Genomic DNA, 132232 nt, shown 5'->3' on the forward strand with positions numbered 1-132232 from the left:
TAAACAATTTCGTCAAGTCTTTGAATACAGCACATCTGGGTCCCTAAGATTTGAAGTTGAATGAATGGTTTCAAATAACAATGGGAGCATTTTAATACTTGGTGTGCTAAAAAAAAACGATTAGCACACCAAAAACAAAAAGTCACTTATACTTCGTTACCAAAAAAAAAAAAAAAAAAAAAAAGTTACTAATGCTATTTTTTTCACATCATTCAACAACATATCATACATCCCACCATAGAAGAAAAAAAAAAAAAAAAACCCACAATAACCATGATTAATCCAAACCAAACTCAACCATTACTCTGATCAACCAAATCAACTCATACCAAAAAGGAAAGATCCCAGACCATTCGTGATCGACCAAATCAACCCGAACCAATAACAACCATGATCGAACATATCAACACCAGAACCCACGAACCCAAAGGCAAATCAACCATGACCCACGGATCCTTTGACACCATCATGAGAGTTGTCATTGTCGTGAAAGAGATGAGAGAGTTCCAAGGGGAAAGTCAGAGGGCCAAGAGAGAGATGAGAGAGAAATTAATAATAAAAAAATAGTAGCAGGGTGCTAGAGTAATTGCCACTAGTAATAGTTTACTGCGGTTATGAATAATCTAACAAAAGTAATAGGAATTAGACCTAACACTATTCAAAATAGAAAAACTTCGATCATTTTGATTTGTTTGAGAGGGGGAAAAGAGAGGGTTCCAAACCTAAATAAACATCTGATATCGTCAATCTAGGAATCAACTCGTACATTATAGATTGCATGGCAATAATTAAGTACTACTTTATCTTGTGGATGTTTCATTTTGACCGTTACGAACCAAAGAACTTTTGATTTATGCGTAGAAACTCCAAACATGGCATGAACGGGTAGTTAAGGCTCTTTTTTACTTGTGTTAGCAGTATATTGGTAATAATATTGTAGAACTATTGCATTTCTTTTTTACATTTAGCACATTGGATGGGGTTTGTTTTTTGTCGTTTAGTTTGCTAAAGTAGCATTTTGGGTGTTTTAACACAGTCAGTACTAACATACCCTCTCATTTCAATTCTTAATTTTTATAACTTTTAAACTAAATATGAGAGAAATGATATTTGATTTTGTTTAGTTTATATAAATATTAAAAGTCATTCGATTTTTAAATGTCTCAAGTGTCTCACAATGTAAAAGACCTTAATGACCACAGTACATTCAGGCTATACTTGCCAATGTGGCAATAGTTTGCGCTGCTCCTTGTTTACCAAAAAATTATAGAAAGATAATGAACTTTAAACTTTGAAAAGAAGAGATAATGAACTTGGTTTCAAATTTCATTGCGGAATTTTCCATTTTAGTCAGCTACTTACACAAAATTATAGTATAAATCAAGATAACTTTGGGATGCTAGGTTACTGCCAAAAATAAATGGTCCACCTCCGGTCTGGTACTCGTACAGCGTGGGTCACTGGGACCAAACACGGTCAGAGATTTCCTACTACAAACTGATTTGGACCTGGTCACATAAAGAAGATGCAAGGTGGAGATTGTTTTCAAAATTGAAATCTTAAATATCATGGCCTAATGGGACGCAAACCTTTAAGATCGGATCTTAACGTGAATCAAGAATTCCAAACCTTTTTATGAAAAGAAAAAAAAAATGATAATCTTGAAAGATAACCCCAAAAATAGTATCTTCCTCAAGTTATTGTGTATTCATTTTCAGGTTCAAAAGGAACGACCGAGGCTGTTGGAATGGATTTTTCTACTTAGGGCCTAATCGTCTTCATAGGCCCGGTGCTGTATGAGGTTGTCAATTGTGATAAACAACCAAGAGGTTGAAGGGGACACATACCAGACCTCACAAAGGTGTATGGGACCCTCCTTTCAAATAAAATTTCAAAGTACTCAAGTATGTATTTTACAATGACCACGAGAAGTCACAATCACTCGGACCATAAACAGCAAATATCATGCAGTCCACTGCTTTCTTTGTCATGCACTGGCCCATATAGACTCCTATGGGTCAGAGATGAGGCTTGGTTCATCTTTCCCTAATAATGTGTTACACCAAAAGACGGTAAGCAGAGAGAGTGTGAGAGAGATTGATTGCAGAATGAAAGGTACAGGCATTAAAGCTATTCAAGAGCAGAATCGTCTGGTCGTCCCCTAGACTCATAAAGAAATATAATTGGCAGGCAAGGCCAAAGGGCCCTCAGCAAGGGTTTTAAGGAAAATGATGGCAGGGTCGGTGCAAATCTTAGACGAAGCCAAAGAAGACTAACACGGAGTGGAAAGATAGTTTGGCCATCAGCAAAATTCATATTATTGGAGGCCTCTTTCACATAAGAGAACCGATTATATATACGCAAAAAATCTCTACAAGCAATCATTTCCATGTACAAATTAAGCAAACTAACTGCCTTCTGCAGCTTATAAAATCAAACAATCTATGCAGAATATGAGGGAAAATGACTTATGCCTTCAGTTCAGGTTTATGAACAGTGAGATTCAACTAAAATCATATCTAGGATTCAAACTTTACATATAGAAATACTGACACCAAGGGAAAGATGCAATTTTCATTTCCCCCCTTGATTTTCCAATTCCCCCCCTTTTTTACAATTTCCATACTCAAAAGTACCAAACAAGTTACAAAACCCCCCCAAAAAAAAAAAAAAAAAAAAATACAGAAACCACATTAATAACGTTGATAAGTCAAAAAAACTAAGCACAAACTGCAAAAGCAACAAACAATTTTCAACAGGGTTTAGAATGCAGTATTTAATGCTAGATTGCAATGAACACTAACTGTAACTTTCAACTAAAAACCATGAGTAAGTTCCATAGTCCGGTCGTCAAACGTAGAGGCGTGTATAGATACTAAAATTTTGTTCCACAACAGAGAAAAAAGAACTGGTGGAAACCAATTACCAAGTTGAGGCCAAAAAGCCAAATCCATCAGCTCCACGAAGAAACATTCAGAAGTGGGACATCATTCCATGCTAGAGATAGAAACCCAGGTGGCGATTCAATTAGAGAATACGCGGAACTGTAATTGTAATTCCACAAAAGTATCTTAGCTTGACTCACTGCGTAATTGCTGAGGGCCACCGGTTCAAAACCGGAACTTTCCATCAAAACCTTCCACTGCTCCTTGTCCTCCATACGCTCTCTCTTGGTTTCCGGTTCCTCTGGTCCAATCACACCAGCTATTCGACGACCAAGCAATAGTCTCTCCACCTCGATCCTGTCGGGCGAGTCTCGGGTCAAGTTGGGCTCCAGTGATTCGAACACGGCCGAGTAGTATCTCAACGCGTTCTTGCACCGGTTGAAAAACCCGACCCGGTTTAAACTCACTTCGTACTCCCCTAAAGTAACGATTTTTGGATTCAACGACTTGGCCAAACGGAGAGCCGTTTCGACGGCCACTGGGGTTTCGTCTAATAGGTTATACAGTTGAAGCATGAAATTCACGGCCAATACCTCGTCCGGTTCGACTCGGAAGCTCGACTCGTTGAGTTCTTCAATCGGTGTCAAGACCGGTTCGAACTCAAAGTTCAGTTTGAGAATATTCGCGAACTCGCGGAGACGATTTCCGGTTGCGAAAAGCGAAGCAGCTGGAGAAGTCCCTAAAGCTGGAGCGGGTATACCCGAGATCCGAATCATGTTGGGCTTTCCGTTGGACCGGGTCGCCAGAGCTTGTAGAAGTGCCGCCCATTGAACTCCTTGAACGATTCCGAAATCCACTATGTGAATCTTCGTTGCCGTGGCTGTGGCTTCGAGAATCGCTTGGTTCGCAGTTAAGTGTGCAAACTTTGAGTAGGGGCAAGCATCGTTTAGAGCCTTGTAAGAGAGCGTGAAGTCTTCGGAAGTGGTTTGAACCATGGTCAAGCTTTTCTCTGCTTGTACTGACAGTCTGCTATATAGGGCTTCAGAGAAGTAGTAGCCCACTCGTTCAGTTGGATCTCCGTGTTCTGAAACAGATTTCCTGAGTCCAATCAGGGTTTTCACGGCTCGATCGGGTTCGGATTCTGCTAAACGAGCACAATCGAGAAGCTTTCTAAGGAGCGGTGGTGCGGACTCGATTTCAGGTGAGCTAGATGAGACTCCAGCGACTTCGTTTTTGGGTAGGCTTGGTTGTGCTAGGTTAGCTGGCTTGGCGTCTTTAGGTACTGCCGGCGGAGACGGAGGTTGTTGTGGTTGTGGTGGTGGTGGGGTCCACGATGGGACTTGAGGAAGGCCGGGACTCTTCTGAGAATCGGAGAAGATGACTCGGTTAAGATCAGACGGGGGAGAGCAACGGACACTGAGTCGACTAGGGCAAGGGGTGAACGGATCAGCACCGTAGATTCCAAAATCAGCATTGTTCTGCCACGCGTCACATCCTGATGGGAGATTAGAACTATCCGTTGAATCCCCACCACCCATTAAGCTATCCATCCACTCGTCCGAGTCGAACTCGCCACCCGCACCACCACCAAAATCAGGGAACCTGAACCCAGTCTGGTCCTGGTCCAGATTCGGAAACGGAAACCCGGGTTCTCCCGTGTCTGGACCTCCGGTAACTTGAAACGGGTCAGAGAAAGCGGGTCCTGAAAGCCCAAAACCCAAATTTGGAGAACCAGACAGAGTGTGGTGAGTAGTAGTACTAGTAGAAGTGGTCCATGGATTTAGAGAGAGTGGATTGAGGCCCACAAGTTGCTGTTGATGTTGCTGGTGATGATGGTGGTGGTGGTGTTGTTGCTCTTCCTGTTGTTGTTTTTGCTTGATGACTTGCTGAGCAATCGCCATGAGATTGCCACTGTCCGCACACATATATGCCATTCTCCGGCCAAATCTCGCCGGTAAAAACTGCAACTCACATTACCCCAAAAAAACGATCAGTAAGAGAGCGAGTGTTTTGTGAGCATTCACAGTGATTTATACTAGACAAGCAAGCAAGAGAGAGATAGAGAGAGGGAAAGAGTACATACACGAACTAGAGGCCCAGAAACAAGTGGATCTCAAATTTTGGTTTGCTTAAGCTAGTTAGAGAGAGAGAGAGAGAGAGAGAGAGAGAGAAAGGGAGTAAGAGTGAGATTTGGGAAGCGCAGCTTTAAAGAACGAAGCTCAACCCCAGAATGAGGACAGGCCCTGATTAAAGTCCCTCCAAAAGAACAGAGGGTCCCACTTTCCCTATTCTAGAACGGAAAAATATTGAAAATGAATATTGTATTTTATGATTTTATCATGACTTCCCTAGCTTGATCGTTTTTTTTTTCTTTTTTATTTTTTTGAGAAGCTAACTTGGTCGTTTTTGCAAACTAAAAAAAAAAAAACATTTAGAACTTAACTTTTGGGAATTTTTAAAAATTAAAATTTTATTTTAGTAAAAATTTATTGTTAATTTTAAATTTTGGATATCGTATTTTATCACTATTATTTTGTTTTTATATTGTTTGAAAAAAAAAACTGTTTTTTAAAGAGTCATACTAACGAGTGTCCTAAGGAAACTCGTTAACAATGGTCCGGTTAATGTGTGTCCTAAGAGTATACATTAAGTTTTCTATATTTGAAAATATTTTCTCGGGATTTGAAAAAGCTGTCATTATTTTTTCAATCCTGGAAAATTTTTTTACCAAAAATGAAAATTAATGTATACTCTTAAGACACACATTAATAAAATCATTTAAAAAAAAATTTTGATACCACTTTTATAAAAAATAAAAAAATTATTAAAATATTAATTTTTTTTATAAAAATTTTCTTTAATTAATTTCATAACCAGTGCCCTGAGAACGTTTCCTATTTTTGAAATACAGAAACAAAGAGGCCTACGACCCCACTAGGCCTTTAGCCCCTACTAACTCTTTTTCACAATTTTCTCTCTTTCTGAAATCCGAGGAGAGAGTGCCTTTGCTCTTTGTGCGACATCCATGACGTGGCACCCATACGAAAGTGGGACCTGATAGATTGAAATGACAACACCAGGTCATAAACGTCCACGTGTACCACTTTTTCCCTCCCGCTCTGTTCGGGGACCTTCACATAAGTAGGTGGACCCCACTCCCCAAAACCTTAGTCCATGACACGTCGATATACGGCGCGTCGATATCGCCGTCTCAGTGACGTCATCACCTTTTGATCTTTTCGGGACTCGTGATCTCATCCTCACCGTCCATTTAGCTTTTACTGCCTAACATGATTATTTTATACAACGGTAATGTATGACTTCCAGTCCTTCCACAAAATCTATGCTAAAATTCTCTTAAGCTCAATAGTGATTATATTTCTTGTAAACTACCTGTAACAGAGAAAATATTACCAAAAAAACAATAGTGCTAGCATGTTACATTTTGCAGATACACAGTGTTTCTGTACTAGACTGTCTATTTCAAAGAGTCTCCATAGTAGGTTAAATGATCAATTATTATCAAAATGATAATCTGGCCTTCCGATTGAGTGCGTTGCGTGTGTATTACTTCTGATATAGACTTTGTAGGTAAAGTAATTGACTAATTGGTAGTAAATAGTCAGAAGCATGGTTGTCAAAATCGCGATCCGGATCGTAAAATCGCACGATTTTACGATCCCACCTCACCAAAAAGTTTAAAATCGTAGCAGGATCGCAAAAATGGTAGGATCGTATGTAAGATCGTGTAGGATCGCATAGGATCGTAGAATCGTATGGGATCCTACCGATCTTAACGATCCTACCATTTGGATTGAATTTTTTTTTTTTTTTTTTTTTTTTTTTTTTTTTTAAGTGGGATTCATTTGGGTAAGATAATCCACCTAAACCCACAAGCCCAACGGGTTATCAAAAGCCCAATAATGAATTGAAGTTCCAAATTTACCATTATGTCAACATAAAATCTCAAAAAAACCTATAGTACTTAAATTTAACATTTTCAAAAACAAAACCTAAAATATTTAGATGATGAAATGAGATATGATAATGACAGTGATTAGATTAGAAGAACCTTAGAATGAGAATTCTCTTTTGGATTTCATATTTGTAATTAGCTAGTTTACTTTAGATTGAGAATTCTCTTTTGGATTACATATTGTAAATTTGTAGTTAGCTAGTTTTTAAATGCTAACTAGCCTAACTTATTTTGGATTTGGAACTTAGAGTTTGGAAAACATTTTCCATATGTGTAGATAATATTTTGGTACTTAGTTTCTACTTAAACATGTACTGAATTTTTTAGATACAGTATGTCAAAAGTTAAATATATTTTGTTTTGTTAGAATGACATAAGAATGATGTAGTGCGTGCAAATTGGATTTTATGATGCAATTTTTTTTTTAATTGATGGATTCATATGTTAAGTGATTATATAACATACAAAGTCACTATCAATAGATTTTTTGCTTAAAATCTGAAAATAGGTAGGATCTTACGATTCACGATCCGATCCTACGATCCACGATCTTATCTACCTCCCACGATCCTACGTAGGATCCCGATTTTGACAACCTTGGTCAGAAGTATTCGGGCAAAATTTAAGTACACTGCTTAAATATTGTTCTTAAATTTTATTTTTTAAAATTTAAGTATTTAGTTATTTAACTAAACAAATACACTTGCATTTCATAAGGAAAAAAAAAAATTATATGACTAAATTTTAAAAGGAAAACTTAAAAAATAGCAACTAAGGTACTAAACATAAGTTTTTTTCTTCCTATTAAATTTAAAGGAATAAATTTTTATTTTCCTTTTTTATCCCAAAAAGAAAGAAAGAAAGAAAAGTACAAGTATTCGTACTTCGCATTTGATCTTACATTGCCAGACTACGACATCAATAATCGCAAGTTTGAAGCCCTCTAAACAAATTATCGTAAAAACTAACCTTGATTTTGACTTAGGTGAACAAACTAGGTCTAGGTTAAAGTGATGGATTTTATGCAGTAGGTCAATTTTAGGGTGGTTGTCTAAGCAATGGTAGAGACTAAGGGATATCTTGTTTTCGGTGTGGGACTAATGCTCAAACATGTTTGTGTTCTGGTGTTGTGTCACTAGGTTTGTATTGGTGTTGGCTCTTGTTAGAAGCAGGTGATTTGGGAGAGAATGAGATGAATTAGGAAAAAAAGATGGATAAAGAATTAATATATTAATGAAATAAAGTATAGACTAGACAATTGCATGTAAGTGTTTTGGAAAGTGATTAGTTAAAATACAAAAAATAAATTCTTATTCAATAATAGATAATAAAAAATTGTATTAGCAAGGGTGAATGTTCTAACTGCTTCACAATAAGTGGTTAACTAAATTTTTTTAGATATACGGAGTATATAATATGATATTATATATCTTTCTATAATGAATTAAATTTCAGTATTATATTTAAAAAGCATGAATATTTCAAGTTTAGAAGATAGTTGACGTTAGAATAAAGTTAATTTTAAAACTTTTCAGAAAATTGTTGATTACATTTGAATAAAATTTTTGATTAATTCAATCATGAATTGTAGTGATGTAGTCGAAACAATTGAAAAGTTAATGAAAAAAGACGAAAGGAATCCTTCTACCAATTGGTAAGTCACCTTTTTCCCTTTTCTTAATCATTTTTTTACTAATTCAGATTTTCATTAACAGTTCTAAAGCGGTCATTTGGATTACACTTTCCAGCATGTAATTTAGCGTTTGCGTTTTTGATTGGGTTTCACAGCACTGTTCACGACTTTAGCCAAAAATGCAAAAACGCGCATACCAATGAATTTTTGGGTCCCACGGCACTATTCACACCTTTAAAAATTATTTTGCTATAGTATTTTCAGTAATAAGTTTTCAATTTTTAACAAATAAACAGTATCCAGACACACCCAAAATTTGAGAGAGAGAGAGATATGTACTTCATGTTAGCAAAAAAATAAATATAAAAATACAAAGAGAAAACATAAAAATTGACTCACGGCACCTATGGTATTTTTCAATAATTTAAATTCAAATTATCCCATATTACAACATTTTTAAAGTTCAAATAAAATTCATCCTTCCTATTACACTTCAACTAAAAATCTTGGTATGAAAAAATAAACTATAGTTTAAATCTATATTATTATATATTTTGTATGACAATTACACAATTGCTTATTTATATTTGTTAATGTCTATTAAAATTTTTTGTTTCAATTTTGACTTTTAATCTTGTCCATTTCAATTAAAATTCTAACTACGCCATTATCTATAGATGTTCTAAGTTCTTACACTAACAAAAATATAAGCATTTAATATTTTTTAGGGTAACATTTTTTTTTTGGTAAAAGTGACTTATATTGACCAAAAGATTATAATTTTAATAATTTATTAAATGAATAATTTTATGTATGCTGTCATGAAAAACTTAGATAGATTCTACAATGAATATTTTTTTAAAAGAATAACTGAATAACTATATGATAAAGTTTAAATAACTTATTTAACATCAAATCATTAATACTTAGATAAATCTACACTCTATATAGCAGAATTGTCTCAAATATATGAATTTCTCTTCTAAGAGTGTATGGACCACTACACACTCGTATGGATCCACATGTTGTAAAAGGGACAATGCATGTATTCAATCCATGAGACACCTTCCCTAAATCTTAATTCCATTTTCTTTGTTACAATGTATGTACATTAATTTAACAACTCCCACATATTGTTGTACTTTTATGTGGAAATGAAAGAAGGAGTTGGTTCCTCTGTTGTTTCTTTTGTGTTTTGAATTCCTTGTCTGTATTTGATTGGAGGTAAAAACTAAGATGATGGAAAGAAGGGGGAAGGAAAATAAAGGGAAGGTATAAATTTACCTTGTTTGGTTGAAAATACAATGGTGAGATGGAGGAGAAATTATAGACTCCTCTGGTAGACCACGTCACTTGTCCACCATTCCACTAAAAAACTTCCACTTGTTTAAAATTGTTGAATTAGTAATTAATTTCTGTTTAAATTTTTTTTCTAACTAACAATTTTAAACAGGTGGAAGTTTTTTAGTGGAATGGTGGGCCACATTACTTGTCCATCATGTGGACCTTATAATTTCTCGAGATGAAGGGAAACAATTGACAATGATATAAAATTAAAAATTTACCATTACACACCTTTCTCGAGTAGTCTTCGAGCTAGTCAGGTTGCATTGTCCTCAACTTCGGTCAATGGCTTCTTCAAACCATTGTTTTTTGGATTTATGGTTGTTGCCTCCACTCAAACTACTTGACATATGCCATCGATCCTCCACTCGCATTGCTTGACTTCGTCTTGCCATTGAGTTCAGCCTTTTTACCTCAACCATTAGAATCCCGCCCCCCCCTAAAGGTGCATTAGTTTTTTTTTACTTATTTATTTATTTTTTATGGTTGTATCCATTTTTTTTCCTCCCAACAAGTAAGAGATTAGATTGACATGCTTATCCCTAATGAATTATGTGTGCCTGTCTTAATAAAATATTTAATGCATACCATACAAATAATAAAATAACATTTTTTTACCTAATAAAGGCATATTAGTACTGTGGGGCCCGACAACAGATGGACCAAATCCACCTGTTCACAGGAAGGCTTAAGGCCCAAGCCGAAGAAGATAGTAGTCCAAGCCCAATAACGCAAAGCATCATTATGCCAGAGAAGCCGCCGAGGAGGGTATAGCCCTCGGCTGGCCCAGAACTACACTAAGGAAAGGGGCGAGAGTGGCATAGGGATAATCTTATAAGAAATATAAAATATCTAAGAAAGGCTGCCCATATTACCTGCCCTAGACAGAGCTTTGCCTCTCACAGAGTCGTGTTTCTTTAGCCTACTCAACCACTCCCCAACAATTCAGGTCTAAGACTGATGGGACAAGTATCGGTCTTGAAATGGTCGACCCTACACGTGGACGAAGGAAATTGAACACATGCGAGTATAAAAGAAAAAATATGTAACCTAAAGGGGGGGGGGGGCTTCTCGAGTCCCACTGAAAGGAGAAAAGGCTTCAGAGGCAAAGATATTAGAGCCATGCATAAATATCTAAACAAAACCTCAGCCGGGAAAACACGACTTAGCCTTTCGATCCCACTCTCTACAAATGATATTGTATGGGCCCATTTACGTGCGAACCCAACTCAACGGCGGTTTAACGCAAATCGTGTGCTTACAAGTACTTTATGCAAATTATAATTTCTCCCATTCTATTTTTCTTTACAACCAAAAAAAAAAAAAAAAAAAAAAATCATCCTTGTAGGTTTCTATATTGCTAACCAAACAAACACACATAAGAAAAGTAGCAATTTTTTCTTTCTTCTATGTTCCATATTTCCTATATTTTGTTAAAATATTAATTAAATGACTAAAGTCATAAATTATTTGAAGTTTAATTTTTTGTGAGACAATTAGTAATTTATTTTGGTAAGAGAGCAATTAGTTTTAGGCTTGAATTTTAGCTTTACCTTATAGTCCATCAATTAAAAAAAAAAAAAAAAAAAAAAAAACCTAAGAGAAAATGGTAAAAAAAAATGATTGAATTTATAATTTCTTCGTATGATAAAATTTGAAGACAATTGATCATTTTATAGATCTTTTAGCCAACACTTTTCAATGATACCGACAAAATATGGTCAAAAAATATTTTAACTTGAGAGGGAGAAAAATCAATGTGCCACCCACTACAAGTCTACAATACAAGGTGGCTGCGAGTAAATTTCTAGTCCTAAATAAACATTTCTTTCACGATTATTATATTTTTGCAAATTTGACCTTTTTAGTCATGAGAGTGAAGGGAGTGATAAAGATTAAAGTTTGAGATTAAAAAAAAAAGAGAGAGAGAGAAGTGGGGGAAAGGTGAAAAACGCATAGCTTGTCGTCTCTCTTCTGTATTGGTAAGCTAAAGTGGAGGCCTTTGCCACTTTGGTTTCACTTCTTTTTGGGCGGCTAGGTGGCCCAATTGGACCACATGGGCCCCTCATTGCCTAGGACGAAAGAGGAAAAATACAAAAAAGTGAAACGGTAGGGCCTAGACGAGTAACGTTTGGGCCAATCAGAACGCAACAAATTGAGAAAAAGCAACGGTGGAGAGTGTTTTGACGGAGAAGTCAGAGAAGACATAACAACCCGGCGAAAGTAACTTCGCAGCACCACACCACGGCTCGGTGGTGTCTTAGACTCTTGTTAGACTCTAAGACCTAGTCCTATTGTCTACTGTCTACCACATCAAAGAGGCCCCACTCAACTCAGCTAAGTCTAGTCCTTGAAGTCCAACGGATGGAAATTATTTATATTTTGTTTTTTTATTTATTTATTTTTTATAAATTCATTTGTTTATTCAATTATTCTTGCTCGTATTCATTATGTTCTTTAATTTCGAAAATTCACTAGAAAAAGATGGTTCCAAAAAATAAAAAATAAAAAATTCAATAATGAATAAACTGTTCTTTTTTAAAATTTTAAAAAAATTTAATTAAATAAAGTAATTACTGAATTTTAAAAGTACTTCTTCTCGTATAATAATGGATCTTATTAATTAAGTAAATTAAAATATTATTTTTATTCATAAATTTTTGTTAAAAGTTTAATTATTTATTTTTAATTTAAAAAGTTATTTTTATCCTTAAACTATTGAAAATATTTCACTTTAAAATTTTGAAAAAAAATTTATTTTTCATTTCTATTTTTATTTCTAAACTATTGGATTTTTTTTTTTTTACACAATTTAAGGATGAAAAAAAATTATTATAAAGTTTAAAGATGAAAAACAAAATTTTCATAAAATTTAGAGACGAAAATTAATGTTTTAGACTTAAATTTATAATAAGATATATCATTGATGTGAGAGGAGATCCTGAACTACTTACTTAATAATTTTTCAATGAGACAAGGGAACATAGAACAAGGCAAACACTCTCCTTCTTCTCCGGGATTGGAAAACAACTCAGGAAACAAATGAGGAGATAGGAAGTGTTCCAACAAAAAATTACACCCGGTAGCTCAACTAGCAATACCATAGTCAATAACAATTGTTTATATAGGAATAAATTATAAATATACTGTCCTTCTGGCGGCGAGAAAGAGCAATGGTGTGTATTTCATCATTATGTCTCTAGTGAAATGTAAGTGTAAGAAACACTATTGGGTAAAATATTATTTTGGTCCTTAAACTTTGTCAAAAGTTTGTTTTTTCGTTCCTAAACTTTAAGAAGATCATTTTTTGTCCTTAAACTATTGAAAATGTTTTATTTCTATTCTTAAACTTTACCAAAATTTGTTTTTTAATCTCGAAACTATTGAAAAAAATTATTTTTCCATCTCTATTTTTGTCTCTTAACTATTGAAAAAATTATTTATAAAATTTAGGGGTGGAAAAAGAACTTTTTAAAATTTCGAGATGAAAAACAAACTTTTAGCAAAATTTAGAAACCAAAATAATATTTTACCCAATGCTATTTGTACTAAACTCATTTGACCATTTTCATCTTCTTTATGATATAGGCACATATGATTTTTAGGATATCTTTGTTACTGTAGGGACACGACTCTCAAACGGCCCAACAACGACGTTGAGCTCGCGCGTGATGGATCCCTCACAATAAAATTTGTAGAGAGTGGGCTTGAAAGGCTAGCGTTGGGTCACGGGGCGTTAGTACAGGTCGGACCTTAGATAAACCTAGACTAGAAAAGGCTTTAGTCCGGGTATCCAAGCCCAATAGCTTTATAAATTGAGGGATTGGACTCCTCGGATCAAGTCCGAGGAGCACTAGTGTTTTTCTCCGGTTATCCGTCGATGGGTTTTCCATGGTGGAGCGCATATCTTATCCGGGCATTTTCATTCCTAGAGTTTTTCCCAGGAAGTGAGATGGGAGCCTCTTCCTAATTAGTTTACCTTTCCTTTTATACTAGCCTACGTTTGTTGTCCCTCGTTCACGTGTAGGGTCAGTTTTTCCAGGACTGATACTTGTCCCGTCAATCCCATCCCAGCATTGTTGGGCATGGTTAATAAAGCCTAAGAATCCGATTCTGTTAGGTGCAATGTCATATCAATGAGGGGTATTAAGGACAATTTCCCCGAGATATTTTCTGATCTTTTAAGTATGCTTGTATGCCACTTTCATCTAGTGAGACTTTGGGTCTGCCGAGGACTAAGCTGTCCTCGGCCGTATCTTCGGGCCACTTCGGGCTTGCTATTTTTGGGTTTGGGCCCTGGCCTCCTTCAGTTTGGGGTCTGTGGACTCCCCATAAGCGAGCGGGCCGAACCCACAAACTATTGGGCCCCACAGTTACCATTGTCATGAGTTCACTGCTTTGAGTGACTTTATTTGAACTTATTTTTATTGATTTATTTATTTTTCAATGATATAAAATTAAATAATTAACTTCTTTCCCCCCCCCCCCCCCCCAAAAAAAAAAAAAAACTAATTTCTTTCCAAAGTTGACAATTAAAAAGACCTTTCAAATTAATATTATTGTTTACACCATAGTTAGTGACCATACGTAGCTAAATAGACAAAAATAGATGTCTTAATCCATCGTGACTGGATGTATGACTAGAAAATGAAAAAAAAAATAATAATATCAAAGCTATCCATTCGTAGCTTATCTTCTAATTCCAAAAGGCCCACTGATGCACCCTATCTTAACTTTATCTCAGATTTCTTTTCACACTTCTTTGCTAAGGTTTCAAATTATCAACATCCAATCACCTCTCCATCTCAGTTGCCAACGCGCTATCTAATCCCTTTTCTAAATGATTCTTTCTTCTTCTTTTCTTTTCTTTTCTTTTTCTTTTTTTTTTTTTTTTTTTGGGCTGAAATAGTTCAATCTTAGTAACATGCTAAGGCTACTTAGAGCATTCTCATCAAAACTTCTAAAAATTTAGCATTTACCATCTCAAAAACTTACTTTATCAATTTTAATACCTCATTTTATAATACATCTAATATTAAAAATTTTATATTTTTTACCACTTCATTAAAATATTAATTGTTTATATGTCTCTCTCCTCCTGAAGCAATCCACTCACATCTCATCTTTCTTTCTCATCCCTCAACCCAGTAAACCCACTGCCACACCCACCACTTGCCACCACCACTAAAAAAAAAAAAAAAACCCACCATCCACCACAACCCACTAGATACATAACTCACTCAACCACCACTACATTATTGCCATAACTCTGATCAGAACCCACATCTATTGCCACTAACCCCTGCAACCAGCCACCACCACTGGAGGAAAAAAATTACAAACTGGACCACCAAAAACCCATAAACTAGAACCATCACTAGCACCACTGTGGCAGCCACAACCCACCGCAAAAAACCCAAAACAACCACCATCAGCCGCCACCACCACCACCACCATTGTGACAGCCACAATCCACGGGAAAAAAAAACCCAAAACAAAACCACCACCACAACAACCACCGTCATCAACAACCCACCACAAAATCCCTTAAAATAAACCAACACCACTAGCCAAAACAACCACCATCAAAATCACAAGCTACCTCCAAACAAAAAAAAAAAAAAAAAAAAAAAAAAAAAAAAAAAAAAAACCGAAACAATCCACCAAGACCACCACCATCGAAAAAAAGAAAAAAGAAAAAAAGAAACTTCAACACCACCACTACCACCGTGGTTTTCAGTTGTGGATGTTGGTGAATGAAGAAAAGAGAAAGAAAGAAGAAAAGAGAAAAGAAGTGAGGCCAGTGAGAGAAAAGGAAAGAAGAAATGAGAGAACACCGAAGAGAGAAAAAGAAAGAAGAGTACAGTCAGAGAGATGAGAGAAGTAATAAAAAATTACTTTTTTTTATAAGATTTGAGCTATAGTGCACTCTCATTCTTGAGAGCGCACTGTAGCAAGATTGCAAATTTTTTAGGATATAGCATGTTTGATAGAACAACATTTTGTGGTTTTAGATGCTAAAAATAACATTTTAGCACTTATAGAAGGTATGATGTAGGGGTGTGCTCAGTTCGATTTCGGTCGGTTTGTATGGGTATGGCCAACCGAAACCAAATATTTCGGTTTGTGAAATTCTTAGACCGAAATGGATGGAAATCAATCGGTTTTGGTGTATTTCGGTTTCAGTCGGTTTCGGTTAGTTTTCAGTTTTCCAAAGAGAGGGTTATTGAGATTTCCAAAACCACACTTTTTCAAACAATAAAGCAAAAACCAAAGCATATAAAATCACACTCAGAATCGATAAAAACCACAAGCTCAAAACTTTTCACACAGATCACTCTAAAGCAAATCACCGTTCACTTGAAAAAAAAAAAATTCACAGTATAAACGAAACAAAACAAACACAGCCTAAAGTGTAAAAAGAACTCACCGATTATATGAGAATCTGAGATATACGAAAGATTAGGGAAGTAGAGATCTGTTACAGTTGGTCTTCATCGATCTGAAGCGAAGAGAAGAAACTCGGAGAGAGAGAGAGAGAGAGAGAGAGAGAGAGAGAGAGAGAGAGAGAGAGAGAGAGAGACTAAAGAATTTGAGTGAAGAAAGCTTGAGAAAGCTTCTTCTTCCATGTTGAACTAAAGCGAGAAGGGTAGAAAGAGATAGAGAAAAAATTGAGAGAAAAAGTTGGGGAAGGGGGTGGCTGAAGAAAAGAAAAGGGAAGAATAAAATAGAGGTATTTTCGTATTTATATCATGCTCTAGGGTTTTAAAAAATTAAATAGCAAAAAACCCACGTCCCATGTGAAGGCTTGAACCAGGAATCAGCTAGCCAAACCACAAGGAGCGTACCACTAAGCCACTGATTAGTAATGTATTAAAGTTACATAAATATATATATATATGTGTGTGTGTGTGTGTGTGTGTGTGTGTGTGTGTGTGTGTGTGTGTGTGTGTGTGTGTGTGTGTGTGTGTATTTTGGTCGGTTCGGTTGATTTCGGGGTGAAAAAATCCAACATTGAAATGGAAACTAAAAATTTCGGTTTTTAAAAAATGAAACCGAACCGCACCGAAACCGAACTGAAATTTTGGCAACGGTTTAGTCGGTTTCAAGCGGTTTTTTTAGTTCCTCGATTTTTTGCACACCCCTAGTTTGATGAGAATGCTCTTAGGGACTGGGCCATTACGAACCTGCTTGGTTTAGTTCTGAAGGAAATCTGGAGCCATCTGTATTCAATAGTAATAGAATTATAGGCTAGTAAGCACAGACTCTTTATTTAGAGTGTCGTACCCGTATCATACCGATATTGTATCAACCATTTTATATTACAATTTTTTAGAATTTGCTTGTGCTACTGTGTCATACAATCACCTCTCCATCTCAGTTGCCAAAGCGCTATCTAATCCCTTTTCTAAAAGATTCTTCCTTCCTTTTTTTTTTTTTTTTTTTTTCTTTTTTTTTTGACTGAAATAGTTCAATCTTAGTAATATGCTAAGGCCACTTAGTGACTGGGCCATTATGAACCTGCTTGGTTTAGTTCTAAAGGAAATCTGGAGCCATCTGTATTCAATAGTAACAGAATTATAGGCTAGTAAGCACAGACTCTTTATATAGAGTGTCGTACCCGTGTCGTAACGGTATTGTATCAGCCATTTTATATTATAATTTTTCAGAATTTGCTTGTGCTACTGTATCGTATTTGTGTCCATACCTGTACTTGTGTTCGTGTCTGTGTTTTCTAGAGTGTGGAGTGTAAAGTCTAAACCTAAAAAATGCTATATTTGGGAAAAGGTTTGGTGAAATTAAATGTGTGTGATTGGGTAGAATCTCATGAACCATAACACTATTCGAGCGCCCAACATTATACAAGCACTAATTAATGGTTTCTTTATGTAGGATTGTCCAGCTCGATCAACTTGTTGAAAACTGTGAACATTTCACATGTGATCTATGTGTTTTAGACTTTTAGGGCCAACACTAGTACTGAAACACAACTTGGAGTGAAAATATGCATATAACAATAGTTACGGTATTGTTACTGATGAAAGACTTGGCTACCAGGCTACCAGCTACCTGAGGACGTGAAAACGATATGCAGTAGTTGAAGATGAAATTAAGCAACGACAGTGACTATTAATAATTAATGTAGCGTTTAAATACTTATCCCTTGAAAGAGATGCATATATAGTTTTCAAGAATTTTCTAATTTACCTAAATGAGAAAACTTTGTTGACACATTTCTTGTTGGCCTTCTCAAAATTTTCCCCCTTTGGCCTTTCTCATCCTATATCGGTAAGTCTTTATTGATGAAATGTGGAACCTTAAGAAATTATGAAGAGAAAGAAGTAATTTTCAGCTCTTTACTCATTTATTTATTTTGATTCCAACTAGAAAGATATATATATATATATATATATATATATGTTAACGACAACCTAGCAAATATTTGGAACCCCTAATAATCAAATTTATGGCTTAATCACTTTTAAACCAAATTAACAATTAGTATCTGTTTGGATTCACGTCAGCGTTTTGTTTCTGCACGTTTTCTTTTTCTTTTTCTTTTTTTTTCAAGCCGCAGTTGTTGACTATTCTCCCATGAACAGTGCACAAGTGCACTATTGTGCACTTTTCACGAACCCACAAACTTCATTTTTCAGCAACTTTTGCATTAAAAATGAGTTCCATAGTACTATTCATATTTTTAAAAATTATTTTGTTACAGTGTTTTCAGTTTTCAGCAAAAATAAGTTGTATCCAAACGGACCCTTAATATCTAATGTAAGTGATTAACCAATTTATATTGCATGCATATTCAACTATTCAAGTAATTAAAACTGAAGGTAAAGTGCAGAAAAATAAATAGCTAAACCATACAAAAACATTAAGACGTGTTTTTGAAGAGGAAACCAGAACTCTTGATGGAAAACCTTTTTCGTTGACTCCATTGGTCGAAACTCCACTATAGAATAGATGCAATACAAGATTGAAGTAGACCAATCTCCCTTAATACTTGAGCCCTCCAAGCTCATGTTATATAGCATCCGACTTTGCCAAGTCTTTTATTCTATGGAGCAATCCTGGTTGAGCGACCAATCACTAGTCACCAATTGAAACTTGGATTTTTGGCTTGAACCTCCAAAGATTCCCAGCAATCGACAGTTCTCTAACACTCAAAAATTGTATAGGTAGTGAAGGTAAATTTTTTTTTCTCTAAGATGTAAACATGGTGAGAGTGATAGAGAAGAGAAAAGCTACAGGTTCTCTTGATGAACAATTGGTTTTCTCTCTCTAAAATGTGAGCACAATCTACTCTCACCAGTTCACCCTCAATCCTCTCTCCTAGGGTATTTCTCTGGCTTCTAAAGATGATCATGGAATAGAGTGGATGAATTAGCAATGTTACCAAATGATTTGGTTGCAGGTAAGAATGAGGAGCCAGAATTTTGTCATCAAGTAAGTCGTGACCTAGTCATGACACTCATTAACAAAACTCCTATCTTGAGACGTGTGGCATTTTCACGTGCAAGTTTGGTCTCAGACAAGTCATGATCCCATTCTGAAGAGCTTTGATCAACTTAGACCAGACTCAAGTATCTTAACTAAAACTTCATATAATCCCCCAAGAAAAATACATCAAAATATGAAAATTACAAATAAATTTGACAGTGAATAAAGCCAATACAAATACATACAAAAATAACAACTTAACACAACCCTATAATTATTCCAACTTTGCTATCTTAATGTTGTCATCTTTCATTTGTCTCAAAAGAGAAGGGGAAAAAAATAAAATAAAAACACCGACGTGATCTTTTTTGGTTGAGAGGAACCCTACGTGAAGTTGGAGTCTTGGAGAGTTGGACACGTTAACTTAGTCCATGTTTTAATTGTTGTCATAGTCTTGATTTGCCATGATGAGCCGCACCGAATCCATTGAAAACACACACACACACACGTACGCACACTACATTATATAAAACCAGAACGTATCCTTTTCCTGGTTTGTAATCACGATGTATCAAAAACAGTCTTTTAAGTCATTATAATTTTTGAATTTCCGTCTGTGAAGATGATTCCTGTCTTTGTTGTAAAAGGGTATCCCTCTCTTCCAATTCCATTAGTAAAAAAAAGCGTATTTCAATTGTTGTCAAATACTCAAATCCCCTTTGAACAATGACAGATCTCTCAATTTTCATAGCCATATATATATATATATATATATATACTCAGAGACAGAGTCAATACATATCTTATAATAAAACAAATCGTATGCATTAATTATGCTATTATTCAAATGTTCTTTTGTAAATCATGACGCTAAGGTGGTTTTTTCAGTCAAACTTGCAATGAAGTAGTGCATTGATACAATGACTGCTTTTTCTTTTCTTCTTCTTCTTCTTCTTTTTTTTTTTTTTTTTTTTTTTTTTTTGGGCAAGGCAAAGACTGCTTTGTTGGAAATTGGCAGCGTAAAATTAATGCCGAAATATGTAGTACTATAGTAGTTGGTAGAAACAAGTAGGCGACAGTTGTGGCTTTTTTGAATGGGGTTGGAGAAAGACGTTGGTACATGATAATGGGGGACACTGTACCTTTGACAATTTAAATAAGCTACTCATGAGTTTCTTTCTATATTCTACCAATTCATATATTTTACACCGAAAAGATATTGCTCATTAGTCATCACGACTATAATCAGCATTTTAAAATTGCATTACATAATGCTTTCAAAATTATATATAGGTCCACTTGGCATGGATGATTGGTCTTTTGTCTGTCCCGTGATTGTGATGTTAGTGATTTTGTTAATATAATGAAGTTAGGAACTGATATTCTTGATTAAACTCGGTTTTTTTTTTTTTGAGAAAAATTTTATTTATTAAACTAATACTTCTAACTTATTCAATTCGGTTTGTTCTCTTTCTTTTTTGATCCTTGATTGGGGTTGATGACTGAACTTCCATCTGTTCCTTATTTTTAAAATTTATTTTACATGGTTTTTTTTTTTATGAGAGGCCCATGTGTCTGCCACAAAACATGAATCTACAAATCCACCACAAAGCAGCCCATTTCTAAAAACGATCAATACTTCTTCCTATATTCTAATCCTTATGACGTGCAGATAGGGTTGAGTTTGAGATATTTTTCAATCCAACCAACCTCTTTAGGTTGAGAAAACTAAAACCCAACCTATGATAATTCTAAAAATTAACCCAACCCATTGTGTAGTCGGATTGAGATCATTTTGTCATGCTTAATAAGAAAGTTGAATTTGTTAGATTTTTAGTATTGGTTCATTACATGACATTCTCTCAGAGTATTTTCACCATTTAGTTTTCACTCCGTAAACAAATATTGTCTCTACATGGTGTCTTTGTGATTGATGTTTTGAATTGTTTATGGGTGGTGTAGTTGGGTATAATGATTTGAATCTCGTGTTATTTATCCATTTGGGTTAATAATTAAATCCATCGATTAAAATTGGTAGTTAAGTAGTATAAGGTCTAAACAGCGTAGCAGATTTTATCAAATTTAAGTATCAAAATAAATTAAACTAAAAAATTTAAACAAAGTTTCAAAATCCAAATAACAAACTTTTTTTTTTTTATACATATTTTTAATTAAACTATTAATAACATGGATTAGGTTGGGTTCAATGAATTGAAATTTTAGCAATCCAAACCAAAACCAACCCAAATTTTAAATTTTTGAAAAATATATTAAAAAAATCAGCCCAATTTATTAACTCACGAAAACCACATGGATTACGTATCCACCACAAAGCAGCTCATTTCAAAATGATAACGGTAGGATACTTCTTGACATGTTTTGATCTTATGGGAGACTCAAAAAAAAAAAAAAAAAAAAAAAAAAAAATCTCGCAAAAACTCTAATTGAATAAGAAAAAACTTTAAGTTCACTGACTTGATGTTATTTTATTGAGAGAGTTCCAGTTTCAAATGATTGAAATGAATAATGTAGGGTCACAATTTGAGACCCAAGTCCAAAATGTATGGAGTCTTGATCCAAGGAGCCCAATACAATGAATTTGTAGAGAATGGGTCAAAGAACTAGGTTCTAATAAGTTAGACAACGGCTAGTATTAAATTGTATGGCGGTCAAACACAAACCAAGGATGCTAATATCAATAAACTTTTAGTCCGAGGAGGTTAAACCTGTATATGATGATCACTCTAGAATATCATAATAGTTTAGATTGTTATATTGTTTTTTCTCCCCCTCTCTATGAAAAAGTCCTTCACCTTATATATCATCCTTTGAATAATCTTTACCCTCCACTTGTTGATCATCCGAAACTCTACTTGATTACTTGTCCCATCAGACACCCTCTCTAGCTTTCTGTGAGTTGCGGTAGTCAAAGTAACACTGTTCGGAGATCTTCTCCATATAAATGCAGTCAGAAAAGTAGCTACAGTGCATTTAATGTGGTGGTGATAGCCTTCTCTTAGATATTTTTAGGTTTTCTTTCTTCTCATGTGTCCGCGAAGTACATCTATGTCATTGAAGTTTCCTGGAAGATCACTTTAGTTGCTGGATTATATATTTTGAACTCTATTCATTAAGTCCGAGGAGGATGTACTCCTCGGACGACCCTTCATTTGCTCTGTGCTAATGGGACCTGGTCTGGGAATATCTTATAATTATTTGCTCTGCTCGGACCCATTTGTATCCTTGGATAAAGCCCAAGGCCCAATATACGATCTTGGGCCCTTACCTCTACAAATAACTTGTTACAATTATTTTTAATCAGTTTTTATATTTTATGTGGAGTCTCTTAATTTTTTCATCCAACAAAATGGTACTACCATACAATAAAATGAACACCCAAAAGAAGATATGGAGCCAAATATATTATTTTTATCAAGGTAGATGGGGAGGATCAACATTCTATTATATGTTCCTCAACTGTATTAAAGGCCAGCTTGATAAATAAATCATGAACACTCAAAGCAACAGCGCTTCAAACCATTATAGGAGAATTTTAGGATACACTTGGCTGATTCCGCTTGTCGTCGGATAATATCTTGTGTGAACTATGGTAATCATAAAGATTTTGGGATAACACTCGGTTTATATATATATGATAACTCATAAAACATTTTCTATTATTTTACTTATACAAAAATCCTTAATTTTTTTTACTATTCAAAATAACTATGTAAAAATAAATATTGAGGAACATATAATAGTATGGGTCATTTTATTAATTTTTCGTTCATTTAAAGTTTCAAATAGCGATTTAATAAAAAAATAAAAAAAAGAGTTTATGAAAAACAAACCAAAAGTCCAAAATCTACGCCAAAAAAAAAAAAAGGGAAGAAGGAAAGCAAATGGTTAAAGCACAAAAGGTGATTCAAAAAAGTCAACAATTGTTCAACAATAGGCATCGGAGAGAAAGGAGGTTAACAGTACGCATTCCATAGAGAGAGGGGCGAAGAGACTAATACCATTGGAAAAGATTTTATGTTGTGTGGAGTTTTGTGTAATTATCTGTTAAATATGTGATATTCTGAAAAATATTTTTCGTTTGTAACTAACAGAAAACATTTTCCACTCTATTGCTGTTTGTTTTCCGTTAACCACAAAAACCATTCTACATTTACTTGTATTTTCCACTGCATCAAATACCAAAAAAATGCAAAAAACATTTTCCAAAATATCCTTTTTTACTAAAACATACAGAGCCTAACTGTAGCTCATATGCTTCTGTTGAATTCCTGCCACTTCCCTTAAAGCATTTAGCCTGAAATTCTTTTTTGGTAAAGAAAGGAATTTAAAAGAACAACTAAACCGAAAACAAAAACTTAGGACACTCCCTGGAAAAAACCACACCAAGCCTATCAGCTCTAAACACACTTTCAACGTCCACAGGCGGACTTAAGAAAATAGAGGAAGGCCTATCCTGAGATGCACCCAACCTGGCAAGCTTATCAGCACTCCTATTCCCTTCACAGTAACAATGATTAAATCTGATTCGGTTAATACGGCCAGCCAACTGCTTACAATCATCCACCAAAGATGTGATTAAGCTGTTAGAGCAAACAGAGGAGGTAATGACATCTAAAACAGCTCTAGCATCCAGCTCTACTTGGACAGCGCTAAAATTACGCTCTACACATAAGGTTAAGCAATCACGCAGCCCCCATAGCTCAACTTGAAAACCGGTTGTAATGCCAATATTTCTTGCAAAACCCACAATCCAATTCCCTTCCTCATCCCGAATAACTCCCCCACCTCCTGCCAATCCGAGGTTACCTAAAGACGAGCCATCGGTGTTGAGCTTCACCCAACCACGAGTTGGCCTTTCCCACCTGATCTGTTTCACAATCCGAGTTGTTGCCACCTTTGGAAAATAAGCACAAAAGAAAAATTCCCTAGCCCTTTGGATTATATCCTTAGCCAGATTCGGATTAGCATTCTTCCTACTAAAAACCACCTGATTTCTATTATACCATATCAACCAGACTGCAAAAGGAAACGACACCTTCCAAGGAACCAAACACCTCGCATTCCCTCTCTCAATAGTACAATTTTCTGCCAGCCATGTATGTAAGCTCTAAGAAAAGAAAGTATTAATACAATAAGGAACTCCAATTTCATTCCAGGTTTGCATACTAATTGGATAGTCTCTTAACACATGGGAAATAGTTTCGACATCATTGTGGCACAAAGGGCAAACTAAATCCATATCCATCCCCCTAGCCACCAGGCGGTCTTTTACACCAATGCTATCATGGCAGCACTTCCAAAGGAAAGCATGAATTCTTGGCAATGTGTTAATAGTCTAGACCCACTTACCGTGAAATTGGCACGGCGGACCTAACTCAGCAGCATGTCTATAAGCACTCTTCATATCAAACTCCCCATCTCGAGAACCCATCCATATCAATCTATATTGACTCAGACTAGTCTGTGCAAAAGGGGTCACCTGAATTTCCTTCTTGCAGCATAGAGGAAGCTCAAAAGGAATTCTTTCCCAATTCCAGCCCACTGAAGTGACAAAATCTTTAACTTTATCTTCTTTGCTAGCTAGGGGCAGGGGTCCTTGAATTAAATGCCTCACTGGACCCTGGTTCAGCCATTTATCATTCCAAAAACTAAGATCGCTATTCCTCCCAGGCAGCCACCTAACACCTTTAAGGAAAACATTCTTCCCCTTCTTCATACCAGACCAGATTTTGGAGCATGGCAACTTATCACAACTTCTTGAGCGGACTCGTTGCTGGGTACAATACTTATTCTTTAATACTCTAGCCCAAAGCGACTCGCTCTTCGTATGGAACCTCCAGTTCAACTTAGATAATAAAGCAATGTTCCTGCCCTTAGCCGATTGCAGACCCAACCCTCCTTTCGCTTTAGGTCTCGTTATCTTATCCCAACCAACCTAATGAACTTTTTTGGCCTGTTCAGAAGTTCCCCAAAGGAAGTTTCTATTGATTCGATCAATGCCATCTAGGATTTTACTTGGTAAAGGAGCACATTGCATCACATAATTTGGTATGGTAGACGAAGAAACTTGAACCAAAACTGATCTTCCAGCAAGAGAGAGCATGTTTGCCTTCCAACCCAACAATTTCTGTTTAACCCTCTTAAGAACAAAGTTAAAATCCTGACTGGACAATCCTTGACTTTTGATAGGAAATCCAAGGTATTGCCCCAAATTGGGAGTAACCTGCATACCAAGAATGTCACTAAAAGATTCCCTTGTATCCCTATCAACATTGGGCGAAAAGAAAACTCTCGATTTTGCTTCACTCACCAGTTGCCCTGAGATTTCACAAAACTGATCTAGCACATCCCGAATAGTGGAGCAATTAATCAGGTCTGCTTTAGCAAACAGCACAATATCATCAGCAAAGAACAAGTGTGAAAAGGCCGGACCTCCTCTTGATGCCTTTACTGGTGTCCAACACTTAGCTTCACATTTTTCAGCAATAAGATGCCCAAGATAGTCCATGCAGAGGATAAAAAGGTAAGGAGAGAGGGGGTCTCCTTGCCTAATACCCCTTGATGGTCTAAACTCCTCAAGGCAACCCCCATTAAAAAGGATTGAAGTACTAACTGAAGTGACGCAGCTCATAATGATGTCGATAAGTCTACCCGGAATGTTAGCTCGATGCAGCGTATCTCTGATAAAACTCCACTCCAATTTATCGTAGGCTTTCTCGAGATCTATTTTGATTGCCATGTTCCCTACACTCCCCCTTTTCCTACTAATAGTGTGAATCAACTCCTGCATAATTATAACATTATCAGTCCTTTTTCTTCCTGGCACAAAAGCTGATTGAAATGGGGAAACAATCCCACTCAGGAAATGTCTTAATCTGGCCACAATTATCTTAGTAATCATTTTGTAGGCCGTGTTACAAAGGCTGATAGGCCTATAATTTCCAATAGTTTTAGGCCCTTGAATCTTTGGAATGAGGGCTATATTGGTCTTATTTAAATAGCCAGGCACTTTCCTATCCTCAAACACCTTTTTAATTTCTGCCTTCACTGAGTCTCCCACCACTAACCAATACTTCTGGAAGAAACCTGCATGTAACCCATCTGGCCCCGGAGCTTTGTAAGCTTTCAACGACCAAAGAGCGGCTTTAATCCCCTCATTCGTCACTTCACCATCCAAACTTCTTTTCTCCTCCTCAGACAGCCTGAGTTGCCACCTAGTTTGACTCGAGACATCCCAAGAGACCTGGCTTTGTGATGTGGTGTAGAGCTCCATAAAGCTTTTCCTAATGTGTTTCGTAACCTCTCTTTCATCTAACAACCAATCACCGACACTATTCTTAATCTCTTGAATCTTGTTTCTTTTCCTTCTCACTATGGCTGACATGTGGTAAAACGAAGTATTACGATCACCAAATACCATCCAATTTAATCTAGACTTTAAAGCCCATAGCTCTTCTTCTTGAGCAAGCACTAACTCCAGCTTCGAATGAAGCTTCTTTTCCAACTCAATGAGAGAAGGCGAGGGACGCGTAGCAATGGAACGCTAAATCCCATTCAACCTAGCCATCAGCTTCTTCATTTTACCAAAAATATTCCCGAAATGAGTCTTGTTCCAATGGTCCGCATTTATTGTAAACCTCTTAATAGCCTCTGGAAGAAGGGTTAAGTTACTCCAGGCATTTGAAACCACTGAAGGGAAAGAGGGGTCAGATGTCCAGAAGCTCTGAAACTTAAATGGCCTCTCCAAAACCAGCAAAGGCCTAGGCGTAGACTCCATCAAAATCGGACAATGATCAGAAAAACAGCGGGTAAGGTGCATGACCCTAGTTTCAGGGAACAAATTGTACCACCTCGGGTTAACAAAGAAACGATCAATCCTCTCCTATATCAGATCACTCACACCTCTGCGATTCGACCAAGTAAATCTTGGCCCCGAAAATCCCAGATCAATCATATTGCACCTGTCTGAGCACTCCTTAAATAGCAAAGACCTGTTAACACTGATACTCCTCCCACCAAACTTATCATTATCACAAAGAGGTTCGTTAAAATCCCCAGCAATAACCTAAGGAAGATTATGAGAATCCACTACACTACAAAGATTATTCCATAAGATAGCCCTTTTAGCCAGCCTAGGACTAGCATAAACAGCAGAAAAAATCCAAGAAAATTCAGAATTACGGACCTTGATAGAAACATGAATCTCCCGCTCTGTGCTAGCAAGCTGAAACACCTCCACCTTCTCCGAATTCCACAACACCCACAAACCTTCGGCACGCCCAATGATGTTTGTGTGAATTGCACCATCATACGGAAGTCTATCCGTAATTTCTTTGGCCCTTTCACCCCCTAGACGAGTCTCCATTATTACCAATAAAGCTGGATCATGCACTCGTGTCAGTTCCCGGACATGATTTTGAAAGTTGGGCTTCAGAACGCCCCTATTGTTCCACACAATAATATTCATGATGGGTGGCTGGATAAGGGACAAACACACATCAATCTGAGGTTGGATGCTCACATCCTTCCTCAAACTCCATCCCGTCTGCCTGAGCAACACATTTAGCCACCCCTTCCCGACCAAAAAACTTCGAAACACGCCCAACATTCCCACGATAAGATTGAGGGATCTGAAGCTCGGCTCGACCTCCAGCATAACTGCGAACCCCCTGTTGCTCCACCGGGTGCTCGAAGTCGGCGTTATCTCCGCATATTGCCTCTCTGATAACCTGCCCATCAGACCCACTCATGGCTCGGCGATCTCTACTAACAAGCTCACCACCACAATTTCTACTCAATTGCTCACCCATCTTGTTCTCTAGTGAAGTTGAGAATTGGAAATTTGGGTCAATGTTTGGCTTAGCAATATTTGTTAAAGAGAAAATAGGGTATAAAGAACCTCTGGCAGAGAAGACCTTTAGTCATGCGATACCCTTTTTGCCCCTTATAGACCCGTTGGCCTTAGTCTTCAGCATTTCTCCCTTACTAACATTATCACCAGCTTGGCCCACCCCTTCTGGCCCATTAGTCCTTTTCCCAATCACCACTAGGTCTGCCTTACGTTTCCCCTCTCTCTTTAGGCCCAGCCCATCCTCCATAGCCTTATTGTTAGGCCTGGAAAAGTCATTTGCCCGATTCGGAGAATTCACCCATTCTTGCTTAAGAGTCTTGCTGGCAGAAGTACTTCCAATATTTGGACCTTTTCTCCCACTCTTTTTCCTAGTGACCATTACCCATGGTCCGTAACTGTCTTCATCCATCGTACCAACACTACCAACCTGTACCGTGTCACCTTCTCCTTGTGCATGCGTGGGGACCACTCCTTCATGCGCCATGCATGTTGTCCTTTCTGCGTTACCCTGCGCACCCGTATCGGCCCTATCCATGTTACTTTGCACATCCGTATCGGCCTTCTCCTTAGGCGAGGTGGCTCTGAGTAAATACACACAGTCGTCTTTCCGGTGCCCAATCCGGCCACACGAGAAGCACAACTTATGAATGCCTTCATAACTGATTGGCTGATCCAGATCGCCAATGTTCACTGACGTGACTAACGGTTTCTCAACATCCACCTGAATACATAGCCTTGCATATCTTCCCCTTGCTTCTGTTGCTGTATGAGTATTGATCCTCAAAACATTTCCCACAGCTTTACCGATCTACTTAAGCACATCCATCTCATAATATTCGATAGGTAACTCTGTTAATCTAATCTAGACTACAACCGATGAGATATTGGCTGTTGATAGTTTAAAGTTAGGCTCCCATGGTCTAATGGAGAGAAAATGTTCTCCAATAAACCATGGACCCTTCTCCAACACCTCTGAGAAATCTTCCTTCAGCCCAAACCGGACAAGATAGAACTCCTTCCCCAAATCAATAATATCCATCCTCCCCGACGGTCTCCACATAGAAATAAGCCTAGCTTGCAAGAAATGAAACCCCACTAACCTGCCATAAACTTTCACAATCAAAGAGTTCACCCAAGGAGCTCTAATCCATTGTTTCACCTCTTTGGATAGCGTCACTGCTGCAACACCATTTCGCAGTTCAGCCACCTCTTCGTCTGAGTCCTCATTAGATTCCATATTCCCATTCAACTCAAAAGCCTGATTATAGGCTCCTGGAATTTCACCCATAAGTTTATCCTTGAAAGACAAACTATTCCTTCCGTATCTGTCTTGTCTAATAGCTTCCGCTTCCCTGCTAAAATTATAATCTGCGTGGTTCACGTCCTTGACCTTCTTATTACTCCGGGCTAGCTCAACTTCTTCTTCACTAGAGAGGAAACGGTCCTTAGGAACGCTCATGCTTGCTTTTATGAATTTTTAAATTTAAACTTCCACCTTCAAAGGCCTTTTAGCCTGAAATTCTAAACGTTGGTATAAATTTCCAAGCCATTCACCATTTTTCCAAGTATGTACTACTATTGTGCTAGTGACATTATTTTAGGGAGTACTGCTATATATATATATATTTTTTGAGGGGGGGGGGGGGGGGGCAGGGGGTTGGGTTTTACACCATTCAATATTTTTTTTTAATTGAATACAAATTTTAACAAATTCATCATTAGACTACATTATCTTCGCATATTCTTCATATTTGCAAGATTTCAAAGTAATTAAAGGTCAATAGCAATGTCATCAATAAATTATTTTAAATCAAGTTTTTGTAATTTAAAATAATGCATAAAAAATGAGTTTATAGATCGGATGGTAAATAAAATTAAATTGACATAAAAATTGGCATGAATATTAAGAACATATAGAACATGTAATTCAATGGTGATATTTTCAAATATAAATTGGCATAAATGCACTTTTAGTCCCTATATTTTGACTTTTTTTCATTTTGGTCCCTACATTTTTATTTTACCACTTTTAGTCCCTAAACCAATTAACGCGTGACATTTAAGTCCTTACCGTCATCCAACTAACAGAAAATACTGACGTGGCTGACGGCACAGTAAAATAATAATTAAAAAAAAAATCTATTTTGGCATTAAAAAATTGCCACGTTAGTGTCTAAATTTAAAAAAATTAATTTATTAATTTTAACTAAATGAAAAATTTTAAAAAAAAACTCGGGAAGAACATGATGAAAACAAGAACTCCAACCCAGATCAAAGAACTCAAGAACATAAACCTAAACACATAATTTTCTTTCCTGACCCGTGACTGCCCTTAAATCACAACCACAAATTCACTGGAATCTACCACAAACCATCAACTATCCACCACAAATCCAAAACAATAAACCCATCCACTACCCACACAAACCCATTGGAGCAAACTACCCCACCCAAATTTGATTAAAAAAAAAAAAAAAAAAAAAACTCAGCTAGTTCAGGCGCCATTCCTCTTCGATTTGAGAACGAAACCCATCACCAAACTCTAATCTGTAAACAAATCCCACCACCAAACTCCAATCTCAGCCACTGAAACCCACCACCAAACTTCAATCCAGCCACCAAAATTTTCCGATCTAGCCACCGAACAATCATGCAACCCATCACTGACCGACCCAAACTTTGATCTGTGCCATCACCAAAACTCCACCACAGACGCCGATCACCACAAACCCACACCCTCCACCACGCTGATCCACAAACTCAAACCTCCACCACGCCGATCCCCACAAACCCACGCCCTCCACCTCACCACGGCAAGTCGGCAACACCATATGTACAGAAACCCACAAAAAAAAAAAAAAAAATGCAAAAGAGAGAGACCCATTGATTTGAGAGAGAAGCTTGAGGCATATGGGTTTGGGTTTTGGGTTTAAGCAAAATCAAGAGATAAAGAGAGTTCAAGAAGGCTAAGCACCAAGATAGAGGGAGAAAGAAGAAAAAGAAGAAGAAAGAAAGAAGAAAAGGAAAGAATGGAGACGGAGAAACTAAGAGACTGACATGGGGAAGAAAGAAGAAAACCAAAAAGAAAAAGAAATCCCCAAGCACTATTGAGACGGGAGAGTTTCAAAGAGTTGAGATATGAGATTGTGGTGTTTTGATCTGTATTGGGCTTGATTTTTTGTTTTTAATTTTTTTCATTTAGTTAAAATTAATAAATTAATTTTTTTTAATTTAAATTCTGACGTGATAATTTTTTAATGCTAAAATAGATTTTTTTAATTATTATTTTATTGTACTGTCAGCCATGTCAGCATTTTCTGTTAGTTGGATGACGGTAAGGACTTAAATGTCATATGTTAATTGGTTTAGGGACTAAAAGTAATAAAAATAAAATAGAAGGACTAAAATAGAAATCGGGTCAAAATATAAGGATTAAAAGTGCATTTACACCACATAAATTTTATAACAAGTAATTAAGTGGTGTAATATTGCTTACAGTTACACCATATGTAACTTGACCTAACTCATATATATATATATATATATTTTTTTTTTTTTTTGAGAAAATGGAAGAAATGCTACATATACAACAATTTCACAGCTATTGAATTGGCAACTTATTATTAATTCTTATAGATCCACCACTCTACCATTAACAATTTGAGCCCTGTAAGATATTTAGAGCATACGATTGATTATCAACTTACAAGCAATAAATACCAAATTTTCATGGCATAAAATTCAAACCAGACTCCAAATGAATGGCTGGTATCACTCCAAGGCTAATAATGCAACAATTATCGTCAAAATGCTGTAACTACAACAATTTATTGTTCATCGCATCCATTTTATCTTGGGGGAATTATTGCATACTTGTAGAGAAACCATTAGCATAAAACCACCTTGCAGGTTTTTAGAGCAACTGTCTCAAATTAATATACACGAGCTTTAGGTGGGAATGTCTCAATCTCATCATCTAGCGTGTTCATGTGAACTGGCCTATAATCTAGCCGGACCTTTTCATTCTCCCAATACCTGCAAACCAAAAATGAAAACAACTCATAAAATAAAATAATTTCAAGCGGAGCGGAATATATAATTACAAATTATTGCTATCAAAATTAGAATGATAATAGCAATTCTTCAACACTTGACACAATTTTGATTGTTGTGGATGTAGCAGACAGTGGCAAGACTACAAGAATTGGTTGCAAACAGTAAACAGGAGATAATGTAGATTCATGGCCAATAAGTATATTGAATTGGAATGATTGATGAATCTAGATGTCGATGAACAAGGAATTTTTTCTACCAAACCTAATTTGCTGGGTTGAGAAAATCTAGAAATGCCTCCCCAAAGAATTGACAAGGTGGGGGGTGTTCTGGCTCAGCAGTTTTTGCGGGTCGATTGTATGTATTAGAAAAATAATTCATCAAGAGAAATCATCAAAGGAATAGTCAGTTACATATTATCATCAACTAACAGAAAATCCATTTTTTATGTTTTTTTTTGGGGGGCCGGGGGGAGAGGGGGGGGGGGGGGGTGTGGGTTGGGAAAATAATAAGTAAAATATAAGTGCATATATGTAGAGTTTTTCCATTAATTTGCTATGAAGGAATAAACAATAAAGAACCAAAAAAGAATAGGATAAAAACCTTTCACATGATATTGTCATGATTCTCTAAGTGAATTCTTTGAAAAGAAAAATTGCATGTTGTAAAAACAATCTTGATTTATGCCATAATTATTTAGACATAAAATATAATGAAAAAAATGTGTATTTTTTTAATTCCCAAAAAAAAAAAAAAAAAAAAAAGCATAAAAAGTCCAGAGACTAGTATAGGTCTCTACTACTCCATGCAAATCCCAACTCGGTAGACTCTGACCACTTCCAGTGGGGAAGATTAATTGGCTACTAGTAACAACAATCCCACCCTTGATTCCTACTGACAACAAGGGAGAGAGATATATGCACCACTTTGAGAAGAAGAGAGGGTGATTTTTGGGAGAAGGGGAAGCAGCAATGTGATCTCACAGTGAAAGAAAATGAAATGTGAAAGCGAAAGAACAGGGGGTTGGGTTAAGTAGGGGTTGATTGGGCATGGGCAACCTCACCATATAAAAACATCCATTTCTATATAAGTAGGCAGGTTACGTTGGGTTAGAGCAGGCTAATTCAACTTGCACGCTGAACTGACCAGCACATTTAGGGTTTAAATATGACCAACCCGCACCAAATATTGTTGTAAACTCACACAGGTTGGCACGGTGCAGAGCAGGTTGTTGCACAACCATAATATTGTTTGGCTTGCCATGGTTTTATCCCCCTATTGAGCATTCATTCAGAAGCTGTAATGTTTTCACTTTTCAGGTCATTTTTCTAGCAGTTGTATAGCTAGTGTTTGATATTTCAAGTAATTATAAGTAAAGAACTCTAAAAGATGAGGATGCACATAATAATATAAAGGAAAAATTACATTTTAAACCGTATAATTTAGGGTGTAACAAATTAAACCTTGAAGTTTCAAAAAGTAACAACTTAAACCTTATAATTTCAAAAGTAAAACATTAAACCTCAGTCCGTTCTTTTTTTGATAAGTAAGGAATTTTATTGAAAAGAACTAGCGCCACCCAGTACACTAAGATGTGTACTTAGATGGCAGACCAAGAGAAGTTACAACTTACAACAACCAATAAGTTCAAACAAAGTAGTACGCAAATGGCATGTTATACCTTATAGCTTTTGTGTTTAAGGTTTAATATAGGTTGAGGTTTTAGTTTGTTACTTTTTTTCAAACTTTAGGATTTCATTTGTTACTTTATTAAACTTCAAGGTTTAATTTGTTTCATTCTCTATACTATTGGGTTTAAAATGAATTTTCCTCTAATATAAAAAAGCATTTATAATTTCAGCCAAAATAAATAAATTGCTTGCACCTTCATTACTTATCAACCTCAAATGAGAAAAGCCGGGACTTTTAAAGCCATGAACAAATGATCAGGACTAGAAATAAGTTGACATGGTCTGGATTATTTCCAACACCACAAAATACGAAACTTTTTTTTTTCTTTTCTGTTTTTATGATAATTTTTATTGATATGGAGAAGAGAACAAATAATTTAAACATATAAGGCTATAGCTCACAACACCTGCCACTTCTTTATATAATCTAGAGTAGCTGCCTTCCCCTAGGTTCAAATGCAATTTTGATTGACTCAAAGCTAAGCTTGCTCATAAGCACATTCTTCCAAACAAACCAATACTACAACTGCTATATGGCAATGGAGCATCCCTCATTATAATTAATTAAACCTCAATTACCATTCTTCCCTTTCTCTTTATCGACCATTTTACCCCTATGTTGAGGGCCCTTTGGGTACTGAAAGATTCTCCTTTCGTTCCTGTCAAATCATCCCACTTTTGAGAAAATAAAAAATGGGCCCAAAGGTGGGATTTTATCCCACCAAATCTGCTCTTTTCCCTCTTCAGACTCCCACACAAGAGACAGACATTATTCCATCCTACTTTCTCCTTTCCCTCTGATCTTTTCCCAATCAGTGTGAGACATAATAGCCCAGCTAGTTCAGGTATAAATACACAACCATCATTATGCAGGTTACTATGGATATATACTCAAAACTAAAATGCTAAACTTGCAGTAGGCTACCATGACACCACGCACCAACCAAAACAAACCACCCAACCCACATTTATGGTTCAGGATATGTGTTAGTAATCCAACAGAAGTCTGCCACTATCATAAGGGACTTAATTGTGACATTACACACCACAGAAAAAGCTTGATTTCTAGGTCAACCCCAATGACAATGGCAACCTATAATTTCAAATCAATGCTACTCTTTCAGAAGTGCTGAGAAGATAACTTACCCCAATGTGTGTTTCATCCAGTTCTCATCATCTCTTTTCTGCAAAACCAGAGAAACTTATCTCATTACACAGAAAAGTACTATGAAAGGGAAAACATTAACTTCAAAAGAAACAAGACTAACCGTAAAATCTTCACGTGCATGTGCCCCTCTACTCTCTTTCCTGGCTTCAGCAGAATGCATTGTGATACAAGCATTTATCAAAAGATTTTCTAACTCTATAGTCTCTATCAAATCAGAGTTCCTGTAAAAAATTTATAATTTAAGCTCATTAAAAAAAAATGTGAATTCACATGAAACATTTTATCATTAAGTTCATTGTCCCCAAAATTTACCATATCAAACTCCGGTCCTTCAATTTAACATCATGAAAGCTCTCCGATGCCTTGTCAATCAACTGACAACCTGCAGAAACAACAAAGAGAGGAGAAGATGGTCAAGATGCTCTTTATTTGGGCTGATTAAAAGGTGTAACAGTAGTATCAGTTTCCAACCCTGTAAAGATTCCTACAAGGAAAACTCGGTTTATGTCATGGATGATGTCAAGTCTTGACTTCAAGCTACCGAATTCAGGTTAAACTATGTACTAGAAACAGAAAAACAAAGAGAAAACTACAACTTGCAAAAAAGTACCTTCTTCTAATGTTTCCTGTGTACGGAACACAGCAGCATTATTTTGCATTATTCGTTGCATATTCAACCGAATATTTGAAGTTGGTATTGAGCCATTTGAATTCCTTATTTTGTCCAGCCATGCAATAGTCTTCTCACCAGCATCCTTCTCCAAAGGTTTTTGTTTCCCCCCTACTCAATTTCAAGTGGAGGTATCTTTAGTTTCTCATACAGATTTCATAATCAAGTCTCCAAAGTAATTGTAAAATAAACTTGCCTGGTCTCTGAACTTCTGCAACTCTATTTGCACATGCTCGTCCAAAAACAACAATGTCAAGGAGGGAATTTGCACCAAGTCGATTGGCACCATGAACTGATGCACATGCTGCCTCACCAGCAGCCATTAATCCAGGAACTACAGCATCCGGATCATCACCTTTAATTGTAACTACCTGAGGAACAAAGGCATGCCAGTAAGAAACAAGCAGATTTGCACAAAAGAACTACAAAGTAGGCTATATGATGATTTCTAATTAAGGTGTCAAAAAAAAAATATCAATGAATACTAGACAATATTGTTTATTAGTGGCTGATTTTAAGAATCAAAATTAACATTTAAACCACTATACTTACACATTATATGTTCCAACTTTGTTTATCATTTTTTAGCAAAGAAATGTCAACTGAAAGTGAAAAAGAATGGAGCCTCACAATTTCTCACTATACCAGAATTTATTTTGTTTGTTATGCCTTGGGTCAGCTCTAGCTAAATTGGCACCACTGCCTTCTCCTATAAGAATGCGTGGAGGTTGAGCTTATGAGTTCAAACCCCATTGGTGCATGCACAAGTGTTAGGAACCCCCACCATATCCAAGTAGAATAGAAAGGATTGAGTTAGTTAAAGTTTAGCACATTTTAATTAGAGTTTAACACACGTGACACATTAATCACATGGGCTAATTAATTAGAGCACATGTTGAATAAGTAGGCCTTGAATTGTATAAACAGTTGCATGTAATCTCCTATGGGGATATCTTGAATTATAACCAATTTGTTGCTTATTGCATTTCTCTTTCTCTATTCTGTGTCTTTCTCTCTTAACAATTCTTTGGAGGGTGACAACCTCGAATTTAGTCAAAACTTATGCAATTCCCATTGGGAACCATTGGGTTCTTGACAATAAGGTGTTTTTTTTTTTTTTTTTTTTAATACGTAATAAGTATTCCATTAAAACAAAATGAATAAGCAAAGGGTTTTACCCTAGTGCTCACAATGTGCAAACTTGCCTTTCTAAAATAAATAAATAATTAAAAAAAAGTGATTAGTTATTGGAGGAATCTGAGAGGGATTGTAGGGAAAGGTATGATACGGTGTCTATGGGATAAAGGCAATAGCACAGCTTTTCCTTTTTTGGTGGTTTTGGGGGGGGATTGGGTGGGGAAGTTCCTATGTTGTTGGGTTTCAAGAAAGCGGTATTGCATAAGTGATCACAGATCACAGAAACTTCTGACAAGCTAGTGCTAGGCTTGATTAAATCATCTAAGGTGTTTGTTTTTCTTCAGTTGGAAAACACATTGCTATATCCACAATGGAATGCATATTGCTACATCCTAGGGTGAGACCACTCTATAAATATCTCAAATCATGTACTTGGGTTCATCAATATATTTTGGGTCAAATGCACTAAGACCCCCTAAACTTTGGAGTTGTTACACTTACCCACCCCCCCAAATTTAGTACATGGACTTCAGCATTGTGCCAAATAGCCCAATCTGTTAGTGTGCCATCTAAAACCTAATGTTGCTTTCAATTTTAGAAAGGCAAAGTAAAGGTTTTGGATATGCATGACACCTTCAACCAAAAAAAAAAAAAACCACTGCCGAGGTTTCAAAATCAACCATCCAACCGCTTATGTCAGCTTCAGCCACCAGAAAAAGACCCAGCCTCTAACCCACCGCTAGCCCAAATTGTGATCTCTATTATCCAAATCCTATGGCCATGACAGTCTTGAAGCAAGAAAGAGAAAAGAACTTAAGGAGTCAAGAAGTGGGAGGCCACCACCAATGATGGTGATGGAGACGACTGTCAATGTCAAAGTTGGGAAAGGAAGGAATGCTTAAGGAGATTTGGTCAGGGGTTTCCTATATAGAGATGGAGAAGAACTGGGTGTACTTTATTTGCTTGTTTGGTTGGAAAGAAGGTGAAGTATTATAAGTGTAAACAGCTTTCTGGGTTTTGTCATTTTAATTGCTAAATTATGGAATAATTTCACCTTAACCATGGCAAATAATTGTTTAAGGTTTGATAAGTGTTTTTTTTTATTTAATATTCTTTAAACCCAAAATAAAAAACTTAATAAGAGAAATTTAGTTTATTTTATTTTCCTGTAATTTCTTAGAAATTAACAGGTGGATCATTAGTGAAATGCACCCTTTCTTGAATATGTCCTGCAATTTCTTAGAAATTTCAATTTACCTTTTTGTAACTGATTGGATATTACTGATTGGAATTGAAATGCACCCTTTCTTGAATATGACCTTGTGCACTTACTGTTTGAAAAAGTTATTACGTGAAAAAATGAGTTATTGATCGGATAGATTATGCCTGACTCAAAGAAAAAGAAAAAGAAAGGAGAGCCACCATCAGCAGTGGCTCTGATGATGGATTGTGGCAGTGGCGGGTTGGTCATGGCGGCCAAGTGAGCAAAGCATTCAGCCATGGCTAAAGACTTAGGTGAGTGAAGAAGAAGAAAGTCAAACAAAAGAGAGAGATCTGAGTGTGGGATGTTAGATTTTGAATGGCACACTAACAGAAGGAGCTATGCTGAATTACATGTACTAAATTGGTGCAAATAAAAGATGAGGGGGTGTAAGTGCAACAATCTCAAATTTCAGGGGGTCTTACTGCACTTTATCTGTATAATTGTTTGTGTGTGTGTGAGAGAGAGAATCACCTGAACAGAGTTCATTTATATGTAATATTGAGTACCAATAAATCAGCAAATAATATTAGTTACATTTGGACCATACAGATTATAAGCCATAGAGCTAAGTTAGTTTCAAAAGGAATACATCAAATATGAAAATCAATTTTTAGAGTATGATGATTAATTTAAGAGGGCCTACTTTACATGAATTGCTCTAAATCATACCTCGCCATGGTAATTGGTGGGAATTCCGCCCATGTTATAGTGCACAGTAGGTAAAACAGGGATGGGCTCCTTTGTAACATCAACACCAGCAAAAATGGCAGCAGTTTCAGAGATACCAGGAAGTCTCTCCTTCAGTACTTCTGGAGGTAAATGATTCAAGTGGAGATAGATATGGTCCTTCAAAGGTCCTGTAGAAGATTAAATTATAGTTATAAGGAAACATAAAACAAAACAGAAAATTTTTAAATTGCAGATATGTGGATTTTACAATATATGACTTATGACTGCACACAAACAGTATGTATACATCCTACATGGATGTTAATTGTGAATAGTTATTAATCATTAATTTCATTGGGCAATGGCCATAATAAATACTTTGCACAAATTGTAGCATAGATCTACCATTTAACAACATTAAGACCTAAGTCTTCCATTACTGGACAACAAGGCCACCAGGATGAAAAATATTTTTCTAGGAGCATGTCATACCTACACCACGACCCTCCCGAATTTCCATAGTCATAGATCTCGAAACAACATCTCGTGATGCAAGATCTTTTGCTGTAGGGGCATATCGTTCCATGAAACGCTCACCTTCACTGTTCCTAAGAATACCACCTTCACCACGGGATCCTACAAGTTGCAAATGAAAGTGCCAAAACATTATTAAAAAATGATTAATTTTAAATTAAATAAGATTAACACAGTTAAAATCATAAAGGGTCAGAAAACTAAACTGAGTATTCAACCAAAAGCAATAATAGATCACCAAAATAACCCAAAAAGTACCAACCTTCAGTGATGAGGCAACCAGCACCATATATACCTGTTGGGTGAAACTGCACAAATTCTAAATCCTGCAGGAGGAATATATCATCAGAAAACATAGATACATATAACGATATATAGTATAAAAGGCAAGTTAATATATAAAGCCAATATTGGAGAAGCAACAAAATAAACCTCAAGTGGGAGCCCAGCACGTGCAACCATGGCATTGCCATCTCCCGTACATGTATGAGCCGAGGTTGCAGAAAAGTATGCTCTACCGTAACCCTGGGAGAAACATGACATATATCAATATTTTTGCTTAAAACAAATTAAGATGATCTTAATTGAAAAATCCCCAGCCAGGAAATAAAAAATTTACAACATTTATAGTACCCCTGTAGCCAGAATTGTGGAAGCAGCACGGAACCGATGTAATGTCCCATCCTCCATATTTAATGCGATTACCCCCTGGCAGCTACCTACAACATCAAGAATCAAATAACCTTCCCATACAATCAACAAACCTTCTCTACCACCTGGGATCCAATGGAGCCAACTCCCCCCCCCCCCCCCCCCCCAACAAAAAAAAGAAAGAAAAGAAAAGTAACTCTTGAATGTTAGGTGGCTGAACATATTGCCACGGGAAAACACATGCAAAATTCAAAGAGCCATTGAGATGCATAGATTAAACAAAGTACAGATACAAAGTTATCCTCAGGTAATACCAAACAACCCCATGAAGAATATTCACCAACTAGGATGTATTGACTTGGGAAACCTAGTGTGGCGAGCATGAGTGTGTTACAAATAAATATATGTATGTTGTGATTGTAGGAATGAGAAAAGCTTATAACACCAGCAACATTTATGAAACCAACAAGATATGATGATATTGCAAGGAATAATATAAACTTAGTTAGATGATTGTATTGGCATTTTCAACCAGCTCCAGGACAGTGTAAAGCAAGAGTTATCATGCAATAACTTACCGTCACTGTTCATTATTAGATCCAAAGCAAAATACTCCACAAAAAATTGGGTATTATGTTTCATAGCCTGGCCATAGAGAGTATGCAATAAAGCATGTCCAGTTCGGTCAGCAGCACATGCACAACGATATGCCTGTCCACCTATAACAATAGAAAACAAGAGAAGCCAAAATCAGACAACTTTAAACACAATCCACAAGAAAGACTCAAATTCCAAACATGGATGGCAGCAGCATCTTACCTTTTCCAAAATTAAGGCTTTGACCACCAAATGCACGCTGATATATTCTTCCATCTTCAGTTCGAGAAAATGGTAACCCATAATTCTCAAGCTCAATCACAGCTTTTGGTGCCTCCCTACACATATATTGAATGGCATCCTGATCACCTGCATAAAATGCAATACCATTGCATGTTAAAAATATAACTAGAACAGACCTATAATAAATAGTTATAAATTTTGCAATGGGTGTGTCAGTGCATGACACTGTATGTCGATATTTCCAATAAGAGCATGTGACCTCAACCATTCAGAACCCACATAGCCTCCTTGCATAAAAAACTTCAATTTTGGCTCTCTTTGAGGTAAACACACCATTAAATAGAGCAAGCAGTACATGCATAACAGGAAAACACAAGGCGTGGCTCTGGGAAGACACATTACTGTAAAAGGTGCCTAGATATGTAAAAACACACTAAACCAAATGTGGATGAAGCTAATACAAGCAATACAGGATCTCCATGCTCCTTGGAATTCATATAAGAAAGTAATTTGCAACAAACATCCAATCTGGATATTAAATAAGAGCACTGCAAATAAAATGAAAGATATGTCTAGTTTAACAACATACCAAGCCAATCACTTCCCTTTACTGTGTCATACATGTGCCATCTCCAGTCATCTTCAGACATGTTGCCTAATGCAGCATTTATACCACCCTATGCAGAATTCAAATATCACAGTTAAGCAAAGGATCCAAGCCATTGACAGAAATTTAACATTGAGTCAATGAAGAGAGACGCATTAGTACGCAGTTGATGAAAAAAGCAGGAAAACCAGACTTGGATCATTGATGCGGACACGAGATGAAGTTATGAACAGTGAAAATGACAGAAATAAATAATAGTCACCATTCAACTAGGTAAAGTGAAGAATTCATAATCGTCAGCTTCAAATGCCCCAGATATAATGAAAGGAAACCAAATAATGGAATCATAATGGCCCAGGTCAATGTGGATAAAAGCAACTTTTTTTATCTTTTGGAAAGCAATTATATGGACAAAATTTATCAATTAGTTTATCACAATAAACACATAAGACCAGCCAAACACTAAATACTACATGCTTCCTATAATGCAATGAATATAAAAATCAAACATAATGTGAAATCATTAAAATGGCATTTGGTAGACCAAATACAGGCTACATACAGGCTTATATTATAAGTAACTTGAAGTAATCCTTTATAATCATCAATGGGTCATTCAAAAATAAGAGTCATGATTGTATGACTGAGAACATGCCAGTTACCAAATATGGTAGAACATGCAAACAACCTCCCAAATCATACATGTCAATGACCATCTTATCCTACAATTATTACTCATAATGAAATTTAAAATGAAGCAAAGACAGAAAATGTCCGATGCCATGAACAGGTTTAAAACCACACAACTGAACCAAAATACCAGTGTAATAATACAAAGACATACTATTTACAATCTACACGAACCATAGTTGGTAAAACATTTACAAAAAAATATAACATCTCATACCTGAGCGGCAACAGTGTGTGAACGAGTAGGGAAGAGCTTTGTAATGCAGGCTGTATTGAATCCATGCTCCGAAAGCCCTATGGCTGCTCTTAGCCCAGCACCACCAGCTCCTACAACTACCGCATCATATGTATGATCAACTACTGTGTACGAGGAGCGTCCCCCAGTCTGCCACAAACAAAATCCATGCCTTATAACTACTTGCAATCAAATCAATGCTAAAAATACAGCAGTGAACCCAAAAATAAAATTATATATATATATATAATACAGAACCTATGAAGATGAAGCTACAGTAATTAGACTAAAGGACAGCGTTTTTATCCCCGTGATGTTATTTTCCACAACGTGCATCATTTAATCTCATCACTGTAGCTCCATCTTCATAGGCTGTGTGTATGTGTGTGTGTGTGTATATATATTGGTAAGGCACATAGAGCGTGCTATTAAAGACATAGAATTGAAATATATATATATATATATATTTGATTGATTGGTAAGGCACGCATGAAGCGAACTATTGATGACATATAATTGAAATGAAAGGAATAAAAGCAAAAAAGCATAGACATTGAATAACGCAAAACAAAATAAGCTAATATAATTTGGCCACAACAAAAAATCAGAGTTTGTAGGTAGTAGCGTTTGCTTCACGCAGTTGAGAGGAATTAAATAACGATAATTCGGAAAATAAAAAATTGAACTAATCCAGCTAGCTGTATTGAGCTCGGTTCGGTGGATATTAATAGTGTGTGTTTGGAGTTTCAAACAGTGGAAAAATCAAAGATAAAAATAAGCATAGATTCTCTCATTTTCCTACAAGTTCTCAGCAACCGATCAGGGAGAAATTATTTTTAAAATCAAACAATTCAAAAACACTATCGATCACGGAAAGAAGCACAAAAATCTATCGGAATCCAAAAAATTCAAAAAATGAAAAACTAATCGGATAAAGAACTTAGCTCAATCATCCAAAAGGTTACGATACAGAATCAGAGAGATCGTGAAGAGCATAAAACCTAAAACTAAGTGCGAGAGAGATAGAGAGAAAGAGATCGCACCGAGTCAGTGGAGAAAAAGCGTGAAATGTGAGATCTGAGAGAGTCATTGAGGGGCGATCTTCTGGAAGAAGAGACGCGAAGTCCTCGGGAAACGCACCGCCACATCTCGGGTCTATAATATATAGCTAGCTAGCTAGCTTGAGGCTATATCCGGCTGTGTTTGGTTACTTTTTTTTCTTTATCTCCCTCTGCTCTAGGGGTTTTATCCGAGGGGGTTTTTGCTGAATTGGCTTGGCGGAGTAGCTGTGGAGGCGAAATGTGAGGGAGTTCAAGTTGATAGTCGGAGGTAGCTAACGGGATGATTAATTAAAAGATGATGCATGTGATGGGAATAACTGTTATGACTGCCCCTAATCTTGGATTCTATCTACGGAAATTGCCACTATTTATGTTTTTTTTTTTTTTTTTAATAGCAAATAACAGTAGGTGTCGTTGGACTAAACTTAGTTACATACTTTAAGCAATATTCCTTAAATAGTCTTTTTAAAATTTAGCTATGCTATTTAATTAAAATATATATTTCTATTTTATAAGAAAAAATCCACATAACATAATTTTTTAAAAAAAAATTTTAAGAAATAGGACCTTAGTATTATATCTAAGTTTTGTCCGATTTCGTTAAGGAGTATTATAGGGCATTTGTTAATAAATTATTTCATGAGCACTTTTATAAGAAATATAAAAAATTATAAAAATAAATAAATAATTTTTTTCTTTTTTATAAAACAATTTTAAAAATTTTCTTTAAACCAACAACTTTAAGGTATTTATTAACTTTTTTTAAATAAGAATTTATGACCTGAGTTTTCTTTTTCTTTTTTGGGTGAAATTTGAGGCCGTTGACCATCGCCTTTTTCTTTTCTTTTTTCTTTTGTGAGTAAAAGTCTATAGTAATTTCATTAATCCATAATTAGCTTATACAACGAGGAAGTTAAAAGATAGACATTTTTTAAGTCACCTCTATCAACTTTACTTTCTCACCTGATGTTTGTTGTGGCTTGAGTTGATTTTGCACAAGAGATTCATCCTCACACTAAAAAATACTCAACCTCAATATCGAACATCACATCGTCAAAAAATGATAATGATTCAGTGAATGCATATTTACATAAACTCAAAGAAAGCATGAATAAATTAAAGGTTGTGGGAGTTATTATTGACAATGAAGAAATGCCTTCTGTCCAACAATATAGTACTCAAGGGATTACAAAGAGTACAATGTTTTTTGTCCAACAATATGCACAATGTGTGATAGACCGACTTTTGATGAGTTACATGTCCTACTTTAGGCAAAGAAGAAACATATTAGAATTTAGAAATGCCAATGAGTATCCCAAGTAATGTCATAGCAATTTTTGTTGCAACAAATAGCAAAAGCCCTTACTCAACCCTTTGCACAATTCTACCTAAACCAAAGAGGTGAAAAAGGACGTGGTAGAAACCAAGCAAAGAGATCATGGAGGTAGACTCAACAACTCATATCAGTCATCTTAGACTACTCATCAAACAAATAAATGTCACTCTCAATCTTGGTTTAATAATTCTAACAAGAGAACATGTCAAATTTGTGACAAATTTGGGCACTTAGCTTTGGATATCTTCCACCATATTGTAATAGGGTCTAGTTAGTTCAATTTGAACAAATATACATAAAATAAGAGACAGAGTTTGAATCATATTCAATGTTAGCTTAAGCCGCTTAACAATATAGGCAACCGCCTAAGCCTCCCCATATCCCAAAAATAAGGGCCCCTCTTTTCATCAATAAAATATATTATATTTATATACCTTACAAAATGCACATTTTAATGAAAATTCTCCCACATAGAAACAAATTTAGAGCTTTTCTATTAACCAATAAAATACATTGTCTATAAAAACCAGTAGGTGAAAAGACAAAAATTAAGGCCTATTTCTCAAAACAAATAATGTGAATAGACATTTTCTACTTTATCTTTTTTCTTTTTCTTTTTTATAATCTTTTTTCCTTGAGTACTTTTACCTCTTTTCTAGTTAGTATGAGTTATCAGTTATCACTTATTACATCAATTATTCACATCATATTAACAAAGCATCACTTATTACATCAATTATTCACATCATATTAGCAAAGCCCCCCACGTGACACTTAGTTGTTTACTTTAAATTTAAATTTTTTGTATTTCAACTTAATACACCTAATATGGTATGCCTAATTAGTTTTTTTGCTAAAAGAGTGCTAAAGTATACTTGTACTTTAAAAAAGCCCCCTACGTGACACTTAGTTGTTTACTTTAAATTTAAATTTTTTGTATTTCAACTTAATACACCTAATATGGTATGCCTAATTAGTTTTTTTGCTGAAAGAGTGCTAAAGTATACTTGTACTTTAAAAAAGTGAGAAAAAAGTAAAAAAAAACGTGAGTAGACTAGCCGTGTTATAAATAAAAAATAAAATGTTAACAGATTTGAATACAAAAAAATTAATTATTTTGCATTTCAAAACACAATAAAAATATTTTTTAAATGAAGAAAAAATTGACACCAAAAGTTAAATAATCTAATTTAATTAATATTTATATATAAAAGACCCTATTAAAGTTGTCGCCTTAGACCCTAAATACATTGAGCCCGCCTTGGTTTTATCTATATCCAAAGGAAACCAATTGTTGCATTAGCCTAATGGTAAAGAGTAATATTGCCATAAATTTCAAATTCTATCTAGTGTAGAGTATTAAAAAAAAAGAAAAGATTAATCAATATACTCATTGAAAGTCTCACCAAACATGATAGTTGGACGATATATGCTTTACCTTTGAAAGTAAACTAGATAGGGGAAATTATCATTTACTCCCAGAGTACCATAAATGCGTACTCCCTCATCTCACATGAATGGTGGGTCTCACTAATTAAATTCATGGTGAGACTCACCATTCATGTGAGAGGAGGGAATACGTATTTATGGTATTCCGAGAGTACCTAATAATTTTCCACTAGATAGATACTACTTTGACTTGGATATGATTATATGAAAAATCAAGTATATACTTTGTTCAGGTTTAAAAATATACTTTATTCCATTTTGTTAGTCATCTATTCTATTTTTTATTGTCCTAAAATATAATCATATTAAAGCTGTTGATGAACACAGTATTGTTAAATTCCCAACTTACCATTTTATGCTTTATTTGACAATCAATACACACCTTTTGCTAAAATTTATATTAATGATTATTGGTATTTTAAAAAATTATTATTGTAAAAAATAAATAAATGATAATTTTGAAAACTTGTATATTTTTATTTAAAAGATAACAAATTTATGGTGATTCTTAAAAAGATGGAGGTTGTAAATAAGACTAACAAACATATGAAGAATATTTGCTTGATTAACAAACAAATTACTAATTGATTAACTTTTATGTCGGTAAGATTGGAGTTCAAGCCCATTGATTAAAAAAAAATGTCATAGTTACAAACTATTTTACAATCATTAATAATTAGCTACAAATAAGTGAAAAAATGATGCTAGTGATAGACTAAAATAAAAATTAGTATTAATTGGTCACAACAACAAATTGTAAAAATATTGCAAAATAATTTGTAACTATAATATTATTCTAGAAAAATAATGCTACAGTTACAAATCGCTTGAGTGTAACTTTTTCCATTGTTTAAAGTCTCACTTAACTACTACAAGAGTTAGGCCTTTTTGTAGTAGTACTTTAGGTTAAGTAATTTGTTTGACCTTGATGAAAGTGTAATTAAGTGTGTATTTAACGTTAGTTTGTTTCTTAAAAAAAAAAAAATAGCATATTTCTATAAAAAAAAAAACATCATGATTGACTTATTGATGACATAATTAGGTTTTGATTCTAGAACCCCGGGGGATGGATGCATTTCAAATCTCTCAAAAATTAGACAATAGTCAACGTCTGAACAGTTCTATTAATACCCATGAAAGTTAGGTTGGCGTTTTAGAGCCCAAGTGAAGCCACGCATAACTCATGAGCTAGAATGGTGGTCACGAAGAATAAGGAAACCAACAGCGCTACGTCAACTTACGACTGGTGCGAAGAGGAAACACGCTGGCTTTCTTTTTAGCCTCTACGGATATGATGGAGACGCTAGCCAAGTGGCCACTAATCCCACCACTAATGGCCCAGTCCCATAAAGGGTTAGGCCCAAAAGTCACTTTGGGTGCAAGAAAAAGTGCGGAGTTTTCGTGGAGAATTTAATGTTAAGAAAAAATAAATTATTTTTGGAAAAAAAAAATCGTTTCAAATTCATGAAATAAAAAATGAGAGAATGTTATTTCAACTATAATAGAAATAGAGGAAAAAGAATAGTGTACATTATAATTTTCAAATAATATGGAAATATTATTCATATTCCATTATATATATATATATATATACATACATATATGAGTTGGGTTCAAGTTACACATGGTGTAACTCTAAGTAATGTTATACCACTCATTAACTTGTTATAAAATTCATATTTTGAAAATGTCACTGTTGAATTATATATTCTATATGTTCTTTGCATTCATGCTAATTTTCATGCCAATTGCATGTTATTTACCATTCGATTCATAAACTCATCTTTTATGTATTATTTTAAACTATAAATACTTGGATTTAAACAATTAATTGATGACATGGTTATTAATCTTTGATCACCTTAAAATATTGCAACTATTTAGAATATACAAAGATATTATAATCTAATGGTGGATTTGTCAAAATTCACATCAAATTAAAAAAATATTAAATGGTGTAACATTACTTAGAGTTATACCAAGTGTAACTTGAATCTAACCCATATATATATATATATATATATATATAGAAGAAAGTTGCAAACTTTATTAAGAAACATAAGCCAAATTTGCTTGAAATATAGATGCGTGATGGGATATTTTTCATAAACCTGTGACATGAATAATATGCATAGCAATATTATGAGTAATAGAATTTCCTTCATATCGAACATGAGAAAAGTTATTAAGAAACATAAGCCAAATTTGCTTGAAATATAGATGCGTGATGGGTTATTTTTCATAAACCTGTGACATGAATAACATGCATAGCAATATTGTGAGTAATAGAATTTCCTTCATATCAAACATGAGAAAAGTTAAAACTACATAAAGACTTTGTTAATATTTTTGCATCTCATATCATAAGACCAAAGGAGGCAAATGAAGGGGATTAATCACTAACTAATAATCACCTTCAATTATTGCAGAAGAAATCTCAATTTCTAAAGCAAATTTTAGTACTCTCATTGCTGTCCTCGCTTCAACTTCAAAAATTGAGAGGGTCTATTTTGGGACATTGAGGCTATAACATACTCGATTATCTCTAACAACCACACCAATACCATCTATTTTCATTTGTGAGCACAACTCCATCAAAGTGGATTTTACCGTTGTTGGTAGAAGGCAAAGTCTCAGTAAATTGGGGTTTGTTTGAGGGAGGTGTAGGCCGTGGCTAAGTTTGCAAAAATCAGAACGTGAGTCTTGAGCTTGCTGGTAGACCGAGTTAATGGGGAAAACTTGAGATGAATTCCGAAGCTTGTTCCTTCTAAACCAAATTGTCCATCAAATCATAGTAAAAAGCTCCAAATCTTTCCAGATTCTATCCCATGTTGGACTAACTTTGAAAAGTTATAAAAAAATAACACTCAAACGAATGTCCCATTGGGAATATCTTCTCCAAACCTTTGAAGTATGATTATCATTTTTTGAGATAAGATTTAAATTATACTTTATGATAAACTGATGACAACTATTTTTTCTTTATTGCTAAGTGAAGAAGAATTACCAACTTGTATTTTGGAATTTGGTGATGGACTGATGGTTTCACACTCAAGAGTCAGGACACTCGCTGTAAAGCCCATATCATTACGCGGAAAGCTTTATGGGTTTTAGTCCACAAAAGGGGTTCACTGGAGTGTTTTACACAAATGCTGATTGGATTGGGCTAGCCCTCAACCCCTTACATAAAACAAAGAAATGGCTTGCACTCAGTTGGACTTGGTAATGTTACCACCTAGTAACGCACAAGCCTAGGTGATCACTTTATGGTGATGCGATCAATAGGATGCCTTCTGAAATTTGAATTGAGCTGTTAAACGAAGAGTTCTCTTTATTAAATAGGAAATCGGAAAGGAAGAATATTTAGGCATGTTTGTTACTCCCATCTCAAACTCATATTTTTACATTTTAAACAATATTACATATATTTTTACACACTTTTTCACTTATATGTATTTCAAAAAACTACAAACAATCTTTCTCAAACTACTCTACCAAATACCCCCTTAGTTTTTTTCTTCTTCCAAGTTCCAACTTGTTATCTGATAATTGAAAAGATTATTTATGTGTAATTTTAATTATATGACATTTTTTTAAATAGCATGAATTTTTAAATGGAGGAAAATATTAGAGTTACAAATTATTTTACAACTTTTTTTTTACAAACACCGATGTGGTAAGTAGTTATTTGTAAATAAAAAAGTGATATTAATAATATGTTTATATAAGAACTGTAGGTACTCAAGAATTTTTTTGGCTTTGGCTTTTTTAGCTTGATTGCCTTGCCTTGGCTTGAATTCTTTTGTCCCACATTGGAAAGATAGCTTTCCTCCTTCTATCTTATAAGGGATGAACCAATGAGAAAGAGTACCTACAACTACAAGAACCAATAAAAATTGAGTTAAAAATTAATGTTGTAAAATAGTTTGTAGTTGTAGCATTACTTTTTCAATTTATTATGTAGTGGATTAAAGGAGAAATCTTCAAATTGATTTGGAGCTATACTTTGTCCAAATGGAATTCAAGTTTTTTTTTTTTTTTTTTTTTTTGAGGGTTAAGGCTGACAATATTTGACACCCCACATATAAGATGCAATTTTTTTTTTTGGGTGAGCTAGAGCTAGTGTTTAGTACAATTAATAAATGAGTCATTTTTGTGTTGACATGCTTAATTAGCACACAATCAACTTGAGATTACCTAATTCATTATTTGTGGCTAAACGAGTTGATCGGCTAAACGAGTTGATCAACTCATTTTAAACAGGTTAAAATGAGTTGTATTTATGTCAACCCAACACGATATATTTTGTTAAATAGGTTAAAATAGCACATTGAATACAACTCAATGAATTATACATCAAGAATGCTTTTTCCTTTCCTTGTCGTCGACGAGACGAGGACAATGTGCTATTTATAATTCATATGGATCGGTACTGCGCCAAACTTTTCCATACCTGGGTTACTCATTATTAAGCTAATTATTTTGTGCAATATGCAAAGGGGACACATTACACAGTTCTACTTGCTCCACCATAGAAAAGATATAGACTTCATTTTCAAGCTATCCCATGCATATATAGCCACTAATCACCAGAAATGAAAATGACAAGGGAAGTTACTATACTGTACATTGAGATGACGCTTTGGTCAGTAGCTCTTCATTCTCCAAGAGTTTCTTTAGAACCCACAATTCAAATCAACAACGTGCTGCTTCCCATACCACATGGGGAGAGACTACCATCTCTGAAATTATGATTTATGAAACAGGATTGTGCTGTTGACGCTTTGGTCAGTAGAGTAGTTTTTGGAACCCACAATCAAATCCATAAAGTGCTGGCTTCCCGTACCACATAGGGGAACAGACCTATAAATCTATATATATGACTAGGACAGAAGCAATATTAACGGAAAAATGTCAGAAGCCCATGAATCACATCGAGAAAGGAACGTAACTAAAGAATACTGGAAAGCGAAAGGGAACCTAACCAGGACATACCTTAGGACCTTAGGTGAGGAATTATTTGTTTCATGGGTCGTTGGCCTTGTCCTTGATATTATAGAAATTGGAATAGTGCATGCAATTAAGACCTTTACGTAACTAATATATAGTATATATATACTATAGAATTGGCCTTGCTAGTGGGGTTTCTATATGAGGAAAGCACTGAATAGAATTACCAACGTAATTATATATACAGAGGTAATTAATTAAAAGTGTTGAAGGGATACGGAAATATGTCATTCCCTTGGGAGTGAATGTTTAATTTGGTCCAAAAGTAGTCCATTGAAAATTTGATACTTAAATTGAACAACCGAGTGTTTGGGAGAGTAGATAATTAATCTTCAGATTGCAAATTCACCCAAACTTTATAGGGACTTGCCATTCATTTGTTTTACTTGTATTTTCAGGGCATAAAACTTAGGTACAATTTTTTGACTGTAGCACTTTCGGTTTTTTTAATTAAATTCAAACTCAGCCAACATCAAGTGGAAACCTCTAACCTTCGACGAGCTGAAGACTAACTTTGATGGGGCAATTTTTGCATATACAAATGTAGCTGGGATCAATGTTGTAATTAATTAGGAATTAATGGGAATGGTGAAGTAATGGCAGGTTTATCCGAGAAAATATCTCTACCTTCATCGGAGGGGACATTGAAAATGTTGGCAACTAGAAGAACTCCATTTGAAGGTGACTCTTAGTGGCGGCTTCATGATTTTTTTTTGAGGGGGGTCAGTAAGAAGATGCGTCTTGAGTAAGAGATGAATCTTGCCGTTTATATGGTTTTCATATTACAAATTTGTACGTATTAGCAATAGAATAAAAAATAAACTATAAATTCATTTGACATATTTTTTTCTTAATACAATGAATATATTAATTATTGTTGCCAAGTGAATTTTAATTATTACTGCTTAAAATAATTTCATCTATTAGTTTAGGACAATTATATGTTTACATTGTACTATCAATATAATATTTACATTGTAGACAATTATACTGTACACATTTGTTAAGAAATTAGAATCAATGTAAAATTTGCATTATAGATAATTATACTGTACATATTTGCAAAAAATATACAATATTGTACACATTTATTTAGAAACAATATAAATCTTACATTGAAAATACAACGTAAACTATGAATTTTCCATTAGTTTATTTCAAATTTGTTGTTGGGCTTACTATTCCCCCCATATTTTAGATAAAATTGGTTTGTTGTTGGTTTTTTTTTTTTTTTTTTTTTTTTTTTTTTTGGGGTTTAAAAATACCAAAATATTGTTAAGATGATCATATTTAAGTTTATTTCAAGTGGGTTTGAAAAAAAAATTAGAGTCAAGATGTTCAATTTTTTATTTTAGCATGGTCAAATATATATATATATATATATATATTAGCATGGTCAAATATATATATATATATATATATATATATATATATATATATATCAGGAGGTTCATTTGATTGCACATGGTGCAGCCCTTGGTGACTAAGAAGTTGTTGTTAAGGCCCTTTTTGTGTGGGGGGACTCTTCAATCTTCTCTCTCGCCCATAGGACATCTTGTTAAAGAAACAAAGTCTATAAATTGTGGGTTCATTACAAACTCATTCCTTCTCTTACACTAAGAGATAGGCAACGCTAATATTCATGCCTTAACAAGAAGAGCTAGACTTTTTTTTTTCTTTATTAGTTTGGATGAAATATGTTCCACAAGACATTTTACATTTTCTTGTTGATAACTTTATTTGAGGGTAATCATACATATAACATTGCCTAGACCATGCTATGTCTCAAATTGTGTTTAATCACATATCCAAACACTGCCCAATTTTCACAAAATTATTCATAGAACATATGAGATACTTTGGAAAGGGAAAATTCTTTGGTGGTAGAAATTTTGGAGTGCGCATCAAGATTGGGAATACAAATGGAATTATAAAGTCGCAAAGTAGCCAATTGAGCCGCTAAAGGAGACCGAGAAGCGATCGAAAAATGTAAACGACGTTCTTATTGTCAATCAAGAAAATTCGAGCCCCACTGCAAAGACCTTGATGAAATTCGATTGCGGGTCTTCTAATTCATGGACCCGTGACAATAATGAATTCTTATAAACTAGATCTTCTACTCTCTTTTCTGTTTTTTTGTTTTTTTTTCTTTTGTTGAGAAAATTAGACCCTCTACTGTTCCAATACTTCCAGTTGTGCTTGGTTGATTACTCAGACTGGTCGGTGGACTATTGAGTGAATCCACTTGCGAATTTTCTATTTTTTAAGGTATATGAAAATGAGAGGCGTATGGGAGTAGATGAGCAAATAGGAAGCGGTCCCAAAACTAAAAGCAATCAAAGATATGGTACCAAGTACCAACCAAGAACTTCTTAAAATCTTTTGAACTTTTTCTCAAGGGGGGAAGATAGAAATATACGAGACTGCTGCCTAGCTAGACGACAAACTTGCCTTAATTTCCATCTCAGTTTCAATTCTATTTTGTATTTGCAATTCCCTATTTTGTTGGCCATGACAGTTGGGTCCTTCAACAAGCCATCAGGAACTAGTCAAACTATGTCACTGCTTCATAAGGGAAATAAATAATACTAATAATAAGCATCAATACGCAATGAGCACCAATTTAGATGGAGGGAGACTATTCCAACCAAATTATAACTGATAATTATAACCGACACTTTTGCAGGGAGCAGTTTCCTGATTATGTATAGTGTTAGGAAAAATGGGTTTTGCAAGTATTTGGATGGCTAGCTTGAGCCAAAATTAAAGTTGACTCACACATCTTTTGAGGCAGATCTAAGTTGGGAGGTATTCTCCAGCGTGAGGAGATTAGCATAATGTAATGTGACCACTTGTCTAAAATAACAAAATTATTAAAGAGTAAATGAGAAATTAACTCTTAAATTGTTTTTGCAAGTATTTGGGTGGCCTTCTTTGAGCAAAAATTAAAATGGACTCACACATCCTATGAGGCGGATCCAAGTTGGGAGGTATTTTCCTTCGTAAGGAGATTAATATCATGTAATGTAACCACTCATCTAAAACAATAAAAATATTAAAGAATGAATGAGAAATTGATTCCTAAATGATTTTTGCCAATATTTGGGTGGCTATCTTTGAGCTAAAATTGAAGTGGACTCATACATCTTTTGAAGCAGATCCAGGTTGGAAGATTCTCCTCCGTGAGGAGATTAACAAAATGTTATGTAACCACTTGTCTAAAACAACAAAACTATTAAAGAGTGAATGAGAAACTAACTCCTAAATGGTTTTTGCAAGTATTTTGGTGGCTATCTTTGAGCCAAAATTAAAATGGACTAACACTTCCTTTGAGGTGGATCCGAGTTGGGAGGTATTCTCCTCCATGAGGAGATTAACACCATGTGATGTGACCACTCTTTTAAAATGGAAAAACTATTAAAGAGTAAATGAGAAATTGACTCTTAAATGGTTTTTGTAAGTATTTTGGTGGCTATTTTTGAGCTAAAATTATAGTGGACTCACACATCCTTGGAGGCGGATGCAAGTTGGGAGGTATTCTCCTCTGTGAGGAGATTAATATCACGTGATATGATCACTCGTCTAAAACATCAAAACTATTAAAGAGTGAATGAAAAATTGACTTTTAAATAGTTTTTGCAACTATTTTGGGTGGCTAACTTGGAGCCAAAATTAAAGTGGACTCTCACTTCCTTTGAGGGGTATCCAAGTTGGGAGGAATTATTCTCCACGAAGAGTTAACATAATGTGATATGACCACTCATCTAAAACGGTAAAATTATTAAAAAATGATTGAGAAACTGACTCCTAAAATGCCTGTTGATCATAGTTTAAATTAGTGATGAGTTTATACATAACTTGACAATTGGGTTGAGCCCCAAGGGGCACTCCACTTTAGTGGAAGGGAAAGACGTAACCAATGGACCTTCCACCGCAAATGGCTGTGTTTTGCCTCACTGAGTTGAGGTAAGCTAGACTTGGTTGGCGTGGGCACGAGTGCGCGTGTTGGTGGGTTGGGCGAAGTCCTTCTAGTATTAATTTATTATTTTTATTTAATTTGTGCATTTCTATTTGGCTTGTCCGAAACACAATGGAACAATAGTCGGTTTGCTATTGCACATTTTTTGAATAAGTGCAAGTGTGTCTATAAATAAGATTTCTTTATCTCAATTTAGTAATTAAAAAAAAAAAGTTTTTGGGTGGAGAGCTTGCAATGATATCTTACCAACAAAACTAAATCTGTTGAAGCGAAAAATAATTGAGGATACGACGTGTCCTATATGTTTGCGTTATCCGGAATCAGCTATCCATGCTTTGTGGGAATGTGAGGCGGCCAAAGATGTGTGGGCTGGTAGTTTAAAAATTCTGCAAAAGGGGGTTTCGGGTATGGCTGATTTTTTGCATCTAATGGAGTATTTGCTGGATCGGATTGAACTGCTTGATCTGGAGGAGGTTTTGGTGCAAGCTTGGTAGATTTGGAATCAAAGAAATCGGGTTGTATATGGAGGGAAATTTCATGAACAGGGATGGTTGATCACTCGAGCAAGGGAGCTGTTAAAGGACTTTCAGACTGCCCAAGATCAGATGAGAACTGAAACAGCAATGCAGCGAGCTCATGATACTTGGCAGCCTCCTCCACAGTCCGTTTTCAAACTTAATTTTGATGCAGCGGTATTTTCCTGCCTCAATAGTTCTGGTTTTGGTGCTGTAATTCGCAATGACAAAGGGGAGGTTATGGTAGCCATGGCAGCCAAGGGTCCGGCGGTGCTATGCAGTGAGGAAGCGGAACTTCTTGCATGTAGGAAGGCGATTGAGTTTGCGGTGGGTGCGGGATTTTCAGAATTTGTTATTGAAGGAGATAACAGCTCGGCCATGTCAGCTATTTCGGCGATGCAGCTTGATCAGTCACTGATGGGGAATGTGGTTGGGGACATTCAACATTTGATTTGAAATTTGCATTGGGTAAGGATTGATTGTATTAGGAGAGGGGGGAACCGGGTTGCTCATGTATTAGCTCAATTTGCTAGAAATATTTCTAAGGATAGGTATTGGATGGAAGATGTTCCTACAATAGCTAGAGAAGCTATGTACCAAGATGTTAACTTTGTTAATTAATTGAATGATATGCTTCTGTTTAAAAAAAAAAACAAAAAAAAGTTTTAATAGGTTTTTTTTTTTTTTTGGCACAGTCATTTATAAAGAGGAAGGGATAATTTTATTCGCTTTGCAAGGAAATTGTTGTGCTTCTTTCGTGTGTTGTTAATCATTGTATTCTAAGAGGCAAACATTCATATATAGTCTCAAAAGCACCAGTATAGATAATGTGAGAGGTGAAATCTGTTTCAAGGAATTAGTGTCAAACACTAATCTTGATTAAATCTGCATGGATCATTCTGCATTCATCTGGTTTGTAAGTATATTCAATTATTCATATATATATATATATATATATATATATATACACACACACACGTGCATTAGACAAATATTGTTTTGCTTGTTCTTGGTCACGTAATTACAACAGTTATTATTTTGTGCAATATTTCCCACTTTTAGCTCAAGACTCCTCTCCTCCTCTTGCAGGTAGCAATATTATTGCTAAGCGAGGGTTTTGCATCATCAATATGCATGTCAAACGTCAACGCCATTGTTTGCTTCTAAGAAAAGGCAACGAGTGGAATAATATTAATAATACATAGCTTAATGTTGGGCATATTATTGAATGCCAAAAATGACCTATTATCTACAATTTTAGGTAAAATTCAAATCCAATATATTATATAATAACTATTATCGGAGTTATATATGTCTCAATAATTTTAACAGTTGTTATCAAGAAAAAAAAAAAAAAAATTAACAGTACTAAATAGACCTATCACTATGCCATATCTTCTATTATAGATTCTTAGGACTCCTTTGTCTTTCAATCAAACGCAATAAGACAAATCATATCTGGATGATACAGAAAAGTATGTCAAATTAAAGGAAAACCATATATAATATATATATATATATATATATATATATATATAAATGACTACAATTACTCCGAAGTCCCAACATAGATCGAGGGACTAGAGGACAATAAATTTACAATTTAAGGGGTGGTGGGAGGAAGAGGAATATGTGGTCCTAGGATCTTGTCTTGTGTACTTCATTTTCTTTGTCTTCCTTTCTGTTCATGTGAGCTTACATAATAACGCCAAAATAACTTACATTAAGCCGTCGGAAAATCCAAGAACTCAATCACGGCGTCTCTTCTTGATTTTTTTTTTTTTTTTTTTTGTATGTCCACCATGAAAGGCTATGGCTGAGACTGAAGGAAGGGTCTGTTTTTATCGTTTAATCATGCATGGGCTCTTTGTCTTTTATTAACTATATGAAAGCGTAGTGTCGGACTCTGATTGGTAAGCCTTTTGGAAAATCAACGAAGGGGAAGGCAAAAGCTTGATCCATATCGGCTAATTCCCAGTGGTAGTTGAGGATTAAATGGTGGATAAAAACTGCCATTTCTAGTTTTGCTAATTCTGATCCGGTGCAGAGTCGCGGTCCGCCCCCAAATGGCAAGAAGTTATTACTACTTGTCATGCTAGGGCAACCAGATGATGAAGATCCCTGCGTCGCATTTTTCTGCTCAATATCACAAGGACGGAAATGAACCATAGGAAAATATTAAAGCTACTATCAATTTTATTACACAATATTTACGAATAAATTTAATAATGTATGAGATTTGTGAACTTCAATAGCATAACAAATGAATGTTTGAACAATTTTTATCATAATATTTAAACAATAATCTTAGTTCATAAAAGATGAGTCTAACATTTATAGATAAGTTTAGAAATACAATATTATTTTACGACTCCAAACATGATTTGTTTCTATTAAAGAATAATAAATATGGTATTGGTGATAGATTGTATTATCTAAGTGAAATGAAGTTATTTCAATCATTACATGCCATGTCAACATAAATAGGAGACTGATTATCAAAGAGAGAAAGAAAAAAGAAAAACATGAATAGATCTTTCTAGCAATGACTCTGACAACTTTAAATCTCTACCACTATGTTTCATGGTCCTTTTCAGACAAATTTTCTTAATTGTCTCTTTCTTCTATGTCCTAAATTTTCCTGGTGAGATCACGCTATACGAGAGAGTTTCTGTTTAAGTTTGAACCCAATAGTTATATCTACTATTCACTTTCTTTATTGTATCACAATACAGTACTCCACTAGCTAGACACTTGTGCCTACGCTCACAAGGAGGGTACACGGGTTACACAGGACCCTGCTGATAGGAACTAGTTGATAAAAAACCGAACGACACAAGTTCAGGACACTATTGATCAAAGACTCGTTCGAGATAGGGTTCAACTTACGAATTACGATGACAGAATAGATAGGTACCAAATTTACTTCCGCATATCCAATATACTAAACAAGAGGCTGTCTTTTTCCCTCAAGAGTTGACACTTAACACTATAAAACACAAGCTTTGTCACTCTACTCTCTAGACTGAAAAGATGATACTAATTGAGGAAAATATATATGGATATTCACATGGCAAGTTATAATTGGTTCAAATATAGAAAAATGCCTTTCTAACTATTACAATAAAAGAAAAGAGAGAAAAATGCTAAAAAGTTTATAGTAATTCTAACACCATTCTCAAAAAATTGTGGTATTCTATAAATGAAGATGAGGTTACCAACTTTGAGAATAATAATTTGCCAGACTCATCTTATGGGCATTTCATAATTGTCGCACTATATATATAAATAATTAATATTATCCTTATTAATTTGCAGAGTTCCATGCTCTTCTCCATCTTTAATTAGCTTTTATGCTTTAGAAAGTAAGGGCTTGTTTAGTTCTATTTTCATGATTACTAATTTAGAAGATATTAATTTGATATACTATAAAAATAAATTGCTTTAAAAAAAATAATGAACATTTTTTTTTCCTTCAATTCATTACAAAATGACTTAAATGAATATTTACATATACTTATAGTCATTTAAATTGTATAGATAACATAATAAATCATTTAAACAAAATGCACGTGAATGATAATTTAAACTGTTACATAATAGATAAGAGAAGAATAACCACATAATGGATTGAAAAATATTTCTCTAATCATTTGAACCATTGCATAATAATTTTTTGAAAACACATTCACTTATGTGGTTTACCAAACTACATGGTTCTATTTTTTTTTACCAAACAAACTCTAAAATATCTTCGACCAAGTTTTCTCTTTTTCCCTTTATCTTTTTTAGAATTTGGTTAGGACCAGTTTGTGAAATGGCCCACAGGGAAAAAGCACTCATGCACGTGCATGTGAGAACCCCACAGCCACATGGGCTTTAATCATGTCAAACCCCAGGGCCCCCCCACACGCACGCAGACCAGAGAGAGATAGAGAGAGATGATCACAACTTGTGAGGCCAGTGGCCGTACAGTGTGAAACTTTGGTTCATTGATCATGACAGTTCATCAGGAAAGAAATCCGTGAGATCGTAGCATGCCTTTGTAACTATCTTAATGCCTTATCCTAAATGCAGACAGATATGAACGGCTTTTATAGAATGTTACAATACCCCTTTCTTCTTCTATTCTATTCTATTATTCTTCTACTCATAACGGTACTAGTCTATTTGGTTTGGTTTTATTCTCCTTCATCATTCAATAATGAGAAGATTTTAGGGAAATGTTATTTGTTAAGGATGAATTGACAACATGACTAAAAATACTACTTAAGTGACAAGCAGAACTCAAAAAGTTAACTCCATTAACTCTACCTCTTATAAAGTTGGTCGAAAATTAATTCTATTAGCTTTACCCTATAAAGTTGGTCGAAAGTTAACCCTATTGACTCTACCAAGTAAACTCCATTAGCTCTATTCAAGTGCCTGTTAATTAACTCTACCTCTTATAAAGTTAGTTGAAAATTAATTCTATTAGCTCTACTCTATAAAGTTGGTCGAAAGTTAACCCTATTGACTCTACCAAGTAAACTCCATTAGCTCTATTCAAGTGCCTGTTAACCTTTTCCTATTCATGGAATTGATGAACTTTGAATTTACTCTCTTTTTTAATGTTAATGTGTAAGTATTTAATGAACTTTATCTGTTGGAATTTGACCAAATAATATAATAGACATAACCGTAATGAAGTTTACAACAGTAAAGGAGCAGTGTTGGATTCTCTGTTATCATTGTCAAGCTAGCCAAAATAACAAAACGGGAAACAAAACTAAATCTACTTAATTAATTTTGACAGCAATCCACCATCCTCAGACATTAATAAATTGGCAGAGAATCAAATTATCAAAAGTGGGTCTACAACCAATCATCCAATTCTTGCCAGTGAGAGCCACAGCAATAAACCAATGAAAGTGCCTGGGGGACCTCTGCTTAATCAAAACCTATTCAGCTTTTGTTTCCCTCTATTCAATTTTAATAATTTTTTTTTACCAAATTATAATAGTAGTAATAAAAAATTGATGTTCATTATGGAAGGCATGCTGTCAAAGGCTCTCAGTAGTCAGTACTGACCTGCCATCTCCATGGATCGAATTGTTGAGGCTGGGGAAAAAGTGAAGGATCCAAATGCACGGCTGATATCACCGGAAGCACTTTCCATCCACATGGAATGTCATAACCTTTCAAAAAAAAAAAAAAAATTGGAAAAAAAATTCAAACCGGGTCAGATTCCGGCAATCATTCATTGAAAACACTAATTTTATGTGACTTTGTCCTACCTCTATAACGAACATCTTTTAATGCCTTTCTGTGGAGAAACCTCACTACGTTACCAAGCCTCAGTGTCTCACTAATAACCTTCACGAGACACCCAAAAAAAAAAAAAAATTTAATAGATAATTTCATTTGTAAGTTCCAATAATTTTAGTTCAATATTATTTAAATACTTCTGAGAAAGCTTACACATTGTGTGAATTCCATTTTCTTGTAGTCATCCCAATTCAATTCAGTTTCTCCTAATTGCTTCTTGGCACTTGCAATTTCTTGGTGCTCTTCCTGAATTCACACACAAAAAAAGACTTTAAAAATGATACCATAAAACTTAAAAAAGAAATGCCTCCAAGAAGTTATATACTTACTCTTAGTTGTTGAATAGCATTAGGACAACCTTGCAAGAAGTATATAGCTAAAGCTATGGCTACTGATGAAGTTTCATGGCCAGCAAAGAGTAAACTCAGAATCAAGTCAAGAATTTGTTCAGTGGAAAGATTAGAATGCTTCAAGACCCATCCAAGAAGATCATCATCATCCAAAGTTTCTCTCCCCTCCGTCATTTTCTCTATTCTATCTTCCATTTTGTGCTCAATAAACTTCAGGATAGTTGATCGAGACTGTGAAGCAGGCAGAGTATATATCAAACAAGAAGAAGCTAGTGAAAAAACCAAGACTTTGTATTAAATTAAACATTCAGAATTATAGTCCAATGGGCTAAAATTAACAATTACCTGTAAGGCCCTTCTATATGCAGTCCCAGGAAAATTCAAAGGAGCAGACACCACTCCTTTCATAAAGGTAACATATTCTTTCTTAAGCTGCTCAGTCTCAGGAACTCCAGGATCCATGCTCATGATATGTTTTGCCATTAAATTGAAGGTAAACTGCAATTCTTGTTAATAAGCTAAGATGATCCAATTAATAAATTTGTCTTTTTGAATACAACAACATACTACTTTTACATTTTTTTTTTTTTACCTTCTTGGCTTCATCTTGTGCTGAAAATACAGAATTCTCTTTCCAGGAGCTGAGTACAAGCAAGGTATGCTTCTCCACCTCTCTCAATAGATGGGTTCTAAGCCTGGCGTGGCTCAAGAAGTTGAGAGAGATACTCCTCATGTCTCTATGCATGTCTCCAACTAATACCAACATAGACCATTTTCCTAGAATTCCACCTATGCTTCTAGGATAGCTGCATTCAAATAATCTTCCTTCGTTTTGTAAGATGAATCTATTTAGCCCAGCATCTGCCGAAACTATTGTTGGCTCTCCAAACAAGTTAGACTTAAAAATTTTTCCATACCTGCAGAATGAGTAAGAGTTTTAGCTTTTTAAGTGCTATATTTTGTATAGAACAGAACATGGGACTTCGGTTTGGAAGTCTTTGTTTTGTTGATGTGTGTGATTTTACCTTGATATGTGTTGCTCCATGAAGTTTCCAATTGAAGTAGCAGAGTAAGGCTTAAGATAGCCAATAGTTTCACCAAGAAAAGGCCAGCCCGTGTTGCCTGGTGGGAGATTGAGTCTGCTTTTCTTTCGTTTGACGAGAATGAAGATCAGAAGTAGAGCTAGGATGGACGGAAGAGAACAAACAATTAGCTTTGAGTCAGGCATGGGGACTGACTCACTCAATCTCTGTGTGTGTGAGTGTGCTTGTGTGGAATTTGCTTAGCTGATTCTAAGCAATTTGAATCAGATATCTCTGCTTCTTATGAAGTTCTACGTTCGCTGAAACTGGACTTTCTTTTCATTCAGGAGTTTTAAAAGTCACTCAGGCAGGGGTTTTTTTTTAATGCAACCAAACTTCATGAAAGCTTTGAAGCCAATAGGCTGCTTTTATAAGCTTCTCTTCTGTCTTTAAGCGATATTAGCGGAAAGGAGCATGGAAATTGGCTTTACACTTGGAAACGCTACTCTCTAATAATATTATGCATTTGTTTAATCTTAGAATTTGTTTTGCTCATGATTCATGAGTAACTTTTCCATAGCCACAGTTTGATCTAACTTTTTGCTAATATAATCCTATATTTTGTTATAGCACGACATGCAAAAAGTAGTAGAAGTAATAAGTTCTTCAAAAAAAAAAAAGGGCAGTAGAAGTAATAGAGGTATCCTATTAGTTTTATTTATGTGATTGCATTTCTGCTTTGGTAAACAACGATCAACATCATATATTATGGATGGTGAAGTCATGAGTGATTGCATAACATAATGCTGTCTTGGCAATTATTATGAAATATAATTCACCGTGCGCAAGCACTTCAATAAGGATGGATTTGGGCTATGATTCCCTGTCGAAATTGACTGAACATATCTCATTTCTACGCAACAGTTATGAGATAGTGAAAGCCTTGATATTAACTTGTCGTGAGTATAGTTAATTATATGGATTTTATGTGAACATAAAATTATGTGGTTTGGCTGTAGGCATACTGTTAAAATTGATCTCTAATTGAAATAAAAGAAGATCAATTTTATTGATCCGAATGGAACACCAATTACAAGGCTCTGTTACTTATATGCTAAAATAGAGCATGAAAAGTTGCAAAACTAACTAACAAGGGCATTCACAAAAACAACCCCACAACAATGTTGCTAAACTTAAAATATTTTACCAACTTCCTACGGTGAGAACATTTATAGTAAAACATCTAAAAAATTTAGCTTTTAGTAACTTAAAACGTTACTTTATCTATTTTAACACTTCACTTTATAATACACTCAACATCAAATATTTTATTTTAACATTCAACACATTAAAATAATATATCCAATACAATAAACAACAACCACAACAATTAACACATTAAAATACTATTTTTTTTAACAACTCACATTATTATTATTATTATTTTTTTTTTTTTGGGAGTTCAAGGTAAAGTGAGCTGCTATCTCTAGCAGCTAATTGTAGCAGCTCACTGTAGCTCAAAGTTAATTTTTTTTTTAATATAACTTCTTTGTTGTAGAAACAATTTTAGAAAATTGGTTGCTAAATTGACTTTCTTCGTTGGGGATGCTCTGAGCTGTTAGTAGCAGCAGCTTACTGTAGCAAGTTGCTACAAATACTAAATTATTTTCTCTTTCTTCTCTCATTATTAAATTACTCTCTCTCTCTCTCTCTCTCTCTCTCTCTCTCTCTCTGTGTGTCCATGTGTAGTGTTTATTATATTTATTTTATGAGTCATATTAACGAGTGTCCTTAAGACAATGGTTAATAATTCATTTTAAAAAAAATGTTTTGACACCACTTTTATGGGAAATAGAAAAAGTTGTTAAAATATTAATTATTTTTTTTTCTTTTCCCATAAAAACTTTCTTAAAATAATTTGTTAACAATTGGTCTAAGGGCATCCATTAATATTTCTCTTATTTTATTTGTTTGTTTATATTATTTTAATATGTTGTTTGTTAAAATAAAACCTTTGATGTTAGGTGTATTGTAAATTTTTTTTTTTTTAGTAAATAGTGATACTTATTACAACACACATGAAAATAGTAATATTAGTGTTTTAAACCGGGTTTATAATACATTACATAATTAGAGTACAACTACAAAATGACCTAACTTTTGTAGTTGTAAATTTGGGTTATAAACAGATCTTTTTTTTTCTTTTCTTTTTTTACACAACCAATGTGGGATAAATATTCCTATCTAATTTTTTTTAGTAAATAATGTTTCAAACCGGGTTTATAATACATTACATAACAAGAGTATAACTACAAAAGGGTCTAACCTTTGTAATTGTAGATTGGGGTTATAAACAGCAGACACTAGACACACACAACCAATGTGGGAAAAAATCCCAATTTATTTTTTGAATAAACAGTAATACTTATTAGAACACATCCCTATTTAAACAGTAATACGTTTTGTAAAATGAGTTGTTAAAATAGGTAAAATAGATTTTTGAGTTGCTAAAAACTATATTTTTTGACAACCTTGCTGTGAAACCAACTCAAAACCAACTGAACTGACTTTAATAAGTAATAACATAGATTTAATTAGCCTAATTAACACCAACACAACAATAACAAATCAGCGAAGGTCGTGTGTAAGCCACTTAAGTATGCATGTGCTGCTCACTCGACTCAATTAATGGATGTTTTGTACGTAGCTTCAATGTTTTGAAGAGGGCCGCTAGGTGTAGCTCGAGTTTAGCCTTCATGAGACGACATGTTGAGTACAACATGTCCTAATAAGCGACTTTTGGTCTGTATCTCCTTAATTTTGACTTGCGTTTTAACATTTCCCACCAAGATGAAAAGCCCTCATCTTGTTGCAGAGGATATCATATGTTTATTAATAAGCCCATCTTAGTTCTTACATGCGAGTCTTAAAAACATAGGAGGCTAGAGCTTTAGTAAACACATCTACAACTTGATGACAGCTAAGTTCCGAATGATACCCTAGCCTTATCAAAAGTTAGGTGACAATCAATTTCTATATGCTTCTTACACTCGTACCCATTTAAAGATTTTCAAATATCAGGGCATACAACCCAATCTGCATCACAAAAAGCCTTAGGATTCGATGTGGAGGTACATAGGAGAATAGACCTTAGCTTGGAGCCCCTTTAATGTGCTGTTGTTAATACTGTATTTTGTCTGGTTTTGAATAGCACGCCGGAACACAAGTTTAAGCCCTAAAAAGCCAAAATTGTGTCTTTAAACATTAAAAAAGAAGAAGGAATTACATGAAATTTTTTTTTTCAATTTAACCCGATCAGATGTTGGATAAAACACTTTGGCAGTCCCCAAGAGTTCAAAATCCCAAATTTGCTATTTTGGGCTAAGTTTGACCAACATTGACTAACCCTAACTAAGACTAGTAAAAATGTTGAACAAAGATATGATCGTCCGATTGAGATAAAAATTTTCCCATCTTAAATATCATAAAACTCCCTTTAAAATGACAGTGTATGGGCCAAAGTTGGAGTTAAAATGGATGAAATATCATCAAAACATCAAAACCTTGATTAAAAATACTACTGCATTATTTTTCAAGTTAAAAGACTATTTTGGGGGCAATTTCGTACAATCAACTGTACAAATCCAGCTACAAAAAATGAAAATGGCCTAGACCACATTAATTTATGATGGATTAGCTACTCTACAAAAAAAAAAGGGCTTAATAATATTGTGAGAGGCCGCCAAAGGTGCCTCTCAAAAAAGAGAGATTTTATGAGTGCCTTTTAGGGCACCTCTGTTTTTGGGTAAGTAGTGTGAAGTCGCCACTTATTTTTTATACAAACAAAATAAGAAAAAGTAAATACAAAAATACATGACTGAATTGTTTCCTTTCATTGATTGAATAAAAAAAATACATGTTTGAAAAATTGAAAATTACATGACTTTGGTTCCTAGTTACAAACTACCAAATAATTACATGGCTTTTTGTCATAGTTACAATCTACCCAAAATAAAATAAAGATAAGGCTAGATCTACCTATCCAAAAGACCTAAATTCGGAGGCTAGGTTAGGGAATGGGAAGGTGTTAGGCACTCATTCCGCCCAGACAGAGTTTGGTCTTCTAGATTCTTGTGAACAATGTACCCCTTTTATGCATGCTATGAATGACATGTTGTACACATGAACAAAACTAAATCACACAAGTTTATTTATGAATGCATCCTCTTCTTTGTTAAAAAAAATTCAGATCTGTTTTAGTGATAAAAAAAAAAGATTTTGGTTTAGAAAAAATCAGATTTGTTTTTGAGGACTTAGAAAAAATGGTTTTGGCTTTGTAAAAGATCAGATTTGTTTTTGTGATAAAAAAATTGTGTATAAAAAAAAAATTAGATATGTTTTTGTATGTTCAAAAAATATGAAAAAGATTTTTTTTATTTTTATTTTTATTTTTAGAAGAGAATTCCATTCATGAAATAAATTCATGCTACATGTATTAAATAAAACAAACACAACAAACACAATCATGCATGATCTTTTTCTTTATTTCAAAATTCGCATATGTTAAAAAAAAATCAAATTTGTATCTAATAAAGGTACGAATCAGTTTGTATTTTTTTAAAAACTTCAGATCTGCATCTAAGGAAGATGCGAATCAGTTTGTATTTTTTTTAAAACTTCAAATCTGCATCTAAGGAAGTTGCGGATTAGTTTTTAATTTGAGGAAAATTTAGATCTACCTCTAGAGAAGATGTAGATCCGTTTTTGCTTTAAGAAAAATTCAGATCTACCTCTAGGGAAGATGTAGATCCATTTTTGCTTTGAGAAAAATTCAGATCTACATCTAAGGAAGATGTAGACCTGTTTTTGTTTTGAGAAAAATTCAGATCTACATCTACATCTAAGGAAGATGTAGATCCGTTTTTGTTTTGAGAAAAATTTAGATTTACATCTAAGGAAGATGTAGATCCGTTTTTGTTTTAAGAAAAATTCAGATCTACATCTAAGGAAGATGTAGATCCGTTTTTGTTTTGAAGAAAAAAAAATTGTTAACATGCAAAATTTTGAAAATAAGAAAGTGATCACAACAATAATAAAGGAATTAAGAACATGCTTTAACAAAATAAATCAACAATTCATGTTATAGATACTTGAAACAACTAAACTAAAAAAAGTAAACAAACATACATCATCACAATAAGAGAAGCATTGAGAAAAGAAAAGGGTAATCAGAAACAACCTCTTGCATGGAGCATTTCTTCTTCTTGAGAGGATGTTTTAGGGTTCAAAGAAATTTATTCAATTATCTTTGAAACCTAAAAACCCTAGTTTAAGAGAGAATACCAGAAAAGAGGGGTGAGAAATTTGAGAGTGTGAAAAGGTGTCTCTCCTAAAATGCCCAATAATGTGCTGAATTTTGGGATCCAGTCCCTATTTATAGAGACTGGAGTGCTTAAAAAATAAGCAACCACGGGTAAAATGCAAATCGGGATGTGTCTTTCTGCGAAAAAGTCGAAAAGGGTGTGCCTTATCGGCACCCAAAGAGAATTGGGCCAAAGCCCAAAAGAGTGCAATTCGGCACTCCAAAAGTGCCGAATGGTACTCTTGGGTGTTGATTGCACTTTCGTGTTCGGTTGTGTTTTGGACTCCTTTTTTAGGTTTCCTTGAATCGGTTTTTGCACTTAGACGTATTTTCAATCCATATTCTAAGATTTTTATCTCTTTTCTGGATAATTCAGGTCTTTTCAGGAACAATTATCTTGTAGATAAATATCCAAAAATAAACTTTGATAAAGTTCAGATTATCCATAATTTTAATGTTATCCAATTATCTCTTTTATTCCTATGCAGGCAATCCTATTTTATACACTAATTGTCAACCAATCACAAAATTATTTAATTAATTTTAATTGTTTAACTAATCAGAATTAATTAAAATCAATCATACGTGGTCGACTCTACCTAGACACAATGCATGCTGACCGTGCAAACTTGATCATGTGATATCTTTCGATCCGATGGTTCGATTTGGAAACCGAACACACCGTTGTGACCGTTAGAATCTCAAGATCATTTTTATGACATGCAATGAATGAATTAATGCATGTAATGCAATCATGATTTTTGTGGGCACATGGATGGTCCTTCCACTCATCTTCCTTGATTAAATCATGGGTGCAAAATTGAGTGTCTACAAATATCTCTTCAGGATGAGGAGGAATTAATTTTCCAAGAAACATGCTACAAAAATTTTTACACTGCGTCATTTCCCTTCTAGGCACGGTATTTCATCAACTATAGCTCCAAATTGCATGAGTCTAGAACCTGTGGAAACTAGGCATCCATAAATTTTTGAGATATCTAGTTTGAAGAAATTCAAGCAACAAAACCAGAAGGTCCTCTACTATTGCAACAATACATTTGCCCATGTTAGTAATAGCTCTAAATAATGAGGTCCTCCATAAATACATCATCATTGAAAGAAGCTTGCCTTTCTACAAAGCTCAACATCCTTACATGTGTTCATCAACACACTAAAAAGCATTATTAGCAATTGAAAGAGTACTCTGTTATGATGATGGCTTGTAGTGTTAGCTCTATGCTTTGTTTGAAATGAGCAAAAGGAATGAAGATATGTGAATGCAAAGAGAAGAATACACACATCATCATCAATAATCCCTTTGATTGAGGGTAGAGGTATGCAAAAGACCCTTGAATGGGGCAATAATCCCTTTGAATGAGGGTAAAGGTAGAACAAGAGGCTAAGAATGGCCTATTGCAAAAAGACCCTTGAATGGGGCAATAATCCCTTTGAATGAGGGTAGAGGTATGTAAAAGACCCTTGAATGGGGCAATAATCCCTTCGAATGAGGGCAAAGGTAAAAAGAGAGGATAAGAATGACCTATTGCAAAAAGACCCTTGAATGGGGCAATAACCCTTTGAATGAGGGTAGAGGTAAAAAAAGACCCTTGAATGGGGCAATAATCCCTTGGAATGAGGGTAGAGGTAAAAAAAGAGGCTAAGAATGGCTTATTGCAAAAATACCCTTGAATGATTCAATAATCCATTTGAATGAGGGTAGAGGTATGCAAAAGACCCTTGAATGGGGTAATAATCCCTTCGAATGAGGGTAGAGGTAGAAAAAGAGGCTAAGAATGGCCTATTGCAAAAAGACCAATAATCCCTTTGAAGGAGGGTAGTGGTAGAAAAAGAGATTAAGAATGGTCTTTTGCAGAGAAAGCCCTTGAATGGGGCAAATATTCCTTTTAAATAAGGGATGGAGGTAATAAAGGAGATCAAGAACGATCTCATGAACTAACAATCCCTTCGAATAAGGGTGGAAATATAAAAAGACTAAGAATGGTCTTCCACAAAATATTCATTGAATTGGGTGGCAGACCTCTTGAATGAAAGAAAAAGAATTAGCAAAGAAAACCACGACAAGTTTCGATGAAAGAATTACTTTCCTTATAAAGAAGAAGATGAGTACGTGAGAAGCGAAGAAGAAATAAGCAAAGGCCTAGACACGGCCATCAGCAATACAACCCAAATCACATGAATTCAGTAATGAGAAAAGCATCTTGAAAGTCATCTGGGGCAAGCATGGTAGAAAGAAAGTGTTCCTACCATGGAATTTTCAACACCGACTTTAATAGAGCTAGTGGCAGACGTTATCTTTCCCCTTGAAGTGAGCATGGGCAATCTTGAAATTGCAAGCGAGAGCTCCCAGTAAAGACCTCCCACCTCTAAAGAATGACATACAGGTGATCAACAAAATCCATCAGACTGAAAATAGAGGCAAAAGTCTTCAGCAAACTTGCTTTGGGTAGCAGTAGCAAAATTACCACCTTATGAAGAGCAACTTCTTGGCCACCCATAGAGGATCTCAAATTTGCCAAAAGAAAGAGAACAGTTTGCCTAAGAAGGGTAAAGATTGAAAAAGTAAGCCCATGAAGGAAAGAAGAGAAAGCAGTTGCATGTGAGTTGTAACACAACCTACATGCTCATGGGGCTGAATGTTGATACTCATTTTTGCAAATCTATACCCAAAGCCCATGAGGAAGAAAGCCCAATAAGAAGCAAGACTCAAAAGCTCATACAGAGGAAAGCCCAACAAAAAGTAAGGCCCAAAGGCCCACTAAGAAGACCAAAGAGCAAGAAAGGCTCAAAGAAAACAGAAAAGAAACAAAAGCCTAGAGTTACGCTTGGGCTAAGGAAGAAATGCATGGGGAAGTGATTTGTAGCAGAATACAGGTCTGTTGCAGAATACAAATATGCAACAAAATACAAATTTACAGCAGAATACAAATCTGCAGCAGATTAAGACAAATTGGGCCCAATGCCCTTTTGATCCAATGAAGGGCAGCAAGCCTATAAAGCCCATGACATCTTTATAAAAGAAGAAGAGAAGCCAAACTAATCTCCAGGAAGAGACACAGTGAAAGAAAACAAAGGCAGCAATGGCAGAAAATGCGTGAAGGAGAAAGGAAACAAAATCAAAGAAAAGACAAAAGAAAACAAGGCAAGCATGAGTAGAACAGACACGTAACAGAACAGAACAAAGCTAATTTGCTACGGTAGAAACAGCGTAGGAATGAAAGAAGACAAAAACAGAGGATAGTGGAGAAAGCATACAAGGGCCGAAGCACCACCAACCTGTACCTAGCCAATACAAGGGAGGTGGGCCCACGGTAAAGGGATTCAGAGGGTGTGTTGTGGTGGTGGGGGGGAAAAATGGGTCTATATTTGGTTTCCAGCCGTGGCTTCTTTTGGAAATATACCCTGCTGAGATGGTATCTTACCCAAAAGAGGTAATGGATGGTTGGGATCATCTGATGCATGCCATAGAGGTAGGTGGTGAGATAACTTAATCCTTATCAATTTGAATCCAAAGGAAAAGACTTATAGCAAGAACAAACAAAATGGAGTTTTGTCATGAAATGAGTAGTGGTGGAGTGAGAACGAATTGAGTAGTGGTAGTGGCTGGGCCACCAACGAGTTGGTAGGCAGTCCTAAAGGAATGCCCATAACAAACCAAAAACAGTTGGTGAAACCCTAGGGGTAAAAGGGAGAAATCTCATTGAATTAGCTCGCTATAAAAAGGGGAGGTAGCCATAGATGAGGGGGGAAGAACCCATGGTAAGAGCAATAAGCACCTAAAGTAGGGATGTAGAGATAAAGGGGACCTAAGGGAAGAAAATAGTAAAAATGGAGAGAAAAGTAATAGAGAAAAAAGGAAAGAAAAAAAGAAAGTGGTAAAAAGAAGAGAGATACAAGGCAAGATAGCAGTAAGAAACTAAGAGTAAAAAGGACGGAGAGAAAGAAAGAAAGAAAGAAATTGGTAAAGAAAAAAGAGAAAACACGGCAGAAATAAGGGCATGTATCAATAGACCATCTTTTCCCTCTCTCTTAGCAAACCTACTCTTTGAAGTCCCTCAAAAGTAATAGCTAGTAGCCATTTAGGCATATTCTCCAAAATGTACAACTTTAATAGCAAAAGCCTATGACAAGGTTGTTCAAGTTGGGGTTTGGGTTTCTTCTTGGTTTACTTATTTTGTGGGAAGATTCAATACCTAATTTTGATCACAAACATATTTGATTTTACTCGTTAGAATTTATATCTGCTGTATTTAGTCGTTCTGCTATAGCACGTTTTTTATCACGTTTACTGTATCTGTTATTTTGTTGTGGTATCTTTACTTGTTGTACTAGTTATTCTGTTGTAGCACCCTTTTATTATATTTACCGTGTTAGCTGTTATGCTAGCTAAACTTTTCTGCTGAAGCTTTCTTATTTCTTTGTTATTATGTATTTTTCTTTCAACATGAACTAATTATCATTCTGCCATATATATATATATATATATATATGTGCTAATACATGTAAGTATGTATACGCATATATGTATGTATTTGTATTTGAGAATATACTAACCTATGTAAACTAACATTTGCTCGATGGGTATTTTCTTTGGGTTTTAGATTAGTTTATGTGCAGGAAGTAGAAAATTATTTCTGTAGTAGAAAAGGAAGAGTTGTCATTCACGTTGCAGAAAAGTGCAAAAAAATTTACTGTACAGCAAAAAGCTTTATTGCATAGTAGAACGATTAACTGCATGACAAAAAGTTTTATTACACAGCAGAAAGCTAAGGAATGTTAGTTTCACAACAGAAGCTGGAAAAAGCTTTCTTTTGTAGTATTGATAGAGTAAAGTCACTCACACTGCAGAAAAGTGCAAAAAACTTGACTACACAGTAGAAAGTAAAAAAAAGTCAGGTTTGTGTTAGAAACTGGAGAAATTTTCCTTCTACGACGGAAATAGAGAATAAGCCCACTTTGCAGTGTCTTCCCTTGGATTTTTTTTTTTTTTTTTTTTTTTTGAGAAGCAAATGGAATCAACTTATATTAAAAGAAAAAAGATTAGCCATGATCGACCAAAAGTACAGAAATAAGGTGGGGAGGTACCTCCTCCATCCATACAACTAAATCGCTAACATGTCTTGCATGTCTAGCAAGGTTGTTATGAGCTACAGAATTCCCTTTTCGGTTAATGTGGTTCACTTTAAAACTATGGAAAGTTTCTGCATAGCTTTGCGCTTCCTCGATGATATTTCCAAACGATGCTAGAGACAGTTCCTCAGCTTGAAGAGCTCGAGTAATAATAGCTGAATCTTCCTCCAAAACAATGGAATTGAATTGAAGCTCTTTAGCCAAGATAAATGCCCTTCGTGTAGCAGCTGCCTCCACATCTGCCATTGACTGGGGGAGGGGTATTTTTTCAGCAAGGGAGGCCAACACATGACCTTCGCTGTCATGAACTATCGCCCCGAGGCTTGCCTCGTTTGTTTCTCTAAAAACTGTCCCGTTATAATTAATCTTCACCATGTGGGCTTGGGGGGGGGGGGGGTGACCAGAGGGTAGCTGGGTGAGAAATGGAGCTTGATGGCATTGTCTGCATAGGCTACACCCGATAGAAATCTTGCAGCGTCTGTTGGGATTGGGAAATGATCTGACCGAGAGGGAGGATTGAAGAACCTATTCTGAGTTGATTTCTTCAATGCCCAAGAGTCCATGCCACCATTGAGAACATGTCCAGGGCAAGACCAACTTCAACAATGTAAAGGATTAATTGCTGAAAGTCAATGAAGCTCCTCACACGTCTAAAGTTCCAAGCCTGATCTGTCTTCCCTTGGACTTTGGACTTAACGTTTATGCACAAACTGGCAGCGGCAGAATGGCACCTTGGAGCCTATTCCACAGAGCGCCAGGCCCAACTTCCTTCTTAGAAAAAGCCTAGACTAAGCGTTGTCTAATAACATCAAGACACATGTCTAAGGTACAAGAAGTGTAAAAAAAATCCTCAACAACCATATAATTTATATACTTAAAAATACTATGTGCTACATATCGTGATTGTGCCAACTGAGTGTCTCTCTTTTTTCTTCTTATACCCTATGGTTCATCTTTTTATCCCTTTATTTTATATACTTAATACAATTTTTTAAATCCCGTTTAATAAAAGATCATTGACATCACTTTAAATTTTTAAGTATATTAAAATTATATATAAGGACCAAAATGATATTTTCGCCTCAATTCTATTCCATGTGAAATTCTATTATCAAAATATTAAGAATATTCTCTATAAAAATAAATTAAGAATATTAAATTACTATTTTGTTTAAAATTAAATTATAGGTAATGAATGCATCAAGTGAATGTCTTTTCATTTATTTATTTTTTTCCCTTGAATCGTTGGTATTATATATCTAGATATATGATATTGACATTGATGATATCCTATATATATCTATCTGTAATTAACGGCCAAAGAGTTTTTACAAGAACGTAATAAAATTCTAGAAAGCAAGAAATTGAGTTGCAAAGAATTGCTGCAGAGACCAGCAATTAAATTTCTTCCTTCACGGAACCAGTGATCAGAAATTGATCTTCTGGAAACTCATCAAGTTTTTTCCTCAAAGCCTAGTGATGACAAGATGACATCCTATAGTGGCAAATGAGGACGTGTTATTTATTTATTTATTTTTGATAAAATGTAATTGATTGAATTGATGATACGGTAATTCATATTTCATTTTCCCCGGTACCCATTTCATATACTGTTAATAAAAAATTCATTTTAAATTCAATAAGGATGTGGTGTAAAACCCAAATTTTACCCTTCCAATCTCAACATGCCACATCATCATATTACATATTAAAGAATAAGCACAACCAAACTCAATCAATTTTAATACTCATTTGAAAATCTAACTTGACTGGGAGTTTATTGAGATGTTATTATGTATGGCATAATATATTGAGTTTTAAGTAAAAAAAAAAAAAAAAAAACTGATGTGGCAATCTTCTATTGGATAGTGTAAAATATGGGTTTTACACTCCATCTTTATCAAATTCAGACTCTTACAATATATATAGATTAGGTTTCCCAATTAACATTCACCATCAAGGACTAATTGCTGTAAGCGACAAAGAAATATCCGAGGAAAACAAAGATAACTGTTCTTTTTGGCTACCTTTGACCATAAGATATAATCAATACTTAGATTTTTTTTGTTTTTGTTTGTTTTTGATAATCACTTTCGAGATCAAAATACATTGAACACGTATATGCTTTCCTTTAATTGAATGATGATGACTATCTAATTCAGACTATTACAATATATATAGATTAGGTTTCCCACTTAACATTCACCATCAAGGACTAATTGCTGTAAGCGACAAAGAAATACAATCCGAGGAAAACAAAGATAACTGTTCTTTTTGGCTACCTTTGACCATAAGATACAATCAATACTTAGATTTTTTGTTTTTGTTTTTGTTTGTTTTTGATAATTACTTTCGAGATCAAAATACATTGAACACGTATATGCTTTCCTTTAATTGAATGATGATGACTATCTAATAGCAACTAATAACCCCCATGATTGACCAGCATTTTCATTTGAGCTGTTTTAATCATGGACAAATCTAGGACGTGCCCAATGCACGGTCCCAACTAGAAGCTGTGGAGCATTTATCTTTTTGAAATATTAATATTTCTTTTTTGGGATCACCATATGATCATGATGATTCATGATACAGTGAGGGAGGAGAATGAGGGTGCATGTAACAAATAAGGTAATGTTATTTGCATCAATTATATATATATATATATATATATATATATGTATGTGTGTGTGCGTGCAACCGCGCGTAGCATTAAGAAAAGCTTTACTTCTTTTCCAAAAAACAAAAAAAATACTGTTATAATCACAAACTATTTTACAATATTTTACAAATTGTTGGTGTGATAAATTTTTACTGGGTCTCATCTAGACTTCCCACTAACATCATTTTTTTTACATATCAATAATCATTCACCACATCAGCAGTTTGTAAAATATTTTGTGAAATAGTTTGTATCTATAGTATTAAAAAAAAAAAATTACTTCCTCACACATTAATTACATGTTTAACAAATTTACTATTGTGGGGGTGACGGACCAGGAAACCCATACCAATGTATATGTTGGGCTAAGGGCCCAGTCCAAGGAATAACTCCTCCTCGGACAAGCAAGGTCGAGGACAAAGGGAACGGCCTGCCATCGAGAGTGACATTCCGGGTCATTCCATGGAATAGGATAAGTACTAAGAAAGAAAATGACAAAGGAATGCATGAAAATATCTAAGAGAAAGCTGCTACTATTACATTAAGTACCCTGCAACTAACAGAACCATGCTTTTCAGCCTTTACAACCACTTCCAACGACTTTGGGGATGGGCTGATGGGACAAGTATCAGCATTACCAATCTAAATCTACATGTGGACGGTGGAAATGGGAGGGAGATAGTATAAAATAGAGGAGAAGGGGAGAACAAAAAGAGGGGGACCCCGGATTGGTAACAAAAGGATTACGAACAACATATTAGGAACAAACCTCCTGGGATAAAATTTGAGGACGTCTCTCCCCAAAAAACCAATGTTATTTCTTCTTTCTTTATCACTTAGACTTGTTTGTCAATCGTCTGATTCACTAAGGTCCAAGTTTCCAACCCATTATTTACAAATTCATTGTATTGCGCTCATTGGACGAAGACTCCATATACCTTGGACTTGGGTCCTAAAATTGTGACCCTACAACTATTTCTATCCAATAATAACTGAAAATTTATACATGATATTCATTTCAATGAATAGAAATAAATATCATTATCTTCGTAGTATGTTTAAGCCAACTTAATTATAGCTTTTTAATTTTCTTAAAAAAAAAAAAAGGTTTCTATTTACATTTTTTTAGAACAGTTACCCAACTTTCTAAATTTATACTATCTCAAACATATTTAAGAGGGACTTTCGATAGATTTTCATATATTATTTGTTTCATTAAAATCTTTGTCGTTATCATACTAACTTTCATATCTTGCGGGATAAAGGAAATATAAGATGTTGAGGTGCACGGCACCTAGATGTCCAGCCCATATAGAAATCCTATATCAATTAGAAATAGGTGAAAAGTTGTCTACAAGTTTAAGACTCCTACTCCTAATGTGTTTTGGAGTGTGTCAGGCGATAGGCGCTATATATAAAGCAATATATTGTCTGTGTTGTCAGTAGAGAGATTCAGAGAGAGACTGAAGAGTGAAACATAGATTTGAAGCTGACTAAAGTAAAAAAATTAGTACTTTGTGCAGCATTAAGGGAAAAAAGAAAAGGTAATTTTTCTTTTGCTCAAGACACACAAGGAAGATAAATTGGGGTTTTCTCTAGGACGATTATTTGGGTGCTACAATCATAGAGAATTGAAGTATTCAGAGTGGAAGATCTTGCTACCGGATTTTGTGATGAGGTAGTATTTGTTCCTAGATATATTATTGTATTTTCCAAATTTATTGTGAACTCAGGTTTTGGATATAACTTGAGTGTTGTAATCTCTATTTTATTATAGTGGATTGATTGGATTTGTCCCGTGGTTTTTCTTTCTACACTGGAGGGTTTTCCATGTAATTTCTTGGTGTTCTTGTTGGTTGATTTTTTTTATCGCTTCCATAGATTTCTATTTTCTTTGTTGCTTGAGTTATATTTAATTTAATTCACACATAGACGGGGATTTATCCCAACAAGTGGTATCAAAGCATTGGTTGTTGGACGTGATTGTCTTGTGTTGAATTAAATGGAAAATATGAATATGAATATAAGCACCATGATTAAACTCACATTATTCGATTTGGAAGCCAATGATGGAGGATGTCCTTTACTGTAAGGATTTGCATGACCCTATTAAAGGTGATAGTGCTAAGCCAAGCGAGATGTCTGATAAAGATTGGGAGAAGTTAAATAGAAAAACCATTGGATGTATTAGACAATGCATCGATGTGAGTGTGTTTCATCACGTATCTCAAGAGACTAATGCTCTTTGGGAAAAATTGAAGAGTCTCTATGAAATAAAGACAGCTTAAAATAAAGCTTTTGTGCCTAGAAAGCTTGTGAATTGAAGCTTAAGGAAGGGAGATCCGTTGCTGAGCATTTGAGTGAGTTCCAAGACTTGGTGAATCAGATGGTTACAATGAAGCTGATAATTGATGATGAGCTTCAAGCTTTATTACTTATGAGTTCCTTACCTGATAGTTGGGAGACTTTGGTGGTGTCACTTAGTAACTCTGCTCCAAATGGTGTGTTACAACTTGCAATGGTCAAGGATAGTTTGTTCAATGAAGAAACAAGAAGAAAAGACATGGGCAAGAATAATGCACAGGCTCTTGTCACAGAGAACAGGGGGAGGAGTAACACTAGAAATTCTAAGGGGCGTGGTAAATCCGGACGTCAGTCAAAATCAAAAGGAAAATTCAAGTGTTTCTACTGTGACAAAGAAGGTCATGTAAAAAGAAACTGCAAGGCTTAGAAGAATAAATAGAAAGATGAGAAAAATCAGAATAAGGCAGAAGAACAGAATACCACTGTTGTCTCGACAATTGAAGATGTTGCAATGTTTCACATCCTTATGTTGAATGGGTGATTGACTCAGCCTCTTCCTGCCATGTCACTCCAAGAAATGAGCTTTTTACTTCATACAAAGCAGGAGACTTTGGGAAAGTGAAGATGGGCAATAACAGTTATGCTGACATTGTGGGAATTGGAGATATTTGTGTTGAGACTAACACTAGATACACCTTGGAATTGAAGAATGTGCGACACGTGCTTGATATGTACTTGAATTTGATTTCTACTCATATTTTAGATAAAGAAGGCTATGACAATTATTTTGGAGATGGTAAATGGAGACTCTCCAAAGGATTATTGGTGCTTGCTGGAGGGAAGATTTGTTATACACTTCACAAGACACAAGTAAAGGTGTGCAAAGATGTTGTTAGTGTAACTCAAGAAGATTCTATGCCTAACTTGTGGCATAGGCGGCTAGCTCACATGAGTGAAAAGGGGTTGCAAATTTTGGCAAAGAAATCTCTCATTTCTTTTGCCAAAGGTATGTCACTTAAACCTTGTGATTATTGTTTATTTGGAAAACAACATAGAGTGTCTTTTCACATTCCCTCTACTAGAAAGCCCAATGTGTTAGATCTTGTTTATTTTGATGTATGTGGTCCCATTGATGTGGAGTCCTTAGGTGGTAATAAGTATTTTGTTACTTTTATTGATGATGCTTCACAAAAGGTGTGGGTGTATTTTTTGAAAACTAAAGACCAAGTATTTGAGCACTTCAAGAAATTTCATGCCATGGTGGAAAGAGAGAAAGGGAAGCCTTTGAAGTGTCTCTGTACTGACAATGGAGGTGAATATACGTCTAATGAGTTCAAGAGTTACTGCTTTGAGAAAGGTATTAGACATGAGAAAATAGTTCCTAGTACCCCACAGCAAAATGGTGTGGCAGAGAGGATGAACCGCACTATTGTTGAGAAGGTCAGATGTATGCTGAGAATGGCTAATCTACCTAAATCATTTTGGTGTGAAGCTATTCAAACTGCGTGCTACCTAATTAATCGGTCTCCATCAGTTCCATTGGAGTTTGATATTCCAGAGAGAGTTTGGACTAGGAAAGATGTTTCTTACTCTCACTTGAAGGTATTTGGGTGCAAGGCATTTACACATGTGCCTAATGAACAAAGATTGAAACTTGATAGCAAAGCCACCCCTTGTATATTTCTTGGATATGGAGATGCAAAATTTGGCTACAAGTTATGGGATCCTGAGAAAAAGAAAATGATCAGAAGTTGAGATGTGATTTTTCATGAGAATGAAAATTTGGCAGACCTTGAGAAAACTGAAAAGACAAAGGATGCTATTGTAGGTGTTCCTGACCTTGCACCTACCTCTTCTTCCTCCAATCGTGCCACAAATAGGGAAGAGGTGCAAGATGAGAATCTTGGTAATGATCCAATAACAGTTGGTGGTGATGAGCTAGCAAGAGTTGATGGTAATGATGCTCAAGATATTGAAGATGTTGAACAGAGGGAGCAGCCTGTTCCACCAGAGATGGAAGAACCTCAAGTAAGGAGGTCTACTAGAGAGCGTCACCCATCAACTAGATATACCTCTTCTGAGTATATTTTGCTTACTGATGAGAGGGAGCCAGAATGCTTTCAAGAAGTAAAGTCTTATAAGGATAAGCAGAGCTGGATGAAGGCTATGCAAGAAGAGATGAATTCTTTGCACAAGAATAAAACTTATGAGTTGGTTAAACTTCCTAAAGGTAAGAAGGCATTGAGAAACAAATGGGTGTTCAAGCTAAAGAAAGATAGTGAAAAGTTAGTGAAGTCCAAAGCTCGATTGGAGGTCAAGGGTTTCAGTCAGAAACATTGGGTTGATTTTGATGAAATATTCTCTCTAGTAGTAAAGATAAGTCCCATTCGAGTAGTTCTAGGATTAGTAGCTAGCTTGGATCTTAAGCTTGAGCAATTAGATGTGAAGACTGCTTTTCTCCATGGTGATTTGGAGGAAGAGATCTACATGGTACAGCTAGAGGATTTGAAGTGAAAGGAAAAGAACACATGGTGTGTAGATTGAAAAAGAGTTTGTATGGCTTGAAGCAAGCTCCAAGACAGTGGTACAAGAAGTTTGACTCATTCACGGTGGGTCACAGGTACACAAAGACAAATGCAAATCATTATGTGTATGTCAAAAAGTTTCCTAATGGTAAATTTCTTATTCTTTTGTTATATGTAGATGATATGTTAATAGTAGGGCAAGATGCTAGTATGATTGGTGATTTGAAGAAGGATTTGTTCAAGGCCTTTGATATGAAAGACTTAGGTCCAACATGACAAATTCTAGGCATGGAAATTACACATGATAGGAAATCCAAGAAGTTATGGTTGTCACAAGAAAAATATGTTGAGCGAATACTTGAAGGGTTCAACATAAAGCATGCCAAACCAATCGGTACACCTCTTGGTGGTCATTTCAAGCTAAGTAAGAAATCTTGTCCGTCATCCATGAAAGAAAAAGAGAACATGGCATCAGTTCCTTATTCCTCTGCAATCGGGAGTTTGATGTATGTTATGGTTTGTAGACGACCAGATATTGCTCATGCAGTTGGTGTTGTCAACATGTTTATGGTTAATCTTGGTAAAGATCACTAGGAAGCAGTGAAGTCGATCTTTAGATATTTGAGAGGTAGCTCTAAGTCTTGCTTGAGTTTTTGTAACTCTAAACCAGTTTTAGAGGGTTATACAGATGCAGATATGGCTGGTGACCTTGATGGTAGAAAATCTACTTCTGGGTATTTATTTACTTTTGCAGGGGGGCTATATCATGGCAGTCAAAATTGCAGAAGTGTGTTGTCTTATCTACAACTGAGACTAAGTATATTGCAGCGAATGAAGCAAGTAAAGAAATGCTTTGGATGAAACGATTTCTCCAAGAATTGGGTTTGATGCAAGACAAGTATGTAGCTCATTGTGATAGTCAAAGTGCAATAGACTTGAGCAAGAATGCTACGTTCCATTCTCATTCGAAGCACATTGAAGTGAGATACCATTGGATAAGACTAGTTGTTGAAAAACGATTGATGCAACTAAGAAACATTCATACTGAGAAGAATCCAATTGACATGTTGACTAAGGTTGTGACCAAAGAGAAGTTTAAGCTTTGTGCCGGAACAGCCGGCATGAATTCTAACTAAAGAGTTGGGATGAAGATCTCTTTCCTCAATGGGTTGGAGGGGGAGATTGTTGAGGTGCACGGCACCTAGAAGTCCAGCCCATATAGAAATCCTATTTCAATTAGAAATTGGTGAAAAAGTGGTCTACAAGTTTAAGACTCCTACTCCTAATGTGTTTTGGAGTGTGTCAAGCGGTAGGTGCTTTATATAAAGCAATATATTATGTGCGTGTGGTCAGTAGAGAGATTCAGACTAAAGAGTGAAACACAGATTTGAAGCCAACTAAAGGAAAAAGATTAGTGATTTGTACGGCACTGAGGGAAAAAAGAAAAGGTGATTTTTCTTTTGCTTAAGACACACAAGGAAGATAAATTGGGGTTTTCTCTAGGACGATTATTTGGGTGCTACAATCACAAAAAAATTAAAGTATTCAAAGTGGAAGATCTTGCTACCGGGTTTTGTGGTGAGGTTGTATTTGTTCCTAGATGTATTATTATATTTTCCCAATTTATTGTGAACTCAGGTTTTGGGTATAACTTGAGTGTTGTAATCTCTATTTTATTATAATGGATTGATTGGATTTGCCCTGTGGTTTTTCCTTCAACACTGGAGGGTTTTCCACATAATTTCTTGGTATTCTTGTTGGTTTTTTTTTTTTTTTTTTTTATCGCTTCTGTAGATTTCTATTTTCTTTGTTGATTGGGTTATATTTAATTTAATTCACACATAGACGGGCATTTATCCCAACATAAGATGTATAACATAATATAACTTTTTGATAATACATCAGCTGGAAATAGAGCTAGCATGCGAATAAGATGTTCGTACCAAGTGTTATGATTGTTTGTGTTGGCAAATCCCGTGTCAAAAATTTTGATTGTAAGTTCATATTTTCTTGTATTAAATTTCATTTAATTGTAATTGTATTGAGTCAAGAGGATCAAGTTAAAAGTTCAAGTATATCTCAGGCAAAATGCGAGTTCCATTAAATTGAAAATAAGTTAGCACATAATGTTTCGCTCTAAAATGACCCGAAACTCGTTTGCACCTAAGAGAAATTTGTTACTTTTTTCTCTTCTGTTCCCCCATCCAATTGTGCCTCTTTAGCGACTCATATAACCACAGAATCTCACCCTAATTCATGAGAAAGAAGTTTACGATTACCCATTCCTTTAAAACCCATAGTAACCTTCGTGCTTTCCAAATTGCCATACCCATTGAGAGGAGATCAAATCCAACACTTCAAATTGCCTAATAAGCCATGGATTGAGTGGCTTTCAAGTGGCCTTGAAGTATCCATTAGCTTAAATTTGCATTTGGCGTCTTAACTTGCGAAATCGTTCTAGTGAAGAGAAAGAGTTGGTGTAACCATGTTGTTAACAAGACTCGAGAGCTTAATTACAAGTACATCTATAAACTAGGAGGGTTTGTATAGGTTTATTGTATCACAACTATCTTCTCTAATAGATTCATTTGCTAGGCTAGGTCCAAGAGAGTTTTTTCCCATTGCGGTTTTTTATCTCCATAAACACATCTTATGATTTTGTATGTGTGTGTGTGTTTGGGATGTGAAGTGCTTTATGTTATTTCCATGCATTATGAATTGGCTAACTAATAAATTGAACCTAATTGATTAATTTTTTAAAATTGGTAGATAGTAGATCTAGGGGTCTAAACTGCGTTGTCTCATTTTCACTTAATACTCTTCTCCTTCTTAATAATGATTGGCAAAAGAAAGAAAAAAATATTATAAATCTCCTTTGACCACAATGGGAGAGAAGGTTTGATGACAGATCTATAACATCTTGATCCATTCTAAGAGTTAAAGAATATATATATATATATATATATATATATTTATTTATTTATTTATTTATTTATATATAAAATTAAAGGTGGATTTGAGACTTAGCACCAGGAACAAGAAGACTCATCTAATCTTATTATTCTTAAATTAATAAAAATAATTGACATTGTTAATGTCAATTTTTGATATTTTATAGAAAATATAGAGAATATGAGAAAATTTGAATGAAAGAAATTAACATAGTTCAACTTTAATGAGTAAACTCTATAACACAAAACCTAATTAGGAAGGGAAAAATTTAAAACTTGAACATTTTATGCAAGCGCACAATGCTCTCTCTCTCTCTCTCTCTCTCTCTCTCTCTCTCTCTCTCTCTCTCTCTCTCTCTCTCTCTCTCTCTCTCTCTCTCTCTCTCTCTCTCTCTCTCTCTCTCTCTCTCTCTCTCTCTCTCTCTCTCCAATACTAATTTGGGCTTATGGGTCGCTATGGGCATTGGATCAACAAGTCGCTCAGGGTTGGGGCGTGGTTTACTAGGCTTTGGAAAGTGTAGAAAAAAAAAACATTTTAGATCTAAAGTAAATGGATGTCCTAAAGACATCGGTTTAGGAAAAATATTCATAAATAATTTTATAAAGAGTCCTGTTAATGAGTGTTCTTAAGACATTTTTTAATGAAAAATTTTAGATAGGAAAGTTTTAATACCACTTTTATGAAAAATATTTTTAAAAATAAAAAAAAAAAAACAAAAAAAAAAAAAAAAACAAATTTTTTTTTTACATAAAGAGTTTCTAAAATTTTTTCATAAATCAATGCCGCATCAATTAACTTTTCCCTCTTATTAATACATGATATGATTTATTTAATTAATTTATGTGTGTAGAGGTTGGATAAAATCTTTGTTGTTGTCATTCTTCCGAGCTTAGAGCATCCACATTAATGATTGTAAAATCACGTAAAAGTTATTTTGGCAACCCAAATCACAAAAAAAAAAAAAAAAAAAAAAAAAAAAAAAAAATAGCATGCTACATTGGTGGTGCTATATCTAAAAATAAATTACCAACTTGCTATAGTGAACTGCTATCTTTACTGGTCCATTGTAGCAAGTTGCTACTTGATTTTATTCTTTTTTTATTTCCAACTGTCTCATCTCAGCCTCTCATTCTCCATGCTCAGTATCTCTCTTGTCCCTCTCTGCTCCATCTTAATGAATTCTCTCTCTGCTCCCTTTCTACCTTTTTTTTTTGGCTAAATCTGCTCCCTTCCTTTCTCATCCCTATCTCTCATCTGAGGCCTCTCACTTTCTCTCGTCCCTCTCTCCTCTCTTTGATTGGGTTGTGGTAGTTGGGTTAGTGGATTCCGATCTAGTTGTGGGTTGTTACAGTGGTGGTAGGTCATTGATTGGGATGTTGTGGTTAGGTTAATGGATCACCCTGTGGGTCGTGGATTGCATTTGGTGTGGTGGTCTTGGCGGTAGGTGGTGGACCACGCTGGTGATCTTGGATTGCATTTGGTCTCTCGTCCCTCTCTGCTCCATCTTAACAAATTCTCTCTCTACTCCCTTTCTCCCTTTTTTTTTGGCTAAATCTACTCCTTTCCTTTCTCATCCCTCTCTCTCATCTGAGGCCTCTCACTTTCTCTTATCCCTCTCTCCTCTCTCTGATTGGGTTGTGGTAGTTGGGTTAGTGGATTCCGATCTAGTTGTGGGTTGTTGCAGTGGTGGTAGGTCATTGATCGAGATGCTATGGTTAGGTTAATGGATCACCCTGTGGGTCGTGGATTGCATTTGGTGTGGTGGTCTTGGCGGTAGGTGGTGGACCATGCTGGTGATCTTGGATTGCATTTGGTCTCTCGTCCCTCTTTGCTCCATCTTAACGAATTCTCTCTCTACTCTCTTTCTCCCTTTTTTTTTGGCTAAATCTGCTCCCTTCCTTTCTCATCCCTCTCTCTCATCTGAGGCCTCTCACTTTCTCTCGTCCCTCTCTCCTCTCTCTGATTGTGTTGTGGTAGTTGGGTTAGTGGATTCCGATCTAGTTGTGGGTTGTTGCAGTGGTGGTAGGTCATTGATCGGGATGCTGTGGTTAGGTTAATGGATCACCCTGTGGGTAGTGGATTGCATTCGGTGTGGTGGTCTTGGCGGTAGGTGGTGGACAACGCTGGTGATCTTGGATTGCATTTGGTGTGCTAGTGGGTTCCGATTGCCATGTTTACAGATGAGTTTTGGCATTTGTCTTGAGGATGAAAATGAAAGGGTATATGGTGATTGTATTTTGCTAAGAACTTTTCTATGTTGGTTTGCTGTGAAATATGGATGTTTGGCATTGTTTTTAAACTCGAATCGAACTGGCCGATCTGACTAGGTTAACCGAGAACCGATCTTTGGACTAGTTCTATAAGAACCCAGTTCATCCATGTCATTTTTTTGGTAAAAATTGATGAAAATATGATGCTAACAGGACTTGAACTTGCTCTCAGTAAGTGAAATAACATGTCCAGCATGCAAACCATTGGGGCATGCACATCTTGTTGGTCAGGAATGAAGAATTAATAAATTTAAACCAATTTAAGTATCAAATATGTTAAAAAATTAAATGACACATCATGGTTTGACCTCGATTGAACCTTAGTCTGACCTCAAAAATCTTGAATCTTTCCCTTTTTCGATTCATTAAACAGTCCAGGTTTCAAAATCATGGTGTTTGGTTGTTTGTGGGTATGACTATTTGTGAGTGTTTTGAAGTTTGTGGAATGATGTTTGTGGGTGGAATTTGTTTATATTATTTTAATATGTTGTATACAGTGGCGGTTCCAGGATTTTTTTTCTCGGGGTGTCAGCAGTGGTGAAACTAGGAATTTGTCATGGGAACAAGTAAAAAAATAAAATAATTAATTTTTTTATATGTACGACTTCCATATTAAATACATTATACAATAATCTAAAATAGTATTCTAAATATAATTTAGTATAAATATTAGTAAGACAACAACCATTGACTGCATAAACAAATATAATTTAATAACTAATCATACACATGGTTGGTCTCTTGGAGTTAGACTAATAGTAAATGTGAAACTAAGAAAAAAAATAGTAACCTATATAAGTTTTTACTTTTAAAGTGTATGATTTCCTAACCATACATGTGTACACATGGTCAGTCTCTTGGAATTGGAGCAAGCACTAAAAGACTTCTTGGATTTGAAAATCTATAGAGCATTTATCAAGCCACTTGATCAATAAGAGAGAAAAACTAAGAAAATATAGAAGGAAAAAAGAAAGATAGAGAGAATGAGGAAATAATTGCAGATATAGATATAGATCTATTAGTTGTAACAATGGTGTACTTTTTTGTTGATGAAAAAGAAAAGTGCAGGAAAAAACAACTTTATTCTGCTGTCAATGGAAAAGTAAGCCAAAGTCCTGGAAAAAAAAAAAAGGTTTTTTTTTTATTTTTTTATTATTATTATTTTTTTTACGAATGACCAAAAATTTGAAACATTTTTTTTCTTTCTTATAAAATTAAATACTTTAAATAGTGCTATTAACACAACACTTTCACAATAAAACCTAGGTGACAAGTCGTTAAAGTTAAGGAAAAAATAATGCTAATTGTGGGTTTTGATTCCTGATAAAAACTAGTTACAATTTGCCACTTAACCTTTATTGTTAAATTATTGTGAAAATATTGTGAAAGTAACATTAAAATGATTATATTTAAACTTATATTAGCTAGTTTTAAACAAAATTTAAGATCAGGAGTTCAAAACTTTATTTTAGGGGCTCAAGAAAAATATAAAGAATTATATATATATATATATATATATACATTGTTTGAACCCACTGGCCTTAAAGTAAGGCCACCTTAGTTGTATATTAGAATAGAACGCAAATAAGATACTTTATAAAATAAAGTCTTAAAATAGATAGTATCTTTTTAAATTGTTAAAATTTGAAATTTTTAACGCGACTACTCTGAATGCTTTTACACGTTAATTCTCAAAGTTGTCGACCATCTTTTCCATGAATTCAAACTTGGATTGCTCGTGGTCGTCCTTCCCAGAAACCACGTGCGGACATTATTGCGTTTCACGTGTATTCCCTCATTTTCTCATTTGCCAAATGCCAACTGAACTTTCCAAGCTTAACCTAATTCACATGCCACTCAGAGAGAGAGAGAGAGGGAGAGAGGGAGAGAGAGCCACAGATCAAAAGGCACAAGGGTTTTGCTTTTCTTTTATCATCATTAATTAACAAAGGGCCCCAAAGTTGTTCACGTGGCCCAATAATCAGTCTGATATTATTGTTACATCCAAATTAATTACGCTCCTACCCATAACCAGCAAAAACAAAGAAACAAAAACCACTCGTGCGGGTGACCAACATGCCAATCATTGCAACCATAAGCCTTCACTGGGTATCTTCCACGTGTCAACATTACACGTGTGGTTGACATGACGTGTTTACTTTTGCATGTGTAGGCCTTTGGATATTTCCTTTACAGCCCGATTTGATTAGACTGCGATTTTGCAGCACCATCGATCCCGCCACAAAAGTCAAGCAAAACAGATCATTAATATATGAGACAAAGCTTTTAGAATTTTTACCACAGTAACCAAGCACCTTTGTCCCCATTTGGGGCCGAGGCATTAAAAGAAAAAAAAGTGTAAGTAATTTGTTTTCCACTTAATTATGAATTTAGTGTGTACTGTTCAGTGTGTACCCACTTTCGTTGACCTTTTTTTTTTTAACACTTATTATTACTAGCACTTATTAGTGAGTAGCATATAGTGACCCTAATGTGTTACACAAAAAAAAGGATCTATTTTCCATCTAAGAAAATAAGAAAAAGTATCCATTTTGTGATAATGCAAAATTAGGAACTGTTGATTTGTCGCTTGTTTGAGGTGAAATCTCATGATTGATGTCTGTTTCAGTAATCATCTTCGATTAAACATTTTTAAAATTTTATTTTCCTTTTTTTATATTACTATTTATCTGTTTTTTGATAATCATCTGTTTTGTTCAAGAGAAATTAAAAGTCAAGAGATAAGCCAAAAATACAACTATCCAAAACCCAGAGATAGAGCTAGGACGCGGGGAGATTGATAATCATATGTAGTGTCACTTACGAAATAATTAATCATCATGGACAATTCCAAGTCCAACTAGTACAAATCGTTTTCAAACATTTTTACTTTTATAGTTAAATGTAAAGCCTTTGTCTACTCATCATTCTCAGTTAATTAAAACTCAAACTAAAGAAACCCAAAAATAATTAATTTTAGGTTTATACATAACACCATAATAATTAAAGAAAAAAAGTAGTAGTTTGTGATATTAGTTGCAAAATAAACCAATCTTGAGCGTAAATTTTTTTACATTCAGCCAATATGCAAACTCTAAAATAAGTAATTTGATAGCAGGAAGTGATAGAGAATAAAAAGTTAAAAACACATCCCTTAATAAAATTATTGAATTGCGATGAGAATTCATTCGATGATTAAAAATTTTATAAAAAGAAGAAATCAATGTAATATTAATTACTAAAAGTATCTACAAAATACTACCAGAATCATTTTCCTAACATTTTTTTTTTGGTATTATTTGATGGTATAACACAATGCCTTGCTATATACTCTTTTGGAATTGATCAAACTATTAGATTTTTTTTTCTTTGCTTACATTTTCTACAGGTAGGATTGTTACTAAAAGAAAAGGAGAATATATACAACAGGTGAAAAAAAATATTTTATTTAAATAAGCAATGAAAGTTTTGACATATGGTATTGCAATGTAACAAGAGAATAATACAATTATAAGAAGTAAAAGTAATACTAATGTATAGTATAATTTTCTTGTATCATTTATATATATATATTGATAAGCTTAAGAGAGTAAAGTTTATGAAGTTGAAGAAAATAAAAAATAAAAATAAAAAACCAGAATTTTTGTGAAGGAAAAGAGAGACTTTTACGTTGTCCTAAAAAAATAAAAATAAAAAACAAGAATGCTCATTAATTTGTTTTTTCCTTGGCACAGCACTCATCCTCGGTCCCTCCACCACCATGCTCGTCCTTACTCCAACATTGCACTCATTATCAAGGCCACAAAAAGAGAGATTTTTTCCTAGGTGAGGAGAGGAGAAAGACAATTGTTTGTCAGAGAGAGAGAGAGATCAAATATTTTATTCGGCTATTTTTTTAGTCAATGTAGATTTGGAAAAAAATAAAAATAAAAAGGGGAGAATCTGTTGCCTACTTGCCTGTTGGAGTTGAATTTTGTGGCTTCAATCTGCGAAATTTGGAATAAAAATGGTTTCAAAAGTCTGTTGAAGATACTCTAAATATTGGTCAGGGAGGTTAAGACTTCAGTCAGTCCCGTGACTCCCGTTCCTTTCCATAATGACCGAATTTTATTTTTGATAGCTTATTTGAAAAATATACTAATTATTATCAAACTTTGATTGTATTGTAGTAATTAAAATTATGTTAAAAAGTAAAAAACTAAATATATAAAACTTTTTTTTTTCTTTTTACTAAATGGAACGATTCAAAATGACGCATTTGCATACTCTATATAATGATTGACAGGAAAATTAAATAATTTCCAATACCCAAATTGTTTGTCATATTAGTTAATTAATGTTTTTTTTAATCAAATTTGCAATATCTCATTCAAAATAATTAATGCTATTTAGTCATAACTAATAACGCCTTCAATTTTTTGGGTGATTTTTTTTTGATAATAATTGTGTGCAAATCAAATATTTTTTTTATAATTCAAATACTTACAATAATAAAGGAGGGAAAATCAAACTATGGTTCTTCTTTTAAAGAAGAATTATATTCTCCTAATTAGGAGAAATAGATTATGCCTGATACTAGTAGCCCTTACTCTTTTTTACGGTTCCACTCATCGATCAGTTATTTAATAACTTAGCAATAAATCACCTCCTTTGAGATCTGACCACAAAATCGTAATTCATTTAATCTCATACTTAACGAATTATGTTTGATTACTTAATGTGGTGGTTAGCTCTGATACCAAATGATACAAACTCATAAGTAAAACTCATCCTTTAAAATCGATGTGCAATGGGAGGTTGCTCAAGAGCTTATGGTGGGGTTTGGATTGGGCGTCTGCGTTTACAAACACGCGTTTTCTCTTTTTTTTTTTTCTTTTTTTTTTTGAGCCGTAGTTATTGACTTTCAAAGACAAAATTCACTATTTATGAACAGTGCATGCACTATTCACACACTGTGCGTGTACTATTCACGCATTTAAAAATATTAAAAATGGATTTCATGGCACTATTCACACATTTAAAAATTATTTTGCTATAGTATTTTTAGTTTTCAGTTTTTAGTTTCAACAACAATAAGTTCAATCCAAACGGACCCTATATACACATAATTGAGCTTATAGTTAAGCATATGGGACACTCGAATCGTAACAATACCACACTAAGTTATATTAACTCATTATACAAAAGTTTTGTTATTCAAATCACATCTCCCAATATTTTGAACGAAAATAGTTAGGGTTTAAAACCCCCCTACTCAAGTATCAAATTATCAAGAAAAATGTGACATGCACTTCTAGCATGCCCTTGCTATTCAGCCTACCAATTACATGGACTTACTTTAAAAAGGATTTTTTTTTTTTTTTTTTTTTGGAGAAATGAAGTTGTAGCAGTAGCGTGCTCTTGCTACTCAGCCTACCAAAAAATGGTCCCTCATAGGATATGACATTTATTTGGTTTGTATTTTTCCTATGAATCGATGTTAACAAATCAACAATAGTCGTCTAGATAGATTCTCATCAACCAAAAAAAAAAACAAAGAGTCCCCTATTGAATGGTATTTATTTGTTTGTATCTTTCTTATGAATCCATGACGCATGTTACGCTAAATCAGAGACAGATTTATGAGAGAGAGGGAGGTGGCGAGATTTGCCCGTATCATTGTTTTTTGGCAAAATGGCCGCATCATTGTTAACTAAATAATACTAAGATACTTCCAAAAATATACGATACTTCCAGATAAAAAAGTACTCCTAGCACTTGTTGAATCACTCACATTAGGTGTGCTAAAATAAAATTGCTATTTTAGCACTTTAAATACCCAAAAATGATCTAGTGAACTATAGCTCAATTTTTTTTAGCTTATTGCTACAATACCTTTTGTAATTACTGTAACAACAAGCTAAAATTTAAAACTATTTTTTATTCAACTCTTTCTCTCTTCCATGCATAAAGAAATTTTTTTTAAAACAAATATTAAAATAAAATGGCAAAATAATAGAGTATGAAATGTAAGTAGAGGAGGGAGGGGGGATGGGGGCCAAGGCCCCTCTGGCTTTTCCAAAAATGCCTCCCCCTTCTATTTTAATGTTAAAAATTCAAAATTCTGAATAAATTTTAGGTAATGGCGGATGGCTCTCCAGTCTCTACTCTCTTTTTTTTTAGTATAAAGATTTTTTAATTTATTATTGTCTCATTTATTTTCTTTTTAATATTATTTTTTTGTCATATATAGGTGATTAATTTTTTGAGAATTTAAAGCATAAATTTATAAAAATATATTAGTTTTTTTTTTTCAAAAAGATAATCATACAAATTTACATTAATAGAGTTAAGGATACAATACAATCAATGATACATTTAGCAACCTTGAGAAAAATTTATGACTTCGCAACTGGATGTAAGGTGTATTATTAATTAGGTAATATGTTAAAATAGATAGAAGAATTTTTTTGATTTGTTAAATGTTAAATTTTTTTAGTAGATGTGAATGCTTTAATCAAGCCAACAAATTCCAATACCATGATTATTAATTTTTTTTTTTTTTTTAGGTTCTTTTAAAGACATTTTGAACTTTGAAAAGTTCAAAGTTTGGTAATTCAATAAAATGTTTCTAACAAAAGAAATCTCACTTTTCAATTATTGTAGTATAAAAATTGATAATAATAATATAAAAAAAGCTTTGAAGAGAACGAGCAAAGTCTTAAGCTGTGTTACACTTACACTTACACTTACACTGCAACCAAAAAAGAAAAAGTTGGAGAAAGAAATTATTATGTTAGCGCTCGATAAATGAATTTTTGGGAATGGTCCTACGTTTCACAGTTCACACCATCATGATTGTGCAAACCAAGGGGACCTCAATCATTGCTCACGCGCGAGTTAAGCTGAAAACGTGGCCGCACGATGCTCCAAGAATTCTCAACCATTGTCAGCCAAATGATAGCATTTTGGAGCTCTACTTGCAGGTCACAATCTTTGACCAGTTCCGGCCTTTTTGTTGATCACTCTCTCTCTCTCTCTGAAGCTAATTTGAACCAACTTAAATTTTGGATGCAAGTTGTAAATGATGATGTCTCTTAGAAGATGCTTATTGTCCTCCCATGGCTTTGTAATAAATGACTAAATGAGATAATGCTGTTTCGAAGGACCAATGTTTGCACACGAGAGAAAACATCTTCAAAAAGTAGATTGAGTTCTCTATCACTCGACCAAAAGAGATTGTCACTAGAACCTTGTCCCTTTTATTACAGTGTTTTTGGAATTGGAAGTTTAAGAGTGTTCACATTAGAGGCGCTTAAACTCCCAAAATATCATTATAGCACTTTAAATACCAAAAAACATGCTACATCCAAAATGTTAAAGGTAAAAAAAATTTAGCAACTAATTACAGTGATCTGCTACTAGTAGCAAATAATTGTAGCTAATTGCTACTAATTGTATAATAGATTTTATTGGGTCATCTCTCATCTCTCCTCTCTCACTTCTAGTCTCAGTCTCTCTCCTTTCCTTTTGTTTTTCTTCTCTCACACGATGAGTCAGCCTCATTGCGCTCCTTCTCCATTTTCTTCTCATTGTCGTGGGTCATGGGTTGCTCATCACTCATTGGTGGTTGGGTTGGGTTTTGTCATAGCTCGTTGTCGCAGGTCGTCACTTATTGGTGGCTGGGTTGGGTTTTGTCGTCGCCATCAGTATGAGTGGGATTTCTAGGGTTTGCCAAGTTATGTGGTGGTTGGTTGTCATGGCTTGGTTATGTTGGTTTTTGGCTGGCTTGGATCGGTGGTTGTGATGTGGTCGGTTGGTGGTTGTGGTTGGGTTTCGGCGGAGTTGTGGTTTTGTTGCTTGTTGCCGATTAATGGGTTAATTCCCCCCCCCCCCCCATCCTAAAGATTGAATTATTCTAATGGGTTATACGTTAAAATAGAGGATGATATGTAGGATATACTATAAAATGGTATACTAAAATAAATAAAATAGATTTTTGGGGTACTAAATACTAAATTTTTTAACACCACCAATGCTAATGCTCTAAAGGGAGACAAAAAAGAGAGCCTCTGAACGGGCAGGCTGGGAGAGGAAGGAGGATGTTTTAAAATTTAAGTAGGAAGCCTAATGATAAAAATTAATTAGCACGGAGTAAACGCGGTTGAAATATATCGTATATCTAAAAATTATTATTAAAGAATGAAAATAGATACTTTTCTTCTTTATTTGTATATTTTAAAATTTAAAATAGGAATAAAAATAAATGATAAGACATCCTATAAATCGGTATAAATTGGTAATTGATGATGCCAAGAACCGTTAGTAAGTCACACAGTGCTCACGTGCTTGAGACAACAGTTGCGAAACAAAAGCAAAGAAAACCCTAGGAAAGTACCGGTATAGTACCGGCCAAAGACCCTCCAATGATTAAGTTAGAGAACTTTCACAACTCTAGAGTGCCAAAGTTGGGGGAATTATGTGTAACTTGGTTTGTTAGGATCTTGGAGTTTTTATAGTAACATGGAGTTGACATTCGTTCCTTAGCTTAGAAGATCCTTCCTTGTGGGAGAGATCTTCTTTAATTCGCGTATCTTATAGGATCTTTTCCTTATAGGACTCTCTTGATTAGAGCTAAACGTGGAGCACAAGATATTTTCTTATATGCTTATGCATGAAGGCCAAGCGAGGCCCTGTCAGCTTTATCAAAGGTCCGCTTATCCTCTTCAGCTTCCCTCCATCAGCCTTATATCTCGTCCATATATTCTAGTCGTCTTGTTCAAGTGTTTGTTGTCCTCAAGGTGCACCCGTTAGCTTGAAGTGGAACCGTCTACTTTATTCTATCGTTGTCAGGCCGTGGTTGTGTACATGAAGCTGACGAGTTCATTAGGACCGTCGCTTTTGCCTAATATGGACGACTTTATTAAAACCACAAAATTACCTTTATCAGTAATATACACACCTTATATTTAGTTTAAAGAAAGAGATAAACTAATAGGATAAAGATAAAATTGATAAGTCGAAGTGTAGAACCCCTCCCCCTCCCTTTATAGAGCATCCAAACAAAATGAATAAAATCATACCCAAACAAATTATAAATTCAAAATGAATGGAATGAACTGGGAAGTTTCCAACACATGTTTATTAAACACATCTGTTTTGTTGAATAGTGCTATTTTTTTTTTTTTTTTGGGTTGAGTAGTGCTAGAGGTAAGGAATAATGATTGCTTCATTGATTTTTATAATAATGGAGAAGAGCCAAATATAATCCATCAAACAATTGAACAATACTGTTATAAAGTCCATAAACGACTTGCTCCGAAGGATCCACAGTCCTAAATCCTGAGATGCATGGGTTTAAAGCTTTACGCAACTGCTGCTGGAGAAGCACTTTTCGTAACAAAGTAGCCTTATTCTCCAATACATCATCAAGGCAACAAAGACCTAGATAATAAGTCATCGAAGCAACAAGTCAAAAAGGAGACTGAAGATTGTTATTTACATGCGTTATCTTTCCTGGCATGAAGTGCGAGGATTGGAGGGACCTTGTGTACTTGGGCATTTTTCTAGTTGTGGCTTTTTGTCTTTTTATTTGGCTCTTCCCACTCTCTTTTTTATGAGATTCTATTAGGTTTTTTTTTTTTTTTTCAAAATTTTGAATCCCATTTATGAGACAGTTCCAATTTGATTACTAGAAAAAAAAAAAAAAAAAAAAAAAAAAAAAAAAAAAAAAAAGTGTTTTTAAGAATCGGTGTACCCCCTAATAAGAATGACCTAGTTGAAATGTTTTGAAATTGTCAGAAAAACTTCAATAGTATTATATACACACATAATACTCGGTCGTTTAATTTGATTTGCTCTAATTTTCATATTAATATAATACGCAAAAATCATTTGAAATAAAGACTTATTATACGCGAATACAATAGAATTTGATGCCCCGAGTAAATTTTTTGTTACCCACTATAGAAGATCTAACCGTCTAAGACAAATAACATAAAAATGAAATACAAATATCAAAGAAATAAAGAACCAAAAATGAGTTTGAACTTTGACGTGTGGATAGACCTTGTGATAGGTGGAGGTGGTGACTTTCTTCTTCAACCCTTCCACGAACTCCAGCAGTCCATCTAGCTACAACCTACAAGCGTTGGACGCAGAGACTGTGAGGTTTTTTTTTTTTTTTTTTTTTTTTTTTTTTTAAGAATATGAGGGTGTTAGAATTATGGTTAAGTGATTAAACTCACAATTTCCTAACAGCTTAAGCTTTTGGGACAGTTGGTAATTTAATATAGTATCAGAGTAGAGGGTGCAGAGAGACAAATGAGTATTTGATAAGGAAAGAGTGAATTATAAAAGTGGACATACTTTTTAGATAAAATTAGCTTATAACTCATGCATAAGCGTGGGTACATTTAAAAATAAACACATTTTTTGTTATCATAAAAATATACATAATTAATCTAATTATTAGAAAAAATATACATAATTAGATGTATGTTAAAGTTCTTGCCAAGTTTAGCACTACTTAAAATCATTTTTATTCCAATTTTTAATAAGATAGAATGTGGTGATTTTAATTGAGTAGATATATGTTTTTTTTTTTAATAATTCATTAATATTGCACTATTATTATTTTAATAACTCACTTGGTAAAAAAATTAAAAAACTTAAGTAGACACAAAATTATTTCACAATTAAAATATAATTTAGAATATAATTGAATTTTCTCTCAATTATATATGCATATATATATATATATATATAGACACAAGCATACATACATGAAAGCTGATATTCTGTAATTTCAATCCGAATAACTAATTTAGCTCAAAATGACAAAAAGTTGCATGGAACATCAATTCAGGCCAAAAATTGGGACGATATGAAAGAAGTGGGTCAGACTTAGCTACATTGATCTATACACCAAAATGAAAAAATTTGACCGAAATGAAACAAGATTCAAAACATTGTTTAATTCTCTTATTCCTCCTCTCATATGGATTCTATACTCATAGTGGCATTCTTTGTTGAGTTTTTACAATATCTTTACCTCAAAAGGAGAGGATATATAAAACGAGAATTTTAGAAAGAAAAAAAAAGAGAAAAATTAAAGAATGCCCTTAAGGATATTAGTTTAGGAAATTTTTTTAAAATTTTTTTATAAAAATAAATAAATAAATAAAACTTTTTTTACAACTTTTTATATTTCTTATGAAAATGGTATTAAAACTTTAATAAAATTGTCCATTAACAAATCTCTAAGAGCATCCGTTAACAAGATCTATAAAGAAATGAACACTACTTCAAATTAATTACTAAGTTTTTTTTTTTTTTTTTTTGAATTAGATTTGTTACATAGATTTGAGGTTTAAATTTCCTTGTTAGGGAGAAAACAACCTAGCTTTGTTATTAGGGATAGAATATTCAAAAGAGGGAAGGAAAAAAAAATCCAATATTTTTTAGAGAGAGAGAGATATTTTTCTTTAATAGTGTTTGGTTTGTAAGGTAGAAAAGAAAGGAAAGAAATCTTTATGTGGGTCTCACTTTCCACTATCTCTTCTATCTCATTTCCTTATAATTTGGAAGGAGACGATAGGCCCAATAAAAAAAACCAGTCCCTACATTTTCTTTCCCTCTCTCGATTTCTCTCCAACCAACCAAAGGAAAATCCTTATTCTCCCTACTTTTTTCCTCCTCTTTTTTCCTTTCCTTCCATCTTTCCTCCAACAAAAAATAGTGTGTACTTTCTATCTTTTCGAAAATTATCTACCTGGGAAAAAGTTTTATTTTTTAAAAAATGGAGCTTTAGACATATGTATCTAAAAGAAATGTGATTAATGAAATAATTTTACACGACCCTCCCTAATGAAATTTTGCTTTCAATAATAATGTGTCAAGTTAAACTTGACGGCTAGGATCCATGCATTAGATAATGAATGCATATTAAGAGAAAGTATATTGTAAAATGGTTTAATACAGAACCCCTCACATTTGGCGGGTTCCACACACCTATAAAACCCATATGTTATGAGAGGATTGCCCTATAAATTGATCTCATAAGATAATTTATAGTATAGTAGGGGCCAAACACAAGGCAACATCATCATCATCACACCAAATTGTGATTCCTTCATATTTATTGCAACTAATAAAGGCTTGCATTAAGGTAAAAGTAGCCAAACAACACTAAAATTTAATTAATTTGGACTTAGTGGTGAGAGTATTGATTGGCCGAGAATTTTGGCCTTTTGGACAATTTAGCTGAGTATTCCCTTGTCTTATCCACTAAGAAAAAGGGAGCACAATAAGCCTATGATAACAACAACAAAGAGTTTTTAGGACATTAGATTAGGTTTAGAGAGGTGAATTCCTCTTTAAATTAAATAATGCTGCTCTTGTTCTATGAAAAAATTAATAAATAATGCTGCTCTTATTTTTGGACATATCATGAAATCACCATCAGAAACCTGATAAGAGAAAAAGTAGGCCTCCAATGCATAATAAAGTGGCCCGACTATTCTATTAAGATGTTCCATTCAGAACCTACCAAAATAACTTTTCCATTCATATGGAGAATAATTGTCCTCTTCTTTTTCAATATATAATTAACATTTATTGAAAATTGACACAACCACGGGAACAACTGTCGAAACAGAATAGATTGTTGTCGAATATACATTTTCAAAATACCAACTATGAATTTTCTTTTTTGACTGATAGTTCACGAATGCACCCAGTAGTAAAGATGAATGTTTAAAGTAAAATAAAAACAAGGTTTCTATTTTTTTTTTTTTTTTTTTTTTTGGGGGAGAAGAGGAGAGAAATAGTCATAACTTGTAAAAGGAGAAAAATCTTGTATATGCCGGTCTCATGTGTGGGACTCACATGTCAGTGAGACATGGACTTCATGCGACCAGCACACGAAATACTTTCTTCTCAAGTTTGTTTGGGAGAAGAATCTTGAGATAAATTTATAGGATAGAAAATAAAAATTAAATATATAAGTACACTATATCAACTCTCTTTAGTGTGATAATTTCTAGGATGTCACTTCACCCGAGTACTAAAACTTTCGGTTCTAACATGCCAATCTTTAGCTTTAAAACACACCGTTCCTACTGACACCATTCCACTTGATAACAACACCATCCCCACACTAATAAATTTCCTACAAAAAGAAATACTAAGCAAATAGAATTGTATTCTCTAGGGCCAAAACTGGGCTTCATGTGGACTTAGATGTTTCATAAAGTTACTTTTCTTGTGCCACTACCTCAAACTTTTTTTTGCACTCAAAGCCCATGTCATGTGTCATTGGTATGCACAAACAGCAATTGAATCTTGTAATAATGCACCATCAACATGTAGGAGTATATAATTGACATATTAAATCAGTCTATGACCCTACAATATCCTAGAAGCCGATTCACTCACTATAATAGTAATTATGTTTAGCAGCATCCCAACTGAGATCAGCACAGTTCAATTTCTATGTCTCAAAATCATTGATCAATATATATATATATATATATATATAAGCAGAGACCTATTCCAGGTATGGTTTGGAATGGGTCATTGACTACTTGATCCTTTTAATAGTAATAACAATCTCTTTATCCCACCCATAACCCGCTCTTAGAGAGAGTTTAAGATAGCTGAAGCTTCATACAAGAGAGCATAAGGTTTTGCCATGTGATGTACTCTATGAAACGAAATGAAATACTCTTAAACCACATCAGAGATAAAAATAAATTTAAAAATAAGGACTCTTTATTTCTCTTGATTCAATGTTTCAAGATTAATTTTTATTACATTTTTTATTCAATATTTTAAGACTACTATTTGTTTCATTCGGTTCAATATTTCAAGACTTTTTCTTTTTCTCGTATACAAAAAACTCTTTACATTTCCATTCACCCTTTTAACTTCTACTCATTTATACACACATGCCCACAGCCCTTGGCTTCATGTCATCCCATCTCAAATACACTAAGACAAAAAACAATACCATTTACCCTCAACCTTTCAATGACACCAATATAACTCCAACATTGCAGTACTATTTGATCCTAACCTGTATGATTAGGCTTTGACAAAGGAAAGGGGCTTGGGTTTTTATTTAGTGACAGTAGCTTACAATTTTGATATTATAGTCGAACATTATGGATTTTGTGTAGGTTGTGATTCACTTTGAGTCTTTGGATGTTTGGGATTTTGTTTTGAGAAAATCATAAATGTATTTTGTTTTAAAACTAAAGAAAAAGAAAAACTCTAATTGATTATTTTTGAAGTGTTTTTTACTGCTATTTTGTGTAGTATGAGCCATAGTAATAAAAAATAAAAATCAATGATGATTTCAAAGAATTTTCCACCTTTTTTTTAAAGGATGCGGAATCCCAATTAAAGACAATTAAATTATGATAAAATATTATTTTATTCTTTAAATTCTTATCTAAAGATTTCAAAATCGTTTAATCGGTTTAAAAAATAAAATCTATTTTTAATGGTAAATATTATAATCTGTTATAGTCATATAGTGTTATACAATTTTTTAAAAATAAAATATAAATTAAGAAAATCAAGTTTCAAAGTATTCAAAAATATTGTGGGCAAACACAAATATTATACAAAAAAAAAAAAAAAAGTATTATATGTAGGTCTTAATATATATAAAAATGATTTCAAAGGAAATTGTAAAGTAATCCGCGCATCGCGCGGGACATCATCTAGTTGCTTTGAAAAGTAGAGAGGAAACAGTTGGAAGCCGTATTCGTTTGAAAAGTTCTAAGTCATACCAAGCATCATGGATTATTCATTTCATTTTATGTAGTACTAAACTAAATCATGCAGTTTGAATTATAACAACAAAGAAAGAAACAGTGTTATAAAGCAATCATTTATAAGCATCCTCCACACTAATCTATTATCCAACAAGAGAGGTCCCAGCATACCTTTGGAAGACTTGTGTTAGAGGGAGCACTAATTAATTTAAAGCAATCATATCACCTGTATGCCACTTTTTTTTTCTTCCATTGCTCATGATAACTCATACCTTGAGCCATGCTCGATCGAAACAGAACAAAATGGTCCCATAAGGGGACCACGACACCTTTACTAAACCGAGAATAATGCAACCAAGCAAAGTGTGCAAGTTTCTGGGTCTTTGCCAAATTTGCTGTTATCTGCTTCTTATATTCAGAAGTCTACTCAAAAAGAAAGAATTGTAAGCATTTGAGATATTGAGCACCAATATGGAAAATAAACTAAAAGCAGCAGTATCTGAAAAAATAACATGATTTACTTCAAATGTTAGACACCATGAGTTGTCTATAAGCAATCTGGTCCCCCCCACCCACCCCATAAAAAAGTTAGGACAATAGCAGTCTATCCCTTTTCATGCAGCAAAAACAGATCTGAGACTAAGACAATATTGCAAATCTATCGCCAAAATCAACAAATTCGATATAAACGTGAATGAAAACAATCAAAGTACCAATCTATTTATATTTTGTTTTCACAAGTCGAACAACAACCAAGCCTTCTTCCCAAAACCAAAATTATACTCAACATTCTATCACTTTGTCACACAGCAAAAACATATATGAGAGACCATGACAATGTTGCAAATCTATCAACAAAATCAACAATTTTAATATAAGAGTAAATGAAAACAATCAAAGTACTAATTTATTTATATTTTGTTTAACAAGTCAAACAACAACAGTCAAGCTTTAGCCCTCAGATTTTGGGGGTCGGCTATAGATCCTCAACAGACTAGTCAAGGTCAACCGCATGTGTTTTTTTTCGTCATTCTATTCTAACTAAAAGCATACTCTTTATTTCTTCCTTAGAAAAGTCCCTTTTACACCTTCTATTCTATAATTCTATTTTACTTAGAGTCATACTCTGTTTTTCAAAAGTCAGGAAGAAAAATTTTTGAAAGCCTTAACCAAAACTCAAATAAGCAACAGTCACTATAAACTAGCATATTCTCAGTTTATACCTGTCCCAAGGTATACATAGATGCCTTTGCTTTTTAATCTCTCTCTCTCTCTTCTCTCTCCCTATGTGTGTGTGTGTGTGTTAATAATGTAAATAGGATATACTCATAAAGCAATTTAGACTCATATGGAATTTTGATCTGTTCATGTAGGCACCCTGATCTGATTTTAGTAACATTCTCTAGTTCATTGTGTGAGAATATGCTGTCGTCATTGTATTTGTCCTATTCTAAAAATAATAACGAAGATAAAAAGCTTTAGAAAATAAAGGCATCTAGAATCCAATCCAATATGCTTAACAAAAAATATATAAATTACAGGAAAGAAATATAAGAGCCACATGACATATATTCGGCCAATATTACAGGTCACTAAAGACCCATTCATCATTGGATTCTTATCTCTCTCCCTCTTTTCCCCTTCTTCACAAATTCTAAATTTCAACTATTAATTAGCAAGTTTGTAATTCCTCGTGTCTCAAACCTGAATAGTAAAATATGTAATGTAACTTTATCTGCAGAACAATTAAGCATAAAATTTCTTAAACCAAACTGAATTTACAAGTTGATGAGGGGAATATCAACAGGAAGCTTTCTTCTCTCTTGGCTCAAAACGTATATGGTGTTTATGTGTGAAGAAATGGTATTTGGCAAATTCGCATCCTTTGTGTATGGGATATAAAAAAGGATAAACATAAAAAAAGAATCATACCATCTTCGGAAAGAGGCAAGCAGGAGTCCTTGTCAACAATATCAGTACTCAAGCATCTAATAAAGTGAAAGCCGAATGAATCGAAAGTAAGAGATAAGCCATTCTCAGCTAAAGTACACAGCTGCACAATTTCACTGCCATAGATGTTCACATGGACAATGGTAACTGCAATCTTCTCTCCCTTTTCCGGGCCAGTGCAAGCCTAGATATTCTTAGGCGTACAGGAAGAAAGATACCAAGGCAGATAAAGATCAAAGAGAGCCAAAAGTGCCTGAAGTACAAGGACACGTAGGATGCTATGACAAGCATGCTAAACACTAAGGCCCAAAAGATTGCCACAGCAACATCAGCCCTGCAAGAAGTCAACATATCCTATTACTTAAAATGCTTTTAGGCACTGATGAAGGAGTCATAAGTAATCTAGATAAAAAAATTTTGACAAGTGTAAGTAATCTAGATAATCAACAAAGGTTCCCTTGAGATTAATTTCTTAAAACAAAAGACAAGATTTGAGTGAAAAAGTGAAACAATGAAAGGGAGAATTAGACAGTTGAGTGCATCCAAGAGAAGATTAATTACAGAAAGAATATCACTGCTGAATTAATTAAATGATGACTCAATAGCCTACACGCAAAGGAAAAACTGAACAATCGTGTCCGATAAAATCCCGACTAAGTTGATACCCATGCAATCACACCCATTCTTCCCCCCATAAACTACCCATGCCTGACATATTCCAACTAGCTGCAACCTCAGTGGGTATGATCAATAATGTTGCATAACTATCCAATCATCCATCGGTAGTTACAGTCATAAAACTAATAAGTAGACCCAGCACTTTATCAGGTAGAAATTCCTTCTTGGATTACCTTAATGGTTTGTTTGGATAGAGGCATTTAAAGAGAAGAATTTGGATATCAACTTTTGGTCTAAATGACTTGAATAGAGTTCGAAAAACCAATTTTTTTTCTATTGATGAAATTTATGGATAGATTTGAGCATTATTAATATATGGACTTGAAATGATTAGGTGTAAGATGTCATCTCAAATCCATAATATCACAAGTATTGAGGTACATACAGAATATCCTCCCTGTCTTGATAGAATTTTATCAGCAATAAGCTAGGATAGCAGAGAAGAAATAGAATAATAATGGTTTGTTTCGAGGGATCCACCCTCTAAATGTTCTAGCTGATTTATTCTAGTCTCTTGTTTATACAACTATTCCCAACAGTAAAGAGATAATTTTTGCAACTCCTATCCTATAAAGTTGCAAAACTTATTATTATTCAAGGGTCCCTTATTTATGCCACTATTCTCAATGGTAAAGAGGTAAAGTTTGCATATTATAAAAAACAAATACAAATCAGTAGAACTGTTATACAGAGAACTACGCATCAAGATTTGGAACAGCTACCAACGGCACCTTCAACAATGGATCCTTGGACTTTTTCAAATGGGTTTATTTCCCTTCATAACATTCATCACCCTTGTATTTCCCTTCATAACATTTATACCCTGGAAACTTCTTCTTCATTTTCTTCAAATCTTCCAGGTGGCCTTCATAGGTGATAATCCTTGCCAATGTCCCAGGACTTCCCTTTTCTTTCTTCAATTTCGATGCTCCAAAACTGCATGTGGCCATAGTGATAAGCTTCCATCTTCCTATTGTCTAATGGCAACTATGGTTGAGTCAATAACCCCATCGTCCAGTTTCTCTTTAAGCAAAGACACATGAATGACTGGGTGCACTTGAGTTCCTGCATGTAATTCAAACTCATATGCCACCAGTGCAACTCTTTCAATTATTTGGAAAGGACCATGATATCTGGGAGATAGTTTCAAGTTCTTTCTTAATGCAATGGAAGCTTGTCAGTATGACCAAATCTCAAGTAGACCTGATCCCTAACCTTGAATTCATTTTCTCACTGTTGAGCACCATATATTTCTTTCATGCGAGCATGTGCTTCCTTAAGGTTGTGCTTAAGTTTCCTAAGAAGCAAATCACGATTCTCTATTCTTGGTCCACTTATTCAACCAGAGCAGTACTGTGAAACATAGGTTAGCATGTTGGATGGTAATCGCCCATAGACTACCTCAAAGGAGGTCTTTTTAATGGCTGGATGCGAACTTGTATTGTAACAAAATTCAGCCCAGCTTAACCAATTCGCCCAGTCTTTTGGTTCAGAACTAGTGAAGCATCTTAGATACATCTCTAATGTCCTATTAACTACTTCAGTTTGGCCATTTATTTAAGGGTGGTAAGAAAAACTAAAGCTAAATTTGGTGCCATTTAAATTGAACAACTCCAACCAAACTTTCTTGAAAATGTGACATCCCTATCACAAACAATGGTTTGTGGTATGCCATGGAGTTTAAAAATGCGAAAAAATAATTTTGCAATGCTTGCAGCCGTGTATGGGTGATAAAGAGGGATAAAATGGGCAAATCTAAATAAACAATCTACTACAACCAGTATGGTTCATTTCCCCTTTGACATACGCAACCCATCAATAAAATCTATGGTGCCATTTTTGAACTGTGAGTACCAAGGCAAGTACTTTTAGGAGCTCGAACACTGGTAATAGCACTGAATTGAGAGGCCAACATCACCTAATCCTCGCTTAGACACTCCTGAAAAGTGACCTTTTCATCCATATGAAACTTTATCAAGAGCCTTAAGAAGTCTCACTTGATTTCTTTAAGGGAGTGAAGCCATTGGACCCCTAAGACCACATCAAATCTTCCTAAAGGCAGGATGTAGACGTAGATGATGCTTGGAAATCCCTTCAAATGCAAATGCACACAGGAACATTTACCCAAGCTTTCTATCTTCTCTCTTAATGCTACCAAGACTTCAAAAAGTGCCTTGCAATACGTGCAAGCCAGCCTTCTTGGCTATTTTTGCATTCACCACCAAGTTGTGGGAGCTACCTAAGTCAATTAAGACTAAGTTAGGAGCTAATTTTGCATTCACCAGGTTGTGGGTGCTACATAAGTCAATTAAGACTAAGGTAGGAGTCTTTCCCAAATGCCTGTGTATCCTCGTAGTTTCAGGAGTGGATAGCATGAAGGGAGTTGGCTAAGACTTTGCTAACTTCATGACCTTCCAGCTCCACTTCCATTTCACACTCCATCACTTTTGTCTTCACAACATGACTTAATGAGAAACAATTTTTTACATATGTGCCCAAACCCCTCTTCATAATTCAACCAAAGTCATCCTTTTGATTGGTGGAGGGGCTCGGTTGTTTGCCACACTTCTAGGTTGCATGTTGGTCTGGGTTCTTGGAATCTGGTTCTTCTTTGGGCCAAGTTTCATGCTTCATACCACTATTTTCAACGGTAAAGAGATAAAGTTTGCACATTATAAATACAAAATACAAATCTGTAAGACTATTATGGAAAGAACTATGCATCATAATTTAGAACAGCTCCTTGGACTCTTTCAAACAGTTTCTTTCCCTTCACAACATATTTTTGTTCAAGCAAAATTTTCAAAGCTAAAATTATCTTGTGTCATTAAATTTATATGTAGCCATATGCTAGCAATTGATCTTCAAATCCCTTGATTTTAAATCCTCAAAGCCAAACACAACCCAAGGGAAATTATGGATGGATTTATGCCGCAACCAAAAATACAACCACCCACCCCCGCCCCCTGCCCCCAAAACCCCAACATCTTTATCTAAAAAATCTTCATATAGAAACCCCTCTTTAGGATGATGCAGATATGAGATGCCCACATCACAGACATCCAAAAACCTCAATCTCCAAGTACCTTACTAATGGATACTTAAAAACACATTAGTTGGTTAGGACTCTATAATGCATTAGGTCTTCCACTGCAACTAATATCGATGATAGAATTTTTCATGATATTTGACATAGAGATAACATATAGCAAAAGTTATCAAAAAGTTAGTTATTTTAAGTTGAAGCTAGCTCACTCCATGCAATTTATAGAAACTTTAGTCAATAGACTTTACCACCATAACAATTTCCCATATTTTAATGTTACCCTCACTATATTCTCTTATCTATAACTAATCTCAATCAGTTTCACTTGAAAGCTTGTTAGCTCTAAAAAACCAACACCAAGAGTTCTAGAAAACATTCTCAGACTATTTAAACACCACCCTTCTAATTGGCTCTTGATTTGGGAAACACTCAGTTCAACTAGGCTCATTTATACCACCATTATGAGAGTGATATATGATTGATATCCAACAACAACAATAACAAGCTTTAGTACCAAATTATTTGGGGGTCACCTATGGATCCTCAATAGATTATTTAAGGTTGACTACATTTATTTGGGGATGCCCCAAGGCCCCCAACAATTAATTGTAGTGGATCCGTTCATAAGAAGGTGACTAAATTTTATGTTGGCCATCAACCACCATGACCCTCCTCCTTTGCCTGGGCTTGGGACCAACAGTGATCAAAATATACGACACTAATTACTAAGCACAAACAAAGGTGGAGTTATACTATTGATACCCATATGCTTTAACTGAACACAATCACCAAGAATAGGAAATTCCTTAAAAATTGACTAAAAGTGCATATGGTTGAAGTAATAATTAAACTACCTCATAACCAACCCTGTGCTTGTACCAGGAGAAACCTCTAGACAAAAAGAATGAGAACAATGAGATACATTATACTCTTCTCTTTTTCTTTTTCTTTTTGATGACCTGGAACCTCACCAAGGTTTGGACTAAATTATACTCTTCTCCAATCATAAAGAACCCATTCAAATGCACTCAAATGGTCTGTTATTCCCCAAATATATACCAAAAATTAAATTTGTACGAATCAAAAGATTTAGATAAGAAATCAAGCTGAGACAAACAGTTCATGGTATCTCAACTCAATAAACTACTTAAAAGGCCAACTGTACTTGCTCATATAGGGGAAAAACAAAGATAAAACAAAAATGCACGCAAATGTATTGATTCAAGATTCAATGGAAGAGTAAATGCTTAGTTTACACTTTAATTTTATCCAGACTCAGGATTTTCCTGGCTTCAGAATTTAAATCAAAAAATCAATTTCTTAGTTTCTAAAAATGTTGTGGGCAGATGGAATGTCTTTTTTGACAGTATAGTGAGTGAATCAACCAACATTTGAAATTTTGCACAGAAAAATACCTTAAACTGACCTGGAAAAGACTCTAAAACATTGCAGCCAAAAAAAAATTTACAGGATCCCCTAACTGGTGGGTAATACAGACACACAAAAGTGAACCGGAAATGGCCACACAAACGATCATAGAAATTTGGAAGTAGAAGCAATGTAAATGGTTAAAATTTGTTTCAGCAACTATGGTACAATTCTTTGGAAGCCCCGTATAAAGAGGTCAGAAAAAATTGATGCATGAATTTACTTATAAAAAATAGAAATTCCAAGTTAAAACTAAACCCTACTTAGTCCTAAGCCTTTCTAAATCAAACAATGCTCTTATTTCAAACCTTATACTCTTATAGAGCTGATCCCCGCACACCCCCAAAAAAAACCCCAGCTTGGATTTGGCATAGCTTCACATTTCCAAAATATTATTCATTATTACTTCAGTTCTTTCCAAGATTACCACAAGGTTTCTTTCTTTCCTTTTTTTTTTTCGATTTTTCATAATCATATGGATGTAAAGTGGGACAAAATATATTTGCTTACGATGGTCAATAATTTTGGATGAGGAACTACCGAACACAATCACTTGTTGTCGTTTCTCTTCAATTTTCTGTTGAGGTCAACAACAACTTGACCCGAATGTAAACGAAAGCAAAGCAAGTGTCAACGAATGTAAACTACTTTCAGCAGTTAACAAATAAAATTTCTCATCAGTCATCACCACTGCCCAATAAAAGCACATCAAGTAACAAAATCCAAATCCACCATTTCTTCAAAACCAAAAATGAATTCACCAAACCACAAAAAACCCGAAGCACCAAATCACTTCCACTTAAAAGCAAGATTTTTCTCAATCTAGGAAAAATCCAAAATCAGATCCCATTTATTGCAACCTCAACATAGCCTCAGCCTCAATTTCCACAAACTCAAATTCATGAAGTTACAGTGCTAAAACTTTCACTAGCAAAACACTTAATAATAATTCTATGGTAATGGGTCATAATAGATAGGCTATAACACCAAAACACAGCACTCTATGACAAAAATTCAAGATTTGAGTGGGTTTTACACGATAACACAAAGCAGCACTGTAAAGAAACAGCTTCGAATATATATAAAAAAACAAGAACAAAACGAAAGAAGAGCAAAGAAGGGTATACATACCAGGAAGCGATATGGGGTTTAGGAGAGAAGACAGTGAGAGCAGGACACTTGTTCTGGGATCGGATCTGGTAGTCTCTGAGTTGCTCCACGAGTTTCGACCGAGTTATCATTTCTCTTGGGATCGGAGATCTTTCTAGTTTCTCCGACATTCAAAATCGAAAAACTACAACGACACACACAGAGAGACGCCAAGATTTTCCGAGCTGGAGTTACGGTTTTATTGACAGATTCAGACTGTAAATGAATTCTGGTTCGAGAATAGCCCACACCAGTTCCAAGATCCAACAACGATATCCAGGTGAAGTGAAGAGTGAAAGAAAGTAAGAAACCGAAGAAGAAGTGAATTCAGTTTGTTGCACTGCCTGCTTTCCTACTTCTTTTCGTTTCGATAATTATTATTAATTAATTAATTAATTGGGTAAATACCAATGCACACATTTTGCGCATGTTACATGTAAACAAGTTTTTAAAATGTAACCACGGGCCTAGTTGCCTGAGTGGTACCCGGTATCTTATGTGTCTCCTAACTTGGGGGTTTGATCCCTACCATAACAAATTGCCCAACAAAAGAAAAGTTTTTAAAATGTATACAAATTTTCAAAACATATATACAATTTATTAAGACTATAAACAATTCTGTATATTTAATTATATAATTTTTTAACAAAAAAAATACACAATTTTATAAATTTAATATATGTAAATTTTCAAATAATGTATACAATTAAGTAGGGTTGTCTAGAGTACCCGATCACCTACCGGAACCGACCCGTCATGGCCGGACTAACACCTCCGACAAGTCCAAATCTTCAGAACCTAACCCCAGCGAGTCGAGTGGCGGGTTCCGTCCTTAAAAACCCGATCTACCTGACCCGCCCGACAAAACCTCAAAAAGAAGGCCGAAATTCGGTACCGTTTGGGCTTCTCAGCTCCGATCCAGCCACGTTTGGCCTTCCTTTACTCAGATAAGCTCAAATCCTCACTCTGATAAGCTTAAATCCGACGAATCTAGCCCAGATCTACTCAAACTCCGGTAAGCTCGACTTTAAATCAGCCAAATCCCTTTAAATCTCTGCCAAATCTCGACCATATTTCCATTGATACAAAGGAATATCAGCCAAATCTTGTTAGATCCGACCAAATCTGACAAGATCCGGCCAGATTTCGGCCAAAACCGGCAAAATCGGAAAACCCAAAACCAACCAAGGAAAACCCGAAATCCGATATGACCCGACCCGCTTGTTCTGAAACAGCTTCTGTGTCGGTTACAGGTTGAAATCTTCCCCACCCGAGACAGTCGGGTCGAGTCCGGGTTGGGCACAAACCCGACCTAGCCCGACCCGTGGACACTCCTACAATTAAGTATATTTAATATACACAAACTTTCAAAACATGTACACGATTCTGGATATTTAATATAAACAATTTTTAAAAATTTACACGATTCAGCGTACACAAATTTTCAAATAATGTTCATTTTGTATACTTAACATACATAATTTTTTAAAATGTATACAAATATGTACAATTAATGTACACAACTCTATACATTAAATGTACAAAATTTTCAAATTATGTATACAATTCTATACATTCAACAAACATACTAAGAATGTAAGTAATTCTGTAAACTCAATATACATAATTTTGTACATTTCATGTATACATTTTTTCAAGGAATATGCACAATTTTATATATTCAAAGTCCACAATTTTCTAGATTGTACACAATTCTAGACATTCAAGGTACGCAAATTTTCAACTAATGTAAACAATTTTGTATATTTAATGTATATAAGTTTTTAAGTTCTACACAATTCTGAACACTCAACTTATACTGAGTTACTATACTATTAATATATGGTGGGGTCCATGAACGATAACATAAATCGGTGTTTGAGGAAGAAGAAAAAAGGAGTCCCCAGTCTACAATATTTAAAGGAGAATTAATCTAATCACATAGTTTGGACTGCTAGAATATCCTGCCAACAACACCCCTTGAATCCATTTCAAGTCCAGCCCATGGAGGCCCAATCTGTAGAATAATATTAGAGTAACAAGTTACATCAATTCATTTTCTTAAACCATACAAACCTCATCACATGCACTCCACACATACGATGAGACTCTTTTTTTATTTTGAGTTTAATATAATTTTTCAATTTGAAATTATCTATTGTTAGTGAGCTTACACCGGAAGGAAATTTAGGATTTTAAAATGAGTAAAAAGCAAGATTTAGTGTATGCTAGATTTTAGGGGAAAAAATGTATCAATCATGTGTAAATATATCCCAATCACAATATTTAACTAAAACCCATCCCCTCCCATCTAGATTAAAAAACAGGTGTAATGAAAATAATAGAAAAACTAAATCAAGTTTTAGTTGTTTGAGAACAATTGGATAAATTATAAAGAAACAAGAAACATATAAAAATCTACCGTGATTGTTCAATGATCAAACAATAAAGGAAACCTATACTACAACAATTTAAGAACTCCTATGACAACCTATACTTTCAATTTACTATAGTTTTTATTACTTTTAACATATACTTTCCATTTACTATAGTCTTTATTCTAGATCAAAAAACAGGTGTAATGAAAATAACAGAAAAACTAGATCAAGTTTCAGTTGTTTGAGAACAATTGGATAAACTATAAAGAAACAAGAAACATATAAAAATCTATTGTGACTGTTCAATGATCAAACAGTAAAGGAAACCTATACCGCAACAATTTACTATGGCAACCTATACTTTCGATTTACTATAGTCTTTATATTCATGTATGTTCACGTTGCTAATCATGTATACACATAAATATACATGATTAGCAACGTGAATATACATGAATATAAAGAATGTGAATATACATGAATAATACGTGAATATACATGAATAATAACTTGCTATATCTTTCCTTAAAAGTTATCGATTTAAGTGAAATTTGTAGTGTGCGTGTTTATTTCTCAAAATACATATGGGTCCAGTTAGGGCATACATTTTAAAAAAAAAAAAAATTAAGAAACTCTTTATGAGAAATTTATTAAAAAGAAAACAAACAAACTGTCAAAAAAGGTTTTTTTAGATAGAAATCCTAAAATTTTCATTGCCTTTTATAGTTATGAACTAAAACCATGACAACAATCATGATAACCATAAAACCTGCACAATATATCATAGGCAGAAAGTAAAGCGGTGTAAGTCGTGCTGCCTGAAATAGAACACAAAATAGATCCAACCCAATGGACACTAAAAGCATACAATCTGCCAATTTTTCTTTCTGTTTATCTTTTTTTAATCATGATGGAAACTACCGAGCAAAAAAATGCAAACTCTACTGTTGCTATAGCCACAAGTGTAAAAACTTCGTCCTGGGTTGATTTGTGGGTAGCATCTAGTAAGCTCAAAGTTTGAAGAACAAGTTCAAAAGCCATTGTCAATGACATGACCTCCAACCCATTCAAACTATCTTCGTCATTACTTGCTGGAGCTTGTTCCCTGCTTACATCATTCCCTCCTCTTGAAATTATCTATTGTTAATGAGATTACACTGGAAGGAAATTTAGGATTTGAAAATGAGTAAACTGCCAAATTTAGTGTATGCTAGATTTTAGGGGGAAAAAAATGTATCAATCATGTGTAGATATATCTCAATCAAAATATTTAACTAAAACTCATCCGCTCCCATCTAGATTAAAAAACAGGTGTAGTGAAAATAATAGAAAAACTAAATCAAGTTTTAGTTGTTTGAGAACAATTAGATAAACTATAAAGAAACAAGAAACATATAACAATCGACCGTGATTGTTCAATGATCAAATAGTAAAGAAAACCTATACTACAACAATTTAAGAACTCCTATGGCAACCTATACATTCAATTTACTATAGTCTTTATTACTTTCATCCTATACTTTCAATTTACTATAGTCTTTATTCTAGATCAAAAAACAGGTGTAATGAAAATAACAGAAAAACTAGATCAAGTTTCAGTTGTTTGAGAACAATTGGATAAACTATAAAGAAACAAGAAACATATAAAAATCTGTTGTGACTATTCAATAATCAAACAGTAAAGGAAACCTATACCACAACAATTTACTATGGCAACCTATACTTTCAATTTACTATAGTCTTTATATTTATGTATGTTCACGTTGCTAATCATGTATATCTAATCATGTATACACATAAATATACATGATTAGCAATGTGAATATACATGAATATAAAGACTGTGAATATACATGAATAATAACTTGCTAAATCTTTCCTTAAAGTTATCGATTTAAGTGAAGTTTGTAGTGTGCGTGTTTGTTTCTCAAAATACATATGGGTCCAGTTAAGGCATACATTAAAAAAAAAAAAAAAAATTAAGAAACTCTTTATGAGAAATTTAAAAAATAAATAAATAAATAAATAAAAAACAAACAAACAAACAAAATGTCAAAAAAGTTTTTTTTTAGATAGAAATCCTAAAATTTTCATTGCCTTTTATAGTTCTAAACTAAAACCATGACAACAATCATGATAACCATAAAACTTGCACTATATATCATAGGCAGAAAGTAAAGCGGTGTAAGTCTTGCTGCCTGAAATAGGAAACAAAGTAGATCCAATCCAATGGACACTAAAAGCATACAATCTGCCAATTTTTTTTCTTTCTGTTTGTCCTTCTTTTAATCACGATGGAAACTACTGAGCAAACAAATGCAAACTCTACTATTGCTATAGCCACAAGTGTAAAAACTTTGTCCTGGGTTGATTTATGGGTAGCATCTAGTAAGTTCAAAGTTTGAAGAACAAGTCCAAAAGTCATTGTCAATGACATGACCTCCAACCCATTCAGACTATCTTTGTCATTACTTGCTGGAGCTTGTTCCCTGCTTACATTATTCCCTCCTCTTGAAATTTTCTATTGTTAGTGAGATTACACCAGAAGAAAATTTAGGATTTGAAAATGAGTAAACTGCTGGATTTAGTGTATGCTAGATTTTAGGGGAAAAAATGTATCAATCATGTGTAAATATATCCCAATCAAAATATTTAACTAAAACCCATCCGCTCTCATCTAGATTAAAAAACAGGTGTAATGAAAATAATAGAAAAACTAAATCAAGTTTTAGTTGTTTAAGAACAATTGGATAAACTATAAAGAAACAAGAAACATATAAAAATCTACCGTAATTGTTCAATGATCAAACAGTAAAGGAAATCTATACTACAACAATTTAAGAACTCCTATGGCAACCTATACTTTCAATTTACTATAGTCTTTATTACTTTCAACCTATACTTTCAATTTACAATAGTCTTTATTCTAGATCAAAAAACAGGTGTAATGAAAATAACAGAAAAACTAGATCAAGTTTCAATTGTTTAAGAACAATTGGATAAACTATAAAGAAACAAGAAATATATAAAAATCCATTGTGACTGTTCAATGATCAAACAGTAAAGAAAACCTATACCGCAACAATTTACTATGGCAATCTATACTTTCAATTTACTATAGTCTTTATATTCATGTATGTTCACGTTGCTAATCATGTATACACATAAATATACATGATTAGCAACGTGAATATACATGAATATAAAGACTGTGAATATACATGAATAATAACTTGTTATATCTTTCCTTAAAAGTTATCGATTTAAGTGAAGTTTGTAGGGTGCGTGTTTGTTTCTCAAAATACATATGGGTCCAGTTAGGGCATACATTAAAAAATAAAATAAAATAAAAACAATTTTAAGAAACTCTTTATGAGAAATTTAAAAAACAAAATTAAAAAAAAAAAAAAAAAAAAAAAAAACAAACAAACAAACTGTCAAAAAAAGTTTTTTTAGATAGAAATCCTAAAATTTTCATTGCCTTTTATAGTTCTGAACTAAAACCATGACAACAATCATGATAACCATAAAACCTGTACTATATATCATAGGCAGAAAGTAAAGCGGTATAAGTCTTGCTGCCTAAAATAGGACACAAAGTAGATCCAACCCAATGGACACTAAAAGCATACAATTTGCCAATTTTTTTTTTCTGTTTGTCCTTCTTTTAATCACGATAGAAACTATCAAGCAAACAAATGCAAACTCTACTATTGCTATAGCCACAAGTGTAAAAACTTCGTCCTAAGTTGATTTGTGGGTAGCATCTGGTAAGCTCAAAGTTTGAAGAACAAGTCCAAAAGCCATTGTCAATGACATGACCTCCAACCCATTCAGACTATCTTCGTCATTAATTGCTAGAGCTTGTTCCCTGTTTACATCGTTCCCTCCTCTAGAAATTATCTATTGTTAGTGAGATTACACCAGAAGGAAATTTAGGATTTGAAAATGAGTAAATTGCTGGATTTAGTGTATGCTAGATTTTAGGGGAAAAAAATGTATCAATTATGTGTAAATATATCCCAATCACAATATTTAACTAAAACTCATCCGCTCCCATCTAGATTAAAAAACAGGTGTAATGAAAATAATAGAAAAACTAAATCCAGTTTTAGTTGTTTGAGAACAATTGGATAAACTATAAAGAAATAAGAAACATATAAAAATCTACCGTGATTGTTCAATGATCAAACAGTAAAGGAAACCTATACTACAACAATTTAGGAACTCCTATGGCAACCTATACTTTCAATTAACTATAGTCTTTATTACTTTCAACCTATACTTTCAATTTACTATAGTCTTTATTCTAGATCAAAAACAGGTGTAATGAAAATAACAGAAAAACTAGATCAAGTTTCAGTTGTTTGAGAACAATTGTATAAACTATAAAGAAACAAGAAACATATAAAAATCTATTGTGACTGTTCAATGATCAAACAGTAAAGGAAACCTATACCGCAACAATTTACTATGGCAACCTATACTTTCAATTTACTATAGTCTTTATATTCATGTATGTTCACGTTGCTAATCATGTATATCTAATCATGTATACACATAAATATACATGATTAGCAACGTGAATATACATGAATATAAATACTGTGAATATACATGAATAATACGTGAATATACATGAATAATAACTTGCTATATCTTTCCTTAAAAGTTATCAATTTAAGTGAAGTTTGTAGTGTGCATGTTTGTTTCTCAAAATACATATGGGTCTAGTTAGGGCATACATTAAAAAAAAAAAAAAAAAAAAAAAAAACAACAACAACAACAACAACAACAAACAAATAAACAAACAAACTGTCAAAAAAGTTTTTTTAAGATAGAAATCCTAAAATTTTCATTGCTTTTTATAGTTCTAAACTAAAACCATGACAACAATCATGATAACCATAAACTTGCACTATATATCATAGGCAGAAAGTAAAGCGATATAAGTCTTGCTGCCTGAAATGGGACACAAAGTAGATCCAACCCAATGGACACTAAAAGCATACGATTTGCCAATTTTTTTCCGTTTGTCCTTCTTTTAATCATGATGGAAACTACCGACCAAACAAATGCAAACTCTACTGTTGCTATAGCCACATGTGTAAAAACTCCGTCCTGGGTTGATTTGTGGGTAGCATCTAGTAAGCTCAAAGTTTGAAGAACAAGTCCAAAAGCCATTGTCAATGGCATAACCTCCAACCCATTCAGACTATCTTCGTCATAACTTGCTGGAGCTTGTTCCCTGCTTACATCATTCCCTCCTCTTGGAGGTTCCCCACCACCTGGAGGTTCTTCAGTGTGAATATCTATGCTGGCCGTCACAAAAGTTAGTCACTTTTTCATTTTCCCATAAAAGTTTCATAAAATTGTTTATTAAAGTAAAACCTCTTTCTATCTCTCTTTTTCATTTGATACAGTAAGTATACTCGATGCTACTTGATATATAGTAACATTTTGCATGATTAGATATACATGATTAACAACGTGAACATACATGAATATAAAGACTATAGTGAATTGAAAGTGTAGGTTGTCATAGGAGTTCTTAAATTGTTGCAGTATATTTTTTTTTATTGTATTTGAATCTTTTAGATATCAATCCCAAAACAAAGAAAGACCCACTAATCCAATTCCAAAACCAAATGGAAAAATGAGACATGTTCTAATTTCAATTGTTTCTCCAGAGACTCATGTTCTAATTTCAATTATTCGGATTAAGTAAGCTAGAGAATAGTGAAGCCTTAAGAAATGATGAACAATGCTATAGAGATTAGCTAAAAATGAAACTCTGCTATAGAAATTATAATACCCTAAGAAAATGAACTGGAAAGATTATAATACATTTTTTCCGTAAGAAAATGAACGCTACTATAGAGATTATGACACAAAATTTCATAAAGAAAATGAACAATACATTTTGCTAACTAAAATAACTAAAATGAAAAACGTATTACAAATTAGAAACAAAAAGAGACTGTAAGTAGGCAAAAATCAGTTTCCAACTCAAGTTGGATGGAGAGTTAATATGAAATGGTCCAGTACAATTAATTTGTAGAGAATGAGTTTCTAAGGTCAACCTTTGTAAGCCTTATTGGTTTCGTTTAAAGTTAGTATAAATACAACAGATTACCAGTAAGAAGGAAGAAGATTTCAATATTAACTCTTCCTCGGGTTAGTTCGAGGATCACTAGTTCATATAATGTTCAAGTCTCGATTACAAAGCTTATGGTCACACAATGTATATATTTTTTTTTTTCTGATTCTTCGTCCTCTGGAGGAGTCCCTTTTCCTTATATAGCTATTTAAAGTGCATCCCAGCCCTTCATTTGTATCGTCACTGATCTTCATTTGGATGCTTGTCTTATCAGGGTTTTGTTGGAGGTGGTAGAATGTGTTACAAGCTGTGGGGGTACTGTTCAAGGGTCATTCTGCCATTATTGCGGCCAACTGAGTTGGTGCAGTAAATTGAATGCGGAGGTGATGTGTACTTTACTTGAATATTTCACTTCTTCTTTACTTGTATGTCTCTACCTCCTTCCTTGGTATTTTGGCTTTTGGTTTAGGTGGCTTATCTAAAGCCTTTTGAGGAGTGTTCACTCTTCGGGCAATCGGCTTCGTCGGTTTTAATACCTAGACTCTTATCAATGTATTGGGCCAAAACTGATGAGAGGTTGGACCTTTCTTCTTCTAGGGTTGGACCCACTTGGCACTATTCCGTGTTTGAATCTTATCCCCCCAAAGAGCCAAAAATACCTGAGTCTAGGAAATTTTTTAGGTTCTGCACATCTTTATATTTCACCAAAATTATTTTAGGGTTTTTTTTTCCGATCTTTCTTCACTTTATGCCAGATCTTTCTTTTTAACATTTTTTTTTCCTTTTTTTCTTGTCAAAAATACCACTAATCTAATTAGATAATCCTTATTCTTAAAAAATAAAAAAATATGGTTAAAATTGTAATTCAACAATTTTTTTTCCTAAAAATTAGCACACTCTCTATTTAAATATATCTAATGTATGTTTGATACATTATTTTCCTAAAAACTAGTAAAAACTAAACCAACAATTTACTCCATTTCAAATCCTAAATTTTAGTTTCTTAAAAATTCCTTCTTGTAACCTCACTATAAATTCAAATTGAAAAATTGCATTAAATTCAAAATAAAAAAAGAGCCTCATCGCATGAGCGGAGCATGTGTGATGATGCTATTACTATTAATCAGTTAAATACTAATACACACATTTGGCACTTAAATCTTAATCTAAAGTAAACAATTGCCGTTATTAATTTTTGAAAGAATGTAAATGTAAATTTAAAAAAAAAAATGTATATAGATTTGAAAAACATATATACAATTTCGTATATTCAATATACACAATTATTAAGATTGTACAAAATTCTGTATATTCAACTATATAATTTTTCAACCAAAAAAAAAAAAAAGAAACACAATTTTATAAATTTAATATATGTAATTTTTAAAATAATGTACACTGTGGGGCACGATAGTTTGTAGGCTCGGCCCGCTCGCTTATGGGGAGTCCACAGGCCCCAAACTGAAAGAGGCCAGGGCCCAGGCTCAAAAATAGTAAGCCCAAAATGGCCCGAAAATACAGCCGAGGACAGCTTAGTCCTCGGCAGACCCAAAGTCTCATTGATGAAAGTGGCATACAAGCAAACTTAAAAGATCAGAAAATATCTCGGGGAAATAGTCCTTAATACCCTTCATTGATATGACATTGCACCTGACAGAACCGGATTCTTAGGCTTTATTGACCATCTCCAACCATTTCGGGATTAGACTGACGGGATAAATATCTGTCCTGGAAAAGTCGACCCTACACGTGGACGAAGGACAACGAACGTAGGCTAGTATAAAAGGAAACGTAAGGTAACAAAGAAAGGGGGGGGGGCTCATCTCACTTCCTGGAGAAAACTCCAGGGATGAGAATGCCCAGATAATAAATGTACGCCACCATGAAAAACCCACCGCCGGGTAACCGGAGAAAGGCGTTAGTGCTCCTCGGCCATGATCCGAGGAGTCCAATCCCTCAAGTTACAAAGTTGTAGGGCTTGGATATCCAGTCTGAAGCCTTTTTCTATCTGAATTTCCCTAAAGTCCGGTTTGGACCAACGCCCCATGACCAGACGCTAGCCTTTCAAGCCCACTCTCTACAAATTTTATTGTGAGGGATCCTCCACGCGCGAGCCCAACGTCACTGTTGGGCCGTTTGAGAATCGTGTCCCTACAATTGGCGCCGTCTGTGGGAAGGCTTGCGCGTTGGCACGGGTGGCACATGAGTCAGCTCTCTAGCAAGTAGAGATTCACAAGTCTTTCCCATCTCCGGCAACGTGCAGTTGTTGCTCCGCCATAAGCTTCTGCTAGGGGCTACGCCTTGCACTGCTAACGGCGCGGGCAGCTCTAGGGGCTTCCGGCCTCAAGCCAACTCTCCCCTCCCTGGCCTAGGGGCTGACCTTCGAAAAATAAATAAGTATAGAGAAAAAACTACTTGAAAAGAAATCTTACAAGTTTTGGACAGAACCAGGGCCTTGCATTGTCCTCGGACCCAAGCCTATGGGGAAACCAAGTACAGAAAAGAAATCTTACAAGTTTTGGACAGAACCAAGGCCTTGCATGGTCCTCGGACCCAAGCCTATGGGGAAACCAAGTACAAAAAAGAAATCTTACAAGTTTTGGACAGAACCAAGGCCTTGCATGGTCCTCGGACCCAAGCCTATGGGGAAACCAAGTACAAAAAAGAAATCTTACAAGTTTTGGACAGAACCAAGGCCTTGTATGGTCCTCGGACCCAAGCCTATGGGGAAACCAAGTACAAAAAAGAAATCTTACAAGTTTTGGACAGAATCAAAGCCTTGTATGGTCCTCGGACCCAAGCCTATGGGGAAACCAAGTACAAAAAAGATATCTTACAAGTTTTGGACAGAACCAAGGCCTTGCATGGTCCTCGGACCCAAGCCTATGGGGAAACCAAATACAAAAAAGAAATCTCACAAGAAATCTTACAAGTTTTGGACAGAACCAGGGCCTTGCATGGTCCTCGGACCCAAGCCTATGGGGAAACCAAGTACAGAAAAGAAATCTTACAAGTTTTGGACAGAACCAAGGCCTTGCATGGTCCTCGGACCCAAGCCTATGGGGAAACCAAGTACAGAAAAGAAATCTTACAAGTTTTGGACAGAACCAAGGCCTTGCATGGTCCTCGGACCCAAGCCTATGGGGAAACCAAGTACAAAAAAGATATCTTACAAGTTTTGAACAGAACCAAGGCCTTGCATGGTCCTCGGACCCAAGCCTATGGGAAAACCAAGTACAAAAAAGATACCTTACAAGTTTTGGACAGAACCAAGGCCTTGCATGGTCCTCGGACCCAAGCCTATGGGGAAACCAAGTACAGAAAAGAAATCTTACAAGTTTTGGACAGAACCAAGGCCTTGCATGGTCCTCGGACCCAAGCCTATGGGGAAACCAAGTACAAAAAAGATATCTTACAAGTTTTGGACAGAACCAAGGTCTTGTATGGTCCTCGGACCCAAGCCTATGGGGAAACCAAGTACAAAAAAGATATCTTACAAGTTTTGGACAGAACCAAGGCCTTGTATGGTCCTCGGACTCAAGCCTATGGGGAAACCAAGTACACAAAAGCACCATCGGAGTTCCCTACTTCCCAGTCGATTGCTCGGATGGATTATTTAGAGATTATCAGCCTTGGACGGTATTCACGCACTTATCACAGAATATTCAACTGTTATCCCGGTTAGTTTCCTAAGTTTGATTTACTATGAATTATCGATATAATGCCTAGTAGTATTGATAAATTGGAGTTAGTTAGATTATGTTTCAAGCTATTTTGCTCTAAATATTCTTGAAGAAACACACACATAGGGCACACCCATTCATAAAGTAGTGTTGTCAAAGGAACAGTATCCAAAACAAGTAAAGAAATTTCCATTTTTACTAAAACAAAGAAATAGTACAGCGTACAATGAAAAGCTGGAATCAGTTTGTGTCAAAGCTCACTACATAACCAAAAAGAAAGGAAGATACAAGAGAATAAAATAAAGCTGAGGAAGTAGATCAGAGGAGAGGTTGGCTACAGCTCCAAGACCTTGTTCTTCCTCAATGCTTTCACATGCCCACAACTCAAACAGCAAAAGAGACCCAACTTGAGTCTGACACCGCTGAAGGAAAGGTGTAGGGAGTTGGAAGTTGAGGGGCTTTCTCTAAATATTTGCCTGCCACAAGGCAAGGGCGCTGATGGCGGAGAATCTTTCTTCTGACACGCCAAGATTCTGGCATGAACAGGACCTGCTTCGGATTTTGACTAAAAGGGGGAGAAACACCCTTTCCCCTCGGTCGAAATGGAGTATTCTCCTGAACTTATGCTTCCTGTGCCCATACCTTACCATTTTGAGTCTCATGAGGACACGGTGCTTCTGCGGCGGAGAGAGTTCTTTCTTCCCAACCCTCGCCCTAAACATGTTATGCTAAGGGAGGATAGCGCCAGATATGGGATTTATGATGTGGGAGAAAACTAAAGGATTGGTGCGTATATAAAGCAACTCTCTCTCCCTCCTATTTATTTGAAAAGACAAGGTGGTGGCAGTCAACTCACGCGGCGTCCCAAGGAACGCTACAGACAAAATGGTTCTGGCTCAACTTCCAACGTCAACTGCAACCACAAGATTAAAGAAGCCTCGTTAAGGCGCACCTCGATCATTGGGACGTCAGAGAGTACTGCGTGGCCAGAGGTTGCAGAAATATCTCTTAATTCGTGGGGTAATTGAATTCGCGGCCCAGGCCCGCTTTGAGTGAGGGCCCAGGGACTGTGGCCCACACCGAGGAATAGTCGATGCCAAGGACAACCCCTGCTCGGCGCCTCGAGAAATGCCCGATGAAAGGGAGAATTTGAACTCAAAGAGTCTTGGACAGAACCTAGGACTTGCATGGTCCTCGGACTCAAGCCTATGGGGAAACCAAGTACTGAGAAAAAACATAAGTCTTGGACAGAACCTAGGACTTGCATGGTCCTCGGACTCAAGCCTAAGGGGAAACCAGGAACATAAAAGAAGAAAAAACATAAGTCTTGGACAGAACCTAGGACTTGCATGGTCCTCGGACTCAAGCCTGTGGGGAAACCAAGTACTGAGAAAAAACATAAGTCTTGGACAGAACCTAGGACTTGCATGGTCCTCGGACTCAAGCCTATGGGGGAAACCAAGTACCTAAAAGAAAAAGCATAAGTCCTAAACAAAACCCAGGCTGTGCGAAGTCCTCGGACTCAGGCCTTTTGGGAAATCAACTACTCGGATGGAGAAGTTTCTCGGCTTAAATACTGGAAAAGGTTAAGGCCAGTGTGTTAAGAAGATGGCGAAACGACCTGATGATCGTCAGCCTAAGGAAACTGTTCATCGGGAGGGTGACATGTCCTCGGATAACTACTTCTTACACCTTATCGAGCACTTAGTCCCCATCTCGGCTAATTTTACGGTAAGTCTCGTTCCTCACCAGTTGGATCGTTATGTCGAATAATAATTTTGTTGAAGTTATTGTGGCGTCTTTTTATTAGCAAGTATTTTGGCCTTAGTTGTCATTGATTCAAATGCTATACTATTGTACCGAGCAGTGCTTGCAAATTTATTAAAACATATGAACATAACATACGAAATAGAATAACAATAACCTTTATTAATATGAAAAATTATTACAATGTACAAGGAAGGGCTTAAACAAGCCAATACAAAAAATGAACTACCGAAGCAATAATAACATCCGTAATACAGATAAGTAAACAATCAGGTGTCCTTTAAACTCGCCTTCAAAGTCTCTCTAAAATCTCTGCCTCAGTACTGCTCATATCAGGAGAAGAACCTTATATAGAAAAGATGAAGGGGAAGGAAGAAGAATTGGAACACATGGAAGCACTTCAGCAAGCTTTTGTCGCTGAGGAGTGCAAAGGAAAAAGAAGATGGAGGACATGAGCAGGAAGGAGGAGAAGAAGAGGGAAGAAATGAAAAGAAAAAGAAAGGAGCAAAAGAGGGAGAAGGGGAGTCAAAGGATGGCGCCAGTGAACAAAGAGAGGAAGAAGCAAGGGCATTTAGTCCCTGCCTCAATCCTAACTCTTAGCACACTGGAGCCATATTAGGTATGCTCATGAGAGAGCGGGTGGAGATGATAATGGAGGTTTTCAACTCAGTCACACCGAAAGTGGGATGTGACGAGTCCCTGCTTCGGATTTTGGCTAAAAGAATAGGGAGGCAAATCTTGAGTCTCCGCCATCCTTGCCCCGACCGAGCCATCTCAAGTTTTGTTAGGACATGGCGTTTCTGGGAGAGGAAGGGTTTATTCATGACTGACTACTATGGTGGATGTATTATTGGATAGGGAATAACCAGATGGAAGAAGTGAACTCTGAGAAGGGCCTGAGGGATTCAGATATGAGAAAATCGCCTTTTGTCTTCTCTCTTTATATAGGGAACGAAGAAAAGGGTATATATCACGTTCAGATCCCCAGGGAAATCTATAAAGAAGAACGCGCCGTTTCGTTCTCCCACGCCATCAGTAACCGTTAGATCTGGGAGGTCTCGTAAATGGGAAGATATTAAAGGCACGCTTCAGATAACCAAACGGCATAATGGCGACGTGCGCAAATTGAGGGAAACGTCTTGTAGACCGGCGCATTCCTCGGGGAGGTGAAGAGTCGCCAACGTTGATCAAGGGCTGAATTGAATGAACCGCAATAAAGGCTTGATATTACCAAAACCCACCTTTCCAACCAAGACGTTGGACAGCAGGGTTTTGAGGGGCTAATGTGGGGCACGATAGTTTGTAGGCTCGGCCCGCTCGCTTATGGGGAGTCCACAGGCCCCAAACTGAAGGAGGCCAGGGCCCAGGCTCAAAAATAGTAAGCCCAAAGTGGCCCGAAGATACAGCCGAGGACAGCTTAGTCCTCGGCAGACCCAAAGTCTCATTGATGAAAGTGGCATACAAGCAAACTTAAAATATCAGAAAATATCTCGGGGAAATAGTCCTTAATACCCTTCATTGATATGACATTGCACCTGATAGAACCGGATTCTTAGGCTTTATTGACCATCTCCAACCATTTCGGGATTAGACTGACGGGACAAATATCTGTCCTGGAAAAGTCGACCCTACATGTGGACGAAGGACAACGAACGTAGGCTAGTATAAAAGAAAACGTAAGGTAACAAAGAAAGGGGGGGGGGGCTCATCTCACTTCCTGGAGAAAACTCCAGGGATGAGAATGCCCAGATAATAAATGTACGCCACTACGAAAAACCCACCGCCGGGTAACCGGAGAAAGGCGTTAGTGCTCCTCGGCCATGATCCGAGGAGTCCAATCCCTCAAGTTACAAAGTTGTAGGGCTTGGATATCCAGTCTGAAGCCTTTTTCTATCTGAATTTCCCTAAAGTCCGGTTTGGACCAACGCCCCATGACCAGACGCTAGCCTTTCAAGCCCACTCTCTACAAATTTTATTGTGAGGGATCCTCCACGCGCGAGCCCAACGTCACTGTTGGGCCGTTTGAGAATCGTGTCCCTACATACACAATTCAGTATATTCAATGTATACAAAATTTCAGGCCAAAATGGGCATTTACCCCTTTCGCCCAAAACAAGTAACAAAATGCCTCTATTCTGAAACTATCTAGCAAAATGCCCCTATTTTGAAACTCGATATAATGAAAATCGAGTTACTTGCAAAATGTTACATGGAACTCAAGTTCCATGTAATTTTTTTTTTTTTTTAGTTTTTTGCCTATAACTCGATTTTCTGAAAATCGAGTTTTTCATTGAAACTTGATTTTTAGAAAATCAAGTTTAAAATAGGGGCATAGGGCTAAATAGTTTCAGAATATGAACATTTTGGTACTTGTTTTGGACGAAATGGGAAAATGCCCATTGTAGACACTCAAATTTGCACCCATAATTTAATCAAGGAGAATGACTTGAATGACTATCCATGTACCCCAAAAATCATGATTGCACGCATCAATTTGTTCTTGTATTACACGCATCAATTTGTCTTTGCACTATATGCATTAATTCATTTATTGCATATCATAAAAATGATCTTGAGATTCTAACGGTCATAATGGTGTGTCCGGTTTCCAAATCGGACCATCGGATCGAAAGATATCGCATGATCAAGTTGCATGATCAACATGCATTGTGTCTAGGTAGAGTCGACTACACATTATCAATTTAAATTAGTTCTAATTAGTTGAGCAATTAGAATTAATTAAATAATTTTGTGATTGGTTGATAATTAGTGTTTAAAATAGGGATGCATGCATAGGAATAAAAGGGATGAATGGATAACAATAAAATTGTGGATAATCTGAACTTTATCAAGATTTATTTTAGGGTATTTATCTACAAGATATTTGTTCTTGAAAAAAGCCTGAATTATCTAGAAAAGAGATAAAAAATAAATAAATAAATAAATAAATAAATAAACATAGACTAAGAATGAAAACATGTTTAGTTGCGGGGATCGGATCAAAAAACCCTAGAAGGAGAGTCCAAAATGCACCCGAACAAGGAAGAATGTTTGGTTTCCAAGAGCCCATTCGGCACTTTTGGAGTGTCGAACGGCACTTTAAAAAGGCCAAATTTCCCCCTTTTGGGCTTTGGCCCAATGTCCTTCGGGTGACAATAAGGCACACCCTTTTCAATCTTTTCACAAAAGGATGAGTCCCAATTCGTGTTCTACACATCGGAGCTATTTTTTAGAGTCTTTTGGCCTCTATAAATAGAGGCTGGGTCTCATAATTCAGCACCTTTTTTTGACGCTTTGAGAGGCATACGTTTTGAGGCTCTCAAATTGCTGATATTTGCTGATCCTCTCTGAGATTTGCTGCTAAAATTAGGGTTTTTAGGTTTCAAAGATAACCAAATAAATTTCTTTGAACCCTAAAACATCCTCTCAAGAACAAGGAGTGCTCATGCAGGAGGTTGCTTTCAATCACCCTATTCTTTTTATGATTCTTATTTATGATGATGCATGTTTTCCTTTATCCATAACATGAATTGTTAATCATTGTCTGGTTAAAGCATGATCTTGATTTTGTTCATATAATTGTTATGATCTCTTCCTTAATTCCAATAATTTGCATATGATCAACGTTGTTTCTTGAAATTTAAAACGGATCTACATCTTTCTTAGATGTAGATCTGAATTTTTAACATATGCAAATTTTGAAATAAAGAAAAACATTAAACATGATTGTGTTTGTGTTTGTGTTTGTTTTTGTTAATTAATGTTGCATAAATTTATGTTATGAGTGAAACTCTCTTCTTAAACAATCTTTTCCATATTTTTGTAAAAAAATATATAAAAAAAACAGATCTGATTTTTTTGTCATCAAAAAACAATTTTCTTTATTATCACAAAATAGATCTGATCTTTTACAAACCAAAACAACTTTTTTTTAGTTCTTAAAAACAAATCTAATATTTTTTTAAATCAAAAAACTTTATTTTATGTAATAAACACAAATCTGAATTTTTATCTCCAAAAATCACCTTTTTCTACATCATACAAAACAGATCTAATATTTTGACAAATCAAAATCAATTTTTTTTACCAATCAAAACAGATCTAAATTTTTTAAACAAAAGAAGAGACTTTATTCATAAATAAATTTATGTGATTTAATCTTTATTTAACATGTTCAACATATATCATTCATGACATGCATAAAAATGTACATTAGTCACAAGAGTCTAGAAGACCAAACTCTATCTGGACGGAATGGATGCCTAACACTTTTCCATTCTGTAACCTAGCCTCCGGATTTAGGTATTTGGTTAAGTAGATTTAAGCCTTGTCTCTACTTTTTATTTTGGGTAGAATGTAACTAGGACAAAAAGCCATGTAATTATTTGGTAGTTTGTAACTAGGACCCAAAGCCATGTAATTTTTCAATTTTCCAAATATGTAATTTTTTATTCAATTAATGAAGAGAATAATTCAGTCATGTATTTAGTTTTTCTTATTTTTTGTATAAAAAAATAAGTGGCGTCTCCATACCACTTACCCAAAAAGAGAGGTGCCCTAAAAAGCAATCCAAAAATCTCTCTTTTTTTTGAGAGGCAACTTTCGAGGTCTCTCACACCCATTTTTGGCCCAAATTTTCAAAATATGTACACAATTCTGTATATTTAATATAAACAATTTTAAAAAGTTTACACAATTCTATACATTCAACGTACACAAATTTTCAAATAATTTTCATTTTGTATATTTAACATACATAATTTTTTAAAATGTAAGCACATATGTACAATCAATGTACACAATTCTATACGTTAAACGTACAAAATTTTCACATTATGTATAAAATTTTGTACATTCAACAAACATAAGTTTTAAAAATGTAAGCAATTCTGTAAATTCAATATACACAATTTCATACATTTCATGTATACATTTGTTCAAGGAATGTGCACAATTTTATATATTCAAAATCCACAATTTTCTAGATTGTACACAATTTTATACATTCAAGGTACACAAATTTTCAGCTAATGTAAACAATTTTGTATATTTATTGTACACAATTTTTTAAATGCTACACAATTCTATTCACTCAACTTATACTACCTGGCAAAAAAAAAAAAAAAAAAAACTTATACTGAGTTACTATACTATTAATATATGGTGGGATCCATGAAAATGGCAAAGAAATTGATGTCCCTGGGACTATAGAGGAAAAAAAAAGTGTGGTTTACAATTTAAAATCTGATTCAATCATTCATTATAAATTTATTTATGAACAATAACATAAATTGGATTTTGAAGAAGAAAGAGAAGGAGTCCCCAACCTACAACATTTAAAGGAGAATTAATTTAATCACATAGTTTTGATTACTAGAATATCCTACCAACGACACCCCCCATGAATCCATTTCAGGTCCAGCACATGGTCCAATTTGTAGAATAATATTGGAGTAATAAGATACATCAGTTCATTTCCTTAAACCATACTAACCTTATCACACGCGCTCCACATGTGCGATGAGTGTCTTTTGTTATTTTGAGTTTAATATAGTTTTTCAATTTGAATTTATCTGTTGTTAATGAGATTATACAGGAAGGAAATTTAGGATTTGAAAATTAGTAAACTACTAGATTTAGTGCGCTCGTTTTTAGGAAAAAATGTGTCAAACACGCATATAATATATTTAAATAGAAGATGTGCTAAAATTTAGGAAAAAAAGTTTCTTTGGTAGTTTTTTCTTGTTTTTGAAATTTGTTGAATTACAATTTTAATCATATTTTTTTTATTTTTTAAGAATAAAGATTATAATTAGATTTGAGATATTTTAAATAAAAAATTTGAATTCATAACTAACTTTATAAATCCGGACTAGGAATAACACAATATAATCTGGCGACACAATAGATAGTTGGGTCTGCTAGATTAGTTAAAGGCTAACAGCAGTTGGTTAGACGCTCAGCCCAGAACTGGCGTCGCGCGGGAGTAGTCCAACGTGATTTATTAAGCATATAAATTATTAATTAGGACTTTCAAAGCAACAAGAATTCCGTTGTCGTCCAGCGGTTAGGATATCTGGCTTTCACCCAGGAGACCCGGGTTCGATTCCCGGCAACGGAATTTTTTTTAAAAAAATTTCTTTATGAAATGAGCTTCCATGACTTCAAACTTTCAAACTTATAAATTGTTAAAATTAGTCAAGTGTCAACAAATTTCTCACATATCAAGCCTCTTTAAAATTTTATATTTTAAAATTTTTTTTTTTATGAAATGAGTTTCCATGACTTCATATCTCAACATTTTTATTTTTAAATTTACGGAATTTTTTTAACATTTTTTTTTTTTAAAATTTCTTTATGAAATGAGCTTCCATGACTTCAAACTTTCAAACTTATAAATTGTTAAAATTAGTCAAGTGTTAACAAATTTCTCACATATCAAGCCTCTTTAAAATTTTATATTTTTAAATTTTTTTTTTTTATGAAATGAGTTTCCATGACTTCATATCTCAACATTTTTATTTTTAAATTTTCTTTATGAAATGAGCTTCCATGACTTCAAATTCAAACTTATAAATTGTTAAAATTAGCCAAGTGTCGACAAATATCTCATATATCAAGCCTCTTTAAATTTTTTTTTTTAATTTTTTTTATGAAATGAGTTTCCATGACTTCATATCTCACATATCAAGCCTTTTTAAAATTTTATATATTTTTTTTAATTTTTTTTATGAAATGAGTTTCCATGACTTCAAACTTATACATTGTCGTTAAAACTAGCCAAGTCTTGATAAATATCTCATATATCAAACCTTTTTAATTTTTTTTAATGAAATGAGCTTCCATGACTTTGAATTTATACATTGTTAAAAATAGCCAAGTCTTGACAAATATCTCACATATGAAGCCTTGACATATATCTCACATATCAAGAGTCTCGTAGCTTAGTTGAGGCAACAAAATTAAAAAAAAAAATATATATATATATATATATATATCTTCATGAAATGAGCTCCCTTTTTAAACCTTTTTTTTTTTTTTTAATTTTCTTTATGAAATAAACTTCCATGACTTCAAACTTATAAATTGTTAAAACTAGCAAAGTCTTGACAAATATCTCACATATCAAGCCTCTTTAAAATTTTATATTTTTTTATGAAATGAGTTTCCATGACTTTGAACTTATACATTGTTGTTAAAACTAACCAAGTCTCGATAAACATCTCATATTTCAAGCCTTTTTAATTTCTTTATGAAATGAGCTTCCATGACTTTGAACTTATACATTGTTAAAAATAGCCAAGTCTTGACAAATATTTCACATATTAAGCCTCGACATATATCTCACATATCAAGAGTCTTGTAGCTCAATTGAGGCAACAAATTTTTTATAAAAAATTTCTTTATGAAATGAGCTTCCTTTTTAAACATTTTTTTTTTTTTTTTTTAATTTTCTTTATGAAATGAGCTTCCATGACTTCAAACTTATAAATTGTTAAAACTAGCCAAGTCTTGACAAATATCTCACATATCAAGCTTCTATAAAATTTTATATATATTTTTAAATTCTTTTTATGAGATGAGTTTCCATGACTTCGAACTTATATATTGTTGTTAAAACTAACCAATTCTCGATAAATATCTCATATATCAAGCCTCTTTGTTTATTTGTTTTTTTAATTTCTTTATGAAATGAGCTTCCATGACTTTTGTTGAGGACAAATTTTCCATACCACATGGCTTCATTTCATTGGCGACCCGCACCACGTCAAAACTATCATGGATTTTGGGAAAAATCTATTTTAAAGCCCAAAAGAGTCCATATTCACAAAAGTAATGCCGAAACCCATGGTCCAAAACTCATGGTGATATAATCTCATCAAAGCCCATAGTTCAACCTCATGGCACAACATCTCATTTTTAGCTCATGATCCAAGCTCATGAGTCTCATCGGGTGAAATTTGGGAGTCATGATTTGGATGGCCAAGAAGTATGTTCAGTAAAGTTCCAGTGGTTCAAAGTTGATAAAGGAAAGCATGTTGCTTGGCATGTCTTCCCCAATTCCCTGAATTCTGACGGGTCAGTGTGCAATAGATAACATTTGGTAAGTCTCTCGTATCACATAACACTTAAAATGATAAAACTCCCCATGCTCTTTACATAAAAATTAATGTCCATCATATAATATGAGTTTTTAAATATAATTATGTCATTTCATATTAATTATATTATTATTTTCATATAAATCAATTCCAAGCATATGGCTAAATATACATTAGTATCTCATATCTAGCATTAAATGCTCTCCTTACTCTCCAAGATTTGGTTAAAATACAAAAATACCATATTTACATCTCTAAGACTTCATAAAAAATCAACCAACTAGTCTATTACTTACTAAATTATATATGGACTAAACACATAATTTTTCAAGAGAGGAGACTTAGCCGAAAATACCAATAATAGCTCCAGTGGAAGCTACAACAGCTTTTGCACAAGCTGTAACAGCTCCAGCAGAAGCTGTAGAAGCTCCAGCAGATTGACACATGTCCTAAAATGATGTCATTTGCCTATTAATGCCCAATCCCAGCAGCTGGCTGTCAAAAACAAGAGGATCCCATAAAGATTATCTTGCCATTTTAGGCCAAATGATTTTAATGCCAAATATTTTTTTCCTCCAAGCAAGATGTCATTTGGATGACATCTTTCAGCTGTAACAGCTGTGATTGATAGCTATTACAGTTATAACATCAGCCTTAAAGTCTCTAGATTTCTTTTTTTGGCTAAAAAACAAAATCCCCCTAATGAAACCACTTACTTTGTCAATGACTTTTCCTTATTTGCTATTTTTCCGTTCAACTAAGTTCTGATCTAGTTACATGCTTGGCTCTATATAAAGGGAACCAAGCTACACACAAAAGGGGGGGGGGGGGGGGAGCCATACCTCTCTCACCCCCTTATTATGAAACCTCACTCATTTTGTTGCCACATACACATTTTCATACTCCCCCATCTCTCTTACAAAATCCCTCTTCATAGATAACAACACAACACACATATTACAACACACCATTACCCATTACCCATCTTTCCCACACTCCATTATTCTGAAACTTTATCATTTTTGCTACCCAAAAACACATCTCCATCTCATTCTTTATTTCTCATACAAAATCTCCCTTCTTAGAAAACAACATAACCCATAACACAAATAATCTCATGTACTTACTATATTCAACCTTCATATTATCTATCTCACACTCTCATATATTTTACAAACACATTCCTCACAAAATACCCATACATACTTCTCATATATCTTTAAACTCCATATCTCACAAAGTATACATGTACAAGATCCATGTCCAACAAAATATCTATATATAATTCATATACATATTACAAACACCATATCTCACAATATATATATATATATATATTTCTCACCATCTCTACACATCTCAAAACATATCAAAATATTCTTCCAAGAACACATTACAAAAGCCCTTTCTCATGGAAGGCATATGGACATCAATACTAAGGCCTTTCTCTTAAAAGGCACAAAGACTTCATATTAAAATCATTCTCATTGAAGACATACATTGCTAATATTTAAAACTATTCTTATGAAAGGCACGAACTCACTCATGTTTGACAAAAAACTAAAAGGGCA

The 132232-nt window shown here is 34.7% G+C and overlaps 5 protein-coding genes and 1 non-coding gene across 7 annotated transcripts; 1 reads left to right on the forward strand and 5 right to left on the reverse strand.

The window, feature by feature from the left end:
- Positions 1-2502: 2502 nt before the first annotated feature.
- On the reverse strand, positions 2503-5107 carry LOC126732545 (SCARECROW-LIKE protein 7). The gene is made up of 2 exons (XM_050435466.1): positions 4969-5107; positions 2503-4846 (listed from the first exon to the last, which is right to left on the reverse strand). The coding sequence occupies exon 2, from the start codon at positions 4817-4819 to the stop codon at positions 2954-2956; it is 1866 nt and encodes a 621-aa protein (XP_050291423.1). The 5' UTR covers positions 4820-4846; positions 4969-5107; the 3' UTR covers positions 2503-2953.
- A 23120-nt stretch (positions 5108-28227) lies between these two features.
- LOC126689806 (uncharacterized) lies at positions 28228-29616 on the reverse strand. Its single transcript, XM_050384986.1, has 2 exons — positions 29032-29616; positions 28228-28965 (listed from the first exon to the last, which is right to left on the reverse strand). Exons 1-2 carry the CDS (start codon positions 29614-29616, stop codon positions 28228-28230), a joined length of 1323 nt encoding a protein of 440 aa, XP_050240943.1.
- Positions 29617-31757: 2141 nt separating this feature from the next.
- On the reverse strand, positions 31758-43744 carry LOC126732546 (succinate dehydrogenase [ubiquinone] flavoprotein subunit 1, mitochondrial). Its single transcript, XM_050435467.1, has 16 exons — positions 43410-43744; positions 42349-42516; positions 41424-41511; positions 40814-40960; positions 40573-40713; positions 39977-40062; positions 39776-39868; positions 39606-39669; positions 39302-39445; positions 38810-38997; positions 35936-36110; positions 35680-35850; positions 35382-35451; positions 35170-35290; positions 35048-35085; positions 31758-32192 (listed from the first exon to the last, which is right to left on the reverse strand). The coding sequence occupies exons 1-16, from the start codon at positions 43512-43514 to the stop codon at positions 32090-32092; spliced, it is 1902 nt and encodes a 633-aa protein (XP_050291424.1). The 5' UTR covers positions 43515-43744; the 3' UTR covers positions 31758-32089.
- Positions 43745-57071: 13327 nt separating this feature from the next.
- LOC126732547 (cytochrome P450 90B1) lies at positions 57072-63047 on the reverse strand. Of its 2 annotated transcripts, none has more exons than XM_050435469.1 (8): positions 62399-63047; positions 61966-62179; positions 61719-61871; positions 61353-61604; positions 61177-61269; positions 60993-61071; positions 60787-60893; positions 57072-57852 (listed from the first exon to the last, which is right to left on the reverse strand). In XM_050435469.1, exons 1-8 carry the CDS (start codon positions 62599-62601, stop codon positions 57598-57600), a joined length of 1356 nt encoding a protein of 451 aa, XP_050291426.1. In that variant the 5' UTR covers positions 62602-63047; the 3' UTR covers positions 57072-57597. The 2 variants fall into 2 exon arrangements, with proteins under 2 accessions (XP_050291426.1, XP_050291425.1); XM_050435468.1 differs by having other exon boundaries at positions 61966-62290; positions 62399-63045.
- A 38829-nt stretch (positions 63048-101876) lies between these two features.
- Positions 101877-108994, reverse strand: LOC126732548 (uncharacterized). Its single transcript, XM_050435470.1, has 2 exons — positions 108614-108994; positions 101877-102664 (listed from the first exon to the last, which is right to left on the reverse strand). Exons 1-2 carry the CDS (start codon positions 108760-108762, stop codon positions 102460-102462), a joined length of 354 nt encoding a protein of 117 aa, XP_050291427.1. The 5' UTR covers positions 108763-108994; the 3' UTR covers positions 101877-102459.
- A 19614-nt stretch (positions 108995-128608) lies between these two features.
- On the forward strand, positions 128609-128680 carry TRNAE-UUC (transfer RNA glutamic acid (anticodon UUC)). Its single transcript has one exon. It is a non-coding gene; the product is annotated as a tRNA-Glu (tRNA).
- Positions 128681-132232: the final 3552 nt, after the last annotated feature.

Source organism: Quercus robur, chromosome 6, assembly GCF_932294415.1.
Source record: "Quercus robur chromosome 6, dhQueRobu3.1, whole genome shotgun sequence".
Classification (NCBI taxonomy): domain Eukaryota; kingdom Viridiplantae; phylum Streptophyta; class Magnoliopsida; order Fagales; family Fagaceae; genus Quercus; species Quercus robur.

Coding starts and splice junctions, on each gene's coding strand:
- LOC126732545 (XM_050435466.1), bottom strand. CDS start 4,819: ATGGCATATATGTGTGCGGACAGTGGCAATCTCATGGCGATTGCTCAG.
- LOC126689806 (XM_050384986.1), bottom strand. CDS start 29,616: ATGAGCGTTCCTAAGGACCGTTTCCTCTCTAGTGAAGAAGAAGTTGAG. Junction 28,966..29,031: donor CAACAGCCAATATCTCATCG/GTTGTAGTCTAG, acceptor GTGCTTAAGTAG/ATCGGTAAAGCTGTGGGAAA.
- LOC126732546 (XM_050435467.1), bottom strand. CDS start 43,514: ATGTGGCGGTGCGTTTCCCGAGGACTTCGCGTCTCTTCTTCCAGAAGA. Junction 41,512..42,348: donor CACACACTGTTGCCGCTCAG/GTATGAGATGTT, acceptor AATTCTGCATAG/GGTGGTATAAATGCTGCATT. Junction 39,869..39,976: donor CCACAATTCTGGCTACAGGG/GTACTATAAATG, acceptor TGTTTCTCCCAG/GGTTACGGTAGAGCATACTT.
- LOC126732547 (XM_050435468.1), bottom strand. CDS start 62,601: ATGCCTGACTCAAAGCTAATTGTTTGTTCTCTTCCGTCCATCCTAGCT. Junction 62,291..62,398: donor ATGGAGCAACACATATCAAG/GTAAAATCACAC, acceptor CTCATTCTGCAG/GTATGGAAAAATTTTTAAGT. Junction 60,894..60,992: donor AAAAGATGTTCGTTATAGAG/GTAGGACAAAGT, acceptor TTTTTTTGAAAG/GTTATGACATTCCATGTGGA.
- LOC126732548 (XM_050435470.1), bottom strand. CDS start 108,762: ATGTCGGAGAAACTAGAAAGATCTCCGATCCCAAGAGAAATGATAACT. Junction 102,665..108,613: donor AAACCCCATATCGCTTCCTG/GTATGTATACCC, acceptor GACTTCTTGCAG/GGCTGATGTTGCTGTGGCAA.